We start from the raw sequence: 144,179 nt of genomic DNA, 5'->3' as shown, positions 1-144,179 counted from the left end.
AAGACAAGAAATTTTAAATATCATTTATACTGAAGTAATTAAAAAATAGAAATACTATAATTGCGTAAGGAAAGCAGAATCACACTCTAATACAAGAACATGAGCCAGATGCTTTGTTGACTGAACCTGTAATGACGCATTATTTAAGACACTGAAATAATGAAAAAAAAGCGAGTTTTGTTACCTTCATATATATTGATGAAAAGCACTCTAATCATTACAATATCTCCGTTAGAACAACATCTGCTGTCTAGCCCATCAAACAACCGCATAAAACATGGAATAAGCACTCCCTACTACAACATCTCGACAAGCACTCTCCACCACGACCTCTCGACAAGAACTTTTCACTACCACATCTCAGCAAGCACTGACTACTACGAGTTCTCGACAAGCACTGCACTCCGCTACTTCTCAATAATCACTGCCTACTACGAGTTCTCAACAAGCACTGCCAGTGGAGGCGGCTGAATAATACTCTTTGGCGCAATCTCTGGCGCTGTGGCTCAGTGTAGCCACCTTTCAAACGTTCGCCTTGCAATCCATTATCTAATTTTGGAATCTCTGTCTGACGATGATACACTCCAGCTGGAACCTTCCTTTGTCTCTAGGCCTTTTGTAGGTAAACCTGTTCCAGATCGAAGAATACACCTACAATTTGTAGGAAAGCTTGTTGGATTGCTGCTTCTAGCTCGGTCAGGTTATCGAGTGTCGAGTGTAATCTACCTCTTAAGCACATACTGAGAGCGACTTAGTAGTGTCCTGGTTTGGATAACCCACACTAGGCGCCGATTGACCATATGCTCTAGAGCCTTTCCTACGCAGTCAGTGATAGTACGATGACTACTAGGGTCTATAAGACCCTTCCATAGTTTACAGCTGGGTTCAAAATAGATTCCTTCCGGAAGTTGGGAAATGCTCCTGTTAGCCAGCTTTCATTAAAGAGCTGAAGGAGGACCTCCTTCGACCGCTGATTGAACATGTAATGCGGCCCATGGGGTTTACTACTAAAATATCATTCATGATAAGGAATAATGACCGTAGGCCATCGGATAGGCAACGCTGTGCTGTAATGACAATTTTAGAAGCACACATAGTATGAGTATTTTACTTAATGCGCACAGTTTTGAAATCGAAATTACAGAAAAAAGTAATTTTATTCATACAAATAGTGGAGGGTAATGGTCAATGATTTAATAATCTACAACAATGCATTTACGTAATAGCAATTTGCCATAACAATAAGAAAGTATTCATACACACATTCACACGAATTACTTTATAGACAAGCAACTTCTAATCAAACTGTGTGTCTAGGGAGCATCGACTCACAAAGAACCCCGTGCCGAGTGCGACGTCACAAGTTCAATCTTTAGTAATGCTCATTTGAAAGCGTTGTGTTAGCAATATTGACGGGAAAAAATATTAGCTATTAATGACTCCCCATGTCCATCAGGAGGGTGACAAAAAATGAGTGTCCGGGAGGTGCAGGGATGAGTCTTCCAAGGTATGTATTTACTACACTTCACAAAATGGAGATCGTCGACATTCAAGAAATGTTCAAAACAAGACGTTAATTTGCACCATGAACACCGAATGAAAAACGACGCTCCATAGTGCTCACAAAGGTTCGCGCTATCAAGACTGAAGGCGAACTCTTTGGGAGTTGCAAATCGTACAGGACATTCAGCTAGGTATCCACTCTTAAAGAATGCTTGTAGAGTCATATTGGTGTAACTGGGTGATGAGAACTGATGGAATGTGATAGCATGCACCAGAATAAGAAACAGTCGGTCGTGAACCTTATTGTGAAACTGACTTTCCTCTAAGGCGCAGCTGCAGAGAGTGCGGTAATATGCTTTATAGACACGGAGGCTGAATTTGTTCAAATGGTTCAAATGGCTCTGAGCACTATGAGACTTAACTTCTGAGGTCATCAGTCCCCTAGAACTTATAACTACTTAAACCTAACTAACCTAAGGACATCACGCACATCCATGCCCGAGGCAGGATTCGAACCTGCAACCGTAGCAGTCGCGCGGCTCCAGATTGTAGCGCCTAGAACCGCTCGGCCACTCCGGCCGGCGCTGAATTTGTCCATTGGTTCTAGATGGTGTGAATCTCAATGTCCCACACTTTTCAGGAGGGGTAGTTTGCTCTAAAAGAGCATGCCTTTTATACCCAGACCATGAATTAAGCAAAAGCAAGTTATTTTGACTAGCTATTGGGCAAAAGCTGTGCTCATAACATAGTTGTAGTTCTCTTGTGCCCATTTTCCCATTCTTACTTGCTGTGACGTAAGTATTCCCTACTGATCTTACATGATCACGCACATGAGAAAGAATCGTTTGGGGCAGAGCACCTCCGAATTCTCTCAGCAAAATAAAAAACTTTCCACTCAATTTACCAACCAGATTAACAGTCGTCATAATTGTATACGAATGCGTTAGTTTGTTTGGTTCAACTGTCTTGGTAATCGTATCTCTAATTTCCAGGGTTCCTTTCATATTCATTATCTCTTTAAATCCCCAATGGACGTAGTTGAAAATAGGTTCCTTAGTGAACTATAAGTTTGTTTATCTCATCTACAAATTTTCGGGGCAATGTTTGTTACCTCGTTATGTGACGCTCTGTTTGAAATTTCGGTATCTTGTATCTTCCAATTCTGTAGCATTGTTTGAATTTATGTAACCATCCACTGCTTCCCTTGAAATCACTGTAATCTAAGTCGCGCGCAATTTGATGTGCACAACATACAAGATCACTGTCATGCACATCCTGTCTAGATCTACAGCTATATGTCTGCTCTGCAAATCACACTTCAGTCTCTGGCAGCGGTTTCATCGAACCAGGTTCACCCTAATTCTTTATTATTTTACTTTATAACAGCGCGGAAGAAAACGAACATCTTTGAGGTAATTCATAATGTTCAAACACAATATATGTTCCAAAATCCTGCTCCGTATCGACGTCAATGATATAGAGCTGTAATTTAGTGGATTTCTCCTACTATCTTTCTTGAATATTGACGTGACCTGTGCAACTTTCCAGTTTTTGGGTAGGGATCTTGATTACTAAGTATGGAGCTGCAGCATCAGCATACTCTGAAAGGAACCTAATTGGCATACAGTCTGGACCGGAAGACTTGCTTTTATTAAGTGATTTAAGCTTCTTCTCTACTCCGAGGATATCTACTTCTAAGTTACTCATGTTGGCAGCTGTTCTTAATTCGAGTTCTGGAATACTTACTTCGTCTTCTTTGGTGAAGGAATTTCGGAAGGCTGTGTATGGTAATTCTCACTAAGCAGCACTGTCATCGACAGTATTTCCATTGCCATCGTGCAGGGAAGGCACTTATTGTGTCTTTCCACTAGCATACTTCTCTTACGACCAGAATCTCTTCGGCTTTTCTGCCACGTTTCGGGACAAATTTTCGTCGTGGAAACTATTGTAACCATCTCGAATTGAAACCCGCGCTAAATTTCGAGCTCCTGTAAAAGATCGCCAACGTTGGGGGTTCCGAATTCATTTAAATTTGGCATGCTTTTTTCGTTTATTCTGCAATAGCGTTCTGACCTGTTTTATTTACCATGGGAGAACAGCTCCTTCGTTTGTTAATTTATTTGACATTAATCTTTTAGTTGTTGTCGATATTACTTCTTTGACTGCAAGCCAGATCTGGTCTAACTTACTTTGTTAATTTGGAAGGAGTTAAGATTGTCTTTCAGTAAGGCGCCAAGCAAATTTTTATCTGCTTTTTCGAACAGATAAATTTTTCGTTTATTTTTGCAGGATTTGGGAGTTACGGTATTCAGTCCCATTACGACAGCCCTGTGTTTACTAATCCCTTTTCAGTTTTGATGATTGTTATCAGCTCAGGATTATTTGTTGCTCGAAATAATTTTCAGAGCATGCGTTTAGCACAATTTCGGATGGTGTTTTATGCCTACATCCGTATTTAAACAAGTGATTTCGCCAACATATCGAAGGTAAATTGAAGTCACCACCAACTGTAATTGTATGAGTCAGGTGCATATTTGAAATTAGCTTCAAGCTTTCTTTGAACTTTTCAGCAATTGTTGATCTGATTTGGGAGGTCTGAAAAAGGATCAAATTATTATTTTATTCCGGTTGCCGAGAATATCTCTACCCATACTAGCTCACAGGAACTACCTACTTCAATTTCGCTACAAGATAAACTGCTACTAACAGCAACAAACACACCACCGCCACCTGTATTTAGCCTATCATTTCTGAACACCGCATTTACAAAAATTTCAGCTGAATTTATCTCTGGCTTTACCCAGCTTTCAGTGTCTATTTGAGCTTTAGTGCTTTCCATATATCTTGTAAATTGTACCGAACGTGCTTTTAAAGAGCAAACATCAGTTTTTGTAAGAAGTGCACCTTGTCCTCCCATGAATATCCGTAGTTTTTCTTATGAACTATACTGTCATAATGCTGCGGACTTACTGGAAATCTGTTCGTAATTGTTTTTCTAATATGCCGCAGATAATCCTCCATGTACGCAATTATGTTAAGTACCCGTTCCTTGTACAACGACTGTCCTTTACTACGTTTCGCTGGGAACGAGATTTGTGGCTCCTTACCCGACAAAAATGCTTGTTAAGCACGTATCGTCATCGTTGTACTACTCATGTACATTGTCCGCACGGTCGAGCATATACGACACCAAATAATTGGCCTTTTGCGACCTCGCACTCAAGGGGTTCCTTGTCAGTTGTGCGACAGGATTCGCGATTTCCTATCAGGAAGGTCACAGTTCGTAAAGACTGAGGGGAAGTCTTCGAGTAAGACGTAAGTATGGCGTTCCATAAGGGTGTGCTGCTCCTAATCTGTATAAACGGAGACAATCTGAGTAGCCCTCTTAGATTGTTTGCATATGATGCTGTCATTTAGTGTCTCCTAAAGCCATCAAAAGTTCAAAACCAATTGCAAAGAGTGAAGTCATCCACATGAGCACTAAAAACAACCCGCTAAATTTCAGTTATACAGTAAATCACACAAATCTAACAGCTGTAAATTCAGATAAACGCGCAGGTATTACAACTGCGAAGAAGTCGAATTGGAACGATCACATGGATAATGTGTAGAGAGCGAAGCAAAGCCTACGTTTCATCTGCAGAACACTCAAAGAAGATGCAACAGATCTACTAAAGAAACTGCTTACATTAGGCCTGTGTGTCCTCTTCTGGAGTATTGCTGCGCGCTATGAGACCCGCATGAGATAGTATTGTCGGAGGACATCGAAAAAGTTCAGGTACGGGCAACTCGTTCTGTGTTACCGCGAAATACGGGAAAGAGTGCCACCAATATGACATTCGAGTTAGGGTGGCAATCATTAAAATAAACGTCTTTTTCGTTCAGGTAGGATCTTTTCACGAAATTTCAATCACTAACTTCCTGTTCCGAATGCAAAAATATTTTTGGCGCCTACCTACATGGACGTAAAAAACAATTATCGTAGAAAATAAGAGAAATCAGACTTCGCACGGAAAGATTGTGTCTGTTTTTCCCGCCCGCCATTAGAGAGTGGAACGGTACAGAAATAATCTGAAGCTTGTTCGATGAGCCCTCTGCCAGTCATGGAATTGTGAACCTCAAGTAGTCAAGTACAAACTTCTTACAGCTTTCACAATAAACATACCGTTTACTGCATTCCTCTATCGATCTTTGTTCTCGAGATATTTAATTTTGAAATCAGGAAGTCCTTTTCTGGACACCCTGTAGATTAATCAGGTAAGCAAATAATATTGATATCATTACAAGATTAAAATATATTTCGCAGCTAGTAAGATTCTGTGACGTGACTGTAATGGCCTTTAAGTACTTTCAGGAATAATTCGTAAAACGAAATAATATAAATTTTATTACTAAATAGCATTACTAAAGCAGATTTATCTTTCCATTTTAACAGAATAACTAGGTTTTCGTCTCAGTTCCAATATTTACTATTAATATTGTTTTATTGTGACGGCTCTCTAAAAAATTAATAAAGAAAGCACTTTGCTGAAATCACTTTTAGTTCATAAAAGTCAAAAAATTAAAAAAATTTATGGGAGCTGCATTTTACAAATTTTATTGGCTGATTTATCTGTGTACGCATATTGTTGAAGTGGGTGTCATGACTTCATTGCCAACCTGGTATAAGTCTTTCTCTCTCTCTCTCTCTCTCTCTCTCTCTCTCTCTCTCTCTCTCTCTCTTTCTCGAGAAAATATCCGTGGCGATTTTATACTTAAGAATTCATGGCCATAAATTCCTCCGTCATCTCAGTGCATCGTCGCCACACACATATATCAAGTCACATGCTTTCCTCCGGACACCACAAGCGAACACCGCTTTATTCAAAGCTAACCTACACTCACTGCCAGCAAAAGACTGCAACAGTTCGACTCATTCAACGACAAACAATGTCTTTCCCCTACTCAGTAAAGTTCTCTTTCAAACATCAACAAAAATATTAACATACCAAGAGAAAGAGCAGCAAGCAGATGGATAGATAAAATCAAGATCATCTCCGGTCTACCTCTTTAGCAGGCACTAAGAGAAGCTGGCAACCGTCAGGGACGGAGATGCTTGGTTCATGGGGTCACGACGCTCAGAAATGAGCACGACGACTTATGATGATACCTATTTCATTTATAATTTATATATTTTTAAAAGTCTTAAAAGAATTGTCATAAAAATAATAAAAAATACAATTATAATTTTGCACTGAAAAAATGAAAGCCTTCAGACAAATAGTTCCCCACGCCACTAACACATCGCACGACAGTTTGCGGTGCGTTAGCTGATATGTTGAGATACTTTAAAACGAATTGATTTTGAAATTGACAAACAAAAGAAAGAAAATTATGTGTTGTAGCTGCCTCGAATTTGCTGTATCGTTACAAATTGCTTTAACATGCTTTTAAGTTATCAGCCCGTGACCGGGCACAGCATCGCTAGCAGCTGACAGTGCGTTTCCCCCAGATGCTTACATAATGTGTTATACTGCAGTTGCGACTCAATAATACGTAGTCAATGGCTGTTGCCTTTTGATATTTCTGATTTGACTACATATTACTACAACTTTTCCTCATAGGTTGCCATGCACCGAGCGTTAGCCGTTAAGTCATTAATATATAACAAACATGTAAGGTTGCATCGCACCGTGGACCTCACCCTCAGTTCCTTGTGTGTCTGTGGACGATCTTCGTCCAATTAAAATTCAATGTTCTGGCAAATAAGACGAACTCAGTCCCGACGCAGATGACCCTTTGGACACACACACACACACACACACACACACACACTCAAAGCTTTCCGATAGACTACAAACGTCGAATCCACTGCTTGCCTCCATTCATGGCTCTTACAATTAAACGTGCGGGAAAAATTGTATAACACGATATGTGTGTGGTATAATAATGATTCCGTGCGGCTCAGTGTCCAGGTGCAAGTCCTTCAACTGAATACCACTTTGGCGACTTGCTTGTCCATAAGATACCCCAGCAACCCCATTTTCTCATGGGTCCGAACCACTTTTCGTTACTGGCGGATCTTCACATCATTGAGAGGTGAAAGCTAGATTAGAGGCAGAATTAAATATTCCATTGCCCGACCGGGATTCGATCCTGCAACTTTTTGGTTTCCAGGTAAGCGCATTTCCCTGGTCCGATCTGCTGTCTTTTTGTAGATGGATGTGGCCGGTGGTTCCTTGCAGTCCCTGTAGACACTTCTTTGTCAAGTTATGGGACATTATAATTAAGAAAATAACTAGTTCACTTCAGAATACAATTCAAGTCATCATTTGCATTGTACTCCTTTGGATAACGATTGTCATGATTTTTTGCTATACAGAGTAACATTTATTCTGACTGGATGGATGATTTGAGACTAGGTTACGAATAAAACCCGAAACTAGTCATCATCAAGTAATAAAAAGAGCTATTTTGCAACTTTGGCTGTTGGTTGTATTGAAATGGAACCATTTTGTAGTTTTCATTATAATGAACTCATCATTATGATGAAGTCATTAAGTTAACTATGCACAGTAGCATACACCGTGTAGGAGGTAAAATTCTCGGTGATCCTGCTTAACTACCGTACCACCAGACTCGCTTGACCAGACTGTACAGTTCGCTGCCCCATTCAGTCCTATCAACGGAAGTACTGTACATTTCACTTCTGAGCCGAGCCCAGACAGCATTGGATGTAGGACAGGTGATCATGAAGACCAAGGAACAGGGAGGCCAAGCCAGGTCAGTGGTGAAAGAGCTTTTCAGATGATGCAGTTATACATGAATTTGAATTTTCCTAGCATGTGAACCTACATGTAACGTGTCCTTTCATTATGAACTGTTTATACTGTTTCTGTCTGTTAATATCCTGCCAATGCAGCCCAAGTATAATGCTCTGACATTTATTTGTCCAGGGATGGGAAACCAGCTATAAAGTGACGTTACTTTATTAATCCGTTTATGAAATTTTGACGTTAATTTTTAAGTGTTATTTGCGCAAAGGATTTTTATATCCGTTATTCATGTGGTGTCATCTGACTTATGTAATGTTATTGAGGGAATTTGCTACAAGAAAACTTTTAAATTCTGATCACTGTAATTCCCGAGTCTGTATCTTGGAAGAATTACTCTGCTACGCATCCTTATAATCTACTCCAGGGTAAGATGATGATGAGCTTAGCTTGAGTGCGTCTTTGCTTGAGGATATTTCGTATTTTGAACTAAGAAACAGGTATACTACAGTCATTTCTTTTGATTTATCACTTATTATTTCCAATTTGTCTTTTCTGCACCAACTATCATCATACTCACTTACCAATGATTCCACCACATTATTTCGCACTGCTCAGCACTCAGTAAAAATGAAACTTGTTCGATAATCGCTACTAAGTTACGCCCTCAGTATTCTGTCTAAAACTGTCAAGTGTCTCAAAATTTCTATTGCTCTCTCATAACCATTTCGACGTCCGAGGTCGCTCTCCGTTCTGTTGTGTCGCTATCGACAATGCTGTACCCCCCCCCCCCCCACCCCCCCACCCCCTGTCCCTGTCCCAGTGAAGTCCACGAATGCACAGTTTGAAGCCATCTAGCGGCAGTGAGTTGCAACTGGCGTCGACCTAGTAATACGCATGACAATTAATACTTCCTTCGGTACTGAGAACAGAATAAAAAATTCGGAGGCATTAGTTTTCAGCACACACTCGAAGATCGAAAAGTTGTGAAGTTCGCGGTGCTTTTATTTGCCTTACCATGGTTCTAATTATCCCGCAATTAACAAAAATATGTCGTGACATCGAGTTTTGTGAAGATACGGTGACCTTACACGTTGTTCCAATGTGCCTATTTCCTCAGAGATCACAGCAATATGGTGTCTGCGGCAGTTGAATCTGGAGTGGGCATGTTTCCCCAAATCTACATATTCACGGAATACCCTTGACACGAATGCAGGTAAATAATCCAGTGCATTCACTATATGGAAGATATCACATCACACGCCAGACTGTCCCATTTGTCGTGGCGACAGAAGCTCTTTCCATAGCGCAACGGCTGTCTCTATGTATATTGCTAATAGGCGTATTCTCAATGTACGTTACGATTGTGAGTAACCTTTACTTGTGTGTGTGTGTTATCGTAAATACAAACCTGGCAATATGGACTGACAACCTAAATGTGCTGCTAAGCTTAAAGCCACATCACGTACATGAACCTGAAAAGAATCTTGTGTATGTGAAAACCTATCTCATTCATATCAAATAAATAAGCAAACCAATAATTTCACGCTCAGTGGACTTTGTCGGCGCGAACTGTTTTTAAAAAAACGTAAATGTGTAAAAATAAAACCAAACTGTACAAGACTGTAATCTGAAACACGCGAAAATTTCTGCACTGATAAAATAAAGAAATTGACAGAACCTACATTGCGCAAAGGAAACGAAACAATGACGTATTGTGAATCTCACCTACAAAATGAAATACTGGCATAAAGAGAAACACAACAAGACTCCGTAACAGCTAGAAAAATACTGCTAAAAGCTAACTACAATTGCTCCAGGTAAATTCGGTTCATAATCTCTACACAAAATGCCAATGAGACACATGACTCAGTCTTTAAGTTCTGAAATTTTAGTTAGGAAGGAACTTATTAAAAAAATTATAGACTCGATATGAAAATTCATTTTATCTAATAACTTCCATGGTACAGTAAATTAACTCAGAAGATACATCAATAGAATAATTACCAAACACTCGGCTGTGGCGTGGCTGAAGTTGGCCATCAATACAAGTCTACAAAAACAAAAATAAACTTTTACTTTATCAAATAATACCTTGTTATTAATTTCAAAAGCTTTTTTACGTCCGTATGCAATCCAACCATTGTTCAGAGTCATCATTTCTCCTCGTAATAAATCTGCAACTCACATAGTTCCAAAAGTGCGTCCATGCATTACACTGTACACTTCACTCCATTACAGACACAGATACTGTTGCGTAACAAATGTTTCTCTGACCACAATTGTTCAAGTACATCATTTTCCTTTACAAATATTAACACATCCAATAACATCATCAAAAAAATAGCCATCTTACACGGTCTTTTCCACATCTTCATCTATTCTCTGTATATTACTGTGAAGTGTGTGGCGGAGGGTGCTTGCCATTGTATACTGTACTGGAGTTTATTCCCAGTCCATTCACAGCGAGAACATTGGAACACGAACTGCTTATGCAGCTCTTTGCGAGCTGCTGTCTCCCTAACTTGATGTTCGCGATCTCTGAGGGATAGACACGCAGGGGGCTGGAGATGGTTTCTGCGACGGGAAATGATTCTTAAAAATGGCTCTGAGCACTATGGGACTTAACATCTGACGTCATCAGTCCCCTAGAACTTAGAACTACTTAAACCACACTAACCTAAGGATATCACACATATCCATGCCCGAGGCAGGATTCGAACCTGCGACCGTAGAGGTCGCGCGGTCCCAGAATGTAGCGCCTAGAACCGCTCGGCCACACCGGCTGGCTGCAGTCATCAAGGGTGCACGGGTGGGCCTTCGGCTCCGAAAGCCTATATCAATGATGTTCCGTGGAATGGTTCGCACACTGACACTTGTTGATGGCCCAGCATTGAAATCTGCAGCTATTTGCGAAACGGTTGCACTTCTGTCACGTTCAACGATTCTCTTCAGTCGTCGTTGGTCCCGTTCTTGTAGGATCTTTTTGCGGCCGCAGCTATGTCAGAGATCTGATGTTCCACCGGATTCCTGATATTCTCGGCACACTCGTCAAATGGTCGTACGGGACAATCGCGACTTCATCACTACCTCGGAGATGCTGTGTCACAACGCTCGTGTGCGGATTATAACATCACGTTCAAACTCACTTAAGTCGTGATAACCTGCCATTGCAGCAGCAGTAACCGATCTAACAACTGCGGCAGACACTTGTTGTCTTACACAAGCGTTGCCGACCACAGCGCCGTATTCTGCCTGTTTACATATCTCTGTATTTGAATATGCATACCTATACTAGTTTGGCGCTTCAGTGTATTCCGTAGATACCGTTAGGATGACTTTTAGACTAATAGTAATACGCACAAAGATATTTAAATTATCAATTTTCGCACTCTCGCAGACTGAACATGGAGAAACCTTAAAGCAGGCTGCAATAGAGAGTGTATTTTCTCACCTTCTCTGTTGTGATTGACATAATATAGCTGTAAATGTAGAAACACGAGACGCCGTAAGTGTTTTGCCCCTACAGACGGCTAACCAGAGCTTCTATTTCGATCCGTGCAGAAACTCTGCGAACGCTTTCGCGGTGTGGAAGTACTCCAGAGCCTTTCACCTGCGTCCTTCTGACTTTTTATGTCACCCGCACGCAAGTCCGAGGGGAAAGTTGCAGCTTCCGCTCCACATGTTGCGTCACTCTCTCATCGCTTCGTACCGATGGGTGGGGGGGGGGGGGGGGGGGCGCCGCAATTCCGCACGTCGCGTCCGAGCAATGAGACCCGTCATTAGCTACGGCCTGCTTTCTGCGCCTTTGCTATTTGCTTTGCCTTTCTAATGCTGACACTTTTCTCCCCACTGTTCTCATAAATTGCTCAGCAAGAAACAGCACCATACAAGGTGTTACAAAAAGGGACGGCCAAACTTTCAGGAAACATTCCTCACACACAAAGAAAGAAAAAATCTTATGTGGACATGTGTCCGGAAACGCTTACTTTCCATGTTAGAGCTCATTTTATTACTTCTCTTCAAATCACATTAATCGTGGAATGGAAACACACAGCAACAGAACGTACCAGCGTGACTTCAAACACTTTGTTACAGGAAATGTTCAAAATGTCCTCCGTTAGCGAGGATACATGCATCGCCGGCCAGTGTGGCCACGCGGTTAAAGGCGCTTCAGTCTGGAACCGCGCGACCGCTACGGTCGCAGGTTCGAATCCTGCCTCGGGCATGGATGTGTGTGATGTCCTCAGGTTAGTTAGGTTTAACTAGTTCTAAGTTCTAGGGGACTGATGACCACAGATGTTAAGTCCCATAGTGCTCAGAGCCATTTGAACCATTTTTGATACATGCATCCACCCTCCGTCGCATGGAATCCCTGATGCGCTGATGGAGCCCTGGAGAATGGCGTATTCTATCACAGCCGTCCACAATACGAGCACGAAGAGTCTCTACATTTTGTACCGGGGTTGCGTAGACAAGAGCTTTCAAATGCCCCCATAAATGGAAGTCAAGAGGGTTGAGGTCAGGAGAGCGTGGAGGCCGTGGAATTGGTCCGCCTCTACTAATCCATCGGTCACCGAATCTGTTGTTGAGAAGCGTACGAACACTTCGACTGAAATGTGCAGGAGCTCCATCGTGCATGAACCACATGTTGTGTCGTACTTGTAAAGGCACATGATCTAGCAGCACAGGTAGAGTATCCCGTATGAAATCGTGATAACGTGCTCCATTGAGCGTAGGTGGAAGAACATGGGGCCCAATCAAGACATCACCAACAATGCCTGCCCAAACGTTCACAGAAAATCTGTGTTGATGATGTGATTGCACAATTGCGTGAGGATTCTCGTCAGCCCACACATGTTGATTGTGAAAATTTACAATTTGATCACGTTGGAATGAAGCCTCATCCGTAAAGAGGACATTTGCACTGAAATGAGGATTGACACATTGTTGGATGAACCATTCGCAGAAGCGTACCTGTGGGGGCCAATCAGCTGCTGATAGTGCCTGCACACGCTGTACATGGTACGGAAACAACTGGTTCTCCCGTAGTGACGTGGTCAACGTTACCTTGTACAGCAGCAACTTCTCTGACGCTGACATTAGGGTTATCGTCAACTGCACGAAGAATTGCCTCGTCCATTGCAGGTGTCCTCGTCGTTCTAGGTCTTCCCCAGTCGCGAGTCATAGGCTGGACTGTTCCGTGCTCCCTAAGACGCCGATCAATTGCTTCGAATGTCTTCCTGTCGGGACACCTTCGTTCTGGAAATCTGTCTCGATACAAACGTACCACGCCACGGCTATTGCCCCGTGCTAATCCATACATCAAATGGGCATCTGCCAACTCCGCATTTGTAAACATTGCACTGACTGCAAAACCACGTTCGTGATGAGCACTAACCAGTTGATGCTACGTACTGATGTGCTTGATGCTAGTACTGTAGAGCAATGAGTCGCATGTCAACACAAGCACCGAAGTCAACATTACCTTCCTTCAATTGGGCCAACTGGCGGTGAATCGAGGAAGTACAGTACATACTGACGAAACTAAAATGAGCTCTAACACGGAAATTAAGCGTTTCCGGACACAATGTCCACACAATATCTTTTCTTTATTTGTGTGTGAGGAATGTTTCCTGAAAGTTTGGCCGTACCTTTTTGTAACACCCTGTATATTCCAACGTAACAATATACTCTGAACTTTTTATAATGAATATTACACAATATAACACCCCAACGACTCCCTTAAAGTCAATTAAGACAGAATATCATAATGAAGTAGGGAAGAGTTATCTTTCCGATAAGCTAACACCAAGAAGTTTTGATAACAACAACATTATACATCACTGAGAGTTTTTGTTATGAAAAAGAGTAGGAAGAAATCTCATATTTAATTAATGGACAAATATCCAAGTGATAATTGCAATTAACATCTTAAAAGCTAAGTCCAAGGTGATGTTAGTCAGTGATAACTTTTATGTGGAAGAGAGTTGTAAGCGCAACGAAGAAATTCAATGCGCCTACAATACTCTTTCACAGAGGAAGTCGCTTGCTGGCTCTCGTCCTGTAAAGACGTGCGAGAACAATTCTTGTCTTAGTTATTGAGAGTACGGAACGCGACGAGGTTGTTTTGCGTTCAGAAGTGTTTCTTGCGTGACGTGATTCACGAACTTCGGAAACTGATTTTCTAAGCAGAGACAGGAACTGATAGATGCGTTTAACCGTGCATAACGGGTTAATTGAACTTTATTGAAGAAACTAGTGGACATTGGACTTGACTTTCAAATAGTTTGAACTAAAAGAAGAGTGGATACTATATCAAAGGACTAGGCTCTATTAGTCTCGAGTAGGAGACAATTACACGACTTCCCGAAGTTAATACAATTACGCTGAAGAGTCAAGTTGTCGTAATTGTCAAGAAACTTAATTTTAGTAGAACTGACGTTACCAACCAACTGCGTGTGCGTGTGGGGCGAAAGTTATAAAGTATTTAGCGGCCAAGGAACAATAAACTGTTCGTTCCAAGTGAAATATCAAGCGTGGACTACATTATTGAGTGATTTAATCAATGATAGTTAACCAACGAATGTTCAGCAGGGACAATTTAATCTGAATATCAAAATACCTACTTCATTAATTGAAAAGAGAACTTTTGAACTTTTTTTTTTTTTAACATTACGGCGTAGGTTCACTCAGACGTGATCAAAGAGCATCTGTGGATCTCGCTTCATACAGGTTCAACAACTCCATAGCAACGAGCCAACAACGTACGAGAAGACTGATAATTACAATGTTTCCTCGCAATTGGTGGTGTGTACGATGCGGATAAGATTTAACAACTACTGCACATCCGGGCAATGAATCATTCAATCTTAAATCAGAAGAAGCATCCATCGTACGAGTTCGCATTTCTGTCTGCCGTTCACCAACGGGGACCTACGTCGTCGCGCATCGTGTCCCAACTCCACTGCGAGAGCTGTGGCAGTAGCAGCTCTACGGCGTCGACAATATCAGCACGCGGTTGGAGTGCGGGGACGCCACAACAAATACTCAAACTTTCGGCCGAGCGGTTCTAGGCGCTTCAGTCCGGAACCGCGCTGCTGCTACGGTTGCAGGTTCGAATCCTGCCTCAGGCATGGATGTGTGTGAGGTCCTTAGGTTAGTTAGGTTTAAGTAGTTATAAGTCTAGGGGACTGATGATGTCCGATGTTAAGTCCCATAGTGCTTAGAGCCATTTGAACCATCAAACTTTCTCTTCAAGATGTTCCGCCAGATACGTCGATCTGATGTATCCCCTTCTTCTCTCCCTAATGTTCTCATTGTTATCTGCACAGTTTGAAATCAGTTAGCTATCGGTCGTCCTCTTCTTCATCTTCCCTTAATTTCCCACTCTATTATCAGTTTTGGTGTTGTTCTTTCTTCCATTTTTTTTTACATGTCTGCACCGTCGTAATTTTCTTTGATCCATCACGTCATAATATATGTTATATTCCTTCTTTTGCTTCCATTACCTTCATCACTTCGCTATTCTTTTCGTGGTCTCTCCTCGAGATTCTTCCTGATTTTTTCCAGAAGTCCATCTCTGCTCCATACAGGACTATACTCTGTAACATCGGCCTGAACATGAATCTTTGTGTCCTGTACTTCGCATTGCTGCTCCATAAGATTGAATTGGACTTCTCAGTTACCTTGCTTTCATTACTAATTCGTTTATTAATTTCTAAATTTTAATTTCCGCATTTTTCTAAAATGGGTCCCAGGCAGCAGAAATCGTTAACCTTTTCTACACCTACATCTACGTGATTACTCTGCTATTTACAGTTAAGTGCCTGTCAGAGGGTTCAGTGAACCACCTTCAAGCTGTCTCTCTACCGTTCCACTCCCGAACGGTTCCGCTCTCGAACGGCGCGCGGGAAAAACGAGCACTTAAAATTTTCTGTGCGGGACCTGATTTATTTTATCGGATGATCATTTCTTCCTATGTAGGTGGGTGCCAACAGAATGTTTTCGCAATCGGAGGAGAGAACTGGTGAATGAAATTTCATGAGAAGACCCCGTCACAACGAAAAACGTCTTTATTTCAATGATTGCCACTCCAGTTCACGTATCATTTCTGTGGCACTACCTCCCCTATTTCGCGAAATACAAAACGAGCCGCCCTTCTTTGTACTTTTTCGATGTCATCCGTCAGTCCCACCTGATACGGATCCCACATCGCACAGCAATACTCTAGAATAGGGCTCTTTAGTAGACCTCTTGCACCTTCGAATTGTTCTGCCAATGAATCGCAGTCTTTGGTTTGCTCTACCTATAACATTATCTGTGAGACGTTCCAACTTAGGTTATTTGTAATTGTAATCCCTAAGTATTTAGTTGAATTTACAGTTTTTAGGTACGGAACTTTGTGTGACTTATCGCGCAACCGAAATTTAGCGGATTTCTTTTAGTACTCATGTGAATAACTTCACACTTTCCTTTATTCAGAGTCAACTGTCACTTTTCGCATCACGCAGATATCTTATCTAAATCATTTTGCCATTAGTTTTGATCATCTCATGACTTTACAAGACGGCAAACGACAGAATCATCTGGAAACAATCTAAGAGGGCTACTGAGATTGTCTCCTACGTCGTTAATATAGATCAGGAACAATAGAAGGCCTGTAACACTTTCTTGGGGAACGCCGGATATTGCCTCTGTTTTATTCGATGACTCTCCGTCTATTATTACGACCTGTGACCTTTCTGACAGGAAATCACGAATACAGTCGCACAACTGAGGCGATATTCCATAGGCACACTGTTTGGTTAGAAGACGATTTTGAGGAACGGTGTCGAAAGCCTGAAAATCTAAAAATATGGAGTCAATTTGACATCCCCTGTCGATAGCACTCATTACTTCATAATTATAAAGCGCTAGTTGTGTTCCGCAATAGCAATATTTTCTGAATCCGTGCTGAGTATGTGTCAGTAAATCGTTTTCTTCGAGGTTCTTCATAATGTTCGAATACAGTATATGTTCCAAAACCCTACTGCAAATCGACGTTAGTGGTATGGGACTGTAATTCAGCGGATTACTCCTATTTCCCTTTTTGGGTAACGGTGTGACTTGAGCATCTTTCCAGTCTTCAGGTACGGAACTTTCTGTGAGCGAGCGGTTGTATATAACTGCTAAATATGGAGCTATTGCATCTGCATACTCTGAAAGGAACCTGACTGGTATACCATCTGGACCGGAAGCCTTGCCTTTATTAAGTGATTTAAGCCGCTTTGCCACACCGAGGATATCTACTTCTATGTTTCTCATCTTGGCAGTTGTTGTTGACTGGAATTCTGGAATATTTACTTTGTCTTCTTTGGTGAAGGAGTTTCGGAAAACGGTGTTTAATAACTCTGCTTTGGTGGCACTGTCATCAGTGACTTCACCGTCATTATCGCGCAGTGAAGGTGTTGATTACGTCTTGCCACTGGTGTGCTTTATATATGACCAGAATCTCTCTGGGTTTTCTGCCAGATTCCGTGACAGAGTTTCGTTGTGGAAATTATTAAAAGAATCTCGCATTGAAGCACGCGCTATAAGTCGAACTTCTGCAAAACTTTGCCAATGTTCGCGATTTTTTACTTTGCGTTTCTTTTTTATGATGGGTGTTACGGTATTCAGCTTAGCAGAAACTGCCTTGTGGTCGCTACTCCCTGTATTCGTCATGGTACTCCTTATTTGTCCAGGATTATTTGTTGGTAAGAGGTCAAGTATGCTTTCGCAACCATTGACGCTTCGAGTAGGCTCATGAGCTAATTGTTCAAAATAATTTTCTGATAAAGCATTCAGTACAATTTCGGATGACATTTCATGCCTGCCACCGGCTTTAAACTTATAATTTTTCCAGCATATCGAGGGTAAATTGAAGTCGCCACCGACTATAATTGTATGAGTGGGGTACCTATTTGACATGACACTCAAGTTTTCTTTGAACTTCAGCAACTATATCTTCTGAATCGTGGGTCGCTAAAACGATCCAATCAATAGTTTAGTCCGACTGTCATGTATAATCTCTACTCATACTGTTTCGCAGGAACTATCTACTTCATTTTCACTACAAGGCAAACTACTTCTGACAGCAATAAATACTCCACCACCAACTGCATTTAATCTATACTTTCTGAACACTATAATTATAATGGCGTGTGACGAGGGCCTCCCGTCGGATAGACCGCTCGCCTGGTGCAAATCTTTCGATTTGGCGCCACTTCGGCGACTTGCGCGTCGATGGGGATGAAATAATGATGATTAGGACAACACAACACCCAGTCCCTGAGCGGAGAAAATCTCCGACCCAGCCGGATATCGAACCCGGGCCCTTAAGATTGACAGTCTGTCGCGCTGACCACTCAGCTACCTGGGGCGGACTCTGAACACTGTTAGATCGTTTGAAAAAAAAAAAAAAAAAAATTCGGCAAAACTTATTTCCGAGTTTAGCCATCTTTCTGTACCTAACTATTTGAGCTTCAGTGCTTTCTATTAGGGCTTTTGGAGAGTTTTATTCTCCCATAAAATTTCGGGCAAACTGCGGGATGTGTATAACATGCTGCCACGTTTTGATCCAGAGTTTCCTGACGTTCTTTGTGTGTAAACTGGTAATAGAACACAGAGCTGCTTTATTTACTCCCTAGCTATAGTATGCATACGTTGTACTCACAAGTAGGATGCTGCACGCGCCCTCCGCGGTGAAGGTTGACATGTTCGTAACTGGTTCACCCAGTCCTGTTTGTTGAGCTGAGAGAAAACTACAGTATACGTAGAGAACGTAGTTTCCTTAGGACAATATTCCGTGCGGTATCAAATTGGTAGCCACGGGGGTACCCGAGCGGTCTTAGGCGCCTTGTCACGGTCCGCGCGGCTCCCCCCCTCGGAAGTTCGAGTCCTCTCTAGGGCATGGGTGTGTGTGTGTGTTGTCGTTAGTGTAAGTTAGTTTAAGTTAGATTCAGTAGTGTGTAAGCTTAAGGACCGTTGACCTCAACAGTTTGGTCCCATAAGACCTTATCAAAAAAATTTTTGAAATTTGTAGCCGCCGTTCTGATTTATGGCGTCAGACAGCATTATTCTTTAATGTGGTGTCCCAAAAGATGGATGTTGCAGTGTACTAACCTTTGCGGAGAAGTGCGCTGAGGTCTAGGGGAAAGTTTCTTCATTGACTGACTGTAGGAGGATGCAGAAGACTTATACAAAATTTCTAGTTTTTTTTATGACTGACAGTTTGCTTTAAATGCAGAAAACATGTTGACGGCCCAACTTTGGAATCTGCAGCAATTTGTGGAAGGGTTGCACTTCTGTCACGTCCAACGATTCTCTTCAGTCGTAATTGGTCCCGTTCTTGTAGGATCTTTTTCCGGCCGAAGCGATGTCGGAGATTTGATGTTTTACCAGGTTCCTGTTATTCACAGTAAAATTGTGAAATGGTCGACGGGATCCCATGCCTCGTGTGTCGATTGCAACACCACATTCAAACTCACTTAAATCTTGATAACTTGCGATTGTGGCAGGAGGAACCGATCTAACAACTGCACCAGACGCTTCTCTTATACAGGCGCTGCCGACCGCAGCGCCATATTCTGCCTTAATGCAGATGAGTACGAAAAGCAAAACCTTAAGGTTCGAATACAGCATTAGTAGTGTGCTTCTTCACACAGTCACGTCGATTAAATATTTAGGTATAACGTTGTAAAGAGGTACGAAGTGGAACGAGCACGTAAATATGGTATAAGTGAAGACGAATGGCCGGTTTCGGTTCACTGGGAAAATTTTGGGGAAGTGTGACTCATCTATAAACGAGGCCGCGTATAGAACACTACTGCGACCCAACAGGAAACGAAATTACCAGTGGTAGCACAAAGTACCCTCCGCTATGCACCATACGACGGCTTGCAGTGTTTGTATCTAGATGCAGATGTTGCTGTAGATGTAAGGTTGATGTAGACAGCTGAGTGACTAGTAGTGGTACAAAGTACCCTCCGCCATGCATGATGCCTTGCGGAGTTTTAATGTAGATGCATATGTAAATGTAGATGTAGATGTAGATAGCTGAGTGACGTTATATGAGATTGTGTTATTTTAAAGCAACGACTTTAATACAAAAAAAAAAAATTCAAATGTATGTGAAATCTTATGGGACTTAACTGCTAAGGTCATCAGTCCCTAAGCTTACACACTACTTAACCTAAATCATCCTAAGGACAAACGCACACACCCATGCCCGAGGGAGGACTTGAACCTCCGCCGGGACCAGCCGCACAGACCATGACTGCAGCGCCTTAGACCTTTAATACACATTGTAAGAAGCACCACATAGGAATTATCCGAATGAGATGGAAATACACTACTGGCCATTAAAATTGCTACACCACGAAGATGAGATGCTACAGACGCGAAATATAACCGGCAGAAAGAAGATGCTGTTATATGCAAATGATTAGCTTTTCAGAGCATTCACACAAGGTTGGCGCCGGTGGCGACACCTACAACATGCTGACATGAGGAAAGTTTCCAACCGATTTCTCATACACAAACAGCAGTTCACCGGCGTTGCCTGGTGAAACGATGTTGTGATGCCTCGTGTAAGGAGGAGAAATGCGTACCATCTCGTTTCCGACTTTGATAAAGGTCGGATTGTAGCCTATCGCGATTGCGGTTTATCGTATCGCGACATTGCTGCTCGCGTTGGTCGAGATCCAATGATTGTAAGCAGAATATGGAATCCGTGTGTTCATGAGGGTAATACGGAACGCCGTGCTGGATCCCAACGGCCTCGTATCACTAGCAGTCGAGATGACAGGCATCTTATCCGCATGGCTGTAACGGATCGTGCAGCGACGTCTCGATCCCTGAGTCAACAGATGGGGACGTTTGCAAGACGACAATAATCTGCACGAACAATTCGACGATGTTTGCAGCTGCATGGACGATCAGCTCGGAGACAGTGGCTGCGGTTACCCTTGACGCTGCATCACAGACAGGAGCGCCTGCGATGGTGTACTCAACGACGAAACTGGGTGCACGAACGGCAAAACGTAATTTTTTCGGATGAATCCACATCCTGTTTACAGCATCATGATGGTCGCATCCGTGTTTGGCGACATCGCGGTGAACGCACATTGGAAGCGAGTATTCGCCATCGCCATATTGGCGTATCACCCGGCGTGATGGTGTGGGGTGCCGTTGGTTACACGTCTCGGTCACCTCTTGTTCGCATTGGCGGCACTTTGAACAGTGGACGTTACATTTCAGATGTGTTACGACCCGTGGCTCTACCCGTCATTCGATCCCTGCGAAACCCTACATTTCAGCAGGATAATGGACGACCTCATGTTGCAGGTCCTATACGGGCCTTTCTGGATATAGAAAATGTTCGACTGCTGCCCTGGCCAGCACATTCTCCAGATCTCTCACCAATTGAAAACGTCTGGCCAATGGGGGCCGAACAACTGGCTCGTCACAATACGCCAGTCACTACTCTTGATGAACTGTGGTATCGTGTTGAAGCTGCATGGGCAGCTGTACCTGTACACGCTATCCAAGCTCTGTTTGACTCAATGCCGCGGCGTATCAAGGCCGTTGTTATCGCCAGAGGTGGTTGTTCAGGGGTACTGATTTCTCAAGATGTATGCACCCAAATTGCGTGAAAATGTAATCACGTGTCAGTTCTAGTATAATATATTTGTCCAATGAATACCCGTTTATCATCTGCATTTCTTCTTGGTGTAGCAATTTTAATGGCCAGTAGTGTAGATAGATGTGACCTACATGTACACACAAACAAATTATTACAGTTTCAGAAAAATTGCATGAGTTATTCGAGAGAAAAGGCTTCACAAACTGAGCAAGTTAATTACGAATTGGTCCACCTCTGGTTCTTACGCAAGCAGTTATCGGGTTGGCGTTGATTAATAGAGTTGCTGGACGTCTTAGCGACGGATGTCTTGCCGAATTCTGTCCAACTGGCGAGTCAGATCGTCAAGATCCTGACCTGGTTGGAAGTTTCTGCACATAATGCTCCAAACGTTCTCACTTGGAAAGAGACCCGGCGATATTGTTGGCCAAGGTGAGGTATGGCATGCAGGACGACAAGTAGTAGAAGCTCTCGCCGTGTGCGGACGGGCATTATCTTGCTGAAATGTAAGCCCAGGATGGCTTGCCATGAAGGGAAACAAAACGAGGCTCAGAATTCCGTCGACGTACTGCTGTGCTGTAAGAGTGCCGTGGATGACAACAAAAGGGACCCTGCTACGAAAAGAAATGGCGTTCCAGACTATCACTCTTTGTGCTTGTCGGGCAGTATGGCGTGCGACAGTCAGGCTGGTACCCCTGCACTGTCCGGGGCGTCTCCAGACAAGTCTTCGCTGGTCATTCGAAGCGTAACTCTGTACTGAACTCAGTTTTACTCCTGTCAATGAGATTTTAGGCCGACGACGTGTCTGGAGACCCCCCAGACAGTGCTGGGATACCAACCTGACTGCTGCCCTTCATACGGGCCGGCAACCAACAGTGACAGTCTGGGGGGCCATTTTTTTTCATAGCAGGACCCCTTTGGTTGTCATCCGAGGCACTATTACAGCACAGCGATACGTCGATGTTATTCTAAGTCCCATTTTGTTGGGCTTCATGGCAAGCCATACTGGGCTTACATTTCAGCAAGATTATGCCCGGCTCCGTACGGCAAGAGTTTCTATTGCGAACAACGTCGCCGGACCTCCCCACAGCTGTGAATGTCCGGAAAATTATGGGCAGGGCCCTTCCACCGGCTCAGGATTTTGACGATCTAACGCGCCAATTGGACAGAATCTAGCACGAAATACCTCAGGTGGATCAAAACAAAATGTCCAGACACTCTGTGACCAAAATGGTACTGAAACAGAGGATGACAGACTAAAGGCCGAAATACTAAATGTCTTTTTCCAAAGCTGTTTCAAAGAGGAAGACTGCACTGTAGTTCCTTCTCTAGATTGTCGCACAGATGACAAAATCGTACATATCGAAATAGATGACAGAGGGATAGAAAAACAATTAAAATCGCTCAAAAGAGGAAAGGCCGCTGGACCTGATGGGATACCAGTTCGATTTTACACAGAGTTCGGGAAGGAACTTGCCCCCCTTCTTGCAGTGGTCTACCGTAGGTCTCTAGAAGGGCATAGCGTTCCAAAGGATTGGAAAAGGGCACAGGTCATCCCCGTTTTCAAGAAGGGACATCGAACAGATGTGCAGAACTATAGACCTATATCTCTAACGTCGATCAGTTGCAGAATATTGGAACGCGTGTTACGTTAGAGTATAATGACTTTTCTGGAGACTAGAAATCTGCTATGTAGGAATCAGTATGGGTTTCGAAAAAGACGATCCTATGAAACCCAGCTCGCGCTATTCGTCCACGAGACTCAGAGGGCCATAGACACGGGTTCCCAGGTAGATGCCGTGTTTCTTGAATCCGCAAGGCGTTTGACACAGTTCCCCACACTCGTCTAACGAACAAAGTAAGAGCATATGGACTATCAGACCAATTGTGTGATTGAATTGAAGAGTTCCTAGATAACAGAACGCAGCATGTCATTCTCAATGGTGAGAGGTCTTCCGAAGTAAGAGTGATTTCAGGTGTGCCGCAGGGGAGTGTCGTAGGACCGTTGCTATTCACAATACATATAAATGACCTTGTGGATAACATCGTAAGTTCACTGAGGCTTTTGCGGATGATGCTGTAGTATATCGAGAGGTTGTAACAATGGGAAATTGTACTGAAATGCAAGAGGATCTGCAACGAATTGATGCATGGTGCAGGGAATGGCAATTGAATCTCAGTGTACACAAGTGTAACGTGCTGCGAATACATAGAAAGAAAGATCCTTTATCATTTAGCTACAATATAGCAGGTCAGCAACTGGAAGCAGTTAATTCCATAAATTATCTGGGAGTAGGTATTGGGAGTGATTTAAAATGGGATGATCCTATAAAATTAATCGTTGGTAAAGCAGATGCCAGACTGAGATTCATTGGAAGAATCCAAACGAAATGCAGTCCAAAAACAAAGGAAGTGAGATACAGTACACTTGTTCGCCCACTGCTTGAATATTGCTCACCAGTGTTGGATCCGTACCAGATAGGGTTGATAGAAGAAATAGAGAAGATCCAACAGAGAGCAGCGCGTTTCGTTACAGGATAATTTAGTAATCGCGAAAGAGTTACGGAGATGATAGATAAACTCCACTGGAAGACTGCAAGAGAGACGCTCAGTAACTCGGTACGGGCTTTTGTTGAAGTTTCGAGAACATACCTTCACAGAGGAATCAATCAGTATACTGCTCCCTAATACGTATATCTCGCGAAGAGACCATGAGGATAAAATCAGAGAGATTAGATCCCACACAGAGGCATACCGGCAATCTTTCTTTCCACGGACAATACGAGACTGGAATAGAAGGGAGAACCGTTAGAGGTACTCAAGGTAGCCTCCGCCACACACCGTCAGGTGGCTTGCGGAGTATTGATGTAGATGTAGATGTAGAGGAGGACATCCAGCGACTCTGTCAATCAGTGCCAAGCCGAATAACTGGTAGCATAAGGGCCAGAGATAGACCAACGTATTACTGCCGAATTTCTCTTGAATAAATCAACCAATTTTTTCTGAAATTGTAATAATTTGTTCTTTCGTACATGTAAGGATGTCCCTTATTTTCCGACTTCAATATTTTTGAGCGCTCAGCATTGTTTCAACCATTATAAAACATGTCTGTACAAAATTCTGTTGCGACGGAAGCACTGTAACTCGTGCCGACTTGAGCGCGAATGTTTGTAGATGTCGCGCTACGTCACCTCAGCTATTGAGTACGTGCGCGTGCAGTGCAGTCAATTATTTATTTGTTACCGATCGTGTCACACGTATATCCCAGTCGCTGTCTAAGCTGTTATATCAGTTACGCAGTGCCAAGGAACGTGTGTTTTTAGTAGGAGATATAAAACACCAAATAACTGCTCACAAATTGCCATCCAATAGATAAGTATTGGAAGGTTTATTTTATAACATACGAGAAGTAAAATAAACCATTAGTGAAAGTGCTAACCTTGTGGATCGCGAGAGCATTACATTTAGGGAGAAAGCAAGAATTTCGACAGTAACTACTCAGCATTGTTCACAAAGACTTACTGTCTTGCAACTGGAGTGAAGAAAATTGGAAAATTTGCAAAAAAAGTGTCAAGATGTGTTTAAGCGCAGTGAAGAGAAGTTTATAAATATTTGAACGATTTTTTCGTATCGCACATGCTGGTGCTCTATAAGCATTCAAGTTAGAAGAAGACGGGACATTTTTACATCGAAAGAAAGAGCCAGGGCGTAAAGGCTACCTTTCAGGAGTACACCCAATACTTGCACATAACGAAGAAAGATCAAGGCAGAGCAAATTGGAAGAAAAGGCAAGAGCAACAAAAGTGTACATTATCGACATCTTCTGCTGTACTTCCTTTTTCATCGTCTCAAGAATCATATAGGGAATTTTCAAGTTCAGATGTACTTGACGTTGGCGATGGTGGTTTTTAAGGGCGTACTTCTGAGAGTGTTTTATTGGACAATACTGCAAGGCGATGTACCAAAGATTTTACTACTGAAAAATTAGATAGATTCAAGCAGAGCTGAAGAGATTCTGTATATATGTTCCTCGGGTGACAGCAGAAGCAGTTGGTCATAATACTGTAGAGCTCTGTATTGATAAATCATCTCTTCGTATAATCAGCCAGAAGAAGAGAGCAGAACGATCTGAAGCGATAAAGTCAGCCTTGGGGTATGATACCCCTGCAGTTTTAGGTTTGGAGGATGAGGAGGAGATCAGTTTTTAATGTTCCGTCGACAACTAGGTCATTAGAGACGGAGCACAACCTCGGATTAGGGAAGGATGGGGAAGGAAATCGGCCGTGCCCTTCCAAAGCAACCATCCTGGCATTTGCCTTAAGCGATTTTGGAAAATTACGGAAAACCTAAATCAGGATGGCCGGACTCCTCCAGTGTGCTAACCACTGCGCCACCTCTCTCGGATGTTCTTAGCGTTCATCGGGATGGTAAACTGTTGCCAGCATTGAATACCAGGGACCCAAAAGAAGGAAAACTTCCAATTTTTTAAGACAAATTCCACTCATCAGTTGCTAATAAATTTTATTTTCACCGGTTTCGACAAATTAATCCGTCATCTTAATAAGCCTACCAAATTATGGGTATTTATAAACCTTTAGACCTTTGCTATACATTCATGTGACGTATAAAAAGTGTAGTACAGAGACTTACTTAGTTTAGCAGACAGTTAGTATCTTCCGCATGAAAGAATACTGCCATGGTATGTTCAGAAATTTACATATTGTATACGATTAAATGAAACATTGTTTGAAAATCTACCATAACTGAATGACATCTATGGATCTGTTGTGCTAGCAGCAAGGAACATATATAAAAGTATACAAAAAAATATAACCAAGGCAGTAAAGAAGTTGTATATAATACACTCCTGGAAATGGAAAAAAGAACACATTGACACCGGTGTGTCAGACCCACCATACTTGCTCCGGACACTGCGAGAGGGCTGTACAAGCAATGATCACACGCACGGCACAGCGGACACACCAGGAACCGCGGTGTTGGCCGTCGAATGGCGCTAGTTGCGCAGCATTTGTGCACTGCCGCCGTCAGTGTCAGCCAGTTTGCCGTGGCATACGGAGCTCCATCGCAGTCTTTAACACTGGTAGCATGCCGCGACAGCGTGGACGTGAACCGTATGTGCAGTTGACGGACTTTGAGCGAGGGCGTATAGTGGGCATGCGGGAGGCCGGGTGGACGTACCGCCGAATTGCTCAACACGTGGGGCGTGAGGTCTCCACAGTACATCGATGTTGTCGCCAGTGGTCGGCGGAAGGTGCACGTGCCCGTCGACCTGGGACCGGACCGCAGCGACGCACGGATGCACGCCAAGACCGTAGGATCCTACGCAGTGCCGTAGGGGACCGCACCGCCACTTCTCAGCAAATTAGGGACACTGTTGCTCCTGGGGTATCGGCGAGGACCATTCGCAACCGTCTCCATGAAGCTAGGCTACGGTCCCGCACACCGTTAGGCCGTCTTCCGCTCACGCCCCAACATCGTGCAGTCCGCCTCCAGTGGTGTCGCGACAGGCGTGAATGGAGGGACGAATGGAGACGTGTCGTCTTCAGCGATGAGAGTCGCTTCTGCCTTGGTGCCAATGATGGTCGTATGCGTGTTTGGCGCCGTGCAGGTGAGCGCCACAATCAGGACTGCATACGACCGAGGCACACAGGGCCAACACCCGGCATCATGGTGTGGGGAGCGATCTCCTACACTGGCCGTACACCACTGGTGATCGTCGAGGGGACACTGAATAGTGCACGGCACATCCAAAACCGTCATCGAACCCATCGTTCTACCATTCCTAGACCGGCAAGGGAACTTGCTGTTCCAACAGGACAATGCACGTCCGCATGTATCCCGTGCCACCCAACGTGCTCTAGAAGGTGTAAGTCGACTACCCTGGCCAGCAAGATCTCCGGATCTGTCCCCCATTGAGCATGTTTGGGACTGGATGAAGCGTCGTCTCACGCGGTCTGCACGTCCAGCACGAACGCTGGTCCAACTGAGGCGCCAGGTGGAAATGGCATGGCAAGCCGTTCCACAGGACTACATCCAGCATCTCTACGATCGTCTCCATGGGAGAATAGCAGCCTGCATTGCAGCGAAAGGTGGATATACACTGTACTAGTGCCGACATTGTGCATGCTCTGTTGCCTGTGTCTATGTGCCTGTGGTTCTGTGAGTGTGATCATGTGATGTATCTGACCCCAGGAATGTGTCAATAAAGTTTCCCCTTCCTGGGACAATGAATTCACGGTGTTCTTATTTCAATTTCCAGGAGTGTACATTTTAAAAAACAGGACACATAATTCTAATATATGAAAGGGATCGGCTAATTTTCACATTTTATAAGAGAGGATATTCAATCAAAATAACGTCTGATTTTAATCCAAGTGGATCATTCAACAAATCTTTTGAATTTAGGGGAGAATGTTTATAAATTTCAAATTTTTCTAAGAGGTCCATTTTGTAACCCTTGTCAATTATTTGTAAATTTTGCGTGTTAAGCAAGGATTGGGGGGGGGGGGGGGGGATGTGTGTGTTTCTGTGTTATGATCTGCTATGCAAAAGTTGATTTATAAGAATTTTCGACATTTTCGTTGAGCAAGTGCTCACGAAAGCTATCCTAAAATGCACTCCCTGTCTGTCTCACATAGAAACTCGGGCTTCCAGTCATTGTTATATTTGGGGACAGTGAAGAACTCATTGACGTTCCAGAATTATAGAATAGTTCTGGTAAAGACCAAGCGAACGCAGTCTGGCATGCATTGACATACTGGGGTATTGATGACAACGTACAAAATCTCTACAGCGGTACAATTATCCCAAACACTGTCCGTCTTACTGGGGCATGCATCTCACGTGAACACAAAGACGACAGGAGGCTGTTGTATTTCCCATGCTGTCATAACATACATAAACTTCTTTTAAAAAAGTGTATTTGAATGTAAAGTACCATGGTTTAAAAAGTACTCCTGACATACCAATTTTTCAACATCTGAGAGAAAATTGGAAGAGTGTTGTGTTGTGTTGTGTTCAAGAACATCGTAGACTGTACCCGAACTGCAGCATAGAGAAAACATTCTCTAGAATACTCAATGATTCATAAAAGTCAGGTGGTATTTAATTTTTATTTTATGCAGTCCTCAATAAGTTTTACACTGACTGAAAACTACAAAAGATAAAATTCCTAATATTAAAATATTCGCCTTGGCCTAACGTCACCCTATTCACGTGAAGTTTTTTTCCAGGGCAAACCTAACTAAACAGAAAACATTTAAGGGGTGAGTGTAAAGTTTTTCGAAAAAAAGATTTGAAGCAAAATAAGGGACACCCCCATCACACTTTTTTTGCAGATGAAATCTAACTACATAAAAAACATATAAGGGGTGAGCATAAAATATTTCCAAAAAAAAAAAAAAACAGAATAAGGGGCGACCCCAGTGTACTTTAGACTTGCTGATTTCCGTCCCTTTCCGATAATTCCTTCGTGCTGGGTCTTCTTTTGGCCTTACAGTGTAGTTACCATAGAAAAACGTTTGAAGACTGCTTGAGTTCACGTGAGCTTACATGATAAGTGAAATAATTTTTCTGCAATTAAAGCAATTTTGACCAGGTTTAGGAAGTGCACAGTCCAATATACTCATATATACATTTTTTTAAATTTATTTTCACCATGATACATGCGAAGTCTATAAACAACAGTAAAAACAGTATGAACTAAAATTCGGCAATAATTCGTCGACTACAAAGAAAATTTCGATACAACGAAAAGAAAATTTTTAACGACATGAAATTTTCTCCTTGCATTACCTTAATATCGTAAGAGCATAACGAGCGGCTCTGTTGATTGATGAAGGGAATAGTTCACAAATACAGCTACGCAGAAGGGTTAATGAAATATACAGCGTGTTTCAGAAGTGATGGTCAAAAATTCACACATGGAAAGTACCAGCCAAACGTAGCTAAAAAGCTCCAATGAACATGGGTCTACAAATCAACCGCTGTCGAGATACAATACATTTTTTGTTGCTGTTATCAGTGTCTAGGAACACATCGAATCTCTAAACGTTAAAGTAGGTGTTCGAAATATTGTCCATGCATCTGAATGCAACATTGAACTCGTCTCTGAAATGAGTTGCGAAACCTCTCAGGGAATTTCGTAAATGCTGGAAGGCTGCTTCTATCCGCAAGCGTAATTCCTCAAGAGAGTTGATCTCAGTAGCGTAGGCCAGGCTTTTGACAAGAACCCGCACACAGAAATCGGTAGGATTTAAATCCGGGGACCTGGGAGGCCATGGCACAGGCCCTCCTCTACCTAGAAACGGGCGCACTCATGCATGAACCACATCTTCAATCGTTGGTTCAGTGCGACATTAGCGGTCCTAGGCGCTACAGTGTGGAACCGCGCGACCGCTACGGTTGCAGGTTCGAATCCTGCCTCGGGCATGGCTGTGTGTGATGTCCTTAGGTTATAGTTAGGTTTAAGTAGTTCTAAGTTCTAGGGGACTGATGACCTCCGAAGTTAAGTCCTATAGTGCTCAGAGCCATTTTTTTTTCAGTGTGACATTATCATTTACATCTAGAAGTACAGTCCGCACAAACCGCATGTACTGCTTTTCAGTTAGTCTCTGTGCTAGGAAGTGTGGTCCAGTTATGTGGTCTCCGAGCAGTTCTGCCCAGACATTCAACGAATAACGCTGCTGACGTCGTGCTGCAAAATATGACAGTTATGGTAGTTAAAAATACCATCACAGGTAAATCCAGCCTCATCCGTGAACAGAATACTGCTTACAAACAGGGGATCCAGAGTACACCGTTGTTGCGCCCATTGACACCAATTCTCTCTGCGAGGGAAGTCAGCATTGTTGCACTGACTGGAGATGATATGGATAGAGTATTTGTCGATGTAAAATTCTTCTCACACTGTTGTGACTCAGGACACGATCTTGTGTAGCAATGCTCCTAGTTGAAGTACTCGGATGTTCGTCTACAATGCGTAACACCCTTTCCTCAACATCGACTGTTATTGATCTGAACCGAGCAGTGGTTAGCACACTGGACTCGCATTCGGGAGGACGACGGTTCAATCCCGTCTCCAGCCTCCAGCCATCCTGATTTAGGTTTTCCGTGATTTCCCTAAATCGTTTCAGGCAAATGCCGGGATGGTTCCTTTGAAAGGGCACGGCCGATTTCCTTCCCCATCCTTGCCTAACCCGAGCTTGCGCTCCGTCTCCAATGACCTCGTTGTCGAAGGGACGTTAAATAACAATAACCTAACCTATTGATCTGAGTCGACCTTCTCGTACGTGGTGTGCGGAACTCCCGGCTTCTCTAAGGCGCTGATGTAACCGGCTAAATGTACGCCTGTGGGGCTGCCTGCGGAGAGGAAAAACTTCCTCGTACAATCGTGCAGCCTCAAGGGCACTGCCATTCCCTTTTCCATACATGGAATGCGTGTCAGCGTTCTGTTTATTGGTGCAGCCTCTTTCTTCAGGTTCGAAACTGATTGTGAAGCCGGTACGGCACGGTGCACGGAGGGCGAAAGGGAAGTAGTTGCGCATGCGTCAACAAACAGAGGCCGCCCTAGATGGCCGAGCGGTTCTAGGCGCTACAATCTGCAACCCCGCGACCGCTACGGTCGCAGGTTCGAATCCTGCCTCGGGCATGGATGTGTCTGATGTCCTTAGGTTAGTTAGATTTAAGTAGTTCTAGCTCTAGGGGACTGATGACCTCAGAAGTTAAGTCCCATGGTGCTCAGAACCATTTTGAAACAAACAGATCGATCCCAAACCATGAGATACGAACGTAAATACCGCGGTATCCAGGGACGTTTACAGTTGGTTGCCAAGTCGAATTAATGCGATACCTCGGCAACGGTTGATTTAAAGATCCATGTTTATTGAAGATGTTTACCTATTTTTGCCTGTGCTTTCCATGTGTGAATTATTGACAGTCACTTCTGAAACAATCTGTATATCTAAACAGAGACATCTCTGAACGAGAATAGCGAACGTTACAACGAGGAAAAGCATCCACTCTAATTGCACTCGCTCTCTTGACGTACTGTGTCTGGACCTGGTGGGGAAATAAACGCAACACTGCAATGTGTGAGCTGCAATTTTCATGTACTTAGAAAGCATTTTGGAACTCCATCGGCATGCTCTCTTCCTTCGAACCAGGCAATCGGCTGTTACAGAAGACTGCATTTAAATGGGTTATTAGATGGAACATATTAACACAAAAATTGTGACCCATACATCTACTGTTCTGGACTTCAAACAGTAAGATATGCAGGATCACCTCACTAATCTCGACAACGGTTTTATTTTGGATACCTCACAGAAACCAGCCATTATGAAACTACACTCCACAGGGTATCAATAAAGTCTACATCTACATCCACATGGTTACTCTGCAATTCACATTTAAGTTCCTGGCAGAGTCCCACTATCGTTTTAGGAAATCACAACCTGGACACTATTAGAGATTGATAATCGTGATTTCTTCTAAAACTTTTAGCAACTCTCAAAATTTTTCCCATTGTTGCAGATTTGGGTTGGAGTGAATCAAAATGCCGGCAGACCAAGAGAAGGTGAAATTTGCCATTTGCTAAACAGAATCCAAATCTATGACAGCGGTGCTGCAGAATTATCGACGTCAGAATGGGAGAGCACCACCGGTAAAAACAAGCACATTCAGGTGGTTCAGAAACTTTAAAGAGACAGTGTGAAAGTCCTTCCTCGGCGTGGACGTCGCCCTGTGCCTAGGGTTGTCATATCTAGCTGGTACCTCTTCCCGACGCTCTGAGACAGAGGTGTAGAAATGAAGTAAAAATTTAGTTAATATAATTACTCTTTATTTAGAACACAATTACGTGGAACTTGTTGCGGCAGAAGTAGTTGGTACACCATATTGTTCAGAATATTTCACCTTTTTCGAGAGTCTTTTTCCCTTCTATGTACTTATACGAGGGCTATCCACAAAGTACATTACGTTTTGGAATTAAAAATAAATAAAGTATTGGAATTTTTTTTAATTATATACAGATGACAGCCACACTTAAATACAACTTTTCTACATAGTTGCCATTTAAATTAAGGCACTTATCGTAGCGACGGACGAGCTTGGAAATTCCTTCGTCGTAAAATTCGGCCGCCTGCGCCTTCAACCACGTGGTTACCTCTTCTCGAAGCTGTGCGTCGTCATCAAAACGCTGCATAGCCAACCACTTCTTCATTGCCGGGAATAAGTGGAAGTCGCTCGGTGCCAGGTCGGGACTGTAAGGCGGATGAGGAAGCAACTCCCACTTAAAAGATTCGAGAACTTCACGAGTGGCATTTGCCTTATGGGCCCGGGCGTTGTCGTGAATCACCAAGATCTTTGAGCCCAACTTTCCCCTGCGCTTGTTTTGTATTGCTCTTCTGAGGTTGTGCAGAGTTTGGCAATACCGTTGAGAGTTTATTGTAGTGCCTCTTTCCAGGAAATCCACAAAAATCACACCTTTTCTGTCCCAAAAGACAGTCGCCACGTGGTTGAAGGCGCAGGCGGCCGAATTTTACGACGAAGGAATTTCCAAGCTCGTCCAGCGCTACGATAAGTGCCTTAATTTAAATGGCAACTATGTAGAAAAGTTGTATTTAAGTGTGGCTGTCATCTGTATATAATTAAAAAAATTTCCAATACTTTATTTATTTTTAATTCCCAAAACGTAATGTACTTTGTGGATAGCCCTCGTAAAACTCCATGCAAGTCAGCTCGTAGTTAAACTGGGACTGTAAAACGTACACACTGCCGCTGGAAACATGTTTCTGTTGGAAACATTGTTTTCTGCGATGTTTCGCAAATGTTTCCGACTTCGTTTCTGGTCTCTGTTTCTGTCCACACTGGCGGCAAACATTTCTCGTTGTGTGTTCACGCCGCCTGCAGTGCTCCTCGTGTTATTGTGTTCGTATCGTCTGCTGCTGAGTAATGTCTAGTGTCGAAGAAACAATAATGCTATGTGGTGCTGCATTATTAATACTAGAAGGTTTACACAAACAAACTGAAAGGCGTCCTTGTCGTTGGTGGAGAAAAACATTCTGTAGAAGAACTGGCGGAAATAAGTTGCTACGTGAGCTGAGTATGGAAGCTTCCGTAACTTTACTCGGATGTCATCTACCGATTTTGAATATCTGACAAATATAATATCACCATTTGTTTCAAAAAAAGACACGGATTTCAGGAAAGCGATTTCAGCCAACCAAAGGCTTCCTGTTACTCTTCGTTTTCTGACAATAGGAGATTCATTTCAGAGCCTTGCGTATTTATTTCACATTTCGAAGCAAGCAATACCTCAAATAGTACCTGAAGTATGTGGAGCTCTGGCGGAAGTACTGAAGGATTATGTAAAGATAAGTAAATGAAAAACATCGTTAAATAAGCATCCTTTCGAAATGTTATTATTTGTCAATTACACTACATATTTTATCAAACACAACTTCTTCAATTGTGTTATCACTGTCTTCGTAACTCGTAAATGTGACATGGGAGTTACTATTTGATGATGATGGCCCTGCCACATTCATACCTACTATCGACTTTCCAAATATGCTACATGCTGTTTCATTAACACCTCATTAAGCAAAGCCATTGTTTTGCTGTTTCTAACTCTGGCAATTTCCGTAACACTGATGCCACATACTGTTTATATGTACTACATTCACCGTTATTGTTCTCGTTTTTGGATCACTTTAGTCAATAATTGAGGCGCGATCTTGTAGGGTTGCTGCATATTTTTTTCTCGCCCATTCTTCTAATTTTTTTGTAGTAGAGGACTGGACGGTCCAGCCGCAACCTCTTCATCTTCATTTACGTCCTCTGGCGAATGTACGAAAACCTGAAATCAAATTTATTTCTTTCAGATACCTGCGTCTGAAATCTACTGATGTGAAACAGTACGTTTGTTCTCACAGATTCTTCAGTTCCCCCATTGTGTCGGGGCAATTGATTTAAGGCAAAATGCTGAGGCAAGGAACCATCCCACATAGAAGCTTCGATTCCTACTACTTACAAACAGGTGAGATGATACCAGGCACGTGGAGACGAGATGATACTGCATCAGTTTACATTGCAGCGCAGAATATACCAAGGAAAGCTGCTTCCACGAATAAACAAATTCGAGATGAGTTTGCTAAATATTTTTCAAGCCTGCACGAGGAAGTGCATCGTGGCAAAATAATTATGGGTGAATGTGACTGTGTACCATATACAAATAAAACAAATAAGCATAATTTTCGTACCTCATTTTCCCCAGTATCTGTTGTCTCCTTCGGCTCATGAACATCGTCCAAGAACTGCAGCAGCCGATAGCCGAACCAGTTAAGAGTCATATGCAGTATCTTCACCGCTACCAGGTGGTCTGATGGAAATAATTTTTCTTTTCTCATGCCTTTAAGCAACCACGAGCGATCGTATCTTTTCCTCTACACTTCCCTTGTTGTTGTCGTCAGTCCTGAGACTGGTTTGATGCAGCTCTCCATGCTACTCTATCCTGTGCAAGCTTCTTCACCTCCCAGTACTTACTGCAACATACATCCTTCTGAATCTGCTTAGTGTATTCATCTCTTGGTCTCCCTCTACGATTTTTACCCTCCACGCTGCCCTCCAATGCTAAATTTGTGATCCCTTGATGCCTCAGAACATGTCCTACCAACCGGTCCCTTCTTCTTGTCAAGTTGTGCCACACACTTCCCTTGTCCGTGCCAAAAGCTGCTGCAATTTTTGCATCGTGTTTTTAACAGTGTTTTTGTATTCCTTGCTCCGGACGTTCCATAAGCAATCCTCCCCCAGGTACATGACAAGTAAAACTATTTGCTGCCTTGACCACTCATTATTTTAGAAAAATAAGGCGAAAACGACGCTATAGTAAACACAACACCAATTAACAGTTGACGACACACACACACACACACACACACACACACACACACACACACACAAACACACACACTAGCGCCGTGCAGCGGTGACAAGTGGTAGCTAGCCTGAAACATTGTTTCCTTTGATCTGTACCGACACTGCTACGGATAGAGGTTTCTGTGCTTCAAAACATGTTTCCAAACATGTTTCCGAATGGTGTCTACATCAAGTAGCTGGAAACACGTTGTGAAAACATGTTTCAGGCTCAGTGTGTACGCGATTGATTCCAGAGTCCCTAGCAGCAATCGATTTCTTTCGTCAGTCCAATGGGCCTACATGAGCGAAAATACTCTTTTTCACAGTGGCTTTGTATGCGGGAATAGAAAACAAATACTCGCATAATTTTAGCATATGGTATTCGCGTCCTGGGTTTTCGGTTTCCTTAACAACGTAAATTCACATTTCTTCCATGGAGTGTTTAGACTTCCATTCTTCCGAAGTCGCACTTAGTTTCTAAAAATCTCTTCAGATACATATATTCCCGAAAACAATTGTCGTGTGAAATCTACACACCATTTTTTGTCATGTATCTAACAGTGTTCTCAATCATCAGCCAATCTGGGGTTTTTAATAGCGTCATCCAATCAAATACTTTATATTTATTAAAAGAAATAGTCCATTTCTATAAGTGATCAACTTTTATAGTACACAAAGGCATTGTATCTTCCTCAAATTCCGAAATCAAATTAATTATTTCTTGGTTAGGGTTCTCATTCTTTAATTTGTTCAAATTCATCTTGGTTTTCATGCCAATAAAATTGGCAGTCTTCCTTTCGTCCAGACATCTTTGAGTGTCGAGTAATATATTTCTTATTTCAGTTATCGAGACCTCATTCTACTCAACGCTTTTTATGTTTTTGCCAAACAGAGCCAAGTTTGACTGAGGACACATGAAGTAAATTTCACTGATCGGAATAAATCTGAAATTATTTTAGATGGCCTGTCTTCGGCGTCAAAAAATTGCTTTAATGGAATCCAAAGCTTAAGAATTCTCTCAATTGAGGGCCATCTAGTTTTTGGATGAGATAGAAGAATCTGATGATTGACATCAACGTATAAGCGTAACTCTTTCAGCTTTTTTGCCCTTACCGTGTATACTCAAAAATAATTAAATATCTTCGTGTCGATTATTTAAAAAAAAATGGCTCTGAGCATTATGCGACTTAACTTCTGAAGTCATCAGTCGCCTAGGACTTAGAACTAATTAAACCTAACTAACCTAAGACATCACACACATCCATGTTCGAGGCAGGAGTCGAACCTGCGAACATAGCGGTCGCTCGATTCCAGACTGTAGCGTCTAGAACCGCACGGCCAGGCGATTATTTCAATGTCGACAGTTAAGACTCCAGCAGCGCTTGATACTATTCTGGAGATTATGGGCAGGGTATTCAATTCTTTTTACAGTTTTCCTAGTTTTTCTCTAATTTGGTGAAACACATTCCGCTGGACGTGTCGATGAAGCCCTCCAAAGTTGGTTCAAATTGCTCTGAGCACTATGGGACTTAACATCTGAGGTCATCAGTACCCTAGAACTTAGAACTACTTAAACCTAACTAACCTAAGGACATCACCCACACCCATGCCCGAGGCTGGATTCGAACCTGCGACCGTAGCAGTCGCGCGGTTCCGCACTGAAGCGCCTAGAACCGCTCGGCCAGTGCGGCCGGCTCCGAAGTTGGTATTGGCACTGTCTTCACAAAAGCGATTAATTTATCTAACGGAATTTGCAGTTGTCTTGGTGTATACACAAAACTTTGTGATTATATCCGATGTCTCAGTATTTCGCGAATCAAACTTCAACAGCTTCTGTTGCATTCTGTCAGTTTCAGTAGAGTATTGAATAACCACGGGGAACATCTTTTCAGCCTAGTGGCTCGACACGTCGGGCCTATACCGTAAAATGAAAATTCTTGCAACTTTTCTATGCATTCGAACACGGGATACGATGCGAAAATATATTTAACAATCGCTACAGCTTTGATCCTGGTTGAAGACTGCTTTGCTTTGCCTTCGAGTCAGGATACATCGCGACACTTAGTTTTACGGCTCAGTCAAGAGAATTGAAGAACTAACTGATGATGCTTGGCAATTTTATAAGCTGTTGTTAGTTCTGCACCAGCAACGAGCAACTCTTGCTGGGTATTCTTCTTTAATCATAAATGTAGAATAGGCTTTAATGTCGATGCCACCGTAAATCTATTTGTATGATTCTTCGTAGAAATTTGATGCTTCACATCTGCTTTTCGTCCGTGAGTTACTGAGGTGAAGCAGCTACAAATCTCACACAACGCTTCTTGATCCGTACATCCTTTCTTGACAAAAGACCAGTCTTCCGTGTAATCATCCGAAAAGTGACACTTTCTCTTTCCGTCAATAGGAATTTTCGTAAGCTGTGATAAGTTTATTAGTCGGTAAACAGACGACAATAACATTTTACTCATCGAAGCACACGTCACTATACACATCACGCCCTATAAACCCGCAGGAAACACTTCTAACATTACTAACTTGCACTCATTGTTCGCATTACGTTCAGAAAGAATCGTCGTATATCGAAACTGCCCAATTCTACCGTGTGGCGCTGCTTAAATAGTTCCAGTCCCATACTACTGGAGACGTGGGGTATTTTCTCGAGTGATGACGCTAGTTCTAGAAGGTGCTTGCATCGTCGGCACAGGATACGCAATAGGCAACGCCATCTGTAAGACGGTCTCGTCAACATAAACTTGTTGACTTAAATAAAACTAACTGAAGCTGCATTTGCTTGTTGTACTAACAGATGGCGTTACTTCAGCACTTGAGCCAAGCTCGAAACAATATTGTGCAAAATCGGGACAAAATTGGGTTCTATCGGGATGTGAGGACATGAAGATCCGTATCAGTGGCGGTTCCGATATATCGCGCCGGATTGCAACCCTACCTGTGCCTCAAGCACGTGTTGACAGAGTCAATTTGTCATGCATCATACGAATAGCAGCGAGTAAGATCACCTGCCCATAAAGCGTTACAAAAGCAGTTATGCCTCTTTTTGCGTACAAAGCTCAAATGGTTGTCCTCTGCATTATGAAGACGAGAGTTCCATGCTGACCTCCACAGATGCTCACAATTAATGCCTGAAAAAGAGCCTATTTTCAAATGAAGCAACATTCCACATTTCTGGACATGTGAATCGCCACAATATTAGGATCTGAGGCTCCGAAAACACACACAGTACACGAGAACACATCCACGATAGGCCGGAGCTTAACCCTTAGCTTACCAGGTCATTTTTTTGACACCCTCCGTCCCAGATGCGGTCTAGCAGACCGCTATACTTAAATAGCCATAAAAATTGCATTCAGCAATTTCAGTGAAACAGTTCAGTTTTTTATGTAACAGCTTACACTAATACCACACAAAAAATTTAAATACATTTTAAAGTTTATTTTCACGAAAGAAACGCATCTAAACAGAAAACTGCACAAAATTAACATAATATTACATGATAATGTTACTGCTACGAAAACTCAAATACCCTGTAGTCTAAATTTTACTTTTTGCTACATTTTGTTGTTTATTATGCACGTAATAATAATAAAAATAAAAAAAGTCCCGTAAAACATTCAAATAAATGAAAAATATGCTAGTGTTTTATAGAGAATCCAAGTTAGATTGGCTTCTTGCAACAATGACAAATATAAGGCATGTTTCCTTCTTTCGTGGGTGACAGGTGGAACATCTTTTGCTACATCCAAGATACGGCGAATGGATATTCGAAGTTCGCGTGGTATGTGATACTTGTTGATTCGCTTTTATATATTTCTAACAGAACCTTTAGCTAAAGATTCAGGCCCTACACTATTGTCTTCGTCAGTCTGATCACTTGTTTCATTCAAGGAATTCACACGGGGCAATACAAATTCGTGTTCACTTTCTCGGTGTTCCTATGCTGAATTATCTTCATTTTCAGTTCCGTTGTAACTATCTGATCCCACATGATTTCCTAAACTGACCTCCAACCATTTTAAAACAGTATCCTCAAAGTCAGGGTCCGCAATACAAAGAGTGGGTGGATGATGTGGCTACTGAATCCATAACACAAAGCCCCAGATGCGGTGTCAGGGACCGCTAACACAAAAGAAGCTGTGATACTATAGGTCCACATCACATTCATCTGTCCACTGAGAAAGGAAACCACTGCAGCTTCGGTAAAGAACATCTAGACAACGCTGTTATCTCCTATCCCATGTATTAGAAACAGAGTAACAGTAAATGCTAGCGAGCTGTAAGAACGTACCTAAGATGTTAGGGGTTAATGTTGGTGTGGCGTAATGCAAACTATGGTGTTAGGCTCATTTTTATTCGAAGAGAAAATCATGAAGGCAAATGTTTACCAGGACATGCTCGGAACAGTTCTTGCTGAGACAGATCGAATAGCTGCGGCCGTCCATCATCTCCCAGAGCGGTGGTGCAGCCCCCACTCTGGAGTTTGAACGTGCGGGATGAGGTGAATGACACATTTCCTGGGAGTTGGAAGGGTCGTGATGGTCCCATCGCATGGCCCCCGCGCTCTCCCGATGTCACGCCGCTAAGCCGTCGGCACACGGACCGTGCATCCGAACGTTTATGACAGTACGGCAGTTGAAGGCAATGGCACTTTGAGAATCCGTCAAAAATGCATTGTTCTTGGTACGATTTATTATAATTCAATTTCAGTTAGTAACACAGCTACAATTAAAGCTTTCAGGAGATGGTAACATGTCAGGATTAGCCATTAAAGATTTGTTCGGAGTTTAGCGGAGTGTGGAGCGTTATAGATTTATACCGAGAAGTTTGATGTGGTTGTTCGCGTCCCATTACACTGCTTTTTTTCTAACGATCGCGTTTTTAATAGGTTCTGATATTTAATATAAGTGTATACTGTAATATTCGATGTTACGTAAATATAAGTGCCTTCTTTGTGAGGAGTGAGTTTGTTTGATTGGCTTAGTCTACAGGACAGCTTGCACTACTAGTAGTAAGATATTTTGCCCCTTTTTCTTTTAAGTTTCGTAATTAGTGTGGTGTCACCACACTTGCTAGGTGGTAGCCTTTAAATCGGCCGCGGTCCATTAGTATACGCCGGACCCGCGTGTCGCCACTGTCAGTGATAGCAGACCGAGCGCCACCACACGGCAGGTCTAGAGAGACTTACTAGCACTCGCCCAGTTGTACAGCCGACTTTGCTAGGAAAGGTTCACTGACAATTACGCTCTCATTTGCCGAGACGATAGTTAGCATAGCCTTCAGCTAAGTCATTGCCTACTACCTAGCAAGGCGCCATAGCTTTGATGATTAATATTGTGAAGCATGTATCATCAAGAGCGATGTTCTACAAATGTGGATTAAAGTTAAGTATTACAGCAACTGCGTCCATTCTCTAAGTTCTCATTTCCTTTTAACTGTTCCAGACCTCACGCCAATCTGCGTGAGCTTAACGCGTGCCTTTCGGCTTCCTCTCGTTGTGACTTGGCTATCTTGCTAAGTCACAACAATTAGCATGTTGTAAGGATTCTGCTACTGAATATGGACATTGATCAAGTAAGAATGACCTTAGGGTTTTACTAAAATGTAAGAATGATAAAATAATTTTTAACTTATGAGGAGAACAATTGTAAGTTTGTCTCGCACTGTTTGTAATGGAACTTTTATAAGCCGATTTCCTCACTGACTGGCTATGGTACTTCCCTTTTTGCCTTAAAACATGTCCATGGATATTGAAGTTTTCATTTATACAAGGTGTTTCAAAAATGACCGGTATATTTGAAACGGCAATAAAAACTAAACGAGCAGCGATAGAAATACACCGTTTGTTGCAATATGCTTGGGACAACAGTACATTTTCAGGCAGACAAACTTTCGAAATTACAGTAGTTACAATTTTCAACAACAGATGGCGCTGCAAGTGATGTGAAAGATATAGAAGACAACGCAGTCTGTGGGTGCGCCATTCTGTACCTCGTCTTTCTGCTGTAAGCGTGTGCTGTTCACAACGTGCAAGTGTGCTGTAGACAACATGGTTTATTCCTTAGAACAGAGGATTTTTCTGGTGTTGGAATTCCACCGCCTAGAACACAGCGTTGTTGCAACAAGACGAAGTTTTCAACGAAGGTTTAATGTAACCAAAGGACCGAAAAGCGGTACAATAAAGGATCTGTTTGAAAAATTTCAACGGACTGGGAACGTGACGGATGAACGTGCTGGAAAGGTAGGGCGACCGCGTACGGCAACCACAGAGGGCAACGCGCAGCTAGTGCAGCAGGTGATCCAACAGCGGCCTCGGGTTTCCGTTCGCCGTGTTGCAGCTGCGGTCCAAATGACGCCAACGTCCACGTATCGTCTCATGCGCCAGAGTTTACACCTCTATCCATACAAAATTCAAACGCGGCAACCCCTCAGCGCCGCTACCATTGCTGCACGAGAGACATTCGCTAACGATATAGTGCACAGGATTGATGACGGCGGTATGCATGTGGGCAGCATTTGGTTTACTGACGAAGCTTATTTTTACCTGGACGGCTTCGTCAATAAACAGAACTGGCACATATGGGGAACCGAAAAGCCCCATGTTGCAGTCCCATCGTCCCTGCATCCTCAAAAAGTACTGGTCTGAGCCGCCATTTCTTCCAAAGGAATCATTGGCCCATTTTTCAGATCCGAAACGATTACTGCATCACGCTATCTGGACATTCTTCGTGAATTTGTGGCGGTACAAACTGCCTTAGACGACACTGCGAACACCTCGTGGTTTATGCAAGATGGTGCCCGGCCACATCGCACGGCCGACGTCTTTAATTTCCTGAATGAATATTTCGATGATCGCGTGATTGCTTTGGGCTATCCGAAACATACACGAGGCGGCGTGGATTGGCCTCCCTATTCGCCAGACATGAACCCCTGTGACTTCTTTCTGTGGGGACACTTGAAAGACCAGGTGTACCGCAAGAATCCAGAAACAATTGAACAGCTGAAGCAGTACATCTCATCTGCATGTGAAGCCATTCCGCCAGACACGTTGTCAAAGGTTTCGGGTAATTTCATTCAGAGACTACGCCATATTATTGCTACGCATGGTGGATATGTGGAAAATATCGTACTATAGAGTTTCCCAGACCGCAGCGCCATCTGTTGTTGAAAATTGTAACTACTGTAATTTCGAAAGTTTGTCTGCCTGAAAATGTACTGTTGTCCCTAGCATATTGCAACAAACGGTGTATTTCTATCGCTGCTCGTTTAGTTTTTATTGCCGTTTCAAATATACCGGTCATTTTTGAAACACCCTGTATATACTACAGACAGAACAACGGATTGGTATACGGACAATGGAGGATATGTGCGTTTTGATAGAGCTAACGTAGGAATTTTACTCTCGTGCGTGTCGTAAACAGTGTGACTTACTACAACTACCGCTGGAGAGCGTTGCGATCGCGTATGCTACGCGTTGGGGCACACGTAGCGTGTTTGTTTTTTTAAGCTGTATTATGACTACTAGGGCCTGCCATCTTATTACTTTATGCAGGCCGTAGTGCTCCACACAGACCTCTTAGCATGGCCACCTCCGCGTACCAAGTGAGCACTTGGAAGTGGAGCTGCATGCAGTTCTTCTGTCTGCACTTTCGTGTTATCTTTAACAGTGACATTAATTTTTTAAGAAACAATCAGGAATTTGGGAGTAGGTCAGCTGTGTGACTGCTCAAGTCACGCGCTAGAAAAATCAAAATTGCAATTTAACCACAGCTACTCAAAGGAGATAGGAAGCTAGGGATCTTTGCTGATGGACAAACTTGTGATTGGCACATAATTTTAATTTCCACTAAAGAACAAATTTCATTATTACGGAGTTACAAAATTGGAATAACAACATAAAATTTAATTCGGACCTTTGTCCTCTTAAGAGAATATACAGCGGACTGTAACGGTCTGCCATGAATTAATGTAACAAACAATATTTTAAAGATAATCATTAGATTTGATTACAAAAGGATCACAGACAGTCAGCACCGTAAGCTCACTGTTCAGTTCATTGCTTACGAAACCAAAGTTTACACAACACTAATGATTCACTTTGAGCTTCTTATAAAAAGATCTCGCCCGTCCCTTCGGACAGGCCGCATACTAAAGGATAGGAGCACGGCTTATACACGGTGGTACTCGGAACAAACGAGTAGAAAGCAACCGCCAAGCAATTTCGAAGAAGATCAGGCTCCAAACCAGGGCAGAAAACACGCCGCACACACACACACACACACACACACAGCACACACACACACACACACACACACACACACACACACACGATCTCAGCCTGCCCGCCAAGGCGACGAACCCCATCTGCCCCACATACCAGACCATTCCTGCAACAGCAAATAATTCACGCGGTAGACAAATTCAACTCGTGATTCAGCTTCTCAAGACCATGCAAGACTACCTGCACCATAACTGATAACCAAACCGAGACATTTACCGAATAAAAGAACAATTAAAATTACACTGTCTTACAAAGCTCTGCCCTTCATACACTCCTGGAAATTGAAATAAGAACACCGTGAATTCATTGTCCCAGGAAGGGGAAACTTTATTGACACATTCCTGGGGTCAGATACATCACATGATCACACTGACAGAACCACAGGCGCATAGACACGGGCAACAGAGCATGCACAATGTCGGCACTAGTACAGTGTATATCCACCTTTCGCAGCAATGCAGGCTGCTATTCTCCCATGGAGACGATCGTAGAGATGCTGGATGTAGTCCTGTGGAACGGTTTGCCATGCCATTTCCACCTGGCGCCTCAGTTGGACCAGCGTTCGTGCTGGACGTGCAGACCGCGTGACACGACGCTTCATCCAGTCCCAAACATGCTCAATGGGGGACAGATCCGGAGATCTTGCTGGCCAGGGTAGTTGACTTACACCTTCTAGAGCACGTTGGGTGGCACGGGATACATGCGGACGTGCATTGTCCTGTTGGAACAGCAAGTTCCCTTGCCGGTCTAGGAATGGTAGAACGATGGGTTCGATGACGGTTTGGATGTACCGTGCACTATTCAGTGTCCCCTCGACGATCACCAGTGGTGTACGGCCAGTGTAGGAGATCGCTCCCCACACCATGATGCCGGGTGTTGGCCCTGTGTGCCTCGGTCGTATGCAGTCCTGATTGTGGCGCTCACCTGCACGGCGCCAAACACGCATACGACCATCATTGGCACCAAGGCAGAAGCGACTCTCATCGCTGAAGACGACACGTCTCCATTCGTCCCTCCATTCACGCCTGTCGCGACACCACTGGAGGCGGGCTGCACGATGTTGGGGCGTGAGCGGAAGACGGCCTAACGGTGTGCGGGACCGTAGCCCAGCTTCATGGAGACGGTTGCGAATGGTCCTCACTGATACCCCAGGAGCAACAGTGTCCCTAATTTGCTGGGAAGTGGCGGTGCGGTCCCCTACGGCACTGCGTAGGATCCTACGGTCTTGGCGTGCATCCGTGCGTCGCTGCGGTCCGGTCCCAGGTCGACGGGCACGTGCACCTTCCGCCGATCACTGGCGACAACATCGATGTACTGTGGAGACCTCACGCCCCACGTGTTGAGCAATTCGGCGGTACACCCACCCGGCCTCCCGCATGCCCACTATACGCCCTCGCTCAAAGTCCGTCAACTGCACATACGGTTCACGTCCACGCTGTCGCGGCATGCTACCAGTGTTAAAGACTGCGATGGAGCTCCGTATGCCACGGCAAACTGGCTGACACTGACGGCGGCGGTGCACAAATGCTGCGCAGCTAGCGCCATTCGACGGCCAACACCGCGGTTCCTGGTGTGTCCGCTGTGCCGTGCGTGTGATCATTGCTTGTACAGCCCTCTCGCAGTGTCCGGAGCAAGTATGGTGGGTCTGACACACCGGTGTCAATGTGTTCTTTTTTCCATTTCCAGGAGTGTATTAAAAGCAAGTCCAAAACCAATACTGGGCGGAGAGCACACTAATTTACTCCACACTACAGGGAACCTTTAAAACAAGCAATAAACACCACTTGGAAGCCTTAGACTTCGTAAGTTCAGTGTAACACTATGTTATTCAGAACCATCCTTAGCTGATATCCGGCGGATACAACATGCCACCATAAATTTCACAAATCTTCACAGGTTAACAGCAGCATATGAATCGTAAGTAACTTAATGTTTCCAGTTACGCGATGAGAAGATGTCCAGCCTGAGATGACAGGCCTGCCACCGTTTCGCACGCAAACGCGTCGATTAACCAGCACCGTACACCCGGCGCGCGGCAAAACGGCGAAGGGCAGGCACAGCGGATAGAGACGAGGGCCTACCTTCAAAACATGTTGGTTCGTTGAACACCGACCAGCAAGAGAGAGAGCTCGGCCACACGCCAAGCCGGAAAACCAAAGGCGGAACCGTCAGAGATATAAGACCAAACGAGTGTCGATATCAGCGACGGAAGTGGAGCATACCTAGCACCAGTCGCCACGGCTCAGTAAGAAATTATAATTTTCTGGTATCATTTAAGAATAAAAGAGGACAGGAAAGAGGAGATATTGATATCCCTTCAACAACACCACCTGGAGAAGGGGATTTGGTATTTAACTTCATGTCCAGTGTCCACATGTGGCACTACCCATTTCAGTATCATCCACATACCGCATTACCCGCGCACCGTATGCACAAGTCGCATCGTTTATGAGCGTTCAGCAGCTCGTTGAACTTGACACGCTCGACTTTTACTTTCGAAAGCACGGTCCTTGTGCCGACGCCTTTAGACTTCCTTTTGTGGACTAACTTCAAGGACCACAAGTATACAGCACCAGTCAATGACATTAAGCCTCCGTGCACGGATCAGTGAAACAACTGGATCTGTTAATGCTGCAGTGTCGATGCATAAAAGGGCAGCAGTTGAATACCGACTTGATGTTCTGAGATGGGTCAGGCATACAGAGAAATTTTGACATAACACAAAAAAACCTTTGAGAGCCGCTAAACGTTTTACAACAAACCGTAGAGTCTAAATTCGTTTTTCCGCTGATGCAACGATGATTGCAACATCGAAAAGGCAATATACTCATAGAAAAATCGCATGCGCTGAATTACAACAAAAGTCTCTGTGCCGAAATGCACGAAGTTGGCAGCTAGTCATGGGCATTCATCAGTTTTCACGAAATCTTACGGAACGATCAGTATACCGGTGATGTTTTAAATACAACAACAACACTTTATGTTTGTCGAATGCGTAACGATATTATTGTGTCCAAGCTCTATGTCGCAGTAGCAAAATACTGAAAGAGGAAGACAGTGGCTTCAGAGTAGGGTTCAAGCTATAAAATAAAATAATGGCGCAAAACTGCACAAATCAAAATTTTCATTTGTGCAAAATATTAAAAGTTCGTGCAAAACTACGTTAGTGGATAATTTTATAAATTACACTACTGGCCATTAAATTTGCTACACCACGAAGATGACGTGCTACAGACGCGAAATTTAACCGACTGGAAGAAGATGCTGTGATATGCAAATGATTAGCTTTTCAGAGCATTCACATAAGGTTGGCGCCGGTGGCGGCACCTACAACGTGCTGACATGAGGAAAGTTTCCAACCGATTTCTCACACACAAACAACAGTTGACGCGTTGCCTGGTGAAACGTTTTTGTGATGCCTCGTGTAAGAAGGAGAAATGCTTACCATCACGTTTCCGACTTTGATAAAGGTCGGATTGTAGCCTATCGCGATTGCGGTTTATCGTATGGGTACGCCACAAATTATATCAGAAGTGTAACAGAGCCAAACACTCGGCGAAGTAAGGAACCAGAAAAAGAAATGTCGGGTACGGCCTTTCTGCCATACATTCTCAGAGTGACGGACAGAATCGGCCATATATTGAGCAAACATGGCGTAAAGACGATTTTCAAACCGACAAGGAAAATCAAAGAGAGTTAGATCGGCGAAGGAGAAGAGATACCCACTTGCAGTGTCGGGAATATACCGTATACCATGTACATGCGAAAAAGTTTACGTCGGAATGACTGGACGATCAATGAAAACCAGGATCAAAGAGCGTAAGCGACATTGCAGGTTGGGGCAGGTGGAGAAATCGGCCGTGGCAGAGCACGCACTGAATGAGACCGATCACGTAATAAAATTCGCCAACACGGAAGTTCTGGCTGTAGAGAAGTACTATCACACGCGCTTGTTCAGAGAAGCTGTAGAAATACAAAAACACGCGAACAGTTTCAACAAGAAAGAGGAAAGCCTTAAGGTAAACGGATCCTGGCTTCCCGTACTGCAGCGAACGACCGTCGCAGGTAGCAAGAGGAAAACCGCACCGGAAATGACCGCGGAGAAGCCCTCGGACGTTGGCGCGCCAGGTACATATAGTCTGCGGCCGTGAGCTCGGCTCCAGTTCACCACCGGCAATGGAGGGTGAAGCTTTGACAATGCCAGCCACTCGTGCTGGCGAAACGTCAAAAAATCATTAAATGAACGTCGGCCGAAGAACCCGAGACAGAAGCCAACAGGCAGTTTGTCAGTTGAGAAATTGCTAGAATCTTCCAAAATCTTCAAATATTTTCAGTCAATCTTCAGCAGTTGGCATCGGGAAAAAGAGTTGTTCAAATAACAAAGGAAAAGAGTGCAGTTATAAACCATAGAATTTTATAGAGGTGTCCCCTCGATAGTTATTTGTTTTCCAAATAAGATTTTTGTTACTTTTCATTTTTACCATTATTTTGTATATACACTGGCTGAAAATAACTTACAAGTTCGTGGCACCCTCCGTCTGTAATGCTGGAATTCAATATGGTGTTGGTCCAGCCTTAGCCTTGGTGACAGCTTCCACTCTCGCAGGCATACGTTCAATCAGGTGCTGGAAGGCTTCTTGGGGAATGGCAGCCCATTCTTCACGGAGTGCTGCACTGAGGTCGGAAATGATATGTAGGCTCACGAGATATCATGTGAGCTCATATGTCGAGCCGCGAGAGTGGCAGTGCGTTGGCGGTGACCATATATGGTCATACTCGAGACCCCGCAGGGCGGTGTCCGGGAGCACCAACATGGAAGGTGCAGCGTGGCTTGCCGCACAGTGTAAAGGCAGAGGTGGTGTAGCCCGTGTACAGACAGCGGTCGAAGAGGGACGTCTGTGTAGATCAGGCCCGGGGCGCGGACATGCAGTATTGGCCCTGGTTCTGCTAGCGCTCAATACTTAGATGCGTACCTCCCTCCATGGGATTTGCAATCAGGAGTAGTGTACTTTCATTGAAGTCATTATCCAATTCTTGCTGAGTTGAGCAGTTAAATATTCTAGTCATTCAAGTCTTTTCGATTGTTTCCAGACTGAGTTCCATAACTCCTTCAAACTTCTAATTAGACATCTCCACGTTAGGTGTCTGGACGGACCTTCTCCATTCTGCAGTGTCGTTGAGCATCTACATTGCCCGCTGATCGCGACAGCCATACTGACGAACAATATTCAAGTATTGGTCGAACGAGTGTTTTGTTGGCTAATTCCTTTCTTGATAGTCCGCAGCTCGTGGTCGTGCGGTAGCGTTCTCGCTTCCCGCACCCGGGTTCGATTCCCGGCGGGGTCAGGGATTTTCTCTGCCTCGTGATGACTGGGTGTTGTGTGATGTCCTTAGGTTAGTTAGGTTTAAGTAGTTCTAAGTTCTAGGGGACTGATCACCATAGATGTTAAGTCCCATAGTGCTCACAGCCATTTTTTTGAACCTTTGTTGATAAACTACATTTCCTGAGGATTCTTCCAGTGAATCTCAATTTAGCATCTGCCTTGCCCGCTATTAATGTTATGCTGTCTTTATATTTCAAATCGCACACTCCTAGATATTTTGTGGAAGTAAGTGCTTCCAGTGACTGTTCCACAATTCTGTAGCCACATAACGAAGATTCTTTCTGTCTATGTATTCACATTAGGTCAAACTTGTTTAAGTTTAGGGATAATTGCCACTCCCTGCACCAAGCGTCGATCTTCCTGTATTTCGTTACAATTTTATAGCGTCGCGACTTAAACAACGTCATTCGCGAAAAGCCTCAAGGAACTTACGACGTTATTTATTAGGTCGTTATTATTATTGATACGTCAGCCTGCTTAGCTGAGTGGTAATGTGTTTGCTTCCCACGCAGCGGACCCGGGTTCGACTCCCTGCCGAGTTGGGAATTTTCTCCGCCCGTGGACTGGGTGTTGTTTTGTCCTCATCATCATTTCACCCTCATCGACGCCCAAGTCGCCCAATGTGGCGTCACATGAAATAAGACTTGCAACACGGCGGCTGAACTTCCCCAACGGGGCCTCCCAGCCAACAATGCGATACGAGCATTTCATTTTCATTATTATTATTCTTGTAGTTGTTCTTATTATTTCCGTGTCCGTAACTAGGTCATATACACTGAAGCGCCGAAGAAACGGGTATAGGCATGCGTGTTCAAATACAGACGTATGTAAACAGGCAGAATACGGTGCTGCGATCGGCAACGCCTGTATAAGACAACTGTCTGGCGCAGTTGTTAGATCGGTTACTGCTGCTACAATGGCAGGTTATCAAGATTTAGGTGAGTTTGAACACGGTGTTATGGTCGGCGTACGAGCGATGGGACGTATCATCTCCGAGATAGCGATGAAGTGGAAATTTTCCCGTACGATCGTTTCGCGAATGTACTGTGAATATCAGGAATTCGGTAAAACATCAGATCTCCGACATCACTGTGGCTGCAAAAAGATCCTGCAGAACGGGACCAAGACATCACTGCGGCTGGAAAAAGATCCTGCAGAACGGGACCAACAACGACTGAAGAGATTCGTTCAACGTGACAGACATGCAGCCCTTCCGCAAATTGCTGCAGATTTCAATTCTGGGCCATCATAAGTGTCACCATGCGAACCATTCAGCGAAACAACATCGACATGAGCTTTCGGAGCCGAAGGCCCACTCGTGTACCGTTGATGACTGCGCGGCACAAAGCTTTACGCCTCGCCTGGGCCCGTCAACAACGACATTGGAGTGTCGATGACTGGTCGGACGACTCCCATTACAAATTGTATAGAGCGCATGGCCATATACGGGTTTGAAGACAACTTCATGAATCCATAGATCCTCCATGTCATCAGGGGACTGTTCAAGCTGGTGGAGGCTCTGTAATGGTATGGGGTGTATGCAGTTGGAGTTATATGGGATCCCTGATACGTCTAGATACGACTATGACGGAAGACACGTACGTAGCCATCCTGTCTGATAACCTGCATCCGTTCATGTCCATTGTGCAGTCCGATGGACTTGGGCAATTCCAGCTGAACAATTCGACACCCCACACGTCCAGAAATGCTACAAAGAGGCTCCAGAAACACTCTTCTGAGTTTAAACACTTCCGCTGGCCACCAAACTCCACAGACATTAACATTATTGAGCGTATCTGAAATGCCTTGCAGCGTGCTATTCAGAAGAGATCTCCACCCCATCATACTCTTACGGATCTATGGACACCCCTGCAGGATTCATAGTTTCAGTTCCCTCCAGTACTGCTTCAGACATTAGTCGAGTCCATGCCAAGTCGTGTTGCGGTACTTGTGTCCGCGGTGGCCCTACACAATATTAGGCAGTTTCTTTGGCTCTTCAGTGTGTATGTGCTGTGAAAGGTAATGGTCCCGTAGCACTCCCCGGGACCTGTCCGAAGTTACTTTTAAGTCTCCTTTCCTAATGAGATGCTGTGTTCTGTTTCCTAGAAACTCTTCAGTCCGATCAGACAGTGTGTTTGATGTTCAGTGCGCTGGTGCTTTGTTCATTAGGAGATAGTGTGAAACTGTATCGAATGCCTTCCGGAAGTCAAGGAACACGGAATCTATCTGGACGCCAGTCTCTGCTGCTCTCTGAGTCTCGTGCACGAGCAGAGTGAGCTGGGTTTTACACGATCGTTGTTTTAGGAACCCACGCTGACTCCTACAGAAGAGATTTTCGGCCTCCATAAATGTCATACTACGCGAGCATAAAGCGTTCCAAAATTCTGCAACTGACCGACGTCAGTGATAGAGGTCTATAATTTTGAGCGTCTGCATGACGACCTTTCTTGAATACTGGAATGACCTGTGCTCTTTTCCAGTCGCCAGAAACACTTCGCTCCTCCAAAGACCTGCGGTATACTGCTACTAAAAGAGGGACAAGTTCTTTCGCATAGTACGTGTAGAATGGAATTGGTATCCCGCCACGTCCCCTCTCTTGAGCGATTTCAATTGCTTTTTATCCAGTGGTCACTTATTTCGCTACGAGCTATTTTCTTGTTCGTGCGACGATTTAAAGGAGACACTACAGTGCGATCTTTCTCTGTGAAACGATTTTGGAAAAAAGACCTTAAGCATTTCGGCCTTTTCTGTGCCGCCCTCCGTTTCAGTGTCATTATGGTCAAAGAGTGTCTGGGCGGAGTACTTCGATCCGTTTACCGGTTTAACATAAGACCAAAACTTCTTAGGATTTTCTGTCAAGTCGATAGACAGAATCTTAGATTCGAATTCGTTGAACATTTCACGCGTGGTTCTCCATGCGCTAATTTTGGCTTCGTTTAATTTTTGTTTGTGTGTGAGGCTTTGGCTACGTTTAAATTTGCTGTGTGGCTCTCTTTGCTTCCCTAGCAGTTTTCTAACACGGCTGTCGAACCACGGTCCATCTTTTCCATTTCTCACGAATTTGCTCAGCACATACCTGTCTAAAGCGTGTTGCACGATGCTCTTGAGCTTTGCCCATTAACACTCAACGTTGTTAGTATTTGAAATAAATTTTTCATGCTGTCCGCCAGGTAATCTGAAATCTATTTATTGTCATTCTTGCCACGCAGAAAGGTCTTCCTCCCTTTCTTTGTATTCCTATTTACAGACGTATTCGCTGATGCTATAACAGCCTTATGATGTTCTACGCTGTGTCGAAAAGTTCGGATCTGGTTTTCACCAACAGGTCTAGGATGTTATCTTGATGAGTCGGTTCTCTTATTAACGGCTCAAGGTAACTTAGAACGATTTCACATGATTCTCTGTCGCCATCATCCGTCCAAGTCATTTGAGTCTATAGCTAGTAAGTTAAAATCCCTGCCTAAAACTATAACATGACCAGGAAATTTTCGCGAAATATTCTCCAAGTTTCCCCTTAAGTGTGCCGCCATTGCTGCTGCTGAGACAAGGGGTCTATAACAGAATCCGATGACCATATTTGATCCATGTTTAACACTTACCTTTATCTCTTATCTCCAGCCAAATTATTTCCGATTCTGAATCTCTACTGATCTCACTTGAAATTATCGTAATTTTTATGCCCTCTTCTACCAGCGTACATCCTATCTTTGCGCTATACGTTCCAGCCGTAATTTGGAATTTCATTACTACTGACATCTGGTTTCAGCCGGCTTTCTGTTCCTAATACTTTGAGGACACTGTTAGCATTTACAAGCGAGATTAGTTCTAGAACTTCCCATAGACTCTCCTGCAGTTAACTAATACTATATTAACATCTTTCTACCATCTACTATGGAGAATGATCCTCTGTCTGTACTCAGAAGGCATCTTATCGAACCTGTGGATGGATTTCTCTATCGGAAAAAACACACATGTAGACGCCACACATACTCCGCTACCCTGGTAATTTCTTCCTCCGTGTAGTGCACGCCGAACTACTAAGGGAAACTCAAGAACTCATCGGCCAGTAGCGGACGTCGAGAAATTTGCATCCGATACCGGCGCCGAATCGTCTGATCTTCGGGTTCAAACTTTCCACTCTCCTCCAAACCAGAGGACCATGATCGTTTCTGGGAACGGGAAAACGATAGCTCTACTCCTACCCCACAGGTGAGATTAGCTGTCTTCACGAAATCACCCAGCCACCTGTAGGAACCGAGGATGGTCTCTGAACCCAAGCGGCAGGCGTCATATATGATCCACGATTTGCAGCCGGTTGCATGCGGTGCGCTCAATCACTGCCGGCAGAGCCTCCTTCACATTTCGGACGAGACCTTCTGGCAAGCAAACGGAGTGGCCTTCTTTCCTGGACTGCCCGTCAATTTCCTGGGCGACTCCATCACCTGTCCGTCACTGCAGCTCCCAGTGACAAGCAGTCTCACCCTCTGCACTTGTCCAGACCTCTCAGGAACATCGGTCACTGTCCCAATAGACGAGCTGTCCCGTGCTGGCTCAGATGTTCCAGCAGCAGGCAATACTTCACAGCTGTTTTAAGGAGTAAGAGGACTGCTGTGTGGCCGGTACCCACTTTCACCTTCCGCTCAGAGATTCACGACCCAATAACTGTTTGCCAATCACCGTCAGGTAATTGTCGACTGCCAGGGACGTGCGAACCGGAAGACGCAGCGGCATCAGCGATTCCAGGTGACGCTATAGGCTCCAGAGGTGCCAAAGCATACATTTCAGATGCCCCAACGCCACCGCAACCCCGGGGCAGCAGCCTGGAGCCCGTCAACCGTCGCCAACACAGCATCCAGCTGTTTACGAACAATGGCCAATCCCCCTCCATCCGTACACAACATGCGGTCTTCATCCATCATTAACCAGTTACTGCCTGGACCACAGGTTATGTCACCTGAACCCAGGAAACTCACTTAACACAAACAATCGGAAAATACGCAAAATCTTACATCAAAAATAAATAGCATTACTAAAAGCAGGTACTACTACTTGTACTCAGAAACAAGCAAAAATACCACTAAACTAAACGATTTATACAGTATGTGTACAAACAACGAGCTGCTGCTGCTGGTCGCGCGGGGTAGCTTTGCAGCTTGGGGCACGTTCCCACGGTCCGCACGGCTCCTCCTGTCGGAGGTTCGAGTCCTCCCTTGGGCATGGGTGTGTGTGTTGCCGTTAGCGTAAGTTAGTTTAAGTTATATTAAGCAGTGTAAGCCTAGGGACCGATGACCTTATCAGTTTGGTCCCATAGAACTTGCCACAAACTTCCAAAATTTCCCTACTGCCGATGCTGCTACTGCTGCTGACATCACTCTGCTAGGAGGCTGGTGTTATATGGATATCTGCTAAGGGTAGGCAATTATAACGCGAATGTGTATCGTGTAGTGTTGTGTTTGTGTTGTTCAATAATGGGAGACGCGAGAGTGTGAAACCGGGTGCCAGCATATAGCCTATTCCTCTCGAATATCACCAAGGCTATTGCCAGAAGTAACATCTTCCTCAAAGGGAGGGATCACTGTCAAGACTGTAACATGAACTCATTCCACGGCACTATAGAGAGGTTTGGCGTTACGTCAGGTGATCATGGACTTGGCGTCGCCATCTTTGTTGTACCCCGCCTGGATAGGCGGCGAGTGGGTCTGCTCCTGTGAACTGCTTCTGTAATATAGGCAGAAAGTGAAGGAAGCGAGTAGGAGCAGGAGAGGTGAAGAACCTCGGTACTGCATGTAAATTTAACACTTTTTACTAGAGTCAAAAACACAAGTAAATTTAAAAGGCATACATAACTTTGGCTAGGATGAGCAAGTAGGTGTGAAGCCGTAGTCCATGTCTAATCTAATACAAAGTCTCAATTGCAAGCTAGGCCTCTCGGTAGTAGAAGCGATACTTCCAGGCCGTCTGTTCTTGATCAAATGGACAGAAATCAAGACGGCACTCCCTGAGCTCCACAGCGTCGGGCAGAGGGCGCTGTGGTCGGCGTAGTCAGTCTTCTCTCGTAGTGCCAACTTACGAGAGCGTGCACCTACGTTGTGGCATCGTAACTGCCGACGCTCAATCTCTGCTCACTTTGACGGCCAAGTACTGGAGCTGAGAACTTCTTCCATCACCTGGGTCCGAGGCGTTCCTCCGAGCTCCAGCTAAGGAGGCATATATGTCTTGAGCAATGTGGTTAGCTTTGTAAATTTTCTTAAGCGATCACTCAAAGTCAGCTGCGTTGGATAGAGTTAACAGGTGTTCCAACAGTGAACCTTTTTTTCAACTTGCTACGCTGCCAAGTCTACATGTTAGCGTTGAATATCTCGAAGACGCTTTGGAAAACCTCGGGATGCTTTAGTTACTATTTAATATTGTTAAATGATGCTGCGTACAACAACTGTACGCAGCTGAAGACGGTAGAATGTAACTTAATGGATACATTGTGGGAACTGTAGAAACTGGTCGATTAAGTCAGTGAGCACTAGTCTGTAGCAGCATACTTATGTATCTTTATGGAGCGGACAGCGAGGAGTTAGTGCCTATGTTTTTTGAACTATGTAACTTCGTACGTAAGTGAACCAATACAGTTTTGTTGTGAATTTGCTCTTGTAGTAAATAAGTTGGCGATATCACTAAGTTTTTGAGCACAATTGTCATCTACAGTCTGGCAAGAGATTCACAATTATTAAGAATTATTTACCAATGCGTTATTGCTTGCTTGTATTATTAGAAGTGCAACGCGTCAGAAAAACGAGGTCAGAGGATACATAACGAGAATTTCATTTCAGGCACAGTTAAACGTTTCCAAAACTTGTCTTCTGTTAACCAAGAAACAACACCATTTACTCTGCATACAATGGGACACATTCAATGTGGACCCTTTGTTTTCTTGAATATATTGAGAAATACTTCTGTTGACTTCCTGTACCCCAATATTAGAGTAATCCTATTCAGCAAGAAAGGCATAAAGCAATCTGTGAAAAACTTGCAGTGTTTAAAATCATTAGTATGGTTTACATTTCACTGGAAACTGAAGGAACCTCTTATATCCTGGATATTGCGGAAAACAAACTCCATTTTTTGCAGCGCTGTTTAGAAATCGAACAAAAGTATTCAGTAGACACCGAAATAATGCTCTCATGCTATCATGTCCTAAAATGCACTGCCTGGCAGGAAAAAAAACAACAAAGGGAAGTGAAGCATCCTGAAGAGGAGGAGGGAACGAAATGACACTTCATGGGTTCAGAGGTTAATTGATGTTCTTTCAGTGATTATAGTATTGAGTCAAATTTACAAAGGACTTGGCAGTATGAGCCCTCTTCTAGTACGACATTATATTCCCTCTGTCCTGGATGCATGCACTGATTGCGTCGAGCACGGTGTCACAAAGGCAAGCTGGCTGAAAACTGCTGTAACTGGTCCTCGGTATCCCGGATACTGATACTGGGACTGACTTGACATCTCGTGTTGGAGACGGATCTGGGGATCTTGCTGACCACGGGGAATGGGAGCCCATACTTCACCGAGTCCTGCACTCAGGAGAGGTATCGATGTCGTTGGGTAAAGCCTGGCACGAAGTCGACTTTCCAAAACATCTCAAAGGTGCTCTATAGGATTCAGGTCAGGACTCTGTGCAGGCCAGTCCATTACAGGGATGTTATTGTAATCACTCCGCCACAGGCCGTGCATTATGCACAGGTCCTCGATCATGTTGAAAGATGCAATCGCCATCCCTCAACTGCTCTTCAACAGTGGGAAGCAAGAAGGTGCTTAAAACATCAATGTAAGCCTGTGCTGTGATAGTGCCACGCAATACAACAAGGGGTGCAAGTCCCCTCCATGAAAAACACGAACACACCATAATACCACAGCCTCCGACTTTTACTGTTGGCACTGCACATGTTGGCAGATAACGTTCACTGGGCATTCTCCATTCCCACACCCTGCCATCGGATCGTCACGTTGTGTACCGTGATTCGTCACTCCACACAACGTTTTTCCACTGTTCAACCGTCTAATGTTTTGGCTCCTTACACCAAGCGAGGCGTCGTTTGGCTTTTACTGGCGTGATGTGTGGCTTTATGAGCAAACTGCTCGACCATGAAATTCGAGTTTTCTTACCTCCCGCCTAACTGTCATAGTACTTGCAGTGGCTCCTGATGCAGTTTGGAATTATTGTGTGATGGTGTGGATAGATGTCTGCCTATTACGCATTACGACTCTCTTCAACTGAGGTTGTTTAGGAGTTCTATATTATTTTAATGTCTTCCCCTTTTACATTTCCCGACTTGTTTTGGGAATGGTTTTAACCCGACAGCTGTTTACATGCGGAAGAAGGGGCTGATGGCCCTGTAGTTTGCTCCCTTTACTCTCCAAACCAACTAATAAGCCATTCTGAAGTGTGCAAATAAAATATACATACTAATCAAGGCACACATTCCTGTCATTGTTAGAAACAAAACCAATCATACCAATGTAGGCAAGTTGTGAGAAGCACTAGAAGAAATGGCATCTAAAATTCCACAAAACCATGTCAAAATCCTACTAGTCTACTTCAGTGCACAGGCAGACAAAGAAAGAGAGTGCAGGTAAACAGCTGGAGGATTCCCAATACCTAAGTCCACCAACCAAAATGGACAAATATTAGTTATACTCTGCATGATATTCAATCTTAAAATCATTTCAGAACACCTCAAAAAGAAACCATCAAAGCAGATGAAATGAAGGTCACTGAACTCACTCACTGATGAATTCCAAACTGAAAATGAAGCAATATCTTATTTACACTACAGAGAAATTTTGAACGTCCAAGTTAGAAAAGTGCAAACATACACTCAGACCATTACCTGACAAGAATAAAATTACGATTAACACCTCAGAGGTTCACAAAAACAACACAAATCCCCAAGTTTGATAGTAGTAGGATCCAGCCACCTCTCATGGAAGAATCAGAGAAAAATCAATCAGACAATTGACAAGAACTCAAAAGGAAATTGATGATAACAGCACAAACGCTAATTCCTGTGCAGAAAACACCATGGTGGACTGACGAATGTGAGCATCCTATCTTGTCCTATCGTTATATGCATGCTATCTCGATAGGATGCATGTAACAATTAAAACTGCAATGAGACAGAAGACAACCATAAAACATTTCTGACGGTGAGGAAAGAGACAGCCATATTAATCGTAAAGGCCATAACATATCCAGTAAAGTTCAGTTAGGTGAAAGAAACAACACACTAAAGTTCTATAAGAACTTGAAAACTAGATTCATAGGATATCAACCACAAAGACTCTGCTTCAATAACGAAACTGGGCAATTAACTCTAAACTGTTAATAAAACTGCATGGAACTTGAAAGATATTAGAAAGAACTTTTTAACTGCCCAGAATGTACACAAAGATTCCCACCACAGAAGCCTCAGGGCATAAATCCAAATCCATTGCCACCAGATGAACAAGAAATTGCCAGACAGATAAAAGTCTAAAAAACTATAAAACATTGCGGAAATTTGAAAAAATAGCAGAAATGAAAAAAATAGTTCATCCACCTGTTACAAAAGAAGGGAAACAGAACTGATGTAAATATCTACAAGGGAATCTCACTAATATCAGTTGCATAGAAAATTTAATTCCAGTGTCTTCTCAATAGGCTACAAATACAACTTGAACCAAATATTCAGACCGACTTATTAGTCTCCAGATCAAGTCTTGGGAATAAAATTAATCCTAAGACACAAGAGAATTTATAGCAAAAATCTAGTCTGCACATTTGTTGATTTCATAAAATCCTATGACTTTGATCGCTTTTCCAAACATCGAAAAACAAGGTCTAGGTCTGAGAACACTTGCAATCGTAAAACATACACTGACAGGCGCAAAGACCAAGATTAAATTTATGGAATCTCAGACCCTATCGAAATCAAAATGGGATAAGACAAGGAGTTGGGCTGGCTCCATGACATTTCAACAGCATTCTTGAGAAAGTAATGCAAAAGCAATCCTCAGAACTGATCAAATAATCACTTTAAATAGAGGGAAGAATTTACAGTCGACGTACCAGCCTTAATTCGCTACATTTCATCAGCCCAAAATCATGCTGAACTCTTGAAAGAAACTGCAGAAAGAGTCAGCCTCCAGATATCTTTTGAAAAAACAGAATCGATGGCGCACAACAAACAAGTACCGAAATTCATGGAGAGGAAATACACTCCTGGAAATTGAAATAAGAACACCGTGAATTCATTGTCCCAGGAAGGGGAAACTTTATCGACACATTCCTGGGGTCAGATACATCACATGATCACACTGACAGAACCACAGGCACGTAGACACAGGCAACAGAGCATGCACAATGTCGGCACTAGTACAGTGTATATCCACCTTTCGCAGCAATGCAGGCTGCTATTCTCCCATGGAGACGATCGTAGAGATGCTGGATGTAGTCCTGTGGAACGGCTTGCCATGCCATTTCCACCTGGCGCCTCAGTTGGACCAGCGTTCGTGCTGGACGTGCAGACCGCGTGAGACGACGCTTCATCCAGTCCCAAACATGCTCAATGGGGGACAGATCCGGAGATCTTGCTGGCCAGGGTAGTTGACTTACACCTTCTAGAGCACGTTGGGTGGCACGGGATACATGCGGACGTGCATTGTCCCGTTGGAACAGCAAGTTCCCTTGCCGGTCTAGGAATGGTAGAACGATGGGTTCGATGACGGTTTGGATGTACCGTGCACTATTCAGTGTCCCCTCGACGATCACCAGTGGTGTACGGCCAGTGTAGGAGATCGCTCCCCACACCATGATGCCGGGTGTTGGCCCTGTGTGCCTCGGTCGTATGCAGTCCTGATTGTGGCGCTCACCTGCACGGCGCCAAACACGCATACGACCATCATTGGCACCAAGGCAGAAGCGACTCTCATCGCTGAAGACGACACGTCTCCATTCGTCCCTCCATTCACGCCTGTCGCGACACCACTGGAGGCGGGCTGCACGATGTTGCGGCGTGAGCGGAAGACGGCCTAACGGTGTGCGGGACCGTAGCCCAGCTTCATGGAGACGGTTGCGAATGGTCCTCGCCGATACCCCAGGAGCAACAGTGTCCCTAATTTGCTGGGAAGTGGCGGTGCCGTCCCCTACGGCACTGCGTAGGATCCTACGGTCTTGGCGTGCATCCGTGCGTCGCTGCGGTCCGGTCCCAGGTCGACGGGCACGTGCACCTTCCGCCGACCACTGGCGACAACATCGATGTACTGTGGAGACCTCACGCCCCACGTGTTGAGCAATTCGGCGGTACGTCCACCCGGCCTCCCGCATGCCCACTATACGCCCTCGCTCAAAGTCCGTCAACTGAACATACGGTTCACGTCCACGCTGTCGCTGCGTGCTACCAGTGTTAAAGACTGCGATGGAGCTCCGTATGCCACGGCAAACTGGCTGACACTGACGGCGGCGGTGCACAAATGCTGCGCAGCTAGCGCCATTCGACGGCCAACACCGCGGTTCCTGGTGTGTCCGCTGTGCCGTGCGTGTGATATTTGCTTGTACAGCCCTCTCGCAGTGTCCGGAGCAAGTATGGTGTCAATGTGTTCTTTTTTCCATTTCCAGGAGTGTTTAAACGAGTTCCACATTTTAAGTATCTCAGCGAAAGCATTCGTGAAAACAGATTCGAAACAAAAGTAAACGAAATTAGGTGACAAAAGAAGGAAACTGTATATCGACTTATCCAAAATATCTGTAATAAGAAATGTATCTCCAAGCATAAAAACTAAGACATAATATGGTAACTAAATCACAATGACTCAGTGGATCAAAAACAGGAAAACAGGCACTCTATGAATCAGAAAGAAGAAGACAGACACTGATAACATGGAGAAAAAGGAACACAAAACTGTAAGAAAAATTCTAGGCCCACACCTTAAAGACAAACAACACCAGCTCAGGAGCAACCAGGAAATCAAACAATGCTCAAATATCCATTGCAAAATTAAAAAACGCAGATGAAGATGCTATGGACACATCAAAAGAATGAACCCAGATAGACTCACAAAACAAATAGTTTTAGCTTTATTTTTTGTCAAAAAAGACAATAGTAATAAAGCAAAAACGGACATTCTGAAATGAATTAGCGAGATCAAAACTGATGTGAAATTGGTAGGATTTGCACCTGAAGATAACCAAAACCGCGAAATCTTCAGGTTCAAAATTCGCAAATGGCAAGTTGACCAAGAAGAAAATTCAAAGAAGAGCACTGGAACAAATTGCTCTGAAGACAGAAAGGAAGCCCATGACAAGAGAGTGAAAGAAATATGGGAACGAAAGAAGGTAAGCTCCTGCCTCTTAAGTATTCTGTGAAGTCCTAATGAGCTTATTCGCGAATAATAATAATATAGCAGAATTGACGACCGGGGAGTGATGGTGCGGGCTTGACAGATATGTACACATTTTAAGATCATCTTTATTTCATAAATGGACATCAAAATTCCCAGTCCGAAAGGGTGCAAACAAGTCTTTTACAAGATCACGCAAGGTACAGTTTCAACATTTACAGTACTCATAAATCAATACGAGATTTAGCCCACTGGGCCAAACGCTGGCCAAGCTCCAGCTTCAGTTATTACTTGACTGACATTTAAGGTGCAGGCCAAAGATCCCAAATAAAAAATCGTTAACTAGAAATCAACACAAGAATTTACCCACTAGCACAAATGCTGATCGAACGGCAGCTCAGTTATTATTTAAGTAGCACGTATGGTGCTTACCAAAATTTTCAAGTAAAGGTGCAATTAGCTAGAACCAGTTCAAAATTTAATTCAAAAGCACAAACGCTGCTCAAGCTTCAGTTATTATTTGAACAACAACCCAGCCTCATATCACTACCAATTAGCACTTCACGCCGCTAACAAATACCGCTGCCTGAAAGGCACGGAGACAAGTTGCACAATGCAAGTACAACCAACCGAGAATAAATCACAAATGTGGTCACTTACTGTCAAGAAACGAGGTTGGAGGGTGGCCCAGGAGGAGGGGGGGGGGAGGGTGGTTGGAGTCATGCCGTACATAAACAAAATGTGTTCAGTTTTCAAATACAATAGCAACTATTCACAGCTTTCACTGCCGGTCGAGCTCAAAACAACACTAGCTGCACACATATACTTGAACCTGTCAGTGGCTGATTGCCTCTACACAAGCTATAAGTTACGTGTCTTTTACAACCAGGACACTATCTCCCCCCTTATCACTGGCTGCAAAAGCATCTTCCTGAGACACATCCTACATGCTAGCAGCAGACCAAAACTACACAACTAGTGGAGATTTCAGTGACCATCACCAAACGAAACAACAGGGGATCTCAGTGCCCTCACACACCACCGAACCAACGCTCAAAATTAGTTGGAACCCCAAGATTCACTAATCCACTTGTATACTATGCTTCCTCACACAGATCTGTACCGTCCCCAGGTGAACTAATCTCAGTGGCCATCAGCATGGCCAATGAAAATAGCTTCTCGTTGCCCAATGGGCTGCCTCTTGTGACCTCCATCTTCGCCAGGGGTGTTTGCTCGTTCGGTGCTGCCAGATTCTCCCATCTTCGCCAGGGGTGTTTTCTCGTTCAGTGCTGCGCACCAGGAGGGTCCTCTGTCGCACTGAGAATGGCTTCTCGCTGCCCAATGGGCTGCCTCTTGTGACCTCCATCTACGCCAGGGGTGTTTGCTCGTTCGGTGCTGCCAGCTTCTCCCATCTTCGCCAGGGGTGTTTGCTCGTACGATGCTGCGCACCAAGAGAGTCCTCTGTCGCACTGAGGCCCCTCTGCAGGTGCTGCAGCACCCTCAGTCATTGAGAATGACTTCTCGCTGCCCCATGGGCTGCCTCTTGTGACCTCCATCTTCGCCAGGGGTGTTTGCTCGTTTGGTGCTGCCAGATTCTCCCATCTTCGCCAGGGGTGTTTTCTCGTTCAGTGCTGCGCACCAGGAGGGTCCTCTGTCGCACTGAGAATGGCTTCTCGCTGCCCAATGGGCTGCCTCTTGTGACCTCCATCTACGTCAGGGGTGTTTGCTCGTTCGGTGCTGCCAGCTTCTCCCATCTTCGCCAGGGGTGTTTGCTCGTACGATGCTGCGCACCAAGAGAGTCCTCTGTCGCACTGAGGCCCCTCTGCAGGTGCTGCAGCACCCTCAGTCATTGAGAATGGCTTCTCGCTGCCCCATGGGCTGCCTCTTGTGACCTCCATCTTCGCCAGGGGTGTTTGCTCGTTTGGTGCTGCCAGATTCTCCCATCTTCGCCAGGGGTGTTTGCTCATTCGGTGCTGCGCACCAGGAGGGTCCTCTGTCACACTGAGAATGGATTCTCGCTGCACAATGGGCTGCCTCTTGTGACCTCCATCTTCGCCAGGGGCGTTTGCTCGTTCGGTGCTGCCAGTATCTCCCATCTTCGCCAGAGGTGTTTGCTCATTCGGTGCTGCGCACCAGGAGGGTCCTCTGTCGCTCTGAGAATGGCTACTCGCTGCCCAATGGGCTGCCTCTTGTGACCTCCATCTACGCCAGGGGTGTTTACTCGTTCGGTGCTGCCAGCTTCTCCCATCTTCGCCAGGGGTGTTTGCTCGTTCGATGCTGCACACCAAGAGAGTCCTCTGTCGCACTGAGGCCCCTCTGCAGGTGCTGCAGCACCCTCAGTCATTGAGAATGGCTTCTCGCTGCCCAATGGGCTGCCTCTTGTGACCTCCATCTTCGCCAGGGGTGTTTGCTCGTTCGGTGCTGCCAGATTCTCCCATCTTTGCCAGCAGTGTTTGCTCGTTCGATGCTGTGCACCAAGAGAGTCCTCTGTCGCACTGAGGCCCCTCTGCAGGTGCTGCAGCACCCTCAGTCATTGAGAATGGCTTCTCGCTGCCCAATGGGCTGCCTTTTGTGACCTCCATCTACGCCAGGGGTGTTTGCTCGTTTGCTCGTTCGGTGCTGCCAGCTTCTCCCATCTTCGCCAGGGGTGTTTGCTCGTTCGATACTGCAGACCGACACTGAAGAGACACCAAATACAAATCGACATCGAGAGACAGGCCCTGTCATATGGCACTCGCGACGTATACGCTGAAATTGAATGTAAATAATACGTCTTTTGTAGTGGGCGTCGCTCTACTGCAGTGTCACACATGATGAATAAATAGGAAAACAGTAGAGCGTCTGTGTAGGGCCATGTTTTTACCTACAGTGTCACTTGGCTGAATGTGTATAAGGCTCTGTAGGGCCATGTTTTTACCTACAGTGTCACTTGGCTGAATGTAATCTGAGTGGCCATCAGCATGGCCAATGAAAATAGCTTCTCGCTGCCCGATGGGCTGCCTCTTATGACCTCCATCTTCGCCAGGGGTGTTTGCTCGTTTGGTGCTGCCAGATTCTCCCATCTTCGCCAGGGGTGTTTGCTCGTTCAGTGCTGCACGCCAGGAGGGTCCTCTGTCGCACTGAGAATGGCTTCTCGCTGACCAATGGGCTGCCTCTTGTGACCTCCATCCACGCCAGGGGTGTTTGCTCGTTCGGTGCTGCCAGCTTCTCCCATCTTCGCCAGGGGTGTTTGCTCGTTCGATGCTGCGCACCAAGAGAGTCCTCTGTCGCACTGAGGCCCCTCTGCAGATGCTGCAGCACCCTCAGTCATTGAGAATGGCTTCTCGCTGCCCAATGGGCTGCCTCTTGTGACCTCCATCTTCGCCAGGGGTGTTTGCTCGTTCGGTGCTGCCAGATTCTCCCATCTTCGCCAGGGGTGTTTGCTCATTCGGTGCTGCGCACCAGGAGGGTCCTCTGTCGCACTGAGAATGGATTCTCGCTGCCCAATGGGCTGCCTCTTGTGACCTCCATCTACGCCAGGGGTGTTTGCTCGTTCGGTGCTGCCAGCTTCTCCCATCTTCGCCAGGGGTGTTTGCTCGTTCGATGCTGCGCACCAAGAGAGTCCTATGTCGCACTGAGGCCCCTCAGCACCCTCGGTCATTATAGTGGCTGAGGCACCAGTTTCAGCTGCGAGATATTCCGACACTGCGAGTGCGTCACAGTATTTTCAAGTTCTTGTGCACGGGGTGATGGATAGTACTGCCACATCCCCCCCCCCTCCCCCTCCCCTACCTCCTGAGGTCCCAGATGGATGTGGGAGCTGGAAATCTCAGACAAATATTAACTTTTGAGCTGAGCCAAGAGCTTCACACAAAACACAATTACATTATCGCAACAATCACTAAAGGCTTCAGTTTCTTGCGGTTACATGAATAACTTGAATTAGCATGAAACAAATTGAGATACATCTCCACCCAAGAGATGCCCTCAAAACAACGCATTCCTCTTCCCTTTTAGCGTTTAAAAAGAAAATCTAAGTTTTCTGTGTTACAAACCTGTCCTGGGATGGTTTTATTTGTGATAGATGTGCTCTCATTGTTCGCTTCATATTCGGACCCCTCAAGAGCAAGATGATGGGCGTCATGAAACTCAGGATATACATATGACCCACAAACCTGATTAGCAACTTCCCCATCACTTTATCCGATCCCCTGCTAGATGCATGGATGTTCTTAATCCACACCCTGTTCCCTGGCTACCCTGTAGTCGGCTGCCTTCCAGCATTGTACTTCTGGGCCATCCTCTCATGGCTAAGCTTCCAATTCTTACTTGCACTTCCCCATTTGTCTCTAATTTGAGCAGCATTGATCCACTCTGGAAGTAAGACGAACAATGATCACAGATTCGTTCGGGGGCCGTTGGGTTTAAATGCAAATATGAGATTGACCAGTGTCTGCTTATGAGCTTCATTCACTGCCGTGTTGAAAGTGTACCCGAGCCAGGACGATTACGAATCCGTCCTTGTGCGGTCTGCCTAATGGTATGTGCTAAGGGTGGCCCACAGCTTGTGATTAATCCTCTCTACAAAAGATAGATTTGGATAATACGAGGTGGTCATCGTATGACAAATTCCTGCTTCGAAACAATTTTTTTTAAAGCTCACAGAGATTAAATTCGGTGTATTTTCGGTATCCAGCACCCTACAGGGCCAAAATATTCCAAAGATAATCTGAAGGGCTGTGATGGTAATTTGTGATGTCACACCGACATCAGAATCAACCAGCTAAACTATGTAAAGAAGTTTACATACACAAATATTTAATAGTTGCTCTCTTGTGACTATGGGAATGGGCCCACATAAACAATACATAATTTCTCTATCAGCTGCTTGGTCATATCAGACACTAACAGCCCTTAACGAGCCCTGGTAATCAGTTACCTCATTCCACAAACCTTATACCCAGCCACCATAGCCCTCATTTATCCCTCGCTTTCCATATGAAGTTCTCCCTTATTTTCATCCTAGTTTTGAACACGCCAAGGTGTCCCCATACGTGTGTCTTATGACAGCATTTAAAGACGAGGGGGACTAAATCGTTATGCAACACAATCCGGTTGCCCTGGCTTCCCCTGATTGAACAACGTAAGACATTCACCTTTAAAAGATAGGGCCTAACTACTACACCCTTCTGCACCTGCTCCTTCAGCTGACTAAGGGTGGCATCAGCATCCTGTTGCTCACCTACATCCTTGAACAACAGCGAGTACTCAGCCAATATGACACCCACATGCTCCTCTGGTCAAGTTGGCACTTCCTCCTCCATGAGGGGCTCTTCCTCAAACATTCTGCTGAGCGCACTGGCCAAAGGTGTTCTCACTCCCACGAATGTATCTAACTGTAAATTTAATGGCTGGAAGCCAAACTGCTATGTAGTCAGTGTGCCATGGCCTAGCCACCTCCAAACTTGGAGCCTGGGTAACAGTCTCCAGCCCCCCATGAACCATGGACCTTGCCATTGGTGGGGAGGCTGGAAGAGCAGTTGAACGGAATGGACAGTGTCTTGAAAGGAGGATATAAGATGAACATCAACAAAAGCAAAACGAGGATAATGGAATGTAGTCGAATTAAGTTGAGTGATGCTGTGGGAATTAGATTACGAAATGAGATGCTTAAAGTAATAAATGAGTTTTGCTATTTGGAGAGCAAAATAACTGATGACGGTCGAAATAGAGAGGATATAAAATGTAGACTGGCAATGGCAAGGAAAGCGTTTCTGAAGAAGAGAAATTTGTTAACATCCAGTGTAGATTTAAGTGTCAGGAAGTCGCCTCTGAAAGTATTTGTATGGAGCATAGCCATGTATGGAAGTGAAACGTGGACGATAAATAGCTTAGACAAGAAGAGAATAGAAGCTTTCGAAATGTGGTGCTACAGAAGAATGCCGAAGATTAGATGGGTAGATCACATAACTAATGAGGAGGTACTGAATAGAATTGGAGAGAAGAGAAATTTGTGGCATAACTTGACTAGAAGAAGGGATCGGCTGGTAGAGCATATTCTGAGGCATCAAGGGACCACGAGTTTGGTATTGGAGGGCAGCGTGGACGGTAAAAATCGTAGAGGGAGACCAAGAGATGAATACACTAAATAGATTCAGAAGGATGTAGGTTGCAGTAGGTACTGGGAGATGAACAAGCTTACACATGATAGAGTAGCATGGAGAGCTGCATCAAACCAGTCTCTGGACTGAAGACCATAACAACAACATCAGTCTCCAGATGAAATGGAGGATGCTCTAAGAAAATTCGAAATTTTTATGTGGCCAATAATGCACCCAACACCTCAAGTTCATAGGCAGAATATTTTGCTTCGAGAACAGCCAGCACCCTTGAAGTGGATGCAGCAGGGTGCATCCCCCTCCACCCTCAAGCCATATGTGCCTGCAGCAAGACTGCAGCCACGATGGCCATCAATGCATTAGTTTGCACTACGAATTCCGGTTAAAATCCAGCATAGCCAGTGCCAGCGTGCTAGTTAAGGCTGCTTTGAGCACCTCCAAGGTAGCTTGTTGAGAGGCCCCCCACTCGAGGTACTTCCCTTTCTTTCTCAGATCATTAAGTGGCGCGCCAGTTGCACGAAATTCGCCACGTGCAGACGGAAGAAGTTCGTCATCCCAGTAAAGCGAACTACACCCTTCACATCTCTAGGTAGGCGGCAAGAGTGAATGTCTTCAGCATGCTGTTGGTCAGTACTGATCCCCCACTCAGAAAGTAGGTGCCCCTGGGAAGATGTCTCTGGCTGAGCAAATCTTACTTTTAACAGTTCGACTGTGAACCCAGGATCCCTAAGCTACTGCAGGACCTCCCGAAAATGCAATAAGTGCTAGTCAAAGCTCTCACTAAATATGACAAAATCTGCGAGATAATGGTAAATACAATGGGACTTTAGCCCAGAAAGCACCCTGTCGAATATCCTGGATAACAATGCAGCTCCAGTCGACAACCCTAATGGAACTCAATTGCATTCGCAAATGTTCCAATCTTTAGTGAAAGCTGTTATTGGCTTTGAGGCCTCAGTGATAATGCAATACTGTTGGACGTATTGTTTCATTTAATTTGTTACAATATATCCTATATTATTTTGATGGAACATTTTTTTCTGTTTTGGAATCACATTGTTGAAAAATTACGTTCTCATTCCAATTTTTCCATTTTTTTGGACCGATAGTGCAACAGTCTCTGTTACTTCAGCATTTTTCGAATTTTATTGTTAAAACCATGGTAGGCCGTTTCCTCCTCCAGAGTGCGATTTTCTGTCAGTTGAGACTTTGCCCACAATTCCCCTATATTTGACGTACTGTAACTAAAATATGTCCATTCATTATCTGACAAGTAAGTATCACGCTAACAACTGCTTATCTTCTCTTACCAGTGTAAAAGCTCCCCGAGCCTTCTTGATGGATTTACACGGAAAATGGCCCCACTAGCCGCCATACTTCACGGATGCCGACGTATTAAACAAACTGTTTCACAAAATAGCTAATCAAAATAAGATTGTTTTAACTTGTGGATCTGCTCACACAAAGAGTTTTATCAGACACTCCGTTTGTTAGTGAAGAAAAGCTCAAATTTTCAAAAAGTTGAAGTCCCTAAAAAGAAGTATCAGATAATACTTCTGTTAAATTCAAAATGACTTTTGTAGGTAATACGCTTCTTCTATTAAATACGAAATCTTTTTCGTACCTAGTTGGTCTAATTCTCATTTCAGAAACTTTTTTTTCATGAAATTAAGGACTTGCAGTAAAGTCTTGTGCTGTAACAATTTTTGAAAATCGCAGTAGGCGTACAAACTACACAAAGCTTCAGTTACGGAAAACATATTACGCAGTATGATGTTTGAAAGCGACATATTTTGAGGACCATTGTGATATTACGTATTTGCGTCTCGGTAATCTTAATAACGAGGAGCGTTTCTGTGAAATAAAAGTGCATAGCAACTGGGATTCAATTATATAGTGCTGTGTGCATTTTAAGTTTATTATGATTAGTGTTGTCAGTTATTGAGGACGTATTGACTTTTATTTTAAATTGTTGGGCACATTTATTTTCCTAAATGACACAAAACTGTTATTTGTTCAACCTGAGGAAAACGTTTAGACGATAATCACTACATTCCCAATGAGATCCTTGCAAAGCACTCCAGGGATTTTTAGTGTTTCCAGTTATCCTTTCTGTTCGATGTTTATGTCACTATTGCAGCCGATACGTAGTATTCTTATTTTGCACGAAAGATAATTAACACACTGAAATATCTCTCAGTGATCACTGGTAGTTAACAGAACAATATTCGCGAAGCCCAATAGCTTTCGTCCGCTGCGATCCAATTGAGCTCACTAGGTTTAACACACTGAAATATCTCTCAGTGATCGTGATCACTGGTAGTCAACAGAACAATATTCGCAAAGCCCAATAGCTTTCGTCCGCTGCGATCCAATTGAGCTCGCTAGGTAGTAGGTGAGTTGTGTAGCTGCGACTTCCACCATAGATACAAATATCTATGGTCGAAGAGCTGCGATCACTCGCTGGTGACGTCTGTGGCGTGAAAGAAAAGGGCTACCAACTTCACTTTCCAAAGATAAATGTAACGAATATTAGAAGCGAAAAACATTTTGTTGCCTATAGTAACAAGGGCATAAAACAATTGCTGAAAGTAATGCTAAATTGACTAGTGAAAATCCGTAAAATTCCACTATGTAAAATGTTATATCTCTGAAACAGTATATTTGTGTGCTTATGTTGGTAGTGCGTATTGACTGTAGACACCAAAAGCGTCTAGTCGTGAAGTGCGTCTGGTAGTGAGTAGTGCGAGTAGTTGTGGTGTTGTTGTGTAGTGCAGTGTGTTGCTTGCCATTTGTGTATTTTCCTGTCCATCCTGTAGTGCGAATACGAACCCGAGAATAATGCTGCCAGTCATGTGCTAAATTTAAAACTTGCATGTGATGGTGTCAGTTTTCATGGTTGTGATAGAGTAAAAATAATAGAGGTGAAAATTAAGCCATTTCTTATGCTGAGCAGAAGTTTGGGAAAACGGTTGGATATGTGGTTCACAGGAAAGCTGGACCTGTCTAACCAAAAGGATGCACTGTTCAACGACCTTATGCAAGAATGTAAACATGCAGCTCCAGGTGCTAGGTTGTCCTATCAATTAAGAACTAAACTGGAAAAGTTCAGTCGAGAAGAAAGAAAGGAAATTGTGTGTCGTCTGAAAGATGGTTGTGCACCGTTGTTTATTGCCTGCAAAAGGGGTCATGTGGAAATCGTCGAATATTTAATAACAGTATGTGACGCAGATGTAGAACAAAAAGGACTCTATGAAGTGCCTGATGATCACTCTGTTCACTGTGTGACTCCATTGTGGTGTGCTGCTGTTACTGGTCGGCTACCAGTAATAAAGTGTTTGGTGGAACATGGTGCTGATATCAATGCTATTTCTGATTCTGGATCAACTCCTGTACGTAGTGCCTGCTTCATGACACATCTGGAGATAGTATCATATTTGGTAGAACATGGTGCAGATATACTAAGACCAAATTATAATGGTGGTACTTGTCTTATCAATTCTGTTCAGAGCGTGCAGCTTTGTTTATATCTGTTGCAAAACGGCGCATCTGTGAATACGCGTGACATTCAAAACAAAACAGCACTGCATTATGCCATTCAGGAACATCGTTTTGAGACCACGAAGTTGTTGCTAGATCATGGTGCGGATCCACATGCTAGAAGTAGATACAATGATGATGCGCTCCAGACAGCGTGTTTAAAGGGAGCTGTCCAAATTTTCGATTATTTGATATACCGTGTAAAGTATGATCCTGAAGCGTTAGCAAATGCTCACGAGCTAATGGGGTCAACATTTCTTGATGAACATAACGATACATCCACGGCTCTGAAGCATTGGCGAATTGCTACGAGAATTCGCTTTACTCACGGAGTCGATGGTGAACCTCTTCCAAAGCGTCCTCTCATGCCTCCACGAGCAGCCTTCCGATACGCCACAGAATTCAGAACGTTCGAAGATCTTATGAATATATCTTTTGATCTGGATGCTATGCGGTACCAGAGTTTGCTGATATGCGAACGAATCTTAGGACCTCATCATAAAGATACATTGTTTAGGTTGATGTATCGGGGTGCAGCGTACGCCGATGCACTGAGATATCAGTGTTGTATAGACCTGTGGCGACGTGCTTTGGAAATAAGAGTGGAGAAAGACACTGTAAGTTCCAGTAAATATTTTTTCTACACGTACGAAATGTTTATAGTGTATACAAAATTTGTCATAAGCTACAGGCTTTCCTCCATTAACTTAATTCGTTTGTTATATGTATTAACTATCAATTTAACGTATTCTCTCAGTGGTTTTATTCTGAATGATTTACTCCTGTGACAGACAGTTTTGAGTATTCGTATGCTGCATTAAGGTTTCAAATACCATTCAGCACAATAATACAGGACATTTCAATTATATATCTGCATGGATATGTAATGAAAAGGTAGGAAGATACCACAAATTTAACATTAAATAAAATCAAACATTATTACAATTTATGCTTTTTTGTAATATTCTCATTAACATAAAATAAGTTAGAAATAGCTGTGGCTTTTAAACTAGACTCATACCAGCATTTATAATCAACAATTTAGGGAAATTAGGGGAAAATAAAGTCTGTTTATGCAGAATGCACCTCTGGGAAGTATTAACAAGGCCATTGTGAGTGCTACTTAGTACATGTTCAAAACCCCAAGCACTACATTATGTACAGTGTTTTGCTACTCTTTATCATACTTCCTTCATTGATGGGCTGTGCGTACAAATGTATTTGCACTAAAAAAAAAAGCCAACAGAAACTTTCCCAAACAGGCAGATACTGAAAAAAATAATTGTTTGCAGATGTAACTGTAAATAACACTGAAGGATTAGACAGATCTTAGGCATGTTCTAACTGTACAGTTGCTGCATACAATGCAATAAGAGGAACGATCTATGATCTTGGGGCATATGATCAGCATATCGCCATTCCCTCCAGCCATTACTGCCAATAGATCAATCCTGGTGATGGCTGTGGCTTCTTTTTCAAACAGCTCTACATTTGGCATCCCAAGGATGAGTTGACTCTGCCAGGCCTCCATACCACAGAAAAAATCTGACAAGGTACCAGCAATTAAAAACAGGTTTTTGCAGCTGAAGGCAGCTGTACTAACTAGTAGAGTGCAGAAGTGGTCATTTAAATTTCTTAAGTAGAATTGTTTTTAGTTATTCCATCCCCACATCCAAGCAGTTGACTTGCTCTGGAAATGCATTGCCAACTATAATTCCACTGTGGTTCTCGTGTCTTTGAATAAGAATAATTTTTTGCAATTTTGTCATAGACAGACATGGTTGGAGACTGGCTGTTATGTAAAGTAAATTGTTGATGGTGAACAGCAACCAGCCACAAATTGATTTTACGTTGCTTTCTTCAAAAAGTACCATTATCAGGTTCAAAATTTTTTCAATTCATCATCAGAAAGCATGAAAAAACCATCTGATGATGAATTCTAAAATATTCAAAACTGGTAACTGTACTTTTTGAATAAAGTAACATAAAACCAGTTTGTGGCTGGTTACAGTTCACTATCAACAATTTATAGAGTTAGTTTTATTCATTTGTTCTGGTGGGTCCTTCAGTTGTAAATATTGTGGCTATGACAGTCAGAGCCAATTTGCTTGTCTGCATGATTGGCTTAGATTATTAACTTACACTTTATATTTCTGGAGAAGCTACTGTGTATGTAACTTGTTGAATAGAGTTGTGGAGTGTTTCTGTATATGATGACATGTTTCAAACGGAATATATCAGTAATGTAAATGATTTTTGAAACTTCTGTTGTAATTCGTGGAATGGTATTCTTCAGTTAAACTAATGGACTGGAAGTAATCAAAATATTTCATTCTGTTGTGTGTATAGTGCTTTTGTTCTCTGGGCAAAATAGGCTGAATTATGTGTGAGAAAGTTCCTACATGCTATTTCTGATTAAAGACTTTGGTGGTACGTTTCTAAAAGTTTGATATTGTGTTCTGTTTCTTATTCATTACCACCAAACATCAAATTTAGGTCTTGATTTTTATTCATTTTTCTATGTCATATGCATTTTTTATTTTTTTTTACAGTAAGTGAAGTGCTGAACCTCGAATGTATGCTCTTAAGGATTTGATTGGTAGCAGGAAACGGAGATGCCTTTACGTCACTGATTATTATGCTAGTGTCATCTATAAACAAGTTGATGTCCATCAAGTGCCATTACAATATTGCCACAACAGCACTCTATTGCTTGTTGGATAAGACTCGGTCAAATAGTGAGTGAAATGCCGAAGTTGAAAATTTGTTTTTACATGATTTGGGCACCAACAGTCAAACTAACTGTGGACAGAGCCAGATAATGGATTAAATATGTACACTCAAAATACAAATGAGGTTAACTCTTTGTTGTGACACATGCTGGACAGTCCACTTGTGAGAGTGGAAGCTCTGATTAACTGGTTTTTCACAAATCTTAACCTTGAAAATGCACACTTATGCAGTTATGTGCTGTAAGAGTGATAACATCACACATGACTGTGGTAAGTCTATACCATCTAGTATCAGGAAAGAGAGTGGAGTGTACTAAGTGTGTGTGTGTTATCTTAAATATCGAGGACATAACATGACTATAGTTAAAAGAATGAGACTAACTCATGGTTGCTGTAAAGATAACTGTCAACTTTGAGGACAAACAGAGAAAATCGATAAGAATGAAACTTACTTTATCACAAAATAATTTAGGCAGTGTTGTTGTTAGCTTGATGGTGTCTTTCTTTTACTCCCGGGTGCTTTTTTTCTTCCATCACTTCCAAAAGGGCCCCCCTTCGATTTGTACAGATAGAAATAACATGGTAGCTTAGGCAGTCACATTTGAGATGCATGACCATTTTCCTGCTCCATCCTTGCCCAATAGAGGTGTGTACACATACTCTGATGAATTTATCATTGACAGATGTGAACCTCTATCTGCCCATCTTTATTTTGTGCACTTTACCTGTCTGTCATTCTTAAATGTGCAGAAATCATGTCGGATGTTCATTATTTATGGATATGTTCCAAGAAGATCAAAACATTTAAGTGATTCTTTTTTATACGTTCAGCCAGGGCTTCAAAATAATCGTGCACCAGGCTCCAGCAATCGTTATGCCGAGAGGCAAGTACATACTCTAAAACAACTTTACACTGCTCAAACCGTAAAATCACCACTATTTGCCATATGAAACGGACAACTTAGTGACATTGAGTAAAATTTTTTACTCGTTTTTATGTTTCTGTTGGATTTTTAATGTTCCTGTTAACTCGCAATACCTGTAGTCACGATAGTGGAAAAGTTCTTCCTATGCTGCATTATTGGTTGATATGAAGTACATAGGAATTATCCATTCAGACGTTTTGTTTAGGCATTAGGTATCTAGGCAGTTATGCTACTTGCAGTGAGCCCATCCTTCTCATTTTCAAGAAATTGTTGCATTGAAAAATTTCCAGTGTCTCTGCTGGAGTATACAGATCACTCTATTCCAATGGATGATGTCACATTGATTGTGATATGACCTTCTCTAGAAGTTAACTCCTGTAACTATTTGAATCTCCAAAAATGTGAACAGTTGTTGAATATCTTGATAACTATTTTTATGGCCACTCTCAGATGATTAAAACTGATTTATTGACTTGTCTCTTATTGGCGTAACATTTGTTATTTCTTTCGTCTGACAGATTTTGTATAATGATACTTGCTTCACTGCACAAGCCCTTGTTCGCCTGTTTGTTGACTTGAATGAGAAGAATCTTGAAGTACTTGGTGCTGGACAGCCAGAAGGAGAACCTCGCTTTGAAGATGTGGCCGCTGTATTTCAGTTGCTTGGTCGTGAACTTCCAGATATGAGGAAGCTGCTTGAGGTAATTACAAAGGATAAATGCAGTATATTAGGGTATACTGTATAGGGAATACAGCAGAATGAATTGTCGTATTTCTTGATTGTGTATGTTTTTCTAAACTGACAAATTTGCTGCCCTTTCAGATGTTATTATCTTTCCTGTAAGAAATGTTTTTTGTGGTATTACCTTGTTCCAGTTGTAAAACACGAACCTCTGCTGAACGGTGGTTGGTTTCAAATTCTGAATCAGGGAGAACTGGTCTTTTGACAACTTAAAAAATTTTGCAGATGAGTTGGGAAGATGTCTATTTTAGTCTTATTGAAGAAATCAACGTGAGGCAAACAGCTGCTAAAGTAACAATCCCAAAGTTTATAACTAGGTCAGAAAAGATACTAAACAAAGTCTATTCTCATTAAATATGTAAAAGGAAGAAGGGGGGGGGGTGCCCACATGATTTTGTGGGTTAGGATTTATTTACAAAATATGTGCAGGACTGTGATTGTCAAATGAACTGCATATTTATCTCATACAAACTAGTTACATATTTTATTACTCATTTATGTGTATACAAATTTAAGTAATCAGTTAATGCCTTAGGTTAACAGTCATTGAGGAATGATTATTAATAATATACCAAAGTAGGTTAACAGTCATTGAGGAATGATTATTAATAATATACCAAAGAAAGATAATACTATTTCTCTATGTGAAAGTACTTGTTTTGTGTGTCAGAAGAGATAACTAACTATACATTCCAGAACTGTACATTGCTTTTTTTTTTGCAGCGTACTTTGGTTCTGCTGTTATGCGAAATTAATCTAATTAATCTACGCATTTGTGGAGAAGGTTGATCATGGACGACTTGGAAATGATCGAAACCATCTAATCTCTCATTATTGCAAGGAATATGTGCAGAAGGATTGCAGTATTTGGATCTCCTGCATGCCTGAGGCTCAGTTTCATCCTCAAGTTTGCCCACTGTAGGTCTTTTCTTCACGGAATTTGCAATTTCCAAGTCCTTAATATCTTTCTGTGGAATTTTATTTCATTTTGCAGCTATTCACTATTCCATCAGGCTGTTCACTGTAGCTAAGTGGAGGAAACAGAGACTGACCTTCAAAATCAATTTCCGTGCCCTAAACCAAGTGTAGTAATACTTCATTTGCTGATCAGATGTCCACGCAACATATTAACTGGCTATATCTGCGTACAACAGAGGGTCATGGTACCTAGAACTCCCATTATGTGGATAACTCGAGACTGGACCCGATCGAGATAATTGGATAAATCATGAAAGCAGGTCATTTCTTACTTTAAAAAAATAAAAAACATAAAGGTAAAATTTGTGCATACTGCGTGTACTGCTGCACTATTAATGTAATGACTACAAAACAATGTTGTTTATATATAAAAACAAAGATGAGGTGACTTACCGAACGAAAGCGCTGGCAGGTCGATAGACACACAAACAAACACAAACAAACATACACACAGAATTCAAGCTTTCGCAACAAACTGTTGCCTCATCAGGAAAGAGGGAAGGAGAGGGAAAGACGAAGGCAAGTGGGTTTTAAGGGAGAGGGTAAGGAGTCATTCCAATCCCGGGAGCGGAAAGACTTACCTTAGGGGGAAAAAAGGACAGGTATACACTCGCGCGCGCGCACACACACACACACACACACACACACACACACACACACACACACACACACACACACACAAGCAGACATATTTAAAGACAGAGTTTGGGCAGAGATGTCAGTCGAGGCAGAAATGTAGAGGCAAAGAAGTTGTTGAAAGACAGGTGAGGTATGAGTGGCGGCAACTTGAAATTAGCGGAGATTGAGGCCTGGCGGATAACGAGAAGTTGCCGCCACTCATACCTCACCTGTCTTTCAACAACTTCTTTGCCTCTACACTTCTGCCTCGACTGACATCTCTGCCCAAACTCTTTGTCTTTAAATATGTCTGCTTGTGTCTGTATGTGTGGATGGATATGTGTGTGTGTGCGAGTGTATACCTGTCCTTTTTTCCCCCTAAGGTAAGTCTTTCCGCTCCCGGGATTGGAATGACTCCTTACCCTCTCCCTTAAAACCCACTTCCTTTCGTCTTTCCCTCTCCTTCCCTCTTTCCTGATGAGGCAACAGTTTGTTGCGAAAGCTTGAATTCTGTGTGTATGTTTGTGTTTGTTTGTGTGTCTATTGACCTGCCAGCGCTTTCGTTCGGTAAGTCACCTCATCTTTGTTTTTATATATAATTTTTCCCACATGGAATGTTTCCCTCTATTATATTGAAACAATGTTGTTTGGATTTTATACAGTACTGTAGTTACATACGGTGTCAATTGTTGAATATATCAGTCAGTGTCTTGTTTTGCTGTCTTCAGTCATTTTCTTGGAACCAAGTCTCACATCTGCTTGATGGTGAGCAGCTGTATACAGCCACACTCAAGCTGCTACTCCATCCATATTAGTGCGGTGTCAGGATATGGAAATGTGTCGCCAGCTAATGGTCCCATTTCTGGTTCAGTGACAGTGTCATTCTCGTGGCCATCTGTTTCTTCTCTCACACTTTGAATGATGTCATCATTTGTCACTGAGAATGTGAAATCCATGGTCTACATCTACGTTGATACTTTGCAATCCACCATACAGTGCATGGTGGAAGATACCCCATACCACCACTAGTCATTTCCTTTCTTGTTCCACTTACAAATAAAAATAACTGTCTATATGGCTCCAAATGAGCCCTGATTTCTCGTGTCTTATCTTTGTGGTCCTTATATGCAGTATATTTTGGAGGCAGTAGAAACAGTATACTGTCATCTTCAAATGCCAGTACTCTAAATTGTCTCAGTAGTGCTCGAACAGTTCACGGATGTACTGCCAGTCCATAGTGTCCAACGGGCACAATATTTTGGCAATCAGACATGTCGCCATCGTCAGGTGCGCTGACAAACTGTGCTCCCGAGGGCGGGTGGCCATCTTAAACCCCCTCCCCTCGCAAGGCGTTCTCTCCACGCTCAGTGGTCGGTGAGATGCTGGCGTCAGCATCTGTGGTGGCGTTGGTGTAATTGCCTCGTCCCCCCTAGTCGCCCGTTCATTTCCTTTGCTGAGCATCTTTTTAATTAGACTCAGTGCTGCTTCCCATGCCCTGCTGAGGTTGTAACCGCAATCTCGGTTGACGAGTCAGTCCATTGTATGAATTTCGATAGCCTCTCTAACAATGCTGTCCCAGTATTTAGATGTCTGTGCCAAGACCCTGGTATGTTGGTAGTCCATTTCGTGATTTTTTGGACAAACAGTGCTCTGTGACCGCTGAATTTTTGGAGTACCCTAGTCGAGTGTGCTTCTGATGTTCTCGGCAATGATCTTTGATGGTGCACATTGTTTGTCCAATATAAGTCTTCCCACATTGATACCTAATCTGGTATATACCGGCCTTCCGCAAACCGAGATCGTCTTGGACACTTCCCAATAATGCTTACGTCATTAGAGAGGCTATTGAAGTTCGTATCAGGGATGGACTCATCAACAGAGATTGCGGCTACAACCTCATCAGGGCATGGGAACCTGCATTGCGTCTAATTAAAAAGACACTCGGCAAAAGAAACAAACGGGCGACTAGGGCAGACGAGGCAATGACGCAGACACCAATGGCAGCGTCTCACCGACCGCTGACGGGCAGACTGCGGAGAGAACGCCTCACAAGGGGAGGGGATTTAAGACGGCCACCCACCCTCAGGAGCTCAGTTCGTCAGCACACCTTATGATGGCAACATGTCTGATCGCCAAAATATTGTGCCCGTTGGACACTATGGACCAGCAGTACACCCGTGGACTGTTTCAGCAAGAAATACACCAGGAGAAACTGAAGACTCATGTCTGAATAGTGTTCTTAGAATAGCATGTCACCTTCTCTCCAGGAATTCCCATTTGACTTCTGGAAGCACTTCCGTAAAACTTAAATGTTGTTTGAACCTACCAGTATGAAATCTAGGAGCCCACTTATGAATTGCTTCAATGTCTTCCTTTAATCCGACCTGACCCCAAACACTCGAAGTACTCAAGAATAGGTTTCACTAGTGTCCTAAACATGGTCTCCTTTACGGATGATCTATATATACTCTCCTAAAATTCTTTCAATAAACTGAACCCAACCATTCACCAATCCTCACATGCTCATTCCGTTTTATATCACTTGCAACCTAATATTTAAATGACGTGACTGCGTCAACCTGGACACTGCTAATGCTGTGTACGAACATTACAGTTTGTTTTTCCTACTTATCCACATTAACGTACATTTTTCTACATTTAGAGCTAGCTGCCATTCATCACATAAACTTGAAATCTTGTCTTATCTCGTATCCTCCTACAGTCACTCAACTTCAACACCTTACTATACACCACAGCCCTTTGCCTGCGCCACCCTTTGCCTGCACCGCCCTTTCCTCATTTTGCTCTTTCCTTGTCCCTTTCTTTCCTAGCCCCTTTCTTTCCGTGTTCTGCTCTCTTTTTCCTCCGATGCAGCATTTGAGGCCATCCTTTCTTTCTTTCTTACTTTCCTTCTTACCTTTTCTTCTCCCCCTATGTGTGCCTTATGGCCACCCATGCGTTTTACGCGTAGCAGGAGACTGGGTTACGGGTAATTCCCAGCTCCGGGTTGGCATGAAGGGCCCACACGTACCCTCTGGTACAGGCCAGGCTCAGGGGGGGGGGGGGGGGGGTGATTGCCTGAGCTACTACCTTCCTCCTCTGCCAATTGGTCCCTCCGTCTGTTGTTCGGGAGGTGTGTCCTAAGGTGAGGACAATCACATAAGGCGGGGGGCTCCCCATTGAAGGGCCCCTGCTGGAAGGAGCGCGCCATCGGAGATGCTGGCAATCATGAGGGACTTCTTTCCAATGACTGATTTTCCTTCTCTTTCTCAGAGTGTTCCACATAAAAGAAAGTGGAATGATGCTCCTGCCTCAATGTGTCTTCCTGTTGCACCTCGATATTTAGTAGTCTCATGTTTAGACGAAAACCAGACTTTTGCTACTGTAAACCCCTTTGTTATACAGAAAGGTGTGAATGGCATCGCCGGCCCTGTGAAGTCATGCTCCCGTCTCCGCAATGGGACTCTGCTTTTGGAAATTGATAGTGCTCTCAAGGCCCAGAAACTACTCAAGGCCTAACTTTTCCACGAATACCCTATAAAAGTGGAGGCTCACACAACACTTATCTCGTCCTGCGGTGTTATCTGCATACGGCTGTAGAATGGTTTGATGGAGGACAAATTAACTAATTATCTATCGGGTCTGGACGCTACTGCTGTTTATAGACTTATGATGAAGGAAGCTGCTGATTGTTCCTAACTTTCGATCGGTTAACGCTTCCTGCTTTCCCCCATGAACCATGGACCTTGCAGTTGGTGGGGAGGCTTGCATGCCTCAGCGATACAGATAGCTGTACTGTAGGTGCAACCACAACGGAGGGGTATCTGTTCAGAGGCCAGACAAACGTGTGGTTCCTGAAGAGGGGCAGCAGCCTTTTCAGTAGTTCAGCGGCAACAGTCTGGATGATTGACTGATCTGGCCTTGTAACACTAACCGAAACGGCCTTACTGTGCTGGTACTGCGAATGGCTGAAAGCAAGGGGAAACTACAGCCGTAATTTTTCCTGAGGGCGTGCAGCTTTACTGTATGGTTAAATGATGATGGCGTCCTCTTGGGTAAAATAGTCCCCCATTCGGATCTCCGAGTGGGGACTACTCGAGAGGACGTCGTTATCAGGAGAAAGAAAACTGGCGTTCTACGGATTGGAGCGTGGAATGTCAGATCCCTTAATTGGGCAGGTAGGCTAAAAAGTTTAAAAACGGAAATGGATAGGTTAAAGTTAGATACAGTGGGAATTAGTGAAGTTCGGTGGCAGGAGGAACAAGACTTTTGGTCAGGCAAATACAGGGTTATAAATACAAAATCAAATAGGGGTAATGCAGGAGTCGGTTTAATAACGAATAAAAAAAATAAGAGTGCGGGTAAGCTACTACAAACAGCATAGTGAACGCATTATTGTGGCCAAGATAGACACGAAGCCCACGCCTACTACAGTAGTACAAGTTAATATGCCAATTAGCTCTGCAGATGATGAAGAAATTGATGAAATGCGTGATGTGATAAAAGAAATTATTTAGGTAGTGAAGGGAGACGAAAATTTAATAGTCATGGGTGACTGGAATTCGAGAGTAGGAAAAGGGAGAGAAGGAAACATAGTAGGTGAATATGGATTGTGGGTAAGAAACGAAAGAGGAAGCTGCCTGGTAGAATTTTGCACAAAGCACAACTTAATCATAGCTAACACTTGGTTCAAGGATCATAAAAGAAGGTTGTATACATGGAAGAAGCCTGGAGATACTGACAGGTTTCAGATAGATTATATAATGGTAAGACAGAGATTTAGGAACCAGGTTTTAAATTGTAAGACATTTCCAGGGGCAGATGTAGACTCTGACCACAATCTCTTGGTTATGAACTGTAGATTAAAACTGAAGAATTTGCAAAAAGGTGGGAATTTAAGGAGATGGGACCTGGAAAAACTGACTAAACCAGAGGTTGTACAGAGTTTCAGGGAGAGCATAAGGGAACAATTGACAGGAATGGGGGAAAGAAATACAGTAGAAGAATGGATACCTTTGAGGGATGAAGTAGTGAAGGCAGCAGAGGATAAAGCAGGTAAAAAGACAAGGGCTAGTAGAAATCCTTGGGTAACAGAAGAAATATTGAATTTAATTGATGAAAGGAGAAAATATAAAAATGCAGTAAAATGAAGCAGGCAGAAAGGAATACAAACGTCTCAAAAATGAGATCAACAGGAAGTGCAAAATGGCTAAGCAGGGATGGCTAGAGGACAAATGTAAGGATGTAGAGGCTTATCTCACTAGGGGTAAGATAGGTACTGCCTACAGGAAAATTAAGGAGACCTTTGGAAAAAAGAAAACCACTTTTATGAATATCAAGAGCTCAGATAGAAACCCCAGTTCTAAGCAAAGAAGGGAAAGCAGAAAGGTGGAAGGAGTGTATAGAGGGTATGTACAAGGGCGATGTTCTTGAGGACAATATTATGGAAATGGAAGAGGATGTAGATGAAGATGAAATGGGAGACATGATACTGTGTGAAGAGTTTGACAGAGCACTGAAAGACCTGAGTCAAAACAAGGCCGCGGGAGTAGACAACATTCCATTAGTACTACTGACAGCCTTGGGAGAGCCAGTCCTGACAAAACTCCACCATCTGGTGAGCAAGATGTATGAGACAGGCAAAATACCCTCGGACTTCAAGAAGAATATAATAATTCCAATCCCAAAGAAAGCAGGTGTTGACAGATGTGAAAATTACCGAGCTATAAGTTTAATAAATCATGGTTGCAAAGTACTAACACAAGTTCTTTACAGATGAATGGAAAAACTGGTAGAAGTCAACCTTGGGCAAGATCAGTTTGGATTCTGTAGAAATATTGGAACACGTAGGGGAAAACTGACCCTACGACTTATCTTAGAAGCTAGATTAAGGAAAGGCAAACCTACATTTCTAGCATTTGTAGACTTAGAGAAAGCTTTTGACAATGTTGACTGGAATACTCTCTTTCAAGTTCTGAAGGTGGCAGGGGTAAAATACAGGGAGCGAAAGGCTATTTACAATTTGTACAGAAACCATATGGCAGTTATAAGAGTCGAGGGACAAGAAAGGGAAGCAGTGGTTGGGAAGGGAGTAAGACAGGGTTGTAGCCTCTCCCCGATGTTATTCAATCTGTATATTGAGCAAGCAGTAAAGGAAACAAAAGAAAAATTTGGAGTAGGTATTAAAATCCATGGAGAAGAAATACAAACCTTGAGGTTCGCTGATGACATTGTAATCCTGTCAGAAACAGCAAGGACTTGGAAGAGCAGTTGAATGGAATGGACAGTGTCTTGAAAGGAGGATATAAGATGAACATCAACAAAAGCAAAACGAGGATAGTGGAATGTAGTCGAATTAAGTCGGGTGATGCTGAGGAAATTAGATTAGGAAACGAAACACTTTAAGTAGTAAAGGAGTTTAGCTATTTGGGGAGCAAAATAACTGATGATGGTCGAAGTAGAGAGGGTATAAAATGTAGACTGGCAATGGCAAGGAAAGCATTTCTGAAGAAGAGAAATTTGTTAACATCGAGTATAGACTTAAATGTCAGGAAGTTGTTTCTGAAAGTATTTGTATGGAGTGTAGCCATGTATGGAAGTGAAACATGGACGATAAATAGTGTGGACAAGAAGAGAATAGAAGCTTTCGAAATGTGGTGCTACAGAAGAATGCTGAAGATTAGATGGGTAGATCACATAACTAATGAGGAGGTATTGAATAGGATTGGGGAGAAGAGAAGTTTGTGGCACAACTTGACTAGAAGAAGGTATCAGTTGGTAGGACATGTTCTGAGGCATCAAGGGATCACCAATTTAGTATTGGAGGGCAGCAGGGAGGGTAAAAATCATAGATGGAGACCAAGAGATGAATACACCAAGCAGATTCAGAAGGATGTAAGTTGCAGTAGGTACTGGGAGATGGAGAAGGTTGCACAGGATAGGGTAGCATGGAGAGTTGCATCAAACCAGTCTCAGGACGGAAGACCACAACAACAACAACAACAACAACAACAACGCTTCCTACCGATATACAGTCAGGCTATGAAGTCATCTCTGTACGCCCTTACATTCCCAATCCGTTGAGATGTTATGAATGCCACCAGTTCAATCATACCAGAACATCATGTAAAAACGCACCAAAATGTGTCACTTGTAGCAGGGATGCACACGAGGGCACTTGTCCACCTCCTTCCCCCCACTGCATTAATTGTCATAGAGAACACGCTGCTTCTTCTCGTTATTGTCCCATCTGTCGAGATGAGTGGGCTGTTCAAGAGATAAGAGTGAAGGTGAAGGTACCCTTTACCTGTTGCCCGGAAACTGTTGGTGAGCCGTAAACTGAATGTCCCTTCGTCTGGAGGCTACAGCACTGTGTTAGCCTCTCCCTGTCCCACGAAAAACATGGCTATGCAAACTTGTGACTTACAGTTTCTGTTCGATGGTGGCATAGTTGCCTCGCCTTCAAGCTGACACTCCCATCTCCCACTTCCCGGGCTGTAGACTCTGCTACCCGTTCTTCGCCCTCTCTGGCGAAGACAGTTGCAACGCAGCCAGCAAACTGTCAATTCAAAAAGGATTATTCCTGGGAAGATTTCTTGCGTACCTCAAGTTTGCAGGCGTCTGGCTCTTCTGCCAATCGCCAAAAGTTAAAACAATCATCCAAAGGCAAACAGTCTTCCCCATCTCCGGCTCGTTGGCTCTCTTCGACTCATCGGTCCTTTTCAACTGACTGACACCAGGGAAGCTCCGTTGATCCCGCTGAGTTGATGGACAAAGATCCTCCTCCAGTGGATTCCAGTGGCCGTCCTCCCTCGACAACTCGCCCTTAAGTGGCCGTCGACGTGAGTGTTTCTTCTTCATTCTCCGATATTCCTAAATTTTATGGCCCTTGTACAATGAGATATCCATGGCCTTCGGTCTAACAGGGCTGACCTCCAGCTGCTCCTGTGATCGCAATGTCCGCTTGTAGTCTGTCTCCAAGAAACCAAGCTACGTCCTCAAGACCATTTTGCTCTTTCCCATTTTACTTTGCTACGAATGGACCTTCCCCTTAGCAGGGATGCCTGCTCATGGTGGAGTCACGCTGCTTCTATGAAATTATGTTTGTCTTCGTCCTATTCCCTTGCACACCCACCTGTAAGCAGTTGCTGCCTGTGTTTTCCTTCCCAAATTTACAATTTCCCTCTACACCATTTATGTCCCTTCGTCTTCTGCTGTCACTAGGGCGGACCTGGCACAGCTTGTTGCCCAGCTTCCTCCACCATTTCTGTTCCTCGGTGACACCAATGCCCCTCACCCTCTTTGGGGCTTGCCTGTTGCCTGCCCGAGAGGTTCTCTTTTGGCAGGTGTTCTTAATCATCATAATCTTGTATGCCTTACCACCGGCGAAGCCACATTTCTTTCTGATTCCACGCACACTTATTCCCACTTAGACCTCTCAATCTATTCTGCCCAGCTCGCTCGACGTCTCGAGTGGTGTGCTCTTTCCAATACTTACCCGAGTGACCACTTCCCTCGTGTGACTCGCCTGTACAGTAATACCCTGCCACAGCAGCCCACTCATTGGAAATTCTGTCTTGCTGACTGGAGGCTATATTCCTCCTTGGCAATCTTTGACGAACGGCCATTTCCCAGCTGTGATGATCAGGTTGAGCACCTCATGGACGTTATTCTCTCGGCTGCCGAATCCTCTATCCCTCGTACTATTACTTCATCCCGTCAGGTCTCAGTCCCTTGGTGAACTGTGGAGTGCGGTACTGCGATTCGTGCCCGACGATGTGCGCTTCGTGTCTTTCACCGTCATCCTACGTTAACGAACTGCATCCGCTACAAGCAACTACGTGTTCAGTGCCATCGCAGTATTAAGGAGAGCAAGAAAGCATGCTGGGTTTCCTTCACCAGCTCGTTCAACAGTTTTGGGTGGCCTGCGCCAGCATTCTGGGATAACTGCCCACTCCCCGATCCCTGGTCTGACTGTGACAGGAAACGTCATAGTCAACCCTGTCAATGTTTCCAATGCTTTGGGCCAGTACTTTGCGAAGGTCTCAAGCTCCACCCACCACCATCCTGCCTTCCATCCTCGGAAACAGGCGGAGGAGGCTCGTGCAATCTCTTTTCTCTCTTTGAATCGAGAGTGCTACAATACTTCTTTTACTATGAGGGAGCTCGAGTGTGCGCTCTCCTCATCCAGGTCTTCTGCTCCTGGGCCTGATACAATCTGTGTCCTCATGCTGCAGAATCTTCCTCCTGCGGGTAAAACACTGCCTCCTCAGTACCTACAACCGTATTTGGACTGACGGTGTATTTCCCACGCTTTGGTGTGAAGCTATTATTGTTCCCCTACCTAGGCCTGGTAAAGATCAATCTCTTCCTTCCAGCTATCATCCAATTTCCCTTACTAGCAGTGCTTGTAAGATGATGGAATGCATGATCAATGATCGATTAGTGTGGTGGCAGGAGTCACACCATCTTCTCACTAATGCTCAGTGTGGGTTCCGAAAGCGCCGCTCAGCAGTTTATCATCTCGTCACCCTGTCAACGTACATCATGAATAATTTTCTGCAGAAGCGACAAACAGTGGCCGTATTCTTTGATTTGGGGAAAGCCTTTGACACCTGTTGGCGGACAGGCATTCTATGTACTATACACACATGGGGCCTTCGCGGTCGTCTTCCCACTTTCATCCGGGAATTTTTAACAGACCGAGTTTTCTGGGTATGTGTGGGGTTCCTCATTATCCCACACCTTTTCACAGGAGAACAGGGTGCCTCAGGGCTCCGTACTGAGTGTCCTCCTCTTTGCCATAGCCATCAACCCATTATGGACTGCCTTCCAGCTGGCATTTCCGGCTCTCTTTTCATTGATGACTTTGCTATTTATTGCAGCTCCCAGCGAACATGTCTCCTGTAATGCTGTCTTCAGCATTGTCTGGACCGTCTCTATTTCTGGAGTGTCACAAATGGTCTCCACTTTTCTGCTACCAAATCCGTTTGCATCAACTTCTGGCGGTACAAGGCATTTCTTCTACTGTCCTTGCGACTGGACCAAAATGCTCTCCTGTTCGTGGCTGCAATGAAATTCTTAGGGCTTACGTTCGATAGGAAACTCAATTGGTCTCTCCACGTATCCTACCTGTCTGCACGCTGCACCCAGTGCCTCAGTGTCCTTCGTGCATTGAGTGGTACCTCTTTGGGAGCTGACCGGACCTTCCTCTGCCTTTATCCGCTCCAAGTTGGATTATGGATGCATTGTCTACTCCTCTGCACGGCCATCTATCTTACGCTGTCGAAATACAATACACCATTTGGGGATCCGTCTCACCACTGGTGCCTTTCGTACTAGCCCAATTCTGAGTGTCTACACAGAAGCTGGTGAACTACCACTGTCATACTAGCGCGAAATCCTACTCAGTAGGTATGTGTGTCAGCTCTCTTCCATGCCAAGCCACCCAACCTTTGACCCTTTTTTTGATGGCATTCTTGACCGCCAATACGAGATGTACGTTTCTTCTCTGCGGCCTCTTGGCGTCCACTTTCTTCACCTGCTTTAGCAGCTGCAGTTCACACTTCCTGCCACTTTCCGAATGGGTGAAAGCCCTTCACCACATTGGCTTCAGACACAGGTTCATTTTGACCTCAGCTCGTTCCCGAAGGAGTCGACTCCCGAGCTGACATAACACTGCAAGTTTCTCGAACTTCGCTCACAACTTGCCGATAGCATATTTTTGTACACTGATGGTTCCAAGCTCGCCCACATTGTTGGCTGTGCTTTTGTCGTTGGGGGTGATAGGTTTCAATACTGGCTTCCCGACCAGTGCACAGTTTTTACTGCAGAGCTTTTTGCCCTCTTGTGAGGCTGTTCGCTACGTCCGGAGGCACCAGCTCACATGCTGTGTGATACACTCTGACTCCCTCAGTGCCCTTCAGAGTCTGAATGATCCAGATGCAGTCCACCCCTTTGTTCGACGGATCCAGGACTGCCTCCATTTGTCCCCGGATGGGGGAGCCCAAGTGATGTTCATGTGGGTTCCTGGCCATGTTGGTGTGCCTGGGAATGACGCTGCTGATGCTGCAGCCAAGGCCGCATCCCATCTCTGTTAGCCTGCCTCTTACTCTGTTCCCTTGCAAGATATTTGTACTTTTGTCTATCGGCATATCATGTCACTTTGGTATAACCATTGGTGCTCCCTTCATGGGAACAAACTCAGAGAAGTCAAACCTCTCCCAACAGCCTGGTCGACTTCCTCCCGGCCCTCTCGCCATGAGGAAGTAATGTTAGCTCGGTTGCGAATAGGGCACTGCTGCTTTAGTCACCGCCACTTGTTGAATGGTAACCCTGCACCCAGCTGTCCATTCTGTAGACAGCCAATAACAGTCAGACATTTCCTGATCCTCTGCACCTATTTTAGCCACTTACATCTCAGGGTCGGGCTGCCGCCCGTCTTGTCGACACTAAGAGAGAGACTCATCTGTAACATCTTGATGTTTTAGATTTGTTTTTTATTCCTTTCTTTATTGGACCTCGAAACGTTTTTTTACTTGCATGGTCCCAGCATTCTATGGTTCTACACTGGCCGCTTATACCTTAGATGTTTTGGCCCTAACCCCCCTCCCCCCCCCCCCCCCAAAAAAAAAAAAATAAAATAAAATAAAAATAAAAATCCCTGTATTTCAGGAACCACTGTAGCCATTGACATGAAACTTATACAGGCCATTAAACTGTATGTTCTGAGTCTACTTAATTACACTCCTGGAAATGGAAAAAAGAACACATTGACACCGGTGTGTCAGACCCACCATACTTGCTCCGGACACTGCGAGAGGGCTGTACAAGCAATGATCACACGCACGGCACAGCGGACACACCAGGAACCGCGGTGTTGGCCGTCGAATGGCGCTAGCTGCGCAGCATTTGTGCACCGCCACCGTCAGTGTCAGCCAGTTTGCCGTGGCATACGGAGCTCCATCGCAGTCTTTAACACTGGTAGCATGCCGCGACAGCGTGGACGTGAACCGTATGTGCAGTTGACGGACTTTGAGCGAGGGCGTATAGTGGGCATGCGGGAGGCCGGGTGGACGTACCGCCGAATTGCTCAACACGTGGGGCGTGAGGTCTCCACAGTACATCGATGTTGTCGCCAGTGGTTGGCGGAAGGTGCACGTGCCCGTCGACCTGGGACCGGACCGCAGCGACGCACGGATGCACGCCAAGACCGTAGGATCCTACGCAGTGCCGTAGGGGACCGCACCGCCACTTCCCAGCAAATTAGGGACACTGTTGCTCCTGGGGTATCGGCGAGGACCATTCGCAACCGTCTCCATGAAGCTGGGCTACGGTCCCGCACACCGTTAGGCCGTCTTCCGCTCACGCCCCAACATCGTGCAGCCCGCCTCCAGTGGTGTCGCGACAGGCGTGAATGGAGGGACGAATGGAGACGTGTCATCTTCAGCGATGAGAGTCGCTTCTGCCTTGGTGCCAATGATGGTCGTATGTGTGTTTGGCGCCGTGCAGGTGAGCGCCACAATCAGGACTGCATACGACCGAGGCACACAGGGCCAACACCTGGCATCATGGTGTGGGGAGCGATCTCCTACACTGGCCGTACACCACTGGTGATCGTCGAGGGGACACTGAATAGTGCACGGTACATGCAAACCGTCATCGAACCCATCGTTCTACCATTCCTAGACCGGCAAGGGAACTTGCTGTTCCAACAGGACAATGCACGTCCGCATGTATCCTGTGCCACCCAACGTGCTGTAGAAGGTGTAAGTCAACTACCCTGGCCAGCAAGATCTCCGGATCTGTCCCCCATTGAGCATGTTTGGGACTGGATGAAGCGTCGTCTCACGCGGTCTGCACGTCCAGCACGAACACTGGTCCAACTGAGGCGCCAGGTGGAAATGGCATGGCAAGCCGTTCCACAGGACTACATCCAGCATCTCTACGATCGTCTCCATGGGAGAATAGCAGCCTGCATTGCTGCGAAAGGTGGATATACACTGTACTAGTGCCGACATTGTGCATGCTCTGTTGCCTGTGTCTATGTGCCTGTGGTTCTGTCAGTGTGATCATGTGATGTATCTGACCCCAGGAATGTGTCAATAAAGTTTCCCCTTCCTGGGACAATGAATTCACGGTGTTCTTATTTCAATTTCCAGGAGTGTACAATAATTGCATTTCAGCCACTGTTTTCAGAAATAAAATTTTTTAACTACATGGTTAAAATTTTGTGTACTTTTTTGTATGTTATCCTAAATAATTTTAATTATACATAACGTTATGTTCTTCTTTTGGTTCAGTAAACTCAGGATATGTATGTTATTACTCCCTGAAAATTTTAATCTTCTACTTGAACTGGTTTCTAAGATTTAGGGAAAAATGCAACAGAAAATGTAAACTTTCAGGAACGACTTCTAAAGTTTCAAAAGACTGTAACTCACATAATATATGCTTAATTTTTTATTTTTAGCCACTCAGAAGCACCCTGCACCATACTGCATATCATCCTCTTGATCTTTTTCCAAGTTTTTTCTTCTTTCTGGACTCCTTAGTGGCCAACTGTGCTGAATACTCTGCTTTATCAATGAGAACCTTGTCCATCTGTTAAAGTTCTCTGATGCAATTTGCTCCAGAATTAATTCCCATTTGCTGTAGCACTTTCACCCTACCAATGTTGCCATCATTAAAAGCAATAACAGCATCACTGACCCCCCACTTTAGTGTCTTCATTCCAACAAAAACATTTTTTGGTGAGCGCGACCATATAAGATTATTGAACGACTCATTGGGATTTTGAATCTGACCATACAGACACTTGTTCAGTAATTCAGGATTTGCCAGGTCTCTGTTAATAGGTTTTATGATATCTATGACTGCTGCTGGGGTGCAATGTTTATGGCTGTATGAACTGTTTGAATACAGGGCATTGCAGTAATTGCATCGTGAATAAGGTCCAGGAGGGCAAAGGTGGTGTACTGGTTTTTCATCAGTTGACAGTCTGGGGAAGAAGGTAGCCCATACTACCTGCTTAATTTTCAACAAATTCTCAGTATTATTTCTAATGGGCATCCCATAAGACTGCTGTAGTTCATCAATCATTTGGTCTGTCAGCCTGCCTCTTATGATTTTACCATCAGAAAGTTTCTTGTCTATCAAACTTTGTTTCAACTTCCTCAACCTGGCACCCATCCTTTTCTGGACATGACCAATACATTCCAGTTTTGTGATAATCTTCTCACCATAAGGCTGAGCGGCTACTACAATGTTATATGCTTTTGAGTCTCCTTTACCTAAGAACTTAGTGTAACACACTCCCCTTTCGTTCACAGATCGACTAAAAATTTCAGTAACTGCAGAGGCCTCCATACCTGATTTACTCTTATAACAATCTTTGGCTAAAATCTGGAAATCTGTTACCTTTCCAGTACCCACACTGGTCACCATAGCAACAGAATTCTTAGAACTATAGCTGCGCTTCTGCCTAGTGCCATCAAAAGCTACTGGTGTGTCAGTTATACCATCATTTATTTCAACAGCTTCATTTGCAGCACTCTTTATTGACTCACATGCAACAGATTCCACAGCAGCTCCAATAAATCCTGCATACTTGTTGATTTTACAAGGCGGGCATGTCATATTCATCATGGCACACATTGTTTCTGCTGCAGTGTGTCCTTTGCCAATAGCTCTCAATCCATAAACCCACCTAATATTTACTTCAAAATAATTATCTTTACACTTACCGGAATTCCAAAATGAATGAGTATATTTACAACTGGCACAATTAATAATAAGTTTCCTGGCTAGTCCATTTGATACCTTACTGTCTTCATGTAAACTAACTGGCCCTCCACCTATTTTACAACACACTCATTCACTTAACTCTTGTTAGGATGTGTAAATCTATCAGAATATAACCTAACCTATGATTTACATCACTTTCATTTTGAGAAAACTGTGTATCACAATGTTTTATTTTAATCTTCGAAGTGCTAATGGGTGTTTCTCTAGATACTGACGAGTTTGCCTGTATTTCATTGTCTGTTGAACACAATGTTACCCTTTATTTGAAAATCTATCACCATGAAACCCATGTTTCTTAAAAACACTTCATTTTGGTGTCATACTTTACTTTTTGAGAGATTTACCAATCTATTCCGAACTTTTCATCAGAAAACATCTGCACTTCGACATACAACGTGTTGACAGCTACCAATACAAACACGTAATTTAACCTTTATAACACAGCAATCGACATTCTTCTATATAAAAATACCTATTTTATTAGATAGTGAAGTAATGCATGCAAAAAATTTAACATTTTCAACCGGTATAGATTATATTTAAGAAAGATAAAATAAAAATCTTCCTATGTGTCGAAAAATTGCAAATTTTATAATGATAGAAAATTATGAAAACATGAAAAAAAAAATTTCCCTTTCTAACTACCCGTAAGGGTAGAAAAGCAAAAGCAGAAATGCTTAACTTCATTTTCAAATGCTTCTTTACAAGGGAAATCCCAGGAAAACAGTCCCAGTTTAATCCTCATACCTTTGAAAAGATAAGTGAAGTAGATATTAGTGTCAGTGGCATTGAGAAATGGCTGAAATCGTTAAAACTGAACAGAGTTCTAGAGCCCAGTGGAATCTCTGTCAGATTCCATACTGAATTTACAGCTGAATTAGCCCCTCTTTTTAAATATAATCTATCGTAAATCCATCAAACAAAATACCATACTCAGTAATTGGAAGAAAGCACAGGTCATATTTGTTTACAAGCAAGGTTGTAGAAGTGATCACCAAAACTAGCGCCCCCTATTCCTGACATCAATTTTTTGTAGAATCATGGGACATATCCTGAGTTCAAACATAATGAGATACCTTGAACAAAATGACCCACTCCATGCCAACCAACGTGAGATTGCAAAAAAAAAAAAAATGCAAAACCCATTAAGCACTTTTCTCACAAAACATTCAAGTTTTGGGTGAAGCCAGCTAGGTAGACGCAGTATTTCTCAAATATCTGAAGAACATTTGACTCATTACCAATCTGCACTTTTGATAATAAATATGATCATACGTGATATGAAGCGAAATTTGTGAGGACTATTTGGTAGGGAGGACGAAGCACATTACCTTGGATGGAGAGTTGTCATCAGATGTAGAAGAAACGGTACCCTTGCTGTTTATGCTTTATATTAACGACCTTGCAGACAATATTAATAGTAACTTTAGACTTTTTTGCAGCTGATGCAGTTACATGTGATGAGTTAATGTGTGAAAGAAGCCACATAAATTTTTAGTTACATCTCAATAAGATTTCAAAATGGTGCAAAGATTGGCAACTTGCTTTAAACATTCAGGAATGTAAAATTGTGCATTTTACGAAATGAAATGGGGGGGGGGGGGGACAAAAAAAAATGTAGTATCCTGTGACTATAATATCAATTAGTCCCAGTTAGGATCAGTCAACTTGTACAAATAGCTGGGTGTAACACTTCGTAGGGAAATGAAATGAAATGAAATGATCACATAGTCCCAATCGTGGGTGAAGCAGGTGGTAGAATACTGGGGAAATGCAGTCAGTCTGTAAAAGAGATTGCTTACAAATAACTCGTGTGACACATTTTAGAATATTTCTCAAATGTGTGGAACCTGTATCATATACAACTAACAGGGGTTATGGAACATATACAGAGAAGGGCAGCATGAATGGTCACAGGTTTGTTTGATTCATGGGATAGGGTCACAGAGATGCTGAAGAAAGAGAACTGGCAAATTCTTGAAGATAGATGTAAACTGTCTTTAGAAAGCCTATTTACAAAATTTCAAGAACCAGCTTTAAATGAAAACTGTGGGAATATACTACAACCCATACATTTTGCTCACAAAGGGATTGTGAGGACAAGATTAGATTAATTACAGCACACACAGAGGCATTTAAACGATCATTCTTCCCATGCTCCACATGTGAATGGAACGAGAAGAAACCTTAATAACTGGTATGATGGGATGTAGTCTCCGATGTGCACTTCACAGTGGTTTGCAGAGTATAGATGTCTCAGATATAGATGAAGTGTGAGATACCCCACCCTGTTGAATGCTTGATTATGATGTTAAGAAGATGTCTTCTTTCATAATATATTCCTTCTCAATGCAATCTTGATCATGTGTTTTGGAGTGGCATGAAGCTGCACTTGAAATTTTTATCCGTGCTTGGGGAAAAATGTAAATGGTAATTTCACTCTGGGTCGAGTTTATTAAACTTTGCAGGATCGTTTTTCTGATTTAGAGAGGAGGAGAGGTACAAACTGTAGCTTATATTGTGTCACTTTTAAGTCCCTAGCTGTATAATGTTACGTGAAAGAACGCAGCATTGAGTTAGCAAAATTCTGCCTATCAACAACATTGTTTAAATGTGCTGTAGCAAAATGATTAACTCCTAATATTCAAATGCTGTTTATCATAAATATTTAGTCACTGTAACTTGATTAAACAGTGATTTATACCTTTAATTAGTTTTGAAAGTCCCTTCTTATTTGCTGCAACTCTTAAAATCTTGTGAAATGAATGATAAAGTTCTTGTACGTAACTTACAAGAGGTCAATAACTAGTCTCTATGTAGATCAAAATTGACCCCAAAACACTTTTTGATAATTAAGCTTGTCAGTTATTTATCATAGGCCCTTTCAAAAATTCTGACCTACCACTTGTTTCCTTTCTGAAATTATTGAAATCACTGTTATTTTGGCACTTTCCATCAACACAGCCCCAGACTCAAATTCATGAAAAAAATCAATCTGCTTCAACTTTGTGAACTGCATGGTATGAAAATTTTCAGAAAACACAATTTAATTATAAGAAATATGTTCAGCAATTTTAGTAGGCCTGTGTTTCACGATACATCTCAATAATGTATTTCAACTTGAAGTTGCTGCAAACACTTCAGCAAAGTCAGTGTTCAGAAAAATAATTCTTCACTACCTTAGTCAAATAAAGGCTTCAGTAACAACAGAATTTTGACAATGAACTAAGTGTTTTATTTATCATAAAAGAATATACACTCATAAATGTTAACATCTGTACAGTTTGGAAGTACAAAATTTTACAATGTTTTTTGTGATAAAATTCTTTAACAATAAATTCATAGAATTTTAACAGCGGTGGACGATGTTCTCATCGCTAACAACCATCAGCTCTATCAGGTGAAGTGCGCTGCACCATCAGACACTGATTCAGGGGAAACACTGCTGAAACGCCTTGTCAGAAACTTCTAAACTGATTACAAAAATTATTCACATAAATGGGGCTTATCTGAGTTTGCTTAAGCATAGAAGGAAGAACAGTGTGCATCCAAATCGGTGCACTAAAAGTTGGTAGTGTTCTTGTCAGTTCAACTACCCTGGCAACACTTGTGACCCCACAGCTGCAGTTTTTGTTCCAGCAGTATGTCTCTCTTATTTTCAAAACTTCCAGAAGCTCTCATGCCTGCCTTGTTGGACTAGCACTCCTCAAGGAAAGGATAACACCAATAGCTTAGTCAGTAAGGGCATCACAAAAGGCAAGTTCTGGCTTAGTCCTGCTTCGGAGTATAGTTTTAGTATGTCAAGAAATTACAGAACAGCATCACTCCACCGAAAGGTGCTGGATTCATTTTGCAAGTGGTATGTTGGATGCCTACAACAGTGACAAGATGATTTGCAAATGCAGGCGTATGATGTGCAGCATTTCTGTTCAACACACCTTGGATTGAGAGATATGAGCTGCAGCATTGAAACTTAGAGATCCTTCCTTAAGGAAGTTCTGGCAACAGCTAAAATATGTGAAGGCTCCGTATCTATAGAGCAAAATGTACAGCACAAAATGCATATTATAAAATATGCCACAACAGCTTTCTGCTTGGTTTCTATTCACTGTGTCAACATTGGTAGAAGGTAAATTTAGTCCACAGCATCATAATAGGACACACATGAAAACAACTTGTAAATCACATCATTCTTCCCATGTGTTGTCAGAATCCCCTGATTCTAATTCACCATTATATGCTCTGTCAATACTATTATTTGCCTGGATTACTATAATCACAGGCTCAGCATAACTACCACCATAAGTGATCTGAATGGATATGTGAGTATAATTTTGACCACACCCACAATGATTGCCAAAGAGCAATGTGTAAATACTCTTAGTCTAATGTGTGTTGTGTTTGAGGTGGCTGTGATCCAATTCATGTTGCTCAGTACTTTGCAAACTAATAAATGTGAGCTTTCATTCACATGGTCACAAGTGTCTTCATATCTTTTGTAAATTAAGGTACATTTGTACACCTAATATTGCAGAAAAAATTGAAGATCTGCAGAACATATTACTAAATTGTATTGGTGAGTCAATTCATTCTAAAGGATAGTTTACAGTGGAGACAGTGCACGTGAAAATGACACATTGTTTAAGACCTTTAGTCACTTCTAACACTAATAATATTTGTTGTTGAAATGTATGGTTGTAGCTCTGTCGTAAGTTGCATACAGAAGTATCCTTTTTTATTTCTTGATGGTGACTAGTTTTCAAACCACTCGTATCAGAAGTGTTAAATAAAGACAAAAACTGCCCCTATAGTAATGACTGAAGTAGCACTATGGCTGACTCTACACCTGCAGTATGTTACATGTCCATAAATAATATTTGTGGTCTTCATGCTTTTATTGTGCTTGGATTCTCAATTCAAGAAGATGTGGATTTGGCATTAGATGCCATACTCATCTATTCTTGGTAAGTTTTTTGTTGGAAATTTTCATATTTATTTGCACTGAAGTTGTGTCTGGCCTGTTCATTTGCAGCATATATTTATTTACTTCCCTCAATGAACCCACCATTTTTTATGCTTTCCCAGCCTGTCATATGCCCACGTACAAGGTTAAGACTGAACAGGATGAATTAGTAAATAACTGAGCTGAACAAAGCCAAAATTAGCCTTAGCAGAGCCATGAATTAAACGTTCGGTGAATTCAAAAGTAAAAGTCTATCTACCAATTAGACAGAAATCTTAAGAAGTTTTATGAGTAAATGAATCAAAGCCATCAGTCCAGATACTTTGTGACTATAATGGTATCAAAACAGATGGTGACACAGATAAATCTGAAATACTACAAATATTCTTCCAAAACTTTTTCTCTGAGAAGATCATACTCTGGTTCCTCCTGTAAATCATCGCATGAATGTCAAAATGACAGATTTGAAATAGGCGACCACAGAATAGAAGAACAACTGAAATTCCTCAACGGAGGAAAGACAACTAGATATGTGATACCAATACAATTTTATGTAGAGTATGCAAAAGATCTGGCTCCTCTTTTAGCAGTGATGTGCTATAGGTTTGTGGAGGAGCAAAGCATTCCTAATGATTGGGAGAAATACAATAAAACAGTTTCCTGCTTCTGTCACTTGGCCAGGCTGGTGTGGCCGAGCAGTTCTAGGCGCTACAGTCTGGAACCGCGCGACCGCTATGGTCGTAGGTTCGAATCCTGCATTGGGCATGGATGTGTGTGACGTCCTTAGGTTGGTTAGGTTTAAGTAGTTCTAAGTTCTAGGGGACTAATGACCTCAGAAGTTAAGTCCCATAGTGCTCAGAGCCATTTTAACCTTCTGTCACTTGTTTATTTTGCCACTACGCATTTTATAATTCACACCTCTACCTTTAGTGCAGAGTTGTTTAGTTAAACAGCTGGTGTTAGTGAAGAGAGGTTCTTGCAAAACAAATTTCCCATAGTGTACTGCAAACAGTTAGATTTAAATGTAATCTATGCTAGTAAAATTGTTTTCCAGTCTATCATACAATATTTAAGGTTTATCATAAGCTGATGGGTTATAACATCCATCCAGCAATACGCAGAGGTAATTGATAAGTCACCGCAGCCTTTAACTGAGAGAGAGATTATAATTTTGAGTAAAGTGAACAGTTACGTATACTGTAATCTTAATGTTGTAGAAGTTGCTTATCAGTGTAAGTAACTGTAGGAAAAGGAAGAAAGATTTGTTGTTCTCTGCTTGTGAGCTGCTTTCAGCAGATAAAGTTGGCACTGAAATCAGCACTGTGTCTTACCACATATACCTATGGGAAACATTGATTTTAACAACATGTGCATCTCAATATATGTGCATCTACCTCTGCATACGTAGTCTGACAAACCACCGTACTGCGTTTGGCAGAAGGTACCTTGTACAACTATTAGTCATTTCCTCGAGTCCTGTTCCACTTGAAAATAGAGCAAGGGGAAAACTACTGTCTAAAAGCCTCCGTATGAGCCCTAATTCCTCACATCGTATCTTCTTGGTCCTTATGTAAAATATATGTTTGCAGCAGCAGTACAATTGTTCTGCAGTCAGTACTTCAAATACTGGCTCTCTAAATTTGCACAATAGTGCTTTATGGAAAGAGCATTATTTTCCCTCCATGGATTCCCATTTGAGTTCACGAAGCATCTCCATAACACTTGCATGCAGATTGAACCTACCAGTAACAAGTCTAGCCTCTGAATTGCTTTGATGTCCTCCTTTAATCTGGCGTGGAGGGGATCCCAAACACTTGAACAGTACTGAAAAAAATGTTACATTTGCATTCTGTACACCATCTCCTTTATGGATGAGCTACACTTCCCCAAAATTCTCTGAATAAAATGAAGTGAAGCATTCGCCTTCCTTACTACCAACCTACATGCTCATTCCAATTTATATTACTTTGCATTTTTACACTTAGATATTTAATTGAAGAAAATGTGTCAAGCTGCACCCTATTAATGCTATGTTACAGGACTGCATTTCCTGAAGAAGCTGCCATTCATCATACCAACTAGAAATCTTGTCAAGGTCACCCTATATATTCCAACAGTCACACAACAGCAACAGCTTCCTGTATGCTTCAGAGTTATCAGCAAACAGCCATAAATTACTGCTCACACTGTCTGTCAGGTCATTCATTAATTAGACAGTAAAAGTGGTCATATCACCCTTCCTTGGACACTCCTGATGATACCCTTGTTTCTGATGAACACTCACCAGTGAGGACCACATACTAGATTCCATTATTTAAAAAGTCTTCAAACCCCTCACATATCTGGAAATATAAGCTGTATGCTCAGACCTTCATCAACAATTTGCCTTGGGACACCATGTCAAATGCTTTACGGAAATCTAGGACTATGGAATGTGCCTCCATAAATGGTTTATAGAATATCATGTGAAAAATGGCAGGCGGAGTTTCACATGAGCAAAGCTTCCGAAATCCATGCTGATTTGTGGACCGAAGCTCTTCTGTCTCAAGGAAATTTCTGATATTTGCACTCAGAATGAGTTAGAGTTTTTGCAGCTGAACCATGTTAAGGATATAGGTCTGTAGTTATGTGGGTCAGTTCTTTTATTTTCCTTAATACATAGGAGTCACCTGTGCTTTTTTCCATTCACGTGGGACTTTTCGCGGGGCGAGATATTCACGGTAAATGCAGGCTAAGTAAGGGGCCAGTGGTGCAGAGTACACTCTGTAAACCAAATTGGGATTCCATCTGGACCTGGCGACTAATTGTGTTCGACCCTTTCTGTTGCTTCTCTGCACCACAGGTGTGAATTTCAGTGTCCTCCTTGTCAGAGTCTGTATGACAATCCTCTTATGGATTTTACATATGACCAGAATTTTTGCAGGTTCTTGGTAAAATCTTCACTAAGGTATGATGGTAGAAATTGTTGTATGCTTTGTGCATTGCTCTTCTTATGGACACACGAATTTCTATGAACTTTTGCCTTTCAACATTTGTGCACTCTTTTTTGAACTAAGAGTGCAATAATTTCAGTTTCCTCAGCATTTTCCGACTCTGATTATTAAACTATAGATGGTCATTTCCATCTTTAATCTACTTACTTGGCAGGCACATATGTCTCCAGAGTGTGATTTACTATCAGTTTAAACTTTGCTCATAATCCCCCCACATCCATCATATGGGGGCTAAACAATGTCCGTTCATTGTCCCATTGGGATGCTAACAACCGCTTATCTGAAACTTCCTGGCAGATTAAAACTGTGTGCCGGACCGAGACTCAAACTCGGGACCTTTGCCTTTCGCGGGCAAGTGGTAGAGCACTTGCCCGTGAAAGGCAAAGGTCCCGAGTTCGAGTCTCGGTCTGGCACACAGTTTTAATCTGCCTGGAAGTTTCATATCAGCGCACACTCTGCTGTAGAGTGAAAATTTCATTCTAACTGCTTATCTGCTTTTTCTAGCAGAAACACTCTCCTGCCCTTCCTCATGGTTTTGTAACCATTGTCACTGTGATGATGTCAATATCACTAATCACTCTTTCTATACAAATAACTTTGATAAGGTCAGGCATGATTGTTGTTACAAGGTCTAAAATATTTCCATTGTGTGTGGGTTGCGTAACTAGTTGTCCAAGGCAGTTTTGAGGAAACTTGTTGAGAAATACTTCACAAGACTATCTGTTCATACTACCTGCAGTGAATCCATAGATTTTCCAGTCTATACTTGATAGATAAAAAATCACCTCCAACCAATATGCCATGATCTGGGTATTTCTGCAATACTGGCAGTAGACTTCCGGTGAATGGCTCTTAAGACTGTGACAGTGGAACCTAGTGATTGGTAAAAACATCCAACAATTAACTTGATTTCACCTAGACCTGTTATGCGTGTCCATATAACTTCACTACGATGAACACCCACCCTCATAAGGCATGCAATCTGTCTTTCTGATATAAATTCCATGAATCACTAAATATCTCAGAGCTTTCTACTTCGGTTTTCAGGCCAGCTCTCGGTGCCAAGAATAATTTAAGCATGAAAACTTCCTGGAGGGCAGTAAACTTGAAAACTTTGTTATGAGTACTTTGTTAATTTACTACTACAATTTTGACAATTGAAGTGTGTCTTCTGTACACGTGATGTGATTTCGCTCTCTGTAAATCAACTGGCAAGTGTTCAGCAGAGGACCTCATACTATTGCCTAGCCTTTTTTTTTTAAAAAAAAAAAAAAAAAAAAAAAAAAATGTGTACTCCTCAAGAACTCCACTACCAGAGTATCTGCTTCCTTTATGTAGTGCACTTCTGACATACCAACAAGAATCCTACCTACTATCTGTACCGTACAGTGCTGGTCCAGAAATCTGCAACCATGACCATCACATAATTGATGGAGTGTCTGGTTGAGACACTCTGCTAGATTCCAAACCAAAGGGTAGAGGACTACAAATTGTGAGCTGTGCTTGAAACCTGTGAGTGATGCCTCAAGTCTTCACCACTTCTGCCAGACGCCCATAGTAACTGAGAATATCCTTAGAATCCAAGTGACAGGCATCTTTGGTGCCACCAAGAGCGACAGCTTGCGCGCTACTGTACCCTGCAACATCAATAGCTGCAGACAGGACCTCCTCCACATCTATGATGAGGCCCCCTGGAAGATGTGTTTTCATTGGAATTCTTTGCAGCCCTAAATGCTGTGTTCCCTAGGGGTTCCATAATGTGCCTAACATTGGAGCTCCATATAATTAGTTAACCCCTCCCCCCTTGTGCCTGCTCAAATCCTTCTGGAGTGTGAATGGTAGAGGCCAGATGACCAAACCTCCATGTTGATTATCTGCCTTAAGTGATGCAACTGCCTAATAAGGACCACGTACCCTGCAGGATATCACTAGAGCTTGAGAGCCACATCATGCTGATGCACTCACAGTCACTTGTTTACTTGATTCACTTGTAACTGCTTGTGTATCTGTTAATGCTGATTTGGAACATGCTTTCTTTTTTGAGATTGCTTACCTATGCCAATATGGCTACAAATATGAATTCATTGCTTTTGTGGCGAATGTCACGATAGCTACATTACATGTCTACATCTTATCCACCATCATGGACTTTGTGGTTTCTTTATCCAAGAAGTATCATTTGGACTGTAACAGATCTCCTACAAAAAAAGGGAAATGGAGTGGAGGAGAGATGAAAGAGAGAGCATGTTGTAGACTAAGGTGTGCTTTTTTGTTTTACAAAATCAGAAATATAACGGTCAGGTTGCTAAGGTTAGGATATACAGAGATCACCCAACCATCAGCAGCTGCAGATTATCAGATTTACGGATAATCCATGCACATGTTTGCCATTTTTAAATTATATAAAATGAAGCCCAAAATATTATGGTATAATTAGAAGAATATTTTCATTTGGAATACAGTACTAATGCATGTGATTCATGTTTTATCATCTGAAGGCGATTGAAGTCGCAATCCCACCATGGTCTGTCCCTGAAATATTTTTTCCATTATTTTCCATTTGTGACGTCTGGTAAATGGGAACATGTCTGCAGCTAATTTCCATTCTATATATTTGCCTAATCTTTTCCCTAGGAGCTGAAGGTCAATAACTTCCAGTTCGTGGTTTCAAACAAGTTACATGAAAGTAATACAATGTGCCTTAAATTTTTATGAGTAACGTGTTTTGTTACTAGCGCAGGGTAGCAGTTTCTGACAAAATAATGTACTTTGGATTATCCATGTTTTTTTGTTATCCATGCAGACTCGAGTGTTTGTTAAATCTGATAGATGAAAGTTTGCTATATATTGTTTAGCAACAATCTTTCAGTGACATACGGCTATACCTTGTTTTCAATTTAGTGTGGGCTCTAAAGACCTAATCAATGTGTAGCAGAAATGTCTCATCATCATCATCATCCATCATTATGATACTTCATCTGTTTCTCATGCTGGGTAGCTCCATTCTCTAATTTTCACTGATAATAGATTTTCATTTTTGTAGCATTTTTATGGCTTCTGCAATCATTACGGTAACTTACATTGGCCAGGAGACTGAGAAGAGGAAGTACTTTGGTGTGCCTCTGTTATCCGAGTGTATTGTACCAGCATTTTACAAATGTGGTCTGATAAAAAATTATTTGTGTATTGAGTGTTTGAGACAGAAAAGAAATCCTTTGTTAGATTAATATTAATTTTCAAGCTGTTCTGTATCCTTAAACAACTTGTAGTGAGTTCCCAATTGTTGCTCCAAGACGTGAGATTCATTTTCCCCATTCAGACATCAGGACAGCCTATGTATTGTAATTTTTAATGATTGGCAGTCTAACCATGAAAATGAAGCAGTGGAAAATCCAGGTTGAAATATCAACAGTATTAGTGAAAGCGTAGACTGCTACTCACTGTAAAGATGACATGTCACCGTGAAGATGACATGTTGAGTTGCAGGCAGCAGAACGAAAAGATTGTTACACATTTAGCTTTCAGCCAATGTCTTCCTCAGTCCGAGCTGCCAGAGATAGCAGTCACGTGTGCATGAGGTGTGCTTGCTTGTGTGAATGTGTGTGTATTTTCCTTTCTGAAGAAGGCATTGGCCAAAAGCAGAATGTGTAACAATCTTTTTGTTGTGCATGTCTAACAACTCAACATGTCATCTTTACTGTGAGTAGCAATTTATCCTTTTCCTAATATCGTTAAACATGAAAAGACATCCTTTTCCTAATATCGTTAAACATGAAAAGACATCCTTTTCCTAATATTGTTAAACATGAAAATGACCTCCTTTTCCTTATATTGTTAAACATGAAAATGACATCCTTTTCCTAATATTGTTAAACATGAAAATCACATAATTTCTGTTTGTACACATTCACAGGGTACTGTAAAACCTATGTCTAAGATAGCGGTGGTAACACTGCTGACAAAAGCAGCATAACTGTGCGACGACAGAAAAAGAAAAACATGCATATTAATTTTTAGTGCACTAGTGTTTTCCTCTATTCAGTTTTTGTTCAGTGTAAGTGAACAGAGGGTGACTGGAAATGTAGCAATTTGGAAGGAAAAGAAAGAGGTTAGTGTCAGCATCAGTTACTACAGGTTCATTCACCCAGCTTTGAGTTTTGCAATACACTGTTTAAGTGCACAGTCTTCTCCTGTAATCCGTATTGTTATTAATATACTATTTGTACTATCAAATTTTATACCTGTCAGTTGTAAAATAGTTTCAGAATACACGTTGCATCATCTTGTCAGTGAGTTGGATTTGATTATTTTCTCTTTATACCCATTCCCCAAATGATGAGATGGGAACTGAATCCACTTATTGAAATACTATCTTCCAACAACTTGTAAAACATTACAAGTAATTGAAGAGAACCATGACATTTATTTGTTTTAGGTGCGACCAATTCAAAAACGGCAACAAGAAAGTTTTGACCGAATACTAAAATGCATCACTCACCTGATTTATCTGCTTGTGGAAACTGCACGTTCACCTGATGAGCGCAAACATGTTGCTCATATGGTGGAGGAATTAATTCAGTCAAATCCCCGATCAGCTTCAACTGGTGACACATTGCTTCACTTGTGTGTTTCAAGGCTGAATACAATAAAAAGTTCCTATTTTCAAGATGACAACCAGGTAAGATGTTTTTACACACACACTTGCTAAATATAAGAGTTTGAAAGTTATTGGGGAAATAAAATCTCCTGAAGATGAATGTTGTCTGTGCTTTTATTTCATGTGGTCACTGTAAGTACTGTAGATTTACTTTATACTTTGTTTTTTTCATTTTAAGGAGATGAAAATGATTAATTATTTTCCTTTGGTAAGCTGTGATCTCCAGGATTGTGCAGATAATTAGGTCTCTGTTTGAATCGACCTTTATTTCCCTTAAGGGATTTCTGTGTAGATTACTGCTTCTCTTAGAAACTCACCCATTATTTTTTGTTGATCACTGAGTAACATTAAAACCCAACGCAGTAATAAAAGTTGAGAATTCAATCCTTCTGAGCAAAGGCCTACAAAAATTAGACAAACTATTAATTAGTTAGTTCCACATTACGTAGACCATTGATTTGAATTTTTTATAGAATGGTGTAGAAAAGGTCGACTGTGGACCTCAGATGTATACGGTGGTGAGGGACAAGTTGGTTCTTTTGAGAAATTGTGCAAAAAAGTTTCAATAAAATCTTGTAAGTAAGATATTTCAAGTACAAGAAATGGGATTTTTTTTCCCATTCAATAAGTCACAGTTTTCAAATGTGTCTACAGTAACAGCATTCTTTTGAAATTGTAAATTCTACCCAAAATTTGCTTGCTGGGTAAATTAACAGAGCTTTACTCTGAAACCTCTCAAAATATAAATGTAAAAGGTTCATATTGTTTCAGTTTTTGATACTAAGATTCACATTAACAATTTTTGCATTAACAAAGTATAATAACCCCAAAAATTAATGTATGATTCAGCACAAGCACAATACAAAATTAATTGAAACAAGCACCTTACTACAGCGTGCAAACAATTTTGAGGATGAGATTTTCACTCTGCAGCAGAGTTGCGCTGATATGAAACTCCCTGGCAGATTAAAACTGTGTGCCGGACCGAGTCTCGCAGTTTTAATCTGCCAGGAAGCTTCTAGCATCACTTGGTCACATAAATTCATGTAAACTATGGTAAAGGACACAATATTTTTTTACATCCTTACACAAATTTCTTAGCTGATTTTCAAGAACTTTTGAAGTGCATTTCTGTTCAGAAATGTAGTCACAGTTTTTTTTCTGAGGCATAGTTGACCAAATCATATTTGGATTTATACCTAAAAAGCCTTTTTCTGTTTGTAACACTGCATGCATTACTACTACTGGCAGCCATGTTTTTGGCACTTAATCACTATTTGCATGCATATATCGTGACAACGTTGCTGTTAGTGAGAAACTGAAACTTGAGATAGAGGTTTCTTATTTCTGATCGACTGTCCCTTACCACTGTATACAGAGAAGGTCTTGAATTTACAAGCTACTTATACATGATTTGCTTACATGTATGGGTGTACGCTGGCCATTCACTGATTACTAGATAGTGCAGTATCTTAAATGTAATAAAAGTGGACATATTAGTCTTTGACATTGCTCGTATTTCTTGTGGAACATATTTAAACAACAAAATTAAACACCTTTGTCTCCTAAACTACACTTGATAATAGATTTTAATTAAAATTTGCATATAAACAGATGATTCATACAGAAGAAACATTTTCCATTTATATTTAAAATATTCTTTTCTATATGTCAGACATTTTTTTTGTTATTGGGAAGATTATTATGGCTAAATGTTTTAACACCTTTTTGAGACACTGAGAGCTTTAGTGGTGAGTAATAATCACTTGTTTCTTGTAGCTCAGTAGGTGTTTTCATTATGTATATACACATTTAAAGGTCTCATTATCATCTGTCCAAAATTACTTTAGGATTTACACTTTGGCAGGAGCACATGGAAGTGTGGAACACAGTTGCCACGTCCCACACGGATACATGTGTAATTTTACATTTCAGTCAGCTCACTCAAACAGGCAGATTATTCTTTTTATAAATATGGAAACAGCATCAATGTGTTCCTTTAATCACGGCAGTATATTATTAAGACGATATACCAACAGTTTACAAACATGCATTTTCTAATGACATACCAAATTTTTGCCGTGTGATAAACTTTTTTGTTGTTGAAGTATTTTAAGAATACATCATATTTTCATATGTTTGTCGAGATCTCTAATGCAAGATTAAGTGTATTTATCATGGCGGGGAAACATATCGTAAATAGTGATGCAAGACAGCCAGAGTTACCCTCGGTGACCGGTTTTGGGATATACCCAGTCTCAACCCAACCTATGTATAAAAGTTAAAATTACAATACATACAAACACATGTTTACAGTAAATACAAGTGCAAAGCATAAATGGATAGCATATCACAGCCAGTACATACCAATGTTTGCCAAGAAAAATGTCTGTCCAAAATAGCAGTAAATAAAATGGGTACATGTGTGTATTGTCCCAACTAATTTTCATGAAAGAATGATAGTAGTCAAGTTAGAGGCTACTAGGAAACCTAGAAGAGGTGGTGCCCTCTTCAGGTCATGAGTGTTTTCTTTCAGGGAAGGTTGTTTCTGTAGCAGTATAAAAATGATTACATATGTGGCACATATGAATGGTTTATAAGAAAACTTATCTACAAAAATGAAATACAATTTAATACTAAGGGTAAGACTTACGTGGAATAAGGCATGAAAATATCAATACTTCTTCATAGAATTACAATTCAGCATTGCTGCATTGTAGCCTACATAGCATTGCCATTTCATAACACAGTTGTGGCAGAGATGCTAAACATGAGCATAAATTGGAAACAAATATTTAAAAACAAATTCAAAAAACATTGCATTAAAAAATATCCACAAGCCTAGTCATTTTTACATGTTTTGAAATAAAAAGTGGTCCAGTATATGCCGTACATAGAGAGAGAGAGACAAAATAGTATCACATGTAGAAGTAATTAAATAAAATAAACTGTAATTATATAAGCAGTAGCATCTGAGCAATCAGTACAGATAACCTGGAAAGGACCAATGTATGGCAGAAGGGGGATAGGGAGGGGGTCTAAGGGAAAGGGAAGGAGGAAGGGGGGGTGGAGAAAACCAGTAGGTTAAGAGCTGAGTAGATAAATTGGGTGGATCAGGTTCGAGAGGGGCAGGAAGAACCCAAGAGTGGGGGAGGGTGAGGTGAGGGAGGGGAGGGGCCATTGTAGATGGCTAGGGGGATCAAGATTAAGGACTCCAGGAAAGTAAGCTGTAATGCTTATTTTCAGGAGTGCAAAACAATGACATGCATAAAAATAAGCTCTGCATTGCACTACATAATCTCCATAATTATACATAAAATTATTTTTGGAAGAAAAAAATGATAAAACATAGCGGCTGGGATTTAACTCTTATCAAGCACAGGCTACTCTCAAGGCACATGGGACACACATTCCAAACCATACTTTGAATGCCCACAATGCACGCAAATCTTTTAGAAAAGGTATAGCATTATCAAAAGTAGACTTTGCAAGAGGCACTCGTAGCTATGTAATTAGTGATTAAAGTAAATAACAAAATTATAAATAAGGAAAGACGAGAGGGAGGTGGAAGCTAAAGTGCAAAGGATGAATATCATAGTCAGTTAGGATAGATAAGTGTTTAAAAAAATACAGGATGTGTAAATGAGCATTAATTAAAACGCAAATACAACAAATACATTAAATTGAATAAAATAGCACATTACAGTAACTGCTATACAACCTAACATGAACAAGCCACTCTCAAGGTTAAAAACATCATGACACTTGGGAAAAAAACAAAGAACAGGTTTTGGACCATCTCAAATACTGCTAAAGCCAATAGATTTTTTTTTAGAGGAGATGACACTTAGGAAAGGATCTTAGCCACTTATAATACAATAAGTGTTGAAAATATACATGGTATAAATGAGCATAAATTGCAGTCTGAATACAATGACTACATTAAATTGAATAAAATTGCATACTATAATAGAGTGTATGCAGAATAATGTGGCTGGTAGATATGCAGTCGGCAGGTCATGCATGGGGAGAACGGGAGAGGGAGGGGTTACAGGCAGGTGCAGTAGGGCAAAATTCTGAGCCCTGGAGGGAAGTGCTGTTCTAAACTGAAGCCTACGCTCACATTTTTTGTAAATATTAAGTTGAGCCCTTTCACACCTACACTTACATGATGACCATTCAAAAATATCTGTCACCTCTGCTGTGGTTAGTATCTAAAAAGAAGTCCATTGAAAAAGCAACAAAAGTAGCGATTTGTTTCTTCCTGGCTTGTTAGCCATCTGTAACCTTCAGAGAAGCATCATGAGTGACAAATTATGAGTAAAAACTACACATTTCTCTTGTTGCCATGTTAAAATTTGCTTGTTTTGCCAAAACACTGTTGAGCTTACACAGTGTCATCTCACTGACCTGTTGTGCAGAGAATTCTGAAACAGTGATGAACAGAGGAAAAGTAGGGTGAATAGCTTATGAAAAAGCATTTGCTCAGCACAAAAATAAACATATAATGTCTTCACTTATTTTGTTCCAAAACCCATAGCATTTCTTGTTTCACCAGTTATTGATGGACCTTAAAAATTACATTATTTCATTGAAAAAATTGGTAGTTAGTGAAATAACATGGTAGATAATGAAGTTTCACATGTTAACCATATAGCAAATTTCTCCTCTTTGTGTGCTATCATTTGCCAAAATCTCATTTCTTTATCTCAGACTGTTTATGAAAAATGAGGAATGTTGTGGATATTTTACTCTGGCTATGTCGCTGCCATCCAAGATCACAAATGAGTGTGTTACATCAGGTCAGTTTTCTTGTGATTGGTCTAAAGCAAAATTCAGTATGTTGGCTAAATTTGTTACCCAGCAACATATTATGGTATATGCACCAGACAAAAAATCAGCACCAAACACAAAATCATTGGAACCCGTATTTTTCATTGCAAATTGTTTTGAATTTTGCACAGTGTCTTACTTATAGGCAAATGTCACAGTTACTACGACCATTAATGAAATGATGGGCACATCATCGTGAAGCTGACACATAAACCTATAAGTAAGGCAAACGTGAACTTTTTTACCAAACAATTTCTGTAAAATTGTTCAAAAAACATTGCAGGGTGTGCGTCTAGATTATGTCATCAACTGGCGAGAAGGGGGCAATGTCAGCCTCCACACGCACATTCTAAATAATTGCAGAAATGTTAATTACAACATATTTCTGAAGAGTGCAAGGAATCTGTTAAACAAAATTATACCTGTTCATATAGAGCTTATCATGTTCTTTTAATGTGTTCTTAAAAAATCTCCAATTCTTCCAAGATGTCCATGTGTGACCCCTTTGTTGAATAATGCAGGACTTCCAAAGTACTGCATTTACGCAAGTGTAAGATGGCCCTGAATGTAAGACAACCTCTCTTTTTATAAGAGGAACCTTGAGAAAAAATTGTGTAACATATCCTGACTAATCAGAATTACAAACTGTATTATCTGCCTAAAACAGTAGCATTATATCTATTCTAAACTTAGGCCATTTATATATTGCCTACATTTTGATAAGACAAGGAGAAGTAAAATAAACAAAAATAAATTGCTTACATTAATTTTTATTTTCACTTCCTTTTTTGCTTACTAAGCCTGTTGTCAGGGGTATCACTGTTTATAATCACTATCATCCTAATAGCACAGCTATGACATTTATATATTCATTGTCACAAGTATTTGGCTGTTGCTTCTGAAAATGTTGTGATTTCTGATGTAGTCGTTACGGTGGGAGCTGAGAACACAGCTTCCCCCCCCAAATACATATCTGATTTCACTTCTATTCATAAAAATCCATGTACATGGTATAGAAAGCCTCGGTTAGCAGCATGACAAAATTTGCTGCCCGCTCACCAAGCTCCTCCCCACACTCATTCTAGTTATCACCCAAGATGTTATCATTGTTCCCCTCCAATCTTTCCATAGTGCCGTGCTTGGGCAACTGTTAAACAAACTGCAATAGATTCTAGGGTGCAGGTCATACGTAACAACACTGACTAATACATAAATAAAAGATCGCAGTCACTATTCAGTCCAGTTCTCAAACTTTTTTTCGTGTCATTACTATCTGCACAGCGGGTCTTGCCGCTATTATTTATTTTTACGATAAAACAATTACACTTAGTTTGATATGTTTTATTTCATTTCTTAGACACGTAATTTTGGTTTAATTTTCTTTCTTGTTTCATCTGAATGTCACCATCTTGCTCCAAAGCTGACTAAAAAATGGTAATTTCTTTATTCGGTATTCTAATAAGTGAAAAGCAACCACATTTCTCCTTGTAGCCCACTTGGTACATCGTTAAAGTCTCTAATAACCAAATAAAGCATTGGATTGAGTTCAAAATCAAGTATGTTTTGAAGGACTACATTTTTGCCTTTCAATACTGCCTTTACTTAAAAAGCACCCCAAATATTTGTATACAGTATCCATACTTGTATAAGATCTTTTGTCACAAACACGTTGAAATACAGCAAGAGCTTATAAGATGATGAAAGTTCATGCTATGTCCTCTTGTATTTCACAAAATTATAAAATTTTAGGCAGAGCAATAGATTGTAGACTGTGGTGGAAGATAGTTCATATTTTCTCATGTATCCCATGCATTAGTGCCACACAAGTCAAATATTAAATGATTGTTCAAGCAGGGTTGTTTGAGCAGGGCCAATACGGTATCGAGTGCTACAGCGTATTGGGAAATCTCAAGCATGTTCTAGCACAAGTATCATCTGCGCAACCTACCATTCCATATTCTTCATACTAAATCTGCACGTGATGTCAGTAGCCAAAGCTTCATCTGTGACTGTAAAATGACCCTTATGTCAATCTATTAAACAACATAAAAATGTTGAGCTCAGCAACAATAGTTTCATCTGGGAATATAAGACAACCCTATATTTTTCAACTGACGATTTGGGAAATACTTCGTCTTATAATCAAGTAAATATGTTAGTATTTATATTACCAGCAGAGCGGTGCTCCTTTTGAAGATGTTGACCGAATGCTGTCTTATTGTTCGGATTAGCATGCTCATTATAATAGGTGATAAAATTTCTAGCACTCTGGCCTATGTAGAAGGACTCACAAGAACCACTTTGTAGATGATATACCCCAAGGAACTAAGTTTTTTTCTCATTTATGCAAGTATGTATGCTAGTATTTTAGATATGCCAACCTCTTTGTTTAGAAATAATGAAAGTGGTACGGATAACAGGGCCTAAGTATTGCAGCAGTTACATTGTAAACAGCAACATTTATTTTGTGTGATACAGATTGAATTACTGAGGTGAACTTCCTTTGTAATTAGTTGCTATTAAGGCCTTGTTATTAAGATTTTAAAACTTAAGAAGCGAAATCCACCTGTGCTCCAGTTCTACAAGTATAATGGAAAAAATCCCCTGATATCACTGTCTTTGTCATTGTTGTCATTTAATGAAGTTTTGTCTCCCCCACTGAATGTTCCGAAAGAGCTTCATTCTGCCATGCTTTTTCCATGACACTCTTCATTTGTTCGACAGCTTTCTTCCAATCTTCAGAACTGACGTTTCTGACAGCTTCTCTTGTGAGTGCTTCGACTGCAGACAGGGTACGTTTATTGTTATTTCTGGCAATGTAATGTTTAATTTGGGCCCATGTTAACTCTATTGGGTTGAAATGACAGTAGTAAGGTAGTAGCCTAACAACTGTATGCCCATGTTTTTTTGCCAGTTTGTCAATTTCGTATAGCTGCAACTGTGGCTTATGAAGATAGATTTTTTTTCTCGTAAGCTCCACATTTTAAGGTCATCACTTATCGACATTATGACACTGAAATCAATCAATCATTTCCTCCTTTTAGTTTGATATTGCAGATGCCTTGTCAACAGGTGAACTGTAAGGAGTATTATGTAAATTGTTGATGGTTTTTTCAAGATTTTCTTTTAGTGAATCTTTGAATGATTTTTTAAAGGTAACGTGCATCATTTCTTCATGTAACATGGTCCATTTATTCATGATAGTCTCCTGTTTTCTTTGATTTAAAAATCAAGTGACTGGGAGGAAACCTTGCAGTGTGCCTGCATAAAGAAGAGTAAGTCTGCACCCCTTGCAACAAGGCATTGCCATTGTTCCTGTAGCTGTGTGTCATCTGTTCAGCCCTGCCTGACAACGTGACCAGAATTGACGTACGTTTCATCAAGCCACACCACTCCATCGATACTTATGCTACAGATGTCCCTTAAAAATTGGTATCACCAGGCAGCTATATCCTCTCTCTCTCCATTAACACATTACAGCCACAGAAGTGTCCATAGTGAAAGTCTTAAGTTGTGTGAAACTGCTGCCAAGGATGTGCAACTGCCTTGAAAAACTACTGATTCCTTAACAACAGAAACAATCAGTTTTGACAATATAATTTAATTGGATGGATAACAAATCTACTCACCAAGCGGTAGCAGAAATCACAAATAAAAGACGATTGTAATTAGGCAAGCTTTTGCAGCCAGTGGCTCCTTCTTCGTGCAGAAGAATTGAAGGTGAAGGTAGAGGGTGAAGGAAAAGGACTGGAGAGGTTTAGGAAAAGGGATAGATTTTTGGAAAGTCACTCAGAACTGCAGGACAGCGGAGACTTACCACACAGGATGAGAAACTTTCTTTCTCATACCAGCAACAACCGTTATGCCAGACGGCCATTGCTGTGGCTGGGTAGTGCTCACAAGGCAAGCCTCTGATTGTTGTGGGTAGTACCAGGGCGAATGTTTGGTACATGAAACGTGTTACTGTCTGACCTCTCTTCTACGGCTGTGTGTCTTCTTAGGAATAGTTCTGTCTCAGTTCCTCTTTCTGCCTTCCCGCCTTTTCCCCCTTGGCTACCCCGTGGGGGGAGGACCAGGCCTGCTGGCATGGGACAAAACCCTGGTCTGTGCAAGGACTGATGGGGAGACTTTTGCCACCACCAAACCTCTTTTTTGTGTGGAACACGTTGAGGACAAGTTTGGTGAAGTTGAGACCTTAAACAAGATGATATCTGTCTCCGTCCTTATAAAGACAACTACTGGCTGCCAGTCGGCCTCCCTCTGGGCTTGCAATCACTTAGGTGACATCCTAGTGAATATTACACCTCACAAGTCTCTGAATATGACACAGGGCATGATTTTCCGTAGGGATCTTTTCCTACAGTTCAGTTTAGGGCTAATCTGGAACGACGGGGCATTCGTTTCATCTGGTGTGTCCAGAGGGGCCCTAAGGATTATTGCATAGACTCTGGCACTTTCATCGTGGCCTTTGAGGAGGATACCCTGCCCAAGAAGATTGAGGTGATGGTATACAGATGGGACGTGAAACCATTCATTCCATCTCCCATGCATTGCTTCCATTGCCTCATGCTCAGCCGCATGTCCTCATGATGCTATGCCACCCCCATGTGTGATGACTGTGGCTACCCTCTTCATGTGGGAAACTCTTGCACCCCACTGCCTGGTCTACATTCTCCTTACTCACTGGAGTGTCCAGTGTATACAAAGGAAAAAAAAAAAAAAAAAAGAGTCCAGGAAATAAAGATGCTTGGCCATCTCAGCTACATTGAGGCCGGGAAGAAGTTTGACAGACTTCACCAAGTGACTCTCTCATCTACCTCTGCCTCAGTTACATCTTCCCCTCCTCCCCCATCCTTTCCCACTTCCCTTTCCCCCCTGCACCCCCAGTAGCTCCTGTCCCTTCCCCTCAAGGAACCCCTCCCTCCTCGCCCTCCTTCCCCTCCCACCTACCCCTTCTTCCGCCCCTCCTCCTCCTCCTCCTCCTCCTCCTCCTCCTCCTCCTCCTTGGCCGCAAAAGTAATCCTCTTCTCTGTCTCTTGCTAAGAATGGGGCCCTCTCTTGGAACACCCCTCATTGGCATTCTCAAGATAGGAAGCCTGCAACCTCATGTCGGCCAAGAAACCTACGCTCTTGAGTGCCCCAAAGTCACTTGCTCTCTGTCCAGTCCGGACATGGCTGCTGTCTATTCCCACCGAGGTAGGAGGAGAAGATGAAGAAGAAGAAGCGGAAATCCAAGGACGAGGCTTTTCCAACATCCCAGGGGGCTTCACCCCCTCTTTCTCAGTTCAAATCAGACCCAGTTTTTATGGATGACACCCCATTCTTGTCAGTAACGACTATTGTCTCAGTGGCATGACCTCCCCTCGGATTTTTTGTGTCTACCCTTGAGTCGCCACATGATAATCTTGTGGACTTGCAACAGATATTACCATCACATACTGCAAATACAACAACTTGTTTCCCCTTAGTCTGCATTCTGTCTTGCTCTTCAAGAAATGCACTTCCTTAATGACCACTCTCAAACGTTTCTTGGTTATTGGGCGAATGTGCCAACCTCAAGATAGCATCTGGAGTTGTCTGCACTTTGGTTCCCACTGATGTCACTAGCGACTGGATCCCCCTTCGTACCAACCCGGAAGCAATAGTGGTACAAGTGCAAATGATCCCAGCAGTCACCAATTGCAGTGTCTATCTCCCTCCAGGTAGGCCACTTCTGTATGTTGAACTGCCTAATTTAATATAGCAACTGCCACACCCGTATCTCCTCCTCAGGGACTTCAATGCACAACATTTCCTGTGGGAAGGGGGGGGGGGGGGGTTAGCAGTCTTCTAATTGGCCAGGGTCTCATCCTACAGGGTGTTCTGTGTACTGATCCATCAGCCCTTGCAGAACACCTCACGACACACTTTGCGAAAACATCAGTGTCCTCTTCCTATCCTGCTACGTTTCTCTGGCAGAAATGATGAGTTGATGAAACCCCCCTTTGTTTTCAAACCCCATCAAGCTGAAGTCTGTAATGAACCCTTCACTGAGTGGGAATTCTTGCAGGCTGTTACTTCTTCAAATGACACGGCCCCAGGCCTGGATTCCATCCACAACCAGGTGATCCAACACTCGGACATTACCCAGTGGCAACATATACTCAGGGTCTTGAAGCGCATTTGGCTCATGGGTGTCTTTCCCTCACCACAGTGAGACAGCATAGTCATCCCCGTACTTAAGCCCAGGAAGAACTCAATGTCTCTTGGCAGCTGTTGACCGAGTAGCCAGTTGCCTGACCAGTGTATTTTGTAAACCACTTGAGAGGATGGTTAGCTTCTGGTTATGTTGTGTACTTGAATCTCGGGCCATTTTGTCCCCATATCAGTTTGGCTTCCAGGAAGGACGATATACAACTGACCATTTACTCAGATTGGAAACAGCTATCTGTTAGGCTTTTTCTAAATGCCAACATATTGTCGTGGCCTTCTTTAACCTGTATAAGGCTTGGCACTGTCACATTTTAGTTATCCTCCATGACTGGGGCTTTCGTGGCCTCCTCCTGATATTTATCCATGAGGTATAATCCCATCGGCTCTTCCAAGTTAGCACTTCACACAGCACTCCTCGGATCCAGGAGAACAGTATCCCACAGGGTCTGTGTTAAGTGTCACACACTTCCTTATCGCCATCAATGGGCGTGTAAACCTTTGATGGGCCTCTGGTTGCCCCAGCATTGAATGTTGACGATTTTTGCATCTGGTGCAGCTCCCACTCTGTAGCACCTTGTGAATGCCAGCTCCAAGACCTCTCTGTGGACCCTTTCTCGTGGCTTCTAATTTTCTCCTTCCAAAACGTGGGTTACGCATTTTTGCCATCGACCCACAGTATACCCCGATCCGGAGATTTAATTACCGCATTTTCTCGAATCTATGCTGCACTCGAATCTAAGCCGCACCTGAAAAATGAGACTTGAAATCAAGGAAAAAAACATTTCCCGAATCTAAGCCACACCTGAAATTTGAGACTCGAAATTCAAGGGGAGAGAAAAATTTTAGGCCGCTCCTCCAAATCTAAACAAAGTTGGTCCATTGTAATATGAGACACAATTTAGGTCGAATGAATGACGATACAGCTACAGTAGTTTGGTTCGAGCCGTAAGCTTAGTAGTTAGGCTTTACCAGGTAGCCATTGCTATGCATCAGGCGCTCCGTCTGTATTTATACGGGTACCCTTCCTTTTTCACGTGCTTTGTCTGGTTTGAATCGATTGCGTATTTTTCTTTGATCTGATAAGTGCCGTTCCCTTTCTTATAGGTGTTTACATCACTCTAAGCTGAAAATGCATTACTGTACTGTGTCATGCATTGTTTGTCGCATTCTGATAGTGCGTGTTTACGACCTGTTGCCGCTCGCAGCAAGGCTTGTTTTTGTGCGCACCACCACCACTTCCAATTAAAAAAAAGAAAAAAAGAGAGGAATCGTCTCATTAGTGAAACAATGGCAAGAGACTGCTATTTGTTGTTACACTGCTGCTTTATTTGATAATAATCAACAAGAACCAAATAATAGACTGCGTGTGATAGATGATGTTGTGAAAGAGAGTTTAGCGAAAATTTTTCTTAGTTTGAAAATCTTTGCAGACGTCTCTTTAGTACATTACATTCTGCACAGAAATTAATCATCTTAGATTTAAAAATCTAGTCAGTTGTCGTGCTTCATTTCTGACTGTATCACCATTCGACGTAAGAATAATATGAATATAAATATGGCATGATATGTATATTCTCCCGCACTTGCTGTTGTCTCACTCTTGTTTCGTAGTTTATTAGGCAGACAGGATGTAAACGAGATAGTAGCAAACATGAACAAATACACGGCAAAATGTTTATATTCGTGTTATTCTTATGGTGAAGAGAATACTGCATGTGATTCACAATTCATAAAAGTTCCTATTAACAACCATCTCTTGTCACAAGTAGGAAAAAATTCAGAACGTAGAGTTGGCCATATTGACAAACATCCCAAGCAGTCTTGCCAGTCAGATTTTCATAGTACATTGAAAGGCTGCTACATTCGTAGATGAACAACACGGAATTTGTATTTACTTCGTTGGATACTGTATGAAAATGCAGTGGTCAAAACTCGGGGCAGAGAAAAAAATCTCGTCTTCCACCTTAATTTATTTACTGACGCAGAGGTTCTGGCGCCAGTATTTATCTTTGTGCCTGCAAAGCATGCCCCTGTAGCGCTACACATATTCAACAGCAGAAGTTAATTGTGGCGGCACCTACCACATTTTACAGAACTTCCGCTTACTTTGCACTCGATTCTAAGCTGCAAGCAGTTTTTTGGATAGAAAAACTGGAAAAAAAGTGCAGCTTAGATTTGAGTAAATACGGTAGGTAACAAACACCTAGTTGTTGTAGCACAGTCCAATTTCTTGGGCCTTCTTTTTTATAAAAAGCTGACGTGGCTGCCCCATGTTCGCCACCCGAAGACTGCCTGCATGCAGAAGCTTAATGATGCCCTCTGCCTCCTGGCACACACTCTTCTCCATATTTACCATGCTCCGGTCTTGTCCAGATTCAATTATAATTGTCAGGGTTTGGGCTCAGCGACTACTTTGAGTCTGAAACTACTCAACTCTGTTAACCATTATGGAGTGCATCTGGTTATTGGTACTCTTGGCACTAGTCCTGTTGACAGGCTCCTTGCCAAAGTGGAGATTCCCCCCTTTAAAAAAAAAAAAAAAAAAAAAAACAATGGAGCCAACTCTTGGTTTCTTGTTGTTGTTGTGGTCTTCAGTCCTGAGACTGGTTTGATGCAGCTCTCCATGCTACTCTATCCTGTGCAAGCTTCATCATCTCCCAGTACCTACTGCAACCTACATACTTCTAAATCTGTTTAGTGTATTCATCTCTTGGTCTCCCTGTACGATTTTTACCCTCCACGCTGCCCTCCAATACTGAATTGGTGATCCCTTGATGCCTCAGAACATGTCCTACCAACCGATCCCTTCTTCTAGTCAAGTTGTGCCACAAACTCCTCTTCTCCCCAATCCTATTCAGTAGCTCCTCATTAGTTATATGATCTACCCATCTAATCTTCAGCATTCTTCTGTAGCACCACATTTCAAAAGCTTCTATTCTAGTCTTTTCCAAACTATTTATCGTCCATATTTCACTTCCATACATGGCTACACTCCATACAAATACTTTCAGAAACGACTTCCTGACATTTAAGTCTATACTCGATGTTACCAAAATTCTCTTCTTCAGAAACGCTTTCCTTGCCATTGCCAGTCTACATTTGATATCCTCTCTACTTCGACCATCATCAGTTATTTTGCTCCCCAGATAGCTAAACTCCTTTACTACTTTAAGTGTTTCGTTTCCTAATCTAATTCCCTCAGCATCACCCGACTTAATTCGACTACATTCCATTATCCTCGTTTTGCTTTTGTTGTTGTTCATCTTATATCCTCCTTTCATGACACTGTCCATTCCATTCAACTGCTCTTCCAAGTCCTTTGCTGTCTCTGACAGAATTACAATGTCATCGGCAAACCTCAAAGTTTTTATTTCTTCTCCATGGATTTTAATACCTACTCCAAATTTTTCTTTTGTTTCCTTTACTGCTTGCTCAATATACAGATTGAACAACATCGGGGAGAGGCTACAACCCTGTCTTACTCCTTTCCCAACCACTGCTTCCCTTTCATGTCCCTCGACTCTTATAACTGCCATCTGGTTTCTGTACAAATTGTAAATAGCCTTTCGCTCCCTGTATTTTACCCCTGCCACCTTTAGAATTTGAAAAAGAGTATTCCAGTCAACATTGTCAAAAGCTTTCTCTAAGTCTACAAATGCTAGAAACGTAGGTTTGCCTTTCCTTAATCTAGCTTCTAAGATAAGTCGTAGGGTCAGTATTGCCTCACGTGTTCCAATATTTCTACGGAATCCAAGCTGATCTTCCCCGAGGTCGGCTTCTACCAGTTTTTCCATTCGTCTGTAGAGAATACGCATTATTATTTTGCAGCTGTGACTTATTAAACTGATAGTTCGGTAATTTTCACATCTGTCAGCACCTGCTTTCTTTGGGATTGGAATTGTTATATTCTTCTTGAAGTCTGAGGGTATTTCGCCTGTCTTGTACATCTTGCTCACCAGATGGTAGAGTTTTGTCAGGACCTTCTCTCCTACGGCCGTCAGTAGTTCTAATGGAATGTTGTCTACTCCCGGGGCCTTGTTTCAACTCAGGTCTTTCAGTGCTCTGTCAAACTCTTCACACAGTATCGTATCTCCCATTTCATCTTCATCTACATCCTCTTCCATTTCCATAATATTGACCTCAAGTACATTGCCCTTGTATAGACCCTCTATATACTCCCTCCACCTTTCTGCTTTCCCTTCTTTGCTTAGAACTGGGTTTCCATCTGAGCTCTTGATATTCATACAAGTGATTCTCTTTCCTCCAAAGGTCTCTCTAATTTTCCTGTAGGCAGTATCTATCTTACCCCTATTGAGATAAGCCTCTACATCCTTACATTTGTCCTCTAGCCATTCCTGCTTAGCCATTTTGCACTTCCTGTCTAACTCATTTTTGAGACGTTTGTATTCCTTTTTGCCTGCTTCATTTACTGCATTTTTATATTTTCTCCTTTCATCAGTTAAATTCAATATTTCTTCTGTTACCCAAGGATTTCTACTAGCCCTCATCTTTTTACCTACTAGGTCCTCTGCTGCCTTCACTACTTCATCTCTCAAAGCTACCCATTCTTCTTCTACTGTATTTCTTTCCCCCATTCCTGTCAATTGTTCCCTTATGCTCTCCCTGAAACTCTGTACAACCTCTGGTTTAGTCAGTTTATCCAGGTCCCATCTCCTTAAATTCCCACCTTTTTGCAGTTTCTTCAGTTTTAATCTACAGTTCATAACCAATAGATTGTGATCAGAGTCCACATCTGCCCCTGGAAATGTCTTACAATTTAAAACCTGGTTCCTAAATCTCTGTCTTACCATTATATAATCTATCTGATACCTTCTAGTATCTCCAGGATTCTTCCATGTATATAACCTTCTTTCATGATTCTTGAACCAAGTGTTACCTATGATTAAATTATGCTCTGTGCAAAACTCTACAAGGCGACTTCCTCTTTCATTTCTTAGCCCCAATCCATATTCACCTACTATGTTTCCTTCTCTCCCTTTTCCTACTCTCGAATTCCAGTCACCCATGACTGTTAAATTTTCGTCTTCCTTCATTATCTGAATAATTTCTTTTATCTCATCATACATTTCTTCAATTTCTTCATCATCTGCAGAGCTAGTTGGCATATAAACTTCTACTACTGTAGTAGGCGTGGGCTTCGTGTCTATCTTGGCCACAATAATGCGTTCACTATGCTGTTTGTAGTAGCTTACCCGCAAACCTATTTTGTTATTCATTATTAATCCTACTCCTGCATTACCCCTATTTGATTTTGTATTTATAACCGTGTATTCACCTGACCAAAAGTCTTGTTCCTCCTGCCACCAAACTTCGCTAATTCCCACTATATCTAACTTTAACCTATCCATTTCCCTTTTTAAATTTTCTAATCTACCTGCCCGGCTAAGGGATCTGACGTTCCACGCTCCGATCCGTAGAATGCCAGTTTTCTTTCTCCTGATAACGACGTCCTCCTGAGTAGTCCCCGCCCGGATGATCCGAATGGGGGACTATTTTACCTCCAGAATATTTTACCCAAGAGGACGCCATCATCATTTAACCATACAGTAAAGCTGCATGCCCTCGGGAAAAATTACGGCCGTAGTTTCCCCTTGCTTTCAGCCGTTCGCAGTACCAGCGCAGCAAGGCCGTTTTGGTTAGTGTTACAAGGCCAGATCAGTCAATCATCCAGACTGTTTCCCCTGAAACTACTGAAAAGGCTGCTGCCGCTATTCAGGAACCACACGTGTGTCTGGCCTCTCAACAGATACCCCTCCGTTGTGGTTGCACCTACGGTACGACCACAACGGAGGGGTTTCTTATGCAGTCGCTATTTGACGATTCCCTGACCATCCCGTGTACCCCATCCTCTTTGCAAATGAGGGATGTCTCCCTCCTGACACCTGCCCTCAGGTGGAATTGCCAGTTGGAATCCTTCTCACTTCCTTCTGTCAGGATCTCCATCTCCACTCGCTGGAATGTACCCCATTGCCCCATGTATTTCCTCTTCTCTTCCTCATCCCCCAACCCCCTGGATGGTGGATAGACCATGGATTAGGACCAACCTGTTCCATGGTCCTAAGGTATCTGTTGCCCCTTTGATATTCCAGTGTCTTGTACATTCCATCCTTGAAGAGTTCCAGGGTACTACCATCATTTGCACTGGTAGTTCTAAAACGATAGATAAGGTGGGATATGCTTTTACATCTCCTACTGGCATGGAACATCATTTACTGCCGGAATCATGTGGTGTGTTCACTGCAGAGATGCTAGTCATTAGCAGGGCCCTCCATTTTGTTACTCAGGCCTTCCTCCACATTGCTTTAATATGTACGTACTCAATGAGCAGCCTGCAGGCTATAGACCAATGCTACTCTTGTCATCCTTTGGTGTCTGCTGTCCCTGACCTCCTCTCTGCCCTTGGCTATGCCACCTGCTCAGTTGTCTTTCTGTGGGTCCCAAGTGATATGGGCATCCCAAGGAATCAGGTGGCTGACAGGTGAGCTAGACAGGCCGATACTTTCCCTATTCCCTTTCATGATTCCAGGTGCAGATATGCGGATACACATCAAATTTCTCTTTGTGCAAAAGTGAAATGCCATCTGGTACACTACTGCTCTCAGCAATGAACTCTGCACAATCAAGGAGACTACTGCAGTTTGGTGCTCTTCCTTCCACTTCTCTCGGAAGGAGTCCATTGTCTTATGCCATCTATGCATCAGTCATACTAGACTCATCCATTGTTTTCTCTTGCATAACGAGCCACTCCCACACTGTGGCTGTGGAGCCAGGCTGACTGTATCCCATATATTGGTGGAATGTCTCCTTCGTACTAAGTATAGCCTTCCAGATTCCTTGTCTCTAATATTTGCTGTTGATTCACAGATATTTGAACTGGTTCTCAAGTTTCCTATGTGAAATTGGTTTTTATTTTCAGTTATAAGGTTTTCTTTACTACTGGAGCAGGGGCAGGGTGGTTGTGGTTGGAGCCTCTCTTCGTGTTTTCTGGCTTGGGACCCATGACTGAGTCCCCTTGTAAAGATCGCTTTTTTATCCCTCTGTTTTTCCAATTTTTAGATTTGGCCTCCCCTTTTATGCCTCCCACTGTGCGTGTCTTTTTAGCTTCTTCGCTTTATAGTTTTGACCCCCCTTACTGGATCCACCCACTTTTAGCGAGCTCTTCTATCTTACACATGTACCTATGTACCTTTTGAATCGCAGGGAAACTGAATACCATTATTTAGATTGTGATGAGATTTCAGTACCAGATTTTAAACTGTCAGATGTTTCCAGGGGCGGATGTGGACTCTGACCATAATAAAATTTATTGGTTTTCAACTATAGATTAAAACTAAAGAAACTGTTAAAAGGTAGGAAATTAAGGAGATGGGACCTGGGTAAGTTGAAAGAACCAGAGGTTGTTGCAAGTGTGAGACAGAACATTACGGAGCCATTGACTCAAATAGGGGAAAGGAATAAAATAGAAGACGAGTGGATCATTTTGAGAGATGAAATAGTAAATCCAGCAGAGAATCAAGTAGGTAAAAAGGCAAGGCCTAGTAGAAATCCTTGGATGTAACAGGAGATATTGAATTTGACTGATGGAAGGAGAAAATATAAAAATGCAGCAAATGAAGCAGACGAAAGGGAATACAGACATTTAAAAAATAATATTGACAGAAGGTGCAAAAGGCTAAGCAGGACTGCTGGAGGACAGATGCAAGGCTATATATGCATATATAACTAGGTGAAAGATAGTTACTGCATAGAGGAAAATTAAAGAGACCTTTGGAGAAAAGAGGAGCAACTGTAGGAATATGAAGAGCTCATATAAAAACCACTTGAATGCAATCTTATAGAAAGAGGAGAGGATATAGACAAAGATGAGATAGGAGATATGATACTGCAAGAAGAATACGACAGAGCACTGAAAGAGCAAAGTGGAAACAAGGTCCACAATATTATGTCAGAACTTCTGATACTTTCAGGAGAGCTAATCATTACAAAACTATTCCACCTGATGTGCAAGATGTATAGGACAAGCAAACCTCAGACTTTAAGAAGAATGTAATAATTCCAATTAAGGGACACACTGACAGGAGTGAATATTACCATACTGTCAGTCTAATAAGTAATGACTTCAAAATACTGATACTAATTGTTTTCAGAAGAATGCAAAAGCTGGTAGAAGCTGACCTCAAGGAAGATCAGTTTGGATTCTGGAGAAATGCAGGAACGCATAAGGTATATGTCCCTGCAAGAAGATAAGGAAAGGCAATACTACATTTATAGCATGTGTAGACTTCAGTAAAGCTTTTGATAATGTTGGCTGGAATACACTATTTGAAATTTTGAAGGTAGCAGTAGTGAAGTATAGGGATTGAAAGATTATTTACAAATTTTACAGAAGCTAGACGGCAGTTGTAAGAGTTGAGGGGCATGAAATGGAAGCAGTTGTCGAGAACAGATCGAGGGGATTGTAACCTATGTCCAGTGTTACTCAATCTGTACATTGAGCAACCAGTAAAGGAAACTAAAGAAAAATTTGGAGAAGGAATTAAAGTTCAGGGAGAAGAAATAAAAACTTTGAGGTTTGCAAATGATGATGTAAATCTGTCAGAGATAGCAAAGGACTTAGAAGAGTAATTGAATGGGGCGGACAGTGTCTTGAAAGCAGGATATAAGGTAAGCATCAACAAAAGGTAAACAAGGGTAAGGGAGTGAAGTAGAATTAAATCATGTGATACTGAGAGAATTAGATTAGGAAATGAGAAACTAAAAGTAGTATGTGAGTTTTGATATTTGGGCAACAAAATAATTGATGATGACTGAAGTAGACAGGATATAAAATTTACACTGGTGATGGCAAGAAAAATGTTTCTGAAGAGAAATTTGTTAACATCAAATATTGATGTAAATGTTAGGAAGTCTTTCAGAAGGTATTTGTCTGGAGTGTAGCCTTGTATGAAGTGAGACATGGATGATAAACAGTCCAGACAAGAAGAGAACAGAAGTGTTTCAAAAGAATTCTGAAGATTGGATGGGTAGACCATGCAAGTAATGATGAGGCGCTCGATAGAAGTGGGGAGAAAAGAAATTTTTGGCACAGCTTGGCTAAAAGAAGGGACCAGTTGATAGGACACATTCTGAAACATCGAGGGGTCATAAGCTTAGTATTGAAGGGAGTGTGTGTGGGGAGGGGGCTTGTGTAGAGAGAGAGAAAGAGAGAGAGAGAGAGAGAGAGAGAGAGAGAGAGACCAAAGGACGAATACAGTAAAGAGATTCAGATGGATGTAGGCTGCAATTGCTATTTGGAGATGCAGAGGCTTGCACAGGATGGAATAACATAAGCCCACAACATGTCATCTTTCTTGGTAGGTAGTATTTTAATAGTTTTGGAGAAATTCCATTTGTTGTTGATGCACTACATATATCACTAAGGACAGAACAGATCAGCTGTCAGAATTTGTTTTTAGCTCCAAGAGAGCAAGTATATTAGGAAAGCTTTCACCTTTCTATGTACAAAGAAGAACCTTAAAGGCAGTGAAATAGATGTGAATTGGAGTTTTGCTAAGGGGAGCTACCGCATCGGGTCAAACTGGTGTAAACTGTGAACTAACACTAATTTTGTTAATAAATGTTAGTGTGGAGGGATGACTTCCAGGAACTTAACTTGATTTAGGCACTGGTGAATTAAAGGACAAATATAGGAGGTTGATGTATGTTAAAAGGCATGGTGAATGTGTGATATTCAATTTTCTCATTCTTTCCAGTATTATTGAACCAAGCTGTATCTGCTTAAAAATGCGGTCCTAAAGAGCCACACCATCTGAAGTTGGGATTCATCAGTTTACTTGTAGAAGAAAATGATCAAGGAAATTAGAGAGATCAAGAATGTGTCATGTATTGAAGCAAATAAGAGGAGCAGACAAAAGAAACAGGTCCATTATTGTGTCTGTAGCAGGTTTCCAAGGCTGTCAAACCACCCAACCTGAGTTTTATGTAATGAAATTTCTATGGGCGCTTTAGACTAGGGTTTTAAATTAATGTATTCTGTATTCCCCTCTGCTCTGGTTGAGGCTGCCATTCGTGACTCCAGACTATATGGCAGATTGCAATAAGGTGTGTTTTTCCCACTACAGTCAACCATATGATCCATGCTAACTTCACATGTTTATCATTTTTACTCTGTTTACCTGATATTTATAGAACTGCCCTTTATTTATACCAGAAGTGATTTAGGAGGAGCACAATAATCATGAATATGATGACAAGATTTACCTGGTTTTTCCCTGGAGAAGTGTAGTGTTTTATTTTCTTACCACCATGTATGTTCCCATCACAGTATGAAGGAATACAATTTGTGGATGGTTAATAACATAAAGTCATTTAGGATAATTAAAACCACTTGTAGTAAGTTTCTTTTTCTGCATTTGGAAATGTGCAGATAGTTTCACGTAGCACCCTCACAAATTGATTTTCATGTATTTGCTTATAAACTGTACATATATATATATATATGTGTGTGTGTGTGTTTTACTGCTGCATGCTGTAATTAATTGCTGTGATCTGCAGTGAATTAAATTCAGTGTAAGTCAGGAATGTACCTGTAATTCTGTGTTTGTCCTCTTCAGAGAAATTTGACATTTTTCTTGTCACTCAAAAACCAGGAGCCTTATTTTCGGCTGGCCGGAGTGGCCGAGTGGTTCTGGGCGCTACAGTCTGGAACCGCGCAGCCGCTACGGTCGCAGGTTCGAATCCTGCCTCGAGCATGGGTGTGTGTGTTGTCCTTAGGTTAGTTAGGTTTAAGTAGTTCTAAGTTCCAGGGGACTGATGACCTCAGAAGTTGAGTCCCATAGTGCTCAGAGCCATTTGAACCTTATTTTCACCTTATCGTACTAGCTTTTAATTAGTCAATAGTGTGTTACTGTATATTCCATAAAAATACACTCTAGATAATTTTGTGTGATTTTGTATTATTTTTAATTGGTGTTCATAGTGTATGTATACTGTTCTTGAAAGGGTTCCGATCATCTGTTTTCAGATGATATTTCCTAATATGGAAGTTATACGACTTCTTCTTGATTGTGGTGCACCAGTGAATGCAAGAAATGAATCACGATCAACACCACTTCATGTAGCAGCAAATCCATATAATTTCTACAGCCCAGTAAGTTGATGCTTTGTATTGCATATCATCATACTATAAGTCGAACTATCAATGCAATAAATAATGAATTTCAAATGAACAATGGAAAATATTATGAAAAGGATACTTGCTACACATCATACAGTGGAGATGCTGAGTCGCAGATAGGTGCAATAGAAGACTGTCACAGAATATGCTTTTGGGCAACACACACACACACACACACACACACACACACACACACACACACACAGTCACAGTCACACACACAGTCACACATGCAAATGCAGCCCACACACACATGACCACAGTCTCTGGCAAGTGAAGCCACACTACAAGCAGCAGCAACAGCGCATGATGGAAGAGGCAACTGGCTGGGAGAGGGATAGCACCATAGGGGTTGGGGACAGTGATGTGCTGCTGGGGAGCATGCAGGGATGAGGTGGGGAGAGGATAGGGCAGCTAGGTGCAGTCGGGAAGTTAGACAGAGGGTGGCGGGGAGGGGGCGTACCGGAAAAGAATTAAAAAGACTTGGTGCATTGGTGGAATAGAGGGTTGTGTAGTGCTGGAATGGAGACAGGGGAGGGACTACATGAGTGAGGACAATGAATAATGACGGTTGAGGCCAAGAGGGTTATGAGAACATAGGATATATTGCAGGGAGAGTTCCCATCTGCACAATTCAGAAAAGCTGTTGTTGGTGGGAAGGATACACATGGCACAGTCTGTGAAGCAGTCATCGAATTGAAGAATTTTGTGTTGGGCAGCGTGGTCCAGTCATTTCTTGGCCATAGTTTGTCGGTGGCCATTCATGCAGACAGTTTGTTGATTGTCATGCCCACATAGAATGCAGCACAGGGGTTGCAGCTTAGCTTGTAGATCATGTGATTGGTTTCACAGGTAGCCCTGCCGTTGATGGGATAGGTGATGTTTGTGACCAGACTGGAGTAGGTGGTGGTGGGAGGATGTATGGGACATGTCTTGGATCTAGGTCTGTTACAGGGATATGAGCTAAGGGGTTGGAGTAGGGGCTGTGTAGGGATGGACGAGTATATTGTTTAGGTTTGGTGGACAGTGGAATACCGCTGTGGGAGGGGTGGGAAGAATAGTGGGCGGGACAAGAGGTAGTCAAAACCCTGGCAGAGAATGTAATTCAGTTGCTATAGTCCTGTTTGGTACTGAATTACGAGGGGAATGCTCCTCTGTGGCTGGACAATGAGACTTTGGGAGGTGGTGGGTGACTAGAAAGACAAGGCACAGGAGATATTTTTTGTTCAAGGTTGGGAGGATAATTATGGTCTGTAGAGGCCTCAGTTAGACCCTCGGTATATTTTGAGAGTGATCGCTCCTCACTGCAGGTGCAACGACCAAGGGTGGCTAGGCTTTATGGAAGGGACTTTTTGGTATGGAACTGGTGGCAGCTATCAGAGTGGGGGTACTGCTGGTGGTTAGTAGGTTTGATATGGACAGAAGTACTGATTTAGCCATCTTTGAGGTGGAGGTCAACATCTAGAAAGGTGCCTTGTTAGGCTGAGTAGGACGAGGTGAAGTGAATGAAGGAGAAGCTGTTAAGATTCTGGTGGAAAGTGGATTGCGTGTCCTCACCCTCGATCCAGTTCGCAAAGGTGTCATCAGTGAATCTGAACCAGGTGAGGGAATTAGGATTCTGGGTGTTTTGGAATGATTCCTCTAGATGGCCCATGAATAGGCTGGCATTGCATAGCGCCATGCGGGTGCCCCTAGCTGTACCCCAGATTTGTTTGTAGATAATGCCTTCAAAGTTTATTTTGTGACAGCCTTTTTGTTGTGCCTATCTGCGACTCAGCATCTCCACTATATGGTGAGTAGCAACTGTGCTTTTCATAATTTCAAATGAATTCTGGGTATAAAATTTAATTGTATGTTCATAATGCGTGATAAGTTTTCTAGCTCTTTGTGTACTATCTAACTACTATAATATTTTATTTGCAGCTTGTACAGCTTCTGTTGGACCATGGAGCACATTTGGACACACCAAATAGAGCTGGTGACTCTCCTGCTGTTTTTGTGGCTGTGAATCCTCTGAACAACGTTCATTTGGTGAACTATATCACATTGCGTTGTATGGCAGCTACAGCTGTTGCAAAGTACAAAATTCCTTACAAAGGACAGATACCAGTCACTCTGGTTGACTTCGTTCGATTTCATGAACCTTGAAATGATTTACGTAGGCATGGTTTACCTAGAAACTTGAAATTTCTCAGATGCAGTGCTTTCACTTAAGAGCAGTTGCTTTGCAGATTGTGTGTGTGTGTGTGTGTGTGTGTGTGTGTGTGTGTGTGTGTGTGTGTGTGTGTGTGTGTGTGTTTAATTGGATTATGTTAGTGTGGTGCTAATGTCACCTGACTTACAAAGGCTACAAATGGCTAATGGCTCACATTGTGTTTACAATATGACACTGTGCATTAATCTTCATGCTTAGTTTCTAGTTAAAGTAATGGTCTGAGCTTTCAGTTATTGCTGTTAGCAAACAGCCTTATTATCAGAAACAAAAGTTGTAAAATTTAGTGTGGTAAGGGTTATTAACCCAAGACTTCTATGTGATATGCCGATTTCAGGTTTCTTTTATTAGGTAGAGTGGTCTGCACAACTGTTAACATGAGGGTGTCGTAGTATGTAGGTACTGAATCTAAGTGCAGTACATGTGCCATTTGCTCATGACTACCACTCTGTGCACAGTGAAACCACATTCTTCATATTGAATAAGTGTGGTTTTATATACTGTACATATATGCTAGTATTTAGTCACAGGACAGAAACTTATTTAATAAGTTTTTTGAAAGATTGAATCAGAGCTGCAATACTCAATGTAAAGCTGGTAATTTTGAAAAGAACACGAGTGTGAACAGTGTCATTTCTGTTACTTTTGGCTGTCTTGTCAGTGTATCAATTTTCTGGTTTGGAGATTTGGTTACAAACATTTAGCAATTAATTATTATGAAAATATGAATATACATGGTTTTTATTTTTATTTTGTTTGAATGAGGCATTGTTCCTACTCACCATTAATATTTCAGGAACTGGTAAAAATGAAATACATTATGCATGTACCTGAAAAGCTAACTATTTTGTAGAAATTGATGAATGAAATAATTTGTGAATTTCACAAGTTGAATTTTTTAATCTGTCATTCGCTCGTTTACCAGAGTACTGTTGTTTTTACATGTCTACCAATATAGCAGAATGTTAATTTGTTATTCAGTTACATTCTTTCAGAAAATGTTTAATTTTGATCACTGATGAGTTCTAGGTCACATATAAATGTAATAATACAGATAGACAGATAGTGAGAGATTTGCTTTATTTGGAAGCAGTACTTGCCTATATAATATTATATGCTTTTGCATTTTCACTTGTGTGTTAAGTTGTTTAATTTAATTTGATTTAATCTCGAATGATTTATTGTTTGTGGTTAGTTCAGTGATATTATGAGTAACAATGTGATGTTTATGTGTCTACTTGTTTTCTTTTACCGTTTTTTTATCTCAGCCTTTCTTGCCTCCTGTCCATGCCCATGTCTCTGGCATATTTTAGTATAAAGTAGAGGTTTTCACATTAAACATATATTTACTGAGTGGAAACAATAATTAGTGGAGATGTGTATAATTTTTGCATTGTGTTCTCTAGGAATCTGAATTACTGTGCAACGTCAATAAATTACACAAAGCAGTTATGGTGTATCCTTAAGCCCTGATGGACCTAGGCAAACAGTATTAGCAATTGAATGTGTTATTTGAAGGCAGAGTAGATATATGCAGCTAGAAACACAAAAGAAATGTAATAATTGAAAAGTTATTTGCAGTAACTGAATACAGCTAATTATTTAGTTTCATTTTTTGTTAAATAGGTTTTTATGTTGTTTTGTTTACTTATTGCTTTTACTACTCCTTTTTATTCCACTACAGACCATTTGTAGTTTGCAATAATCTATCTTAGGCATTAAGAACAGACTGTTTTGTAATAATTATATTTCATGTCACTGCAAACAGTTTTCTGCTCCATTCATAACTGGCAGATATTTTGTGTTGGCACTGAAGCCTTAGAAATAGCCATACATAGTGACTCATTATGGATATGTTAAATGCCTTAAAAATCAGATGCTTCTCAGTGAAATTACTCATTCACCTCAATTGCCTAAAATGAGAAGAAATCAGTGGACAGCACCAACTGCTGTGTCATGTCAGCTGATAGGAATATAAAATATTATCTGTAATTACCAGTGGCATGTATAGGGACCAGAAAAATTCGCATTTTGTGATAAATGCGAAATAGATACAAATTCTGCCTCAAAATGCAAAAACACAATTATTTAATAGACACTATTTCATAGCAAATTGTATCCGTATGAACTATTTTATCAGAGATAGTTTGAAATAGCTTTATTTTCTGCATATAAATATCAAAATCCAATTTTCAGTTACTGGTATTGTACATCATCTGGCGAAGCCCAGTTTGGGAAGATAAAAGTGCATAAGAAGGTGTTTGCAAAGTAAGAAGTGTAAGAGTGCAACAGTGTAATAATGCGCACAGTGATCTGGCACCATGCCAATTCTGGATGATTGAGTGGTCTATTGAAGATACACACTACGTAATGCAACATACTAGTACTCAGCTGTGGCACCTAGCATTTTACAACAACACAAAAATGCATATGTTTGCTTGTTATCCAAAGCTCAAAAGATGGTTATAATGTAGAAACTCAAACATTACTAGAAGTCGGGCCTGAACTACTTCGTTAGCAATTCAGTCCTAACCTCGACAAGCAATTGTGCATAGCCATCCCAGAATGCCTTGCATCATGCATTGCTCGTGGTTTTCTTTCCTTATTTTGAAAAAGTGAAGCAACTAATCCTGGTCTATCACAGATTTCAATTATTACCATTACAACACCAGAAGAGATCAGCGATCTGTGTAACAATGTGTCATTCCTGCTTTAGGCTGCTACCCTGCTAAACGGAGGTGGGGCTTGTTTCCCTGCGCCTCTCCCCTTCTGTCTGGCACAAAATTCTAGTTTGTTTACATTTGTGGCTATCTACCACTATAGCCAATAATGCCCGCACTCTGCGCTGTAGGAACTGGAAAACGAAATCTATAACTTTTTTTGACTGCGGCAAAATCCTTCCCTTACCATAAAAATAGAATTACCGTACATTCAGTTCTACTTCTATGCAAAATACCTTGTCAGTTCAATTTGTAGTGTTGTCAAGAGTGGGTCTCACAGCTATGAATGCCCAGTGGAAGTTGAAGTCAGTAGTCTGCAGATTTTGTAATCATTGAATTAGGCAGGAAAAGACAAGTAATGTCCAGAAACCCCTTAATTTGGTGACACATTCAGTTCACTGGCAGCAAAATGCTGCTGCTCTTCAACAGAACTATCATTCCTCAAAGCTTAAATACTGCCAAATCAAGAAAACAAAGGCCACTTTGGAACAAAAAGGTGTTGAACATTTTTGCAGGAGCAAACAATCTAATCAAAAAGTTCCCACTCGGCACTTTTTTAATAGTAAACTCCAAAGAAATTAGGCTTTATTCCTCTTCACTAACGTAGCGAGATAACCTTTCAAATTAGTGCATCTAATCATTTAAAAACACAAAAAATAGATGCAAATTTTGCCACAAATAGATGCAGATTTTGTCAAAAATAGATGCTACATTTTCTGGTCCCTAGGCACGTAAATACAAATCTTTATGCATTGAGCTGTCCTCTTGCCAACCACCTTGCCCTAAAGTGTTACGTATTCTCATCACTTATAAAGAAATTCAGTCAAAATATTTGAATATTGAAATGTGTAACTGGCTAGTATGTCCCTTACTTCCTGATCGCTGAGTTTCAGCTTTTGCGTCTACATTGTAACTAGAGATGTATATACTCTTTCTAGGAATAATATTACTATGGATGTCTTTTCATCTTGAGGCTCATCAGTATTTGAAACTGATAAGAGTTTGCAAATCATCCTCACTGACCACTAATGAATTTATGCAGATAATCAGTTTTCTGCTGTTTGTGTGACAGTTTCTGGAAAAGCGATAGCAAAACCTTGCCTGGGTGAACATATAATGGAAAAGTTTACTGTTGTATCCATTTCCAACAGCCTACACCGCAAGTATACAGTGGAAATGCATATTATGAATGCATTTTATTAAAAGGAAAATTCAGCTGAGAATAATGTAAACCTACAAAAAGACAAAGTGGCCACTCAGCAAGTGAAATTTGATAGGCACATGTCTATCGGCAGTACTTACCTCTTGAAAACAAGTACTCACCAGCCATTCTCTCCCCTTGCAAGTTTGTTATGAATAAGTGTTGTTGTAATTAGGACTATGTTGCAACAATACAAATTTCAAAGACTTAGTGTTCAAATTTAGCAGACACCCATGAAAAATAACTAGCAAGCTTAAGGTCCCAATTTACCAGATCCAACATCATAAACAGGTCCCATGTGTTATTAGTTCTTAAGACAGAAAGAGGCTTGGGACTTAACACTGGACAATGACTCACAATTTAGCTATGTAGATCTGTATACTGCCATTTTCGGTGCCCATTTTAATAGGTTTACTTATCTTGAGTACTCTATATAACTATGATGTGACCAGTGCAGCAGAGGAGGATAATTAGCAAAGGACGAAACAAGAAGATTAAGCAAAGCTAATCTGATAAAAATACTTAAAATAAGTGAAAGGCAATGGCATTCTTATAGAGGATTGGTGCAAAGTGCACAAAACACATAACAGTAAATGGTTAACACCAACTTTCAAGTTCTTGCTCTTTCTCTGGTAGGAGGACTCTTCCCCCCCCCCCCCCCCCCCCCCCACACACACACACACACACACACACACACACACACACACACACACACACACACACACACACACAGAGACAAGACAAGACAGTGTGAGAGAGAGAGATAGAGAAGGGGGCAAAGGAGGAGGTGGTTTCAGTGTCTGTGCGGTTGTTTGTGTGTTAATGTGTATAATCCTACCATAAAAAGAGTAAGAGCTTGAAAGCTAGTGTTATCTGTTTTCAATCCTCCTTACGTAAGTGGTTGTTTTTGCTTATTTTACATATTTTTCCACCCTGTTGAAAATACTAATATGCAGTGAGAATCTGTAAGGGAGCCAGTGTTAAACAACAACTACTTATTAATATATATTTAAGCAGACAGAGAAGTACAAAGAGTGAAGTGATGGTATGCAAATCTTCGTGAATCAACAAGGGTGAAACAAAAAGAGCTGGGAAAGTGATTCCGCATAGAGATAACACAAGAATTTTGTTTAGGATCATTCGCAACTGAATATTTACTGTAGTGCTTAAAAGTTTGCTTTCTAAATATTGTTGCATATCAGTAGGCAATGGATACTGATACAAACAGTTAGTGACAAAAATTGTAGTTGTCGGAACCATAGGTTTCTTTGTCTTTTAGACGTGATGGAAGGACTTGGGGAAATAAACTCTTTAAAAAAATGAAATGGGGGGGATTGTCCCAGGACCTTGCTAAAGGTGGAACAACAGGACACGTCTGGAGGAAAATTGGTATTGAGTTTTCCTATACTTCCCTCCTATCACAGTAAGACTGGTTGCTGTTTAAAAGAAATTTTTCACTCTGAAATGAAGTAAGCAGTATAAGGCTCATTACGACAATGTATCCATGAGGGGTCTCCCCCCCCCCCCCCCCCTCCCTCCCGGCTCAAATCCCTTGATGAGAAAACTTGGGTTGGGGGGAGGGGGGGGGAATGCTTGACTAAAGCATCATTCCATATGTTGGAGAACAAATACGTTAATACAGTTCTCAATGTAAAACAAATCATTCAGAGCTGACTTACTGACTGGTAACAGTTTGTCAATTGTAGAGATCCACTGACAATTGTGAGTAATGTGTCATCTGCAAATATTATCCAAAAATAATATGATGTTACTACAGATTTACAAATTTTCCCTTTTTTGAGGAGCTTTACATTATAGTAAGTTTGTAGTTTGTCTTTGTTGCTTTACTGTAAAACAAATTTAATTGTAAGTTTTGACATGTAATGAAAATCAAGATTAGATTCAATGATCAGCTAGTAGACGGAAAAAAGTGAAAACTGTGCTTGAGATGTGAGTACCACAGGAAATATTTGTTTGCAGTGATTCTTTATAAGTTTTTTGCCAAGTACAAGTAGTGAAATTTCACTTCTGTCATTGTTATGAAGCCACACAGGCTATAATGCCGTAGAAGTATGAGTAAATGTTCTATGTGTTCAACAATCAGGTAGCAGCCAGTATCTTTTAACTAGAATCTGTGATAATTGTACAAATTAATTAGTGGCTTATAAGGTGAAAGTTTCTAATAGTTTCGTATTGTCATCATTATTCTCTACACCACTGAAATTTTTAGCTGACTTAGTTACCTGCTGTTTAATATCTGTAAATGTTACATCACTGTATGTCTCTGTAACATAAACAAAATTCAGCATATAGTTGTACTTAAATAAAGCATTTTGGTTTTACCTTTTCTTAATACTTTGTAATAAATAATATTAATACGGACCTTGAATGAAAAGTACATTTTTCAGTGAAAACTGACTGGTATTGAACAAAGATTTCAGTAATCAGTAATGATACTAAGTGTTCCTGCAGGAAGGGTTTAAATGTTTTTTCTTTAAATAAAATGTTTATGATTTTCAGAACAAATAAGTTTTTAAGGGGGTAAGAAAGATGAAATATACACGGTGATTCAAAAAGAATACCACAACTTTAGGAATTTAAAACTCTGCAACGACAAAAGGCAGAGCTAAGCACTATCTGTCAGTGAATTAAGGGAGCTATAAAGTTTCATTTAGTTGTACATTTGTTCACTTGAGGCGCTGTTGACTAGGCGTCAGCGTCAGTTGATGCTAAGATGGCGACCGCTCAACAGAAAGCTTTTTGTGTTATTGAGTACGGCAGAAGTGAATCGACGACAGTTGTTCAGCGTGCATTTCGAACGAAGTATGGTGTTAAACCTCCTGGTAGGTGGTGTATTAAACATTGGTATAAACAGTTTACAGAGAATGGGTGTTTGTGCAAAGGGAAAAGTTCTGGACGGCCGAGAACGAGTGATGAAAATGTAGCACGCATCCAGCAAGCATTTGTTCGCAGCCCAGGAAAATCGACTCGCAGAGCTAGCAGAGAGCTGCAAATTCCACAATCGACTGTATGGAGAGTCCTACGAAAAAGGTTAGTTATGAAACCTTATCGTCAACTACCCGAGGCGATGGATCGGCCGCCAGGCAGCCCGTGACAGAGCACTTCATCACTGGCCTCCAAGAAGCCCTGATCTTACCCCCTGCGATTTTTTCTTATGGGGGTATGTTAAGGATATGGTGTTTCGGCCACCTCTCCCAGCCACCATTGATGATTTGAAACGAGAAATAACAGCAGCTATCCAAACTGTTACGCCTGATATGCTACAGAGAGTGTGGAACGAGTTGGAGTATCGGGTTGATATTGCTTGAGTGTCTGGAGGGGGCCATATTGAACATCTCTGAACTTGTTTTTGAGTGAAAAAAACCTTTTTAAATACTCTTTGTAATGATGTATAACAGAAGGTTATATTATGTTTCTTTCATTAAATACACATTTTTAAAGTTGTGGTATTCTTTTTGAATCACCCTGTATTTCAACTCACAGTAGTTAAAATATATATCCCCCTTGTTAATAAAGCTTCATTTCCTCACGAAGTATATTATTATGAATTTACTATTGTCTGGCGTGTTTTAATATTGCTTTGTTTGAACATGAAGTGTAAAATACATTCAGTAGCACTACTTTTTCTTGAATAATGAGGTGCAGATTATAAAATTACTAGTGAACCCGGCAGTGCTTCGCATTTGCTAAATACTTATGGGAATTTGATATACAACATAAACTCCATACCCCCTTCTCTATGCCCATCTCCTCCTCCTCCCTCCCTCTCTCTCTCTCCCTCCCTCCCCCCCCCTCTCTCTCTCCCTCCCCCCCTCTCTCTCTCCCTCTCTCTCTCTTCCCCCCCCCCTCTCTCCCTCTCCCCCTCCCCCCTCTCTTCCTCCCCCCTCCCCCCTCTGCCGTCTTACCCCTCTTTCTTACCTTGAGCCTTGTTTATTGTTGTTGCAAACAAAACCTTGATGGAGGACTGAAGTCATGTAAAATGGATAAGTTAATCACATGGGATCATTTGGTATATGACCTCTTCTGCTGCTGGATCTTTGAGGATAGTAGTGTCAGTGACAGAATTTCACATAGTTTCAATCTGTGAATGGTTAGGATTACAAAGTTGTGGATGATTCAGATCCTATAGTAGTATTCAAATCATAATCCAGAAACACAGCTTTCCTTTTTTGTGTAAAACCAAAGGCGAGGAAGAAAACAAAAATGACAGTGTTGTGTATACAAATTTTGTCCAAAACTATATGTACAAGGAGAGAGAATATATATGCAAGAAACAATTTGCCTAATCAGTTACATGCCGTCCTATCGTAGTTTAAACTGAGTGTGAGGAAAAAATAAAAACTGTGCATGTTCGCAACACAGCACAAAAGATTTCTTTCCTGCAGTGAGTATGAAAAAATTTATAGCCTATGTGTGTCTGAATGTTTTGTTGTGTATCATGTAAAAATCTGAAGTAAACTGGTTAAGAATTTTGAGATTTCCCCTGTCTATTCAAAATATATACATCCTATATCCATCCAAATGTTCATTAGAGTACTGTGTTAAAACTGGATGTAAATTGGTAAAGATATATATATGAGAAGAGAGAGAGGGAGGGGGGGGCTATGTTCTTCCAGATGTTGATTAGAGAACTATGTAAACATATGAAGTAAATCGATCAAGAACTTTTTGAGATTTCTGGTATTGAGGTAAATTGGTCAAGAACTATTAGAGATTTTTGGTAACAACTTTCCTATTTTATATATTACATATATAGGATGAGTATGTAAGAGGGAGCATCCCTTTTATTTCATGAACAATACCAGATATTGAAACGAGGTTTTCAGCAAATGAAGTTAAACTAAGAGGCACATACTTTGGTATGTAATAGTGTCTTAACTCTTGCACCAATCAAGATATTGAAGTTAGTATGATTTTTTTAAAAGTAGAATGATATACTTTTTTTAATGGCAACCAAAAGTGTTTGAAAAGAAGTGTGCAGTGATATAATACATGTTAATTTTGAGGGTGAAACTCTTCGCAAAAGAATCCAAGAAATATTGTATTCTAAAACTGACAGGAAAGTCAGCCAGAGTCTACTATTGATATGTAAACACGCCCGTGCCAGGCTACATCCAGTTTCTTCCACTGTTTGTGTCTGCACTGCAGAACTAGCAGAAATTGTGTCATCTATTGGCAGGTCATTTGTGCTCCAGCATTGCTTGCATGCGGACATGTACATCTGCATCTATGAGCAGAAGTTAGACTTGCTATTTTTAACGGCAAATGTTAAATAAATGCTTTCATAATAATTCGGCGGTGCCCGGAAATCTAACCGCATTGTAGCTGTCCATTGCCTCAGGCACTTTTCATGAATGATTAGGTCACTAGTGTGAACAGGCAGCTTCCGCATCAACCAGAGTACGAGGATGAAGACTGCAGCTGACAGAGTACATGTAGAAGCTGTTCTGGCTACGACACTTGTTCACCCGCATGGTGGCACAAGATCTGTTGACAAGGAATGTCTGGCAATGTAAGCCTGTTGTGCAGCATATAATGATAGTGTCTGGCATGAGAGCTCTGCTCGACATTTTTTACATTGCAATAGGCGACCACCCCCTGCGGGTTCGGGGGTTAGAATAGGCCCGTGGTATTCCTGCCTGTCGTAAGAGGCGACTAAAAGGAGTCTCACATGTTTCGGCCTTCTGTGATGGTCCCCTCTCGGGTTTGACCTCCATCTTTCTAAATTATTCCGAAGAGCGAGCCAATTGGGGAAGGGCGCCTTACATGGTGCACTGTATCCGTCGTGCAATTAGACCTTTAGCCGTCTTTCTCGTCGTTGCAATGGTGTCCCGCTCGTTTTCGATCTCTTGGGTGATTACCACACTGCACTCTGCAGTGTTTCTTTTAACTGCGACGACGACCTTGGCCAGTTTTGCACCTAAGATCCAGCACGGTAGCCAGTCCGTTGTGGTGGGGCCGCCATGTACCCTTTTGGTTGTAGCCCCCTGACAACACAGGGATCGCTCTACTGATGCCTGCGCCGTTAACTCCCCACGTATGCCAAGGAGTAGATGCCCATCGCCCTGGGGCATCGGGACTCCCGGCAATGGCCATCCTGCCAGGTGGCCTTTGCTGTGGCTGGGTGGCGCCCGTGGGGAGGGCCCTTGGTCGGAGTAGGTGGCATCAGGGCGGATGACCCGCAATGAAGCGTGGTACATCATCTCTCGCTGGCGGCCAGCCGTCAGCAGTCTCTAAGCGTTCGAGAGCCCATTTTAAAGGTAACGTTTATGACCCCAAATCGTTCCCCTCACTGGCCACACCATGGGAGGAACGACAGGCATTGCGTGACAGTGAGACGTATTCGCCCAGATATCTTGTCTGTACCAGAGCTGATGGGGAATCTTTTCTATCCGTGAAGCCTCAGTTCTTTGTGGAGCATCTAGAGGACAAGTTCGGTGAGGTGGAGGGCTTGTCCAAGATGCGGTCTGGATCGGTGTTGATAAAAACGGCATCCTCTGCCCAGTCACGGAGGTTGCTCAATTGTGACTAGTTGGGGGATGTTTCCGTTAGCACCACACCGCATAAGAGTCTGAACATGGTCCAGGGTATTATATTCCACCGGGATCTTCTTCTGCAGTCCGACGATGAATTACGCGCCAACCTCGAACGACGAGGTGTTCACTTCGTCCGGCGCGTCCATCGGGGTCCGAGGGATAATCAGGTCGCCACCGGTGCCTTCATCTTGGCCTTTGAGGGTGATGTCTTACCCGAAAAGGTTAAGGTGATGGTTTACCGTTGTGATGTGAAACCATATATCCCTCCTCCGATGCGGTGTTTTAAATGCTGGAAGTTCGGGCACATGTCATCTCGCTGTACTTCCAGCATCACGTGTCGGGATTGCGGACGTCCTTCGCATCCCGATACTCCATGTGCCCCGCCTCCTATCTGTGTTAACTGCGGAGAACACCATTCCCCCTGCTCGCCGGACTGTAGGATATTGCAGAAAGAACGGAAGATAATGGAATATAAGACCTTGGACCGGCTGACCTACCCCGAGGCTAGACGGAAATATGAGAGGCTCCATCCTGTGGCAATGCCGTCAACTTACGCCGCTGCTGCAACGACGGTTCTCCCGTCATCCCGAATCGGCTCTAAGATCGGTCAGCATCCACCGGCCCCCTTGCTTGTGGGGGGCACTTCACACCCTGTTGCTCCTGCTCCATCTTCTCCAGGAGCAACACCCTCCCAACCTTCGGGGACATCAGCTCCCCCTTCCCAGCCGGAGAAGTGTAAGACTTCTTCGGCTGCTCTCGCCAGGAAGGGATCCCTTGGGGACCTCCCTTCGCAAGTTCCGACCAGTGGAAAAGCGGACGCCCGCAAGTGGTTGAAGCAACCGCCAGTCCCTGGTCGTCGGGCCTCATGGTCGTCGTCTGTCCCTGAGACTGACCCAGTTAAGCCCATGCAGCCTGAACCGCCGAAGGCACAGCTTGACAAGCAGAAAAAGAAGAAAGTCCCCAAGACCAACGGTATTGCGGTGGCACCGATCCCACCGCTTTCTACAAGCTCTGCCTCTGAGGACGAGGTGGAGATTCTGGCGTCCGCTGAGGACCTCGCTCTTGCCGGTCCCGCGGACGCAATGGATGGCATTTGCACGGATGCTCCATCGGAGGCAACAGGTGACCCAGTGGCATAATCTGCCTTCCCAGTCCCGTCACGCCTTTCCCAGCCATGGACAACACCATCCTCCAGTGGAACTGCAGCGGTTTCTTCCACCATCTAGCTGAGCTCCGCCAACTTATCAGCCTTCACCCTTTCTTCTGCATTGCTCTCCAGGAAACTTGGTTTCCAGCAATGCGAACCCCCGCCCTCCGTGGCTATCGGGGTTATTATAAGAACCGAGCAGCTTATGAAAGGGTGTCTGGTGGCGTCTGCATATATGTCCTTCACACTCTGCACAGCGAGTCTGTCCCTCTCCAGACGCCTTTAGAGGCTGTCGCTGTACGCGTGTGGACGCCACAGGCTGTTACCGTCTGCAGTCTTTACATTCCACCGGATGGTGATGTCTCGCAGCATGTCCTGGCTGCACTGGTCGCCCAATTGCCGCCACCTTTCTTGCTATTGGGCGACTTCAACGCTCATAACCCTCTGTGGGGTGGGTCAGTGGCAACAGGTCGAGGCGCCATCGATGAGCATTTATTGTCGCAGCTCGATCTCTCGCTGTTAAATGATGGTGCCTTCACACACTTCAGTGTGGCGCATGGCACCTACTCCGCCATTGACCTTTCAATCTGTAGCCATAGCCTCTTACCGTCTGTCCAATGGAGTGTGCATGATGACCTGTGTGGTAGTGACCATTTTCCGATCATTTTGTCACTACCACAGCGCCACTCTTCTGGGCGTCCTTGCAGGTGGGCAATGAATAAGGCTGACTGGGACTTGTTTTCTTCCATTGCCGCTATTGAGCCTCTCTCTAATGATGGCATTGATGTGGTGGTTCAATCGGTCACCACGGGCATCATTAATGCCGCCGAATCTTCCATTCCCAGTTCTTCTGGGTCCCCTCGGCGGCGGACTGTGCCTTGGTGGTCGCCTGAGATCGCTGAAGCGATTAAAGATCGCCGGCGGGCGCTCCAGCGTCACAAGCGACACCCCTCCCTCGACCACCTTATCGCCTTCAAACGGCTGCGTGCGCGGGCCCGCCTCCTTATCCGCCAAGGCAAGAAGGAGTGCTGGGAGCGCTATGTGTCCACAATTGGCCTCCATGTCACTCCATCGCAGGTCTGGGCCAAGATTCGACGCGTCTACGGCTATCGGCCACCTGCCAGCGTCCCTGCGCTCTCACTGAATGGAGCAGTTTGTACTGACTCCGACGTCATTGCCAATCACTTAGCAGAGCATTTTGCTGTGAGTTCCGCTTCTGCGAATTACCCCCAGGCCTTCCGCTCCATTAAAGAGCGGATGGAACGCCGGAGCCTTTCGTTTCGCACCCACCATCCAGAATCGTACAATGCTCCATTTAGTGAGTGGGAATTTCGCAGTGCCCTCGCTGCTTGCCCTGATACCGCTCCTGGGCCAGATGGCATCCACTGTCAGATGCTGAAGCACCTTTCAGTGGACTGCCAGCGGCGCCTTCTCGATCTTTACAACCGTCTTTGGGTCGAGGGGGAGTTTCCGTCGCAATGGCGGGAAGGCATTGTCATCCCCGTTTTGAAACCTGGAAAGAACCCTCTGGAGGTGGACAGCTACCGTCCCATTAGCCTCACCAACGTTCTTTGCAAGTTGCTTGAACGGATGGTGAGCCGGCGCTTGAATTGGGTACTGGAGTCTCGGGGCCTTCTGGCTCCATCTCAGGGTGGGTTCCGTAAAGGCCGCTCCGCCGCCGACAATCTGGTGAGCCTGGAGTCGGCCATCCGTACTGCCTTTTCCCGCCGTCAGCACCTGGTCACTGTCTTTTTCGACATGCGGAAGGCGTACGATACGACGTGGCGTCATCACATTCTTTCTATGCTTCATGGAAGGGGTCTTCGGGGTCCTCTGCCGATTTTTATCCGCAATTTTCTGTCGCGTCGTACCTTCCGCCTGCAAGTCGCGGCCTCGTATAGTTCCTCCCACGTCCAGGAGAACGGTGTGCCACAGGGTTCCGTTTTAAGTGTCTGTCTGTTTTTAATAGCCATTAACGGTCTTGCTGCGGCCGTGGGAAACTCTGTCTCCGCTTCCCTGTATGCTGACGACTTCTGCCTTTATTACAGCTCTCCCGGCATTGCAGCTGTTGAACGTCAGCTACAGGGCGCTATCCGTAGGGCGCAGTCTTGGGCTGTAGCGCATGGGTTTCAGTTTTCGGCAGCCAAGACCTGCGTTATGCATTTCTGCCGGCGACGTACTGTCCACCCGGAGCCGCAGCTTTCTCTTAACGGCGAACTTCTTTCGGTGGTGGTGTCACACAGGTTTTTGGGGGTGGTTTTCGATGCCCGGTTGACTTGGCTGCCTCATATCCGGCAGCTCAAACAGACGTGTTGGCGGCATCTCAATGCACTGCGATGTTTGAGCCACACCCGCTGGGGAGCCGACCGCTCTACCCTGTTACGGCTCTACCAGGCGTTAATCCAGTCCCGTCTGGATTATGGGTGCCTGGCATATGGCTCAGCATCCCCGTCTGCGTTGCGGGTGCTGGACCCAATTCTCCACAGCGGGATACGCCTTGCCACTGGTGCTTTCCGCACCAGCCCTGTGGACAGCTTACTCGTGGAGGCAGGTGTCCCTCCACTGCGGTTCCGACGCCAACGTTTGCTAGCCGCTTATGCTACCCATGTTCTAAGCTCGCCCGGGCATCCTAACTATCGTCTCCTATTCCCGCCGTCAGTCGTCCATCTGCCGGAACGTCGGCCCCGGTCGGGTTGTCCGATCGCCATACGCGTCAAGGAGCTTCTCTGCGGGCTTGGGTTTTTCCCTGTTCCGCCTCCTTTCCTGGCGCCTCTGCGTACACCCCCGTGGTGTGTTCCTCGCCCTTGCCTTCGGCTCGACTTGGCACAGGGCTCGAAGGACTCGGTCCCTCCAGAGGCCTTCCGCCGCCGCTTTTATTCCATCCTGGCCACGTATCAGGGCTCTGGCATTGTTTTCACCGACGGCTCGATGGTTGCTGGTCGAGTCGGTTATGCGCTCACTCTAGGGGACCATTCCGAACAACATTCCTTGCCGGCTGGCTGCAGCGTTTACACTGCTGAGCTGGTCGCCATCTTTCGAGCCCTAGAGTATATCCGCTCCTGCTCAGGTGAGTCCTTCGTCATCTGTAGCGATTCCCTGAGCAGTTTGCGAGCACTTGACCAGTGTTTTCCTCGTTCCCGTCTGGTGATGGCTATCCATGAGTCCC

The 144,179-nt window shown here is 42.8% G+C and overlaps 1 protein-coding gene across 1 annotated transcript; it reads left to right on the top strand.

The window, feature by feature from the left end:
• Window positions 1–70,703: 70,703 nt before the first annotated feature.
• Window positions 70,704–133,953, top strand: LOC124789312 (protein fem-1 homolog A). The gene is made up of 5 exons (XM_047256626.1): window positions 70,704–72,157; window positions 75,717–75,899; window positions 104,733–104,975; window positions 127,024–127,149; window positions 129,100–133,953. The coding sequence occupies exons 1-5, from the start codon at window positions 70,946–70,948 to the stop codon at window positions 129,322–129,324; spliced, it is 1,989 nt and encodes a 662-aa protein (XP_047112582.1). The 5' UTR covers window positions 70,704–70,945; the 3' UTR covers window positions 129,325–133,953.
• The last annotated feature ends 10,226 nt before the right edge of the window (window positions 133,954–144,179 follow it).

Source organism: Schistocerca piceifrons, chromosome 3 (assembly GCF_021461385.2).
Source record: "Schistocerca piceifrons isolate TAMUIC-IGC-003096 chromosome 3, iqSchPice1.1, whole genome shotgun sequence".
In the NCBI taxonomy this organism is placed as follows: domain Eukaryota; kingdom Metazoa; phylum Arthropoda; class Insecta; order Orthoptera; family Acrididae; genus Schistocerca; species Schistocerca piceifrons.
Note: the sequence above shows the minus strand (reverse complement) of the source record. Positions and strands in the feature narration are given on the sequence as shown.

What these genes read in the sequence shown, in the direction of transcription:
- LOC124789312 (XM_047256626.1), top strand. Translation starts at nt 70,946, where the DNA reads ATGCTGAGCAGAAGTTTGGGAAAACGGTTGGATATGTGGTTCACAGGA. An exon ending in TAAGAGTGGAGAAAGACACT is followed by an intron (nt 72,158 to 75,716) that starts GTAAGTTCCAGT and finishes TTCGTCTGACAG; the next exon opens with ATTTTGTATAATGATACTTG. An exon ending in ATATGAGGAAGCTGCTTGAG is followed by an intron (nt 75,900 to 104,732) that starts GTAATTACAAAG and finishes TATTTGTTTTAG; the next exon opens with GTGCGACCAATTCAAAAACG.